General features: G+C 46.9%; 2 protein-coding genes and 3 long non-coding RNA genes across 15 annotated transcripts in view; 4 read left to right on the top strand and 1 right to left on the bottom strand.

The window, feature by feature from the left end:
* Positions 1 to 7,642: 7,642 nt before the first annotated feature.
* Gm30912 lies at positions 7,643 to 10,007 on the top strand. The gene is made up of 3 exons (XR_391294.2): positions 7,643 to 7,775; positions 8,942 to 9,142; positions 9,902 to 10,007. It is a non-coding gene; the product is annotated as a predicted gene, 30912 (long non-coding RNA).
* A 34,379-nt stretch (positions 10,008 to 44,386) lies between these two features.
* On the top strand, positions 44,387 to 53,893 carry Ccne1 (cyclin E1). The gene is made up of 12 exons (NM_007633.2): positions 44,387 to 44,555; positions 45,048 to 45,090; positions 45,194 to 45,281; positions 45,530 to 45,598; positions 48,683 to 48,831; positions 48,956 to 49,091; positions 51,176 to 51,322; positions 51,993 to 52,088; positions 52,275 to 52,409; positions 52,519 to 52,630; positions 52,728 to 52,885; positions 53,240 to 53,893. Exons 2-12 carry the CDS (start codon positions 45,077 to 45,079, stop codon positions 53,360 to 53,362), a joined length of 1,227 nt encoding a protein of 408 aa, NP_031659.2. The 5' UTR covers positions 44,387 to 44,555; positions 45,048 to 45,076; the 3' UTR covers positions 53,363 to 53,893.
* Positions 53,894 to 56,689: 2,796 nt separating this feature from the next.
* Positions 56,690 to 90,597, bottom strand: Gm30771. Of its 4 annotated transcripts, none has more exons than XR_391291.4 (5): positions 89,898 to 90,597; positions 76,274 to 76,448; positions 74,429 to 74,664; positions 60,334 to 60,583; positions 56,690 to 57,435 (listed from the first exon to the last, which is right to left on the bottom strand). It is a non-coding gene; the product is annotated as a predicted gene, 30771 (long non-coding RNA). The 4 variants fall into 4 exon arrangements; XR_001778087.2 differs by lacking the exon at positions 56,690 to 57,435 and having other exon boundaries at positions 59,396 to 60,419; positions 60,512 to 60,583; XR_001778085.2 differs by lacking the exon at positions 56,690 to 57,435 and having other exon boundaries at positions 59,396 to 60,583.
* On the top strand, positions 89,564 to 118,721 carry Gm30684. 5 transcript variants are annotated; one of them, XR_003946753.1, is made up of 7 exons: positions 89,564 to 89,684; positions 90,169 to 90,326; positions 97,330 to 97,483; positions 97,925 to 98,077; positions 101,588 to 101,750; positions 104,052 to 104,240; positions 118,638 to 118,721. It is a non-coding gene; the product is annotated as a predicted gene, 30684 (long non-coding RNA). The 5 variants fall into 5 exon arrangements; XR_881999.2 differs by lacking the exons at positions 104,052 to 104,240; positions 118,638 to 118,721 and having other exon boundaries at positions 89,570 to 89,684; positions 97,368 to 97,483; positions 101,588 to 102,623; XR_003946754.1 differs by lacking the exons at positions 89,564 to 89,684; positions 90,169 to 90,326; positions 104,052 to 104,240; positions 118,638 to 118,721 and adding an exon at positions 90,517 to 90,923 and having other exon boundaries at positions 97,368 to 97,483; positions 101,588 to 102,623.
* A 9,591-nt stretch (positions 118,722 to 128,312) lies between these two features.
* The window catches only part of Uri1 (URI1, prefoldin-like chaperone), a 63,573-nt gene continuing 48,686 nt past the window's right edge, over positions 128,313 to 143,199 (top strand). Inside the window, exon 1 of one of the 4 annotated variants that reach the window (XM_006539676.3) lies at positions 128,313 to 128,442. In XM_006539676.3, coding sequence (XP_006539739.2) covers positions 128,317 to 128,442 — 126 coding nt within the window. In that variant the 5' untranslated portion in view covers positions 128,313 to 128,316. Of the gene's footprint in view, positions 128,443 to 132,308; positions 132,768 to 143,199 lie in introns of those variants that run through there. The other 3 variants (XM_006539677.3, XM_006539678.4, NM_011274.5) reach the window with 3 other exon arrangements.

Here is a 143,199-nt window from a genome sequence, read left to right as displayed (position 1 = left end):
GGCCTGTCTGCTTTCACTCCAACACCATCAGGAGTTACAAACAAGATGACATAAAGCGAACAGCTCTACAAGGCCCGACCTACGACCGACCAGCAGGTTTTCTTCCAACTGGACTTGCCCAAACATTGAATCGGCTCCCTCTGTCCTGCCTCCCTCCACGTTTTCTTTCCTTCCTTCTCTCTCCTCTCTCTTCCCGCCTCTTCCTTCTTTTTTCCTGTAGTCCAGGGTTTTACTAACAGTCCTTTATTTTTGTATTATAGTAAAAAGGGAGAGGAAGAGCAACGGAAGAAAGTTTCACCCAAACGGTACCCAAATGCTGCTGCCCACATTTTCTCCAGGGAGCCCATTCCACCGGTCCCTTCCTTCAGTTGTTTCAAGACACTCCCCCAGATCGATCTCTGGGAGTACCAGGTGGCTCCCCTGAAGGCCACTTAAGAGTCAACATGCTAAGCCAGTGAATTACATTCACCCTCATTTCCAGGGAAATATTTTACATAAATACCTGCCATGGAAATACATCGGATAAATTAATACAGACTCCCTCCGCCCCTCAAACCAAACACTGAACAGTAATGGTTATCAGACCAGTTAAAAGAATAAACCTATTAAATAAATAAATTTGCTCTACACCAGTTTAATGTCACCGATGTACTTCGGGGGGTGGGGGTGGGGGGACCTTTTAAAGAAGCGGATTTACCGTGCACAGATCTCCGCTGGGTCTGAGTAATTATGCATAAGAAAGACATTACTTTTAAAGTGGATGAATGGGCGGTAGGGTTTTTTTTTTTTCTTTTTTGATTTACTGTTCAAAGCAGAAAAATGGTAATGGTGTGAAATAGGCTCTCACAAACTCATTTTGGGAGACAGGAAATGCTTGATTTACCTGGGGTGCCCCTGCCCTCCATATTCTGATCAAAGGAGATAAATGATGAAGGAAATGGGTACTGGGGAAATCGACAGTCTGTCAGCGCTGCGAGTGAGCTGTATGGAAGGAGAGCGCAGAGACCACGGTGTGACAGTGTGACAGTGTGACAGTGTGACAGTGTGACAGGATACTTAGTGGTCCAGCCAAAAGAGGCCAGCGAGGAGCCTGAGGCAGAAGCCTGGCTTGGCAGTAGCTCTTGGTGGTGGCTTCGAGGCCACTCTTCCTGCCACCCTCACAAAAGCTTTCTCCAATGCTCTTCCTCAAACTTAAAATCTTTGCCCTTAACCCGCATAAAATGATTTTCTGAGGCTGTGGGCACTGTGTACTGATTCCCTACCTTGGCCAAGCCTTGACCCGAGTTCACCTGTGGCGTGGACCTTCACAGCAGTGGTTCAGTCTGCAGTAGGATGTCTCAGAAACCTGCATCATGGGCACACAGCTGCAATCCCAACGCTTTTAAAGCTATTCCGATCTTGGGGATGAATAAGAAAGTAAGGGTTGAGGCTTAATGGTGATGCTTTTGAGTTGACACAAGCTGGAGTTATCACAGAGAAAGGAGCTTCAGGTGAGGAAATGCCTCCATGAGATCTTTCTGTAAAGCATTTTCTCAATTAGTGATCAAGTGGAGAGGGACCCTTGTGGGTGGCGCCATCCCTGGGCTGGTAGTCTTGGGTTCCATAAGAGAGCAGGCTGAGCAAGCCAGGGAAAGCAAGCCAGTAAAGAACATCCCTCCATGGCCTCTGCATCAGCTCCTGCTTCCTGACCTGCTTGAGTTCCAGTCCTGACTTCTTTTGGTGATGAACAGCAATGTGGAAATGTAAGCTGAATAAACCCTTTCCTCCCCAACTTGCTTCTTGGTCATGATGTTTTGTGCAGAAATAGAAACCCTGACTAAGGCAAATTGGTTGAAACAAGAGAATTTAAGTTCACAGCCAACCTGGGCAGTATAGAGAGACCCTATCAGGCAGTAGTAGGTAGTACTACTCACGGGGGAGTATTGACTAGTGGGCAGGTCATATGCTCAGCTATGCTGGGGGGTGTGCCAAGACCTGGGGGAGCTGAATCCAGGCTCTATTACGAGGCAATTACCTCTGCTCTTCCTCAAATGTAAAGAGGAAATGGTGTGTGGTACCAATGCTCTCAACACGCATGAGCGGAGACCTAGTTGTGAGCGATCAAGATGGAGCAAAGGAGAACGTTCCAACATCCCAGACCAGCCATAAGCCCACAGGCAGCAATGTGCACAGACTCCGTGGTAGCTTTCTGTGACAGCGGCGACAAAAATGCAGGAGAGAATTAGCTAGGAGAAAAAAAAAAAAAAAGGGTTCATTGTGCTTCATGGTCTTGGAGAATCCAGAAGCTGATGGGGCCCCCGGTGGGGAGCCTGGCAATGTCGGGGAGCCAGGAAGGGACCATGCTGCTTTCTGTAGTACCATCCTGGGGCCACAGCTAAGGCACAGTAGCCTGGGAAGAGGAAAGGGGTGGAGAGGGGAAGGGGAGTTCTCCCTTATGGAGAGGAAGAGGGCAGGAACAGGAACACGGTCATCTGGGAGCCAGGGATCTGCTTCCCAGAAGGTCCCAAGTTTGGGGTCCATTCAGCCTTGGGGTGTCAGATCTTGCTGGGCTTCTGCAGCTCTCTCCATGTAAAAGGTTTTCTTTACTGAGGCCGGGACCTGTCTACCCCTCTGTGGTTTCAGCTCCAGGTTCACACCATTCTCAGGATGGGAACACCAGGCCAGCTTGTCCGGGCATCCTGTTTCCTCATGCATAGGCAAGAGAGCATGCTGGGAGCACTGGGGAACTCGGGAACTGGCAGATTTATCCAGTCTCAATGTGCTAATATCTTTTGACCGGCTTCAGAATAAATATGGCCCAACAAATTGTCGTTTTTATGGATATTTACAGTCGAGGCACTTTGTAAACCTGAGGACTAATATTTCCCAGAGGAAATCTGGCTCTCGATCCTTGATAAATTATTGGAAACTTGTGGCAGCCCCAATCCAGGAACTCCCTCTCCATCTTGGCTCCAGAGTCATGCCTCAGGCTGGCGGTGATGGGATGAACAGGCTGTGGGTGTCTGCAGAGAAGGCTTATGGTGGCACACACAAAGTCTTCAACCCTTCCTGCATCCCCTGCCCCTAAAACAGAACAGCAGCCCCAGCAGAGACTTGTCATCACTGCCCCCCTATTCCCCCAGTCTTACAGATCAGAAACCAAGACTGGGTTCTAGCATGAGGGACACTCCTGGGGGTCAATGACCCAGCCTGGCTCAGAATGCTCTCAGGAGCTAGAACATCCAAATGACACTGGCATGTGAGTAAACTAGAAATCATATTGGTGACACACACTTGTCATTCCAGCACTCCAGAGGCAGAGACAGGAAGATAGCAGGTTCAACACCACACTGGGTGACATAGTGAAACACGTCTTCAAAAACTGAAGCGAAACGCCAAAATAATATTAGTTCTTTAAGATTAAAAACTGATCGAGGAGGGATGCTGGGATGGAAGTTTCTCTTCTTACAGCGCCACGCTTTCTGATGTGGGTCCCCTTTGGTTTTTCCCAGCCACTGACCAGCTCTCCTTTCAGTGCTGTGAAGGTTGCAAGAGCCCCAGACTTCAAAACCTCATCCATTCAAAGCAAGCAACACAGCCAAGATGGTAGAAACTAATTTTGTATTTAAGCCCTGGCTTTTATTGGTCAGGTAAGCTCACATGTTCTCTGATGAAAGTTACTGGTTGCTGAGTGTGCTATGAGAAACCTGCAATCGACCACTTCAGCAACTGAGAGTTGCACTATGGTGGGCCCAGGAAGTGAGGGTCCTCGGCCATAGATTCAGAAGAATCTTAAGCAGGGAGAACCTGTCCATGTTGGACTTGACTTTACAGCAATGTATTTCATTTCTTTTAGTCTCCCAAAATCAGATACTGTCACACATCTAGGTGACACAGAGTATTTCTTAAACCCAGTTGCCACATCAAGGGTCCTGGGTGCTAATGCTACTGGAATGCCCGAGAAGCTGGGTGTGGTGTCATATGCTAGCCCAGCACTGAAAAAGCTAAGACAGTAGGACTAAGAGTTTAACCCTTGCCTGGAAAACTCACAGGAGAACCTGTTTCCAAAAGGGGATGGTAGTAAAGGAAAAGTAAAACAATAATAAGTGAGCTGGAGAGATGGCACATTGGTTAAGAGCACTTGCTGCTCTTGCCGAAGGGTCCAGGCAAAGTTTTGTGGTCTGTAACTGCAGCTCGGGTGGATCTGGCGCCCTCTTCTGGCCTCCAAGGACACTGCACTCACATGCGCATTTCCACCCACAAACACAAAGTAAAATAAAACAAATACAGAGTGTCACTGAGGGAGTTTAGTCCCCACTTGTTCCAACATAAGGCTTTGCCTGCAGCTGAGTTGTGGATCTGATAGGAATGGTATGTGGCCCTTCTCTACCCTGCCCACCTCATCCTGGCCACGGGTCGGGGATGAAGGTTGGAGGCTGGAAGATGGACTTAGAGATTGGGGGGTCCAGGCATTAGTCTTCTGGCTCAGGGTGCAATTTACAGTCCCTGCTGCTCCCCACACCCCTATGGATTCTTCCTATGTGGAGTAAGTATCTGTTTCCTTGCTGGTGTTCAGGAGGATGCCAATTTAAAACAAACATCTGAGCTCAGTAAACATACTTCCCAACAGCTTGAAAAATGAATTAAACAACAGAAAGCATAGTTCTCCGCAAGGTGTTTATGGTGGGGTTCCCCAAAGCAAACATGCCCCCCCCCATGCCAGGCCCTGCCTGCAGGTGGCCACTGTATAGTCCTGGCTCTCAGGCCTGACACTTGGAATCCTGAAGGTGGAGAAACAAGCCTAAATCACCACCAAGGAACCCAAGGGGGGACCTTATTGGAGCTTTTCCTTACTGGGGTCAGGGGCAGGAAGAAGGCTGGATAGCAGACAGGACAGGGTCTTGTGATAGATGGATTAACAGGAGGTCACACTCACAGACCATAAAACCAGTACCAATGAGAAGTGGGGTGAAGTTAAGATGTTGCCCAGGACTCCGGGTACAAAGAGGCTCACAGGGTAAATTCCCACGGAGGGGCTGGGCAGGTAACAACGATATGTCATAGCAATGCTCAGGAGCCTGAGGCAGGAGGATCAGAAGTTGAAGGCCAGCCTGAACAACTTAGTGAGACTCTGTTTTGAAATTGTTTTAAAAAGATGGAAAGAGGAATGGGGGAGGGGGTGTGTGGCTCAGAGCACAGGGTTTGCCTGGTGGGAGGGTCAGTCTTGACAGCAGAGTTGATGAAATCTAGAGTCACTTGGGAGATAGGCTTCTGAGCATATTTTCAGGGAATTAACTTGATTAGATTCTTGGATATGGGAATACTTTCCCACTTTGGGTGGCAAGATTTCTTAGGTGGAGTCCTGGCTATATAATCAGGAGAAAGAGAGCTATCAATTCAATGTGACCAGGGGCTTCCAGTTCCTGCCACCACAACTCCCGGGTATTAAAGACTATACCTCGAACGGCGAGCCCAAATAAGCCTTCAGTTGCTTTTGTAAGAGTATTTTTAATCACAGCAACAGAAGAGCAACTAAGAACCCCACCATGTGAGGTCTTGGGTTCAATCTCCAGCACAGATTAAGACCAGAGCTCCGGGCCAGCCTGTGCTGCACAGTAAGACCCTGTCTCAGGCAGTTCAGCGTTGTCCCTGGATCCCGTGCCTGTGCTAGTTCAGGAGAACTCGGGAGCTCCACCTGGCAGACCCTCCCACACCATTCCTCCTTCTTGGCAGTCAGTGTGAGGCCTCTGTGGCAGCTCACAGTGGGTTCCTTATTCCACCTGTTGTGTCCCACAAGGCAAAATAACTTCAAGTATCTCTCAGCCCTTGGCCACCACGCCACTTCCACAACCATGGGAGTCTTGATGTCTCCAGATATACTGACAGAGCGTGAGTTTCCATTGTATTTGGTAGAGACCATAGAACAGAGAGAGTTTCACTCTCTTCTCTTGAGCATGGTTGATACAACCAAATTGAGCACCATCTCTTCTGTCAGCCCCCATTGCTCTGTAGACCCACAATGGCTGCCATGCCTGAAAATCCAGCATTGAAGTTTTCATGCCCCCTGTTACCAACTTGGCCTCACCCCTGACATGCACTTGAGTTTGGATCCTAGGGGCTTTCTTTTGTATTAGATCATAAGTGCACACCAGGGAGGGACCACTAAGTCACAAACATTCATGATGGAGAGTGGGAGACCCCATGCTCACTCCAAGGTCCAGAATCCTGTTTCCTCGTGCTTTAGCAGCCCCCACTTTGTGTCCCTTTGTGTGTCCTGCATGTAGGAGGCCATGACACTTCTACATTGTGCCAAGTCCCTGAGGAGCTGGCTTTGTTCCTGAGACAGCACTGATGTGTGACTCTGAGGTCTGGTTTGGCTTAGAAGGTGAGCTAAACACCAAGCCCCTGCCCCTGTTCTCCAGGCCCAGGATAGGTGGGTGGTCTGACCCCGCCAAGACCGGATGACTGTTCCACTCACCATCCCATAACCTCACAGGACAGTCCTGAGGGTAAAGGGTCACCTAGCACAAACCTGGAGGTCGCAGTGCAAACGCCAAAGCCTGTGATGCCTATCTCAGGAGCTGTCTTTAAAAGTCCAGGATTTAAGAAATATTTTGTTTCAACTGTGGCAGCCATTTTTTGGCCAGTAGGGAAATGAACCTTGTTTTTGTTATCTGTTGCTACAACTGAACACCTGATGCTGGTTCATTTGTAAAGAAGGGAAGTTTATTTCACTGCTTGGGGTGGGGGTGGGGGTGTGAGCATCAGGGCACAGGCTGAGAACCTTCTGGCTATGCTGCTGCCCACGCTGCTGGACACCCAGGGCTGGTGTGCCAGGGAGGGGTTCTGATTGTTCTCAAGTTGCCACTGGTGTAGCTGTGGGGCTTCCCTCCTCTCTCTCCTTCTTTCTCTCCTTCCCCCTCTCTCCTTCCCTCCCTCCCTTCCTCTTTTCTTCCTTTCTTCTCCTTCCTTTCCTCCCCCTCTTCTCTCCCCTGCTTGTTCTTGCTCTGAGTTTTACTAGGCACTTCAGAAGGCCTCAGACTCACTCTGTAGCCTGGTGGCCCTCAATTTCATCCTCATCTCTTGCCTCAGCCTCCCGTGGGCTGGGACTGCAGACATGCAGCACCCATCTGGATGACAGAGAGCTTTGTTTTGTATATAATGATCTGTTTCATCCAGGTCCTGTTGAAATGATCCCACTATATAGTGCAAGCTGGTCTTGAATTCAAAATCCCCCACTGCCCCTTTGGTTCCCACACTGGGTGCTGGGATTACAGGTGTCCCACTCGTCCCTGTGCTAAGCATGAACTTCATTTTGTTTTGAGCATGGTCTGTATAGCCCAGGCTGGCCTGGACCTCTCCGTACTCCTGCCACCAACACCACCAACACCTGTCTCGAATGCCCTTTCAACAGTCAGAGCTAGTCAGTCTGCTTTGTTTTGGGCCCCCAGGGGGTGACAGTGCAGGCCCTAGGCACCATTCTACCTGGCCAGGGGTTGTTCCTACCTCATTCCTGGGCCTCTTTTCTAACATTCCAGGTCTGCTCATGGTGCCTCCACAGGCGTCTGAGTTGTGCAATCCTAGGTAAGTAGGGGCAAGGTGACAATTTTTTTCTCTGAGGGACACTTACTTGGCAGGACCTGGAGACACTTTGGTTTTCAGAGCAGAAGGACAAGTGTTTCAGGTCTCTGGCTGGGTCATTCTGCCATGCACAGGGTGGCCTCTTAATGAACAACAGGGTCAGAGGTCAACAACACTGAGTCTGGGAAACCTGCCCCAGGTCCCTGTGAATGAAGGTTTGTGCTGAAGGGAGAAGGAGGAGTGGGAGGGGGAGAGGGAGGAGAGGGGGAGGGGGAGAAGAGGGGAGGAGGGGAAGGAGGAAGAGGAGGAGGGGGATGAAGGGGAGGAGGAGGAGGACCACCACCTTGACACATAGCTAGGGTTTTCTTCACACAAAAGGGTTCAGTGTGGAAGGCAGGGTGGTGGGAGGAGGGAGGGGTAGGCCAGGCCCGAGCCCACCTCCACCTCTCTACAGTAGAGGTCTGACTACAGTCAGGGACATATCCACCTACTTGCATGGAAGATGGAAGAGAGGTATGGAGGTTAGGGACCCTGAGTCTGGTTGGCCAGGCCTATTTGCCAGGCATTTGAGGAAACCTAGCTGTGCAGGCAGCTTGCTGGATGCAGGGATGCTCAGTCAAGAACAGGAAATCTGTACTATACGGACCACTGAGTATGACTGTCTTGGGTCCCAGGAAGCCTTCAGGGTAGTGCTGTGAGAGCCTAGAGCATACTCCCATGGGGTCCTTACTCAGGCCACATCAGACTCACGAGATCCTGATGTCCCCTTGTGCATACATGTGGATTTCCCTTTCTATCCTAGCCTTGGACACTGCCAAGGTCTACTTGTACCCCCAAGGTCTCTGGTATCTGAGACCACACACAAAACCTAGCAGCTTTAGAGATGGCCTGTGTACCCATTTCTGAGGTGCACAGCGGACTGACAGCAGCATTGTTGTGGCTACTCTCCAGAGACCTTCAAAATGGGATCTGTTGATGTCCCCTGACAGGAGGAGGGGGTGGTGAGGGTCTTAGACACTCCCCTGAGATTCCAGTTACTCTCCTGTGCTGTCCACTCATCTGTGTGCTGTTCTGACCCAGATATCTATGGTTTCTGGGTCTCAGAAGGTGCTAGAGTATAGAATGTGTGGAGAGTTACCTGAGAGTGGAGTAGTTTCTGTCTATGTAGCTATGGGGAATTCATCATCCATATTGGTGGAAAAGTCTTTTGGTGGTTTGGGGTTTGGGGTTCGCCTAGTCTCCTGTAAGCAATTCAATCAGCATGTTCCTCTAGTTAACCCAATAAATCCATTGGTTCCCAAGCTAGGTAGGCAGAATCATACTTGGTCTGTTGTTGGAGCCCCGTCTGGGGTAGCAGTTTGTTCTGTTGGTGTCTCCCCAGGTAAAACTTACCCAGTGCTGTGTCAGAGCAGGGAGGAGAGGTCCTGCTTTGCACAAGAACACCTGAGAATATCTGCTGAGACGATGAAAGCTTTGCTGTTGGCTCATGTCGCAGAGACTTTGGTGCTGGCTCTGTTTCTGAGCATTATGATGGGAGCGAGAAGAGGGAAAGATCTGCTCACAATTGGCCAAGAGGATGACAGTGAGTTTGCTCTACGACAAGCTCCTCCCCCCAAACCCAGTCAGCTATGAATCTACCAAAGGATTCATTCTCAGAAGGTAGTCAGGTCCTCTTGATCCATGCACTCCAGAAGGCCCAGCCTCTGAGCCCCACTGCCTGGAGCCAAGCCTTCAGCTCATAGTTCTGATGGACACTGTAAGTCCAGCACATAACAACCATGTGCAGAATGCATGGAGGGGCTGGCCACTCCCATAGGCTCTGCCAACAGATAGACGCTCTTTATTCTTATTTGTGTGTGTGTGTATGTGTGTGTGTGTGTGTGTGTGCCCGCACACGCACCTATGGTAGTATACACACAGCATGCATGCAGTGTTCATGGAAGCCAGAAGAGGGCGTCAGGTCCCCTGCAACTGGAGTTCCAGGTGGTCGTGTACTGCCCTGTAGGTGTTGTGAGCCAAGCCTTAATCCTCTCCAAGAACAGCAAGTGCTCTTAACTGCTCATCCATCACTCCAGCACCCTGATTGCTGGGTACTCCCTTCACAGCACTGCCTCGGGACTCTCGTAACTATATTCTGTGATGTCTGTCACAAGTCTCTCCCTGGTTCTATTTCCCCTGAGTGGAAGACCACCTCTCAGAGAACCTTTCCGTGGCCTCGCTTGAGGTGTGAGACACGGTACCTTACTCTCATAGGGAATGTGGGAGTCGTCAGGGGCTTTACTCCCAACAAGGAGAGGAGGTGTCCTCCCCTAGCCTTTCTCAGTCCCATTTCCTCTCATAGGCTCTTGCTTACTACTGACCACTGAGTTCCTCTACATGCATTGCCAGAAATGTCCAGCAGAGGGCGCCCAGCCCTGTGGATCTTTTTAGAAGACAGCCACCCTGGTGCCAGCCTGAGAGAGTCCTCATTCCAGGTAGCCTATTCTAAGCATCAGAAGAAACAAACACCTCTTCCTGGTCCTCAGGCCTGTGGACAGTCTTCTCGCAGACCAAGCACTGGTAGATATGAGCTGTGTCCTGTTTGTTACTCTTTCCTATTACTTTGGGTACAACTTAAACCTTCCTATCCAGGTTCCCAACAGGACCCTCATTTTGTAAAAATTAAAATTAGGTAATGAACTGAACATGACAGCATACACTCATAATCCTAGGATTTAGGAGGCTGAGGCAGATAAAGTATGAGTTTGAGGTCACCGTGGGCTACATAGTGAGGACCCCCCAACACACACACACACTTCTCTGTTTTTTGAAAGAATCTCTGCCCCACTCCTTATTTTAGACCCAAAGAGCCCTTGCTATTTCCCTAGGCCCGGGCTGAGATTCAAGAAAGACAAAGAAACATAAGCTGAGTTTGAAAACACAGAGCCCGTGGGAGCCAAGGTGTTTGGTGGTGGTGGTGGGGGAGGGGGGATCTTGTGCTCTGAGAATAAGTGCCAGGGCAGACCAGAGCAGGCTCAGTTCTTGAATACTACCGCATTTCTTGCTGTGCGGCCCCGAGCAGGTTATTTTACCACTTGCTACCTCAGTCTCCTTTTCTGCACAATGGACCTGGAGTCCCTCTCTGGGACAAGACAGCATGTGAAGAGTTAGGCTTAGAAACTACACAGTGGTTCTCAACGTCGGGGTTGCAACCCTTTGGGGGCAGGGGGGTCAAACAACCTTTTCCCAGGGGTCACATATCAGATATCTTACATATCAGATATTTACATTACGAGTCATAACAATAGCAAAATTACAGTTATGAAGTAACAATGAATATAATTTTACAGTTGGCACTGGGGGCCACTACACGAGGAGCTGTATTAAAGGGTCGCAGCATTGGGAAGGCTGAGAATCCCCGAGTGAGCTAGAATGTCAAATCTTTTTACTTCTCAGCCCTGGCATCATTACTGGGCTGAGTCTTAACAACAGGGACCAGAACTTGCCTGGTAGCAAGAAGGGGACACGGGTTAAAGAAGGTCTGAGTGGGCAGAGTTCCGGGAGCAGGAGCGGGGCTGCGTTTCCAACCTGGGCTGTATCAGACACGGGGAGAAGGGTACACCGCCCCACACTGGCAATGTTGCTTAGAGGGAGGAATCTGCTGCCTGCTAAGTCTTTACAACAAGAAAACTCATCTTGCTTCCGTGCTCAGCAGTGAGTAAAAACACAAATCTTTAACGTGTTAGAAAACAGCCTGCAATTTGAATCTCAGCTCTTCCTCCATCTGTGGCAGTTTGCACTGGTTTTTTTAGAGTGTCAGAATGCCTCGCCTCGGCACCAGCCTGCTGCAGACACCATCCACTGGGGAGACGCCTCCCCCAGGGCTCTGAGGAATCCTATTTCAGACACCGTAACACAGCCCCAGCCCCAGCCCCACACTGCAGAATGCCAGGATGTTCCCCCTAAGCTCTGTATGAGGGAGCCCCGGATTTGTGGTGCCTGGAGATGAGAGCGCTACCCTCATACCAAGCCATCTTAGGGAGATGAGCTGATGAGTTTGTTAAAGAGAACTATTTCAGAAGTAGGGTAGGACTACTCTGGGGCACAGTGGTACAGACCTATAATCTCCACTCCTGGGAGGCTGAAGCAGGAGGGTCATAGATCCAAGGTCATTCTGGGCTACAATGTAAGTTCAAGGCCAACCAGGGCAACTTGATGAGAGCCTGTCAAAAAAAATAAAATGTTTTTAAAAGGGACCTAGAGCTCAGCAGAAGAACACTTGCCTAGTGAAAAAGGCTTTATTAAGACACACTATCTTCTAATTTTTCTTTTTAAATTGTGTATATGTGATGGGTCTCTGTGTGTGTGTGTGAGGAGCCAGAGGTACAGGATCCCTTTGGAGCTAGAGTTACAGGAGGTCACAAGCTGCCAGACATGAGTGCTGAGATCCGAACTCAGGCCCCCGGGAGAGCAGTGCGCTCTCCTAACCTCTCGGCCATCTCTATGACCCTACAGCATCTCATCTTTATTGCTAACATTTGGAGGATTAAACATAACCCTCGTGAGCCTGCAGTGTGCCCCAAGGGGACCTCAGTTCAGCACCCTGGAGATGCATGGCTGGGCCTTCTAGAACATTCTGGGTCAGCCCATCCCAGTCTTCTACCCCCTCAAGAGCACCAGAACTGACAACTGCATCCTTGGGAAATTTGTGCCACTCCAGAGCTTTTTCAAATGACAACGAATCAAACAGGGGGAAAAAATAGCAATATTTTATAAGTTTTAAAATGCTATTTTAACACAAATCCCAGAGCAACTATAGCATAAATCAACAGACACCCAAAAGTATGTTTGTACAAGAAATGTAATAAGCTGGTATGAAAAACAGTGTCAACTGGTACAGATGGCAGAAAAAGCCAATATTCAAATGTATGCTGTTTTACTAACACATTAAAGATCAACATTTTGCTACCTGCTGCTCATGATAGCAAGATTAAAAAAACACACAACACACACATACACTCCCGAGTAATGTTATAACCCAGAGAATGAAGATTCTTAAAGAAATTGTCACATTCTTTCTATACTTCATCTGTTGGCTTTAAGGCTTTCTCCATTGAGAGAGACATTTGCATCTGAAAATGCCGCCCCTCTCCTATCTGCCTGGTGTTTGAGAACACTAAGGAGAAGGTGGGGAGATCAGAGCTTTGGTCCCTAAAGGTCCCCTCTAGCCTGGGATTGGGAATAGTATCACCCCACACACATGCATAGTGCCACCCTGTAAATAGCACTTGACAGGTTTCGGGATACTTACTCAAGCACTGTAACACTAGGGACCCCCAAGAGCCCTACGAGGTAGCAAGCCAGGAAACCTTAGATGCACGCAATAGCTGGCACAGAGGCTCAGAGATGAGAGGCAATGGCCAGAGCTTGCAGGATCTACAGGGAGCACACAAGGCCCGACAGACTACGTAATGATCATTGTAGAGCCCGTGGGCATTCAGATCCAACTTCATCGTGCTGGAGGCATCACAATGCCTGACCTCAAACTAGACTACAGAGCCACTGTAGCAAAGACTGTGCCTGCCCACCGACCAATAGAAGAGAACAGAGGCCCTAGAAACGAAACCACATGGTTGCAGCCAACTGATTTTTGACAAAAGGACTAAAATGCACTGGGAAAAGACAACTTCTGCCACAAGGTCCTGGGGGAAACTGGGTAATTACAAGGAGAAAAACAAAACTAGATCGATCCCTCCTTCCCTTTCCTTCTCCCTCTCTCTCCCTCTCTCTTTCTCTTTCTCTGTGTCTGTCTCTATCTCTTTGTGTGTATGTGTGTATGTCTCTCTGTCTGTCTATCTGTGTATGTGTGTGTGTGTGTGTGTGTGTGCCTGTCTCTCTCTCTCTCTGTCTGTCTCTCTCTGTGTGTATGTGTATGTGTATCTGTCTCTCTGACTCTCTGTCTCTCTCTCTCTCTTTTTCTCCTTTTGTGACTGTCTGTCTATCTGTCTCTATTTCTCTCTGTGTATGTGTGTGTATCTCTCTGTCTGTTTCTCTGTCCATCTGTGTATGTATGTGTGTGCCTGTCTCTCTCTCTGTCTGTCTCTATCTCTCTATGTGTATGTGTATCTGTCTCTCTGACTCTCTGTCTCTGTCTCTCTCTTTCTCTCTCTCTCTCTGTCTGTCTGTCTATCTGTCTCTATTTCTCTCTCTGTGTGTGTATATCTTTCTGTCTGTTTCTCTGTCTATCTGTGTATGTGTGTGTGTGTGTGCCTGTCTCTCTCTCTGTCTGTCTCTGTGTGTATGTGTATCTGTCTCTCTGACTCTCTATCTCTCTCTCTTTCTCTCTCTCTCTCTGTCTGTCTATCTGTCTCTATTTCTCTCTGTGTATGTGTGTGTATCTTTCTGTCTGTTTCTCTGTCTATCTGTGTATGTGTGTGTGCCTGTCTCTCTCTCTATCTATCTCTGTGTATATGTGTGTGTGTATCTGTCTCTCTGTCTCCCCCCCCCCACCGTCCCCTGCACAAGGACCTCAGTAAGACCTAAAATCTTGAAACTGCTAGAAGAAAATACAGATAAAACGAATCAAAATCAAACCTCGAAAGGAACTTTCTGAAAAGGGCTCTTGAAAGCTAGAAAACAATAGCAAGAATGGACAAATGAGATGGTGGGAAATGTAAACGGTTCTGTCCATCAGCAGAGGGAAAGGACAGCCTGCAGAACAGGAAGTCTTCGCCAACTATGATGTAATAGGACTTTACTATCTGGGATCCATAAAGAACTTAAAATATTCAACAAACAAAGTCAAACAAACAAACAAAGCAATAAATAAATGAGGAAGTGAGTGTAATACACAGTTTTTAATGGAAGATGAATAGCCAACAAATGTGTAAGAGAGTTTCCGGCATCCTCAGCCATCAGGAAAACACACATTTAAACTGCTTTCAGAGTTCAGCTCACCTTAGTGTGAGCTGCAGTCATCAAGAAACAAGTGATGGGCTGGAAAGATGGCTTAGTGGTTGAGAGCAATTGCTGTTCTTCTAGGGGGCTCATAATGCTTGCAGCTCCAGCTCTGGGGGATCCAGCAACCACTTCTGCTCTTCTGTCCTCTGAGGGCACCACACATTTGCGCGCACACACACATACACACACACACACACACACACACACACACACACACACACATACACACACCCCTTATAAAGAAAACAAATGATAACAAAGGATGGTGAGGATATGGGAAAGAGGAAGCCTTATTCACTGCCCGAGAGAGTGGGAACTGGTGTAGTCGTGATGGAAATCAGTATCGAGGTTTCTCCAAAAGCTGAACATAGAACAACAAAAGAAATCTAAGTCAAAAAATATACCACAGATACACTTATACACCCATGTTCGCTGCTGCTATAGTCACAGTAGCCTGGAGGCAGAGATGCCCATCAACTGATGTGCCCATCAACTGATGAAAGAATAAATGAACTACACTGCATACACAAAGTGGGACAGTACTCAGCCATAAAGATATTCAAATTAGGGGCTGGAGAGATGGTTCAGCACTTAGGAGCACCTGCTGATTGTCACATGGCAGCTCACAACTGTCTGTAGTTCCAGCCTAGGGATTTCGGTAGTGGGGCTCACACCTTCTTCTGGCCTCTGTGGACACAGCACTGTGTGTGGTGTATGCTCACACACACAGGCAAAACACTCCTACACATAAATAAAAGAGATTGAAACGTTTTTTTGCAGAAGGCTAAATGGACATAGGGTCACCATGGTAAGGGACATAAGCCAGATAGACCCTAAAAGACAGACATTGGACATTTTCTCTCACATGCAGAATCTAAACATAAATGTAGCAGGGTGACCTTGCAGGGAAGGGTGGAGCAGCAGGAGACTGGAGGGGTACAAGACAAGGAGGTGACAGATCCCAGTCCTAGCATCTGTTAAAAGGTCTTTGCAGCTGTAGTGAAGGGAGGAATCTTGGGATGAGTCACTCGGGTGGGTTCCAAATCCAGAGGCAAGCATGTGGTTCAGGAACGGGAGTCTGTGTGTCAGGCCACGGTGTATACTCCTGTGATCTCAGCGCTCAGGAGCCCAAGGCAAGGGGACAGTTAGTTTGAGGCTAGCCTGGGCTACATAGCAAAACCCCGCCTTCAAAAACATAAAACTAAGATGGTGGTAATATGATGAAGTGGCCAGGGATTCAGGGATGCAGCCATAAGCCAAGACTTAGATCTGCCCACAGCTAGGAGGGACAGGGAGGTTGCCTCCTCGGGACTGCTCGTATCTCAGCTTTTGACTTCAGCCTCCCCAGCCCTGAGCACATGCTGTCTTAGGCCACCACTGTGGTGTTCTTCCTCAGCAGACCAGAGCATAGACCTGGACATGTCGGCCCCAGCTTTCAGAGCATCCGCCACTCTCCTCTACTCAGACTCTCCTGAGACTACTGGCCTATGTAGTCCCCTATGTTCCCGAGGCTCTAGCCTTGCTGACCTGGTCACAGTGTCCCCAGGGCATCAGGCTCCTCCTATCTGTCCTGGTCCATCCTCTCCCACCTCCCTTCCTTCAACACAGGCTGCCTGACCTAGGGGCCGGGTGGCTGCCCTCAGCTATCTGTCTTGGCATGTAGCATCTGCTGCCCCCGACATGACAGAGGGGCTCCAGGTGCTGACGAATTGCACAGAGCAATTTAGAAGAAGGCAGATACAGTGGGCAGAGGGGAGGGGAAACCACGTGACCTCAGGCCTCACCCAGAAGCTGGTCTATGTGTAAACTGCTAGTGTCTTACACATTTAATGCCTTAAATGCACAGGTTTATGTGCCCACAAGGTCCATTTCACCGGCTCACTCTGGAAGACTCTTAAACAGAGAGACTAGAGCTGAATATGGTGGTACCTACCTAGAGTTCCAGTACTCAGACACTGCGGCAGAAGCATCAAGAGTTCAAGGCCGGGCTGGTGAGATGGCTCAGTGGGTAAGAGCACCCGACTGCTCTTCCGAAGGTCCAGAGTTCAAATCCCAGCAACCACGTGGTGGCTCACAACCATCCGTAATGAGATCTGACTCCCTCTTCTGGAGTGTGTGAAGACAGCTACAGTGTATTTACATAAAATAATAAATAAATCTTTAAAAAAAAGAGTTCAAGGCCACATAACAGTTATATAGTAGGTTCAAGGCCAGCCTTAGCAACATAAGACCCTACCTCAAAAACAAAAACAAACAAATAAATGTCAGGGACTGGGAGTTAGCTCAGTGGGTAGAGTGATGGCCTAGCATTCATGAGGCTCCAGATGTATAAGGACTTCAAGGCCAGCCAGAGGCTGTTTCAAAAAAGGAATGGGGGCCGAGGGTCTCGTACTGTAACTGTGTGAACCCTTGGCTAGTAGTTCACGGTTGTAGCATTATGAAGAAAATTAACAACTGGGTATGGTGGTTGTCTTAGGGTTTCATTGCTGGGAAGAGACACCATGACCAAGGCAACTCTTATAAAGGCAAACATTTCACTGGAGCTTGTTACAGTTTCAGAGGTTCCGTCCATTATCATCACGGTCCATTATCATCAGCATGGCAGTCTACAGGGAGACACCGTACTGGAGGAACAGAAAGTTCTACATCTTGATCTGAAGGCAACCAGGAAACCAACTTCCTCAGGCAGCCAGCAGGAGGGTCCCTTCCACACTGGGTGGAGTCTGAGCATAGGACCTCAAAACCCATCCCCACAGTGACATACTTCCTCCAGCAAGGACACAACTCTTCTAACAAGGACACATTTCCTAATAGTGTCACTCCCTGTGGGCCACACATTCAAACACACGAGTTAATGGAGGCAAACCTAGTCAAACCACCACAGCGGCACAAGCCTTTCCCTCCCCTAAAGTAGTATTTGTAGTAAGTCTGAGAATCTCATACAATATAATTGGAATGTGTTCTCTTTCCTCAGCTCCTCCCATAACCACCCTCTCCACCTTCCCATTGAGTCCAACCCAACTTTGAGTTAATTCTTTTTTTTTTTTGTCTCCCCCATCACATCCAGTTTGTGTTGCCTACCTCCAATTTCAGCACCTAGGAGGCTGTGAGTTCAAGACCAACCATGGCTCAGGCACCTCCTTGGACTTATAAAGTGATGGATGGGCAGAAGGACAGTGAAAGAATGGCATACAGCCAGGAGGTGGGGCTTTAAAGGGGCACACACCTTTAATGCCAGCACTCTGGAAGCAGAATCAGGGGATCTCTGGGTTCAAAACCAGCCTGGTCTACAGAGACAGCCAAGGCTACACAGAGAAACCGTGTAGCAAAAACAAAACCAAAAGAATGGCGTGCAGGTTGCACTAGCAGGGTTTGATGTGTTTGCTTTTACACTTTAGCAAAAGCATCCCACAGCGTAATGCCAATCAGCTAGACAGAGGGTCCCAAGGGGAAGTGGTCCTACCCTGCAGGGACCTGTGGCAACATCCAGAGACATTTTGGTTGCCTGATTAGAAAAGTGTGGTCATGGGTGCCAGGCCGACAGCTCGATATCCTATGGTACATGGACAGACAATGCCAAACTGACCAGCCCTGAATGCTGGCAGTGCCAGGCAGAAAGCACTGAGCCTTAGATTAAGAGGATATCTAGAGGTTGAGAGCTCCAAGCTGCTTCCAGAAGGCACTGAAAAAATGCCTCTCCATCACTGCTTAATGCTGCTGCTTTAATTCCTAGAGCAAACCTCTGATGTGGGAGACTTAGATGGATGAAAGACAGACAAACAGGCACAGGCAAACAGACTGATCATTCGATGATCGATAATAAATACCAATCATCAGCTAAGAAACAGATATCAGTGGAAGACACATAGACAGACATGTGCTGGATGCATGGGTGGATGACAGACAGATGAGGCAGCAGAAGCAGGAGGATGATTGACATATGATCACACATATGATCACACATATGATCACACATATGATCAGTGGTGCTTCCAGCTTTTGGCCACACAGTGATCCAGCCACTTTTTAGACACACAGGTTTGCAAGTGGACACTGAACTAGTCAGGGCGGTAACATGGGACCTCTTCCATCCTGTGAGGAAGCAGCTTAGGACAACAAAAGAGGACCCCAAACCCAGAGACATAAAGATCCCCTGATAAGAGACCAAGCCAGCCACCGGACTCAGGGCTGTCTCCTTTGTTCTAAGAGAACATCCTGGGGATAAAACATAGCTCTGGTCCACTAGTGTCCCAAGCCAGGGTAAGACCGTAATACTTCTACCTGTAAACACAGTCCTGATACATAAGAGTTGTTAATTGCCCATGACCATGTCTCATCTGTCATTTATACATCCATCCATCCATCCATCCATCCATCCATCATCTCTTCACCCATACATACATCAACGTATTGATCAATCCACCCATTCATCTCTCCATCTATTAGCCCGTTGATCTCTCCATCTACTTACTCATTCATAAACATATCTGTCAACAATCCATTCATCCATCCATCTCTCTCTCCATCTATCCATGCGTCCACACGTGCATCACGGCATCTGCCATCCATTCGCACATACATACGACATCAATGTAGTCTCGTATCCATCTAAGTATGTATTGATCGTTCTTCTCTCTATACATCTATCCACCCACCCACACCCACTGGGCTCCTTTGAAAGAACATGGAGCCACTGCTCTAAGCACAAAAGCCTGAGACCAGAGCTCCAGACAACTCCTGCTTTCATGTTCCTCTTCCTTCAGGGAAGAGGATTTTAACACCACCCGAGGTGTCCCCAAATGTTCAAACCTTTCCTGGTTCTGTTCAGTTGGGTTTCTTTGTTGGACAAAGGTGGAACAGGTTCTTGACATGTAGCTCAAGCTGGCCTGGAGCTCGTTGGGGTGTGTGTGTGTGTGTGTGTGTGTGTGAGAGAGAGAGAGAGAGAGAGAGAGAGAGAGAGAGAGAGAGAGAGAGAGAGAGAGAGAGAGAGAGAATATACATATGTCAGTCTACCACAGGCATGCTTGGAACCCGAGGAAGGCATTGGATTCGCTGGAATTGGAGTTACAGAGAGTTGTGAGTCGCCAGGTGGGTGCTGGGAACCTAACCCCGCTCCTCTGGAAGTACACCCAGTGCTTTTACTGCTCAGCCATCTCTCCAGCCCCTGGCCCAGAACCCTGAATTCTCCTGCCTCAGCATCCTGAGTACTGGGACCTCAGGCATTCAGACATTACACTTAGTGAGTTCTTTGTGAAACCCTGTGGGCCCTTCTATGCCCAACAGTTCTCTTGTTTCCACAGGGTCTAGGTTTGAACTTCTTCCCTTGGTGCTCAAACCGAGGTCACGTTGCGTCTTTAACTGGTGCGAGTTGATTGTACAATGGTGTTTTGAAAGAACTTGAAACGGCTGCCAAGGAGTAAAGTTGTAGAAGTGGCATGAAAACAGAAGGGTCCCTGCCTCTCTGAGAAGCTTAGAATGTGGATGATGCTGGGGCCTGTCAAGGTCCCTGTGACAATACTAGAGGGGCCCAGGCTTCAGTGCCACCACGGCTGCACTTCCTGACACCTGCCACACAGAAGGACAGGGGTAGATCACCTGCTCCCGGTTCACTGCCTGAGTTGCTGGGTGTCTCTGGACATCTGGAAAATGAGAGCAGGCGAGAGAAAGGAGATTTTTCTGGAGACTGCAGAGCATGGGACCTGAGAGTACTCAGGCTTCAAGTCCATGGACACATCCCTGAGAGCCTAAGAGAACCTCAGTGCAGATGCAGGAGAGCAGGGGAGACCCCAGAGCCACGCAGAAGTAGAAGGAAAAACAGGATAGAGAAGCATTGTGGGTGCTAACCCATTGTACAAGACCAGGGACCCCCAAATATATGGTTCTATGTAGAAAACATGCAATGCCTTGCATGGTCACAAGGGGGCTCAAAGTTCAGAACACAGACTTCTCTCAGCACGCGGATGGTGTCTAGACTCACACACATGAAACTAAATGAAGCAAAGGCTACCACGTATACCCCAGGGTTGTGGGAGTTGGGTCAGCTTCATAGGCATCACCTGCTCATGGGAACCTGTGACCTCTAGAGATGAGGGGTTGCACAGCCAGCCCCTCTGCAGTCTGAATTATGGTCGAGACTCCCAAACTCACATGCTGATGCCCAGGATCTCAAACTGCACTGCAGGCAGGTTCTTCAAGGAGGTGACTGAAGGGCTATCGAGATGGCTCAGTCAGGAAAGTACGGAGGCCCTGCACCCACATAAAGAGCCAGTGCGTGTCTTCATGTGTCTGTAATCCCAACACCAACCAGGGGAGGTAGAGACAGGAGGATCCCTCTGAGTTCCGGCCGGCCAGCCTCACCTACGTGGTGAGTTCCAGTTAAGAGCTCTCGTTCTTTCCGAGAACCCGAGTTTGGTTCCCAGGTACCTTGGGCTGTTCGAAAACACATGAAACTAGTTTCAGAGGATCTCATGCCCTTTTCCAGACGCTGCAGGCACACACCCTGCCCCCACACACTCACGTGAAAAAAAAAAAAAGGTGGACAGCAACTGAGGAATGACAACTAAGCTTGACCTCTGACCTCTGCACATGTGCTTAGGTGCCCACTGCAAATCAAAACAAACTGAAAAACAAAATCTTTCTGGGCTAACACCATCCTAAAGGTACACAGCTTAGCACCTACAATGTGCTGTTGACCAGACCCTCCCCCCCCCAGGGCAATAAACAACATACCCAACTGTGTGTAATAGCCTGACATCTGAGACGCTTGGACTAGGCAACAGAAGGCCCCTCTCTGGAACGGAATAGTGTGTGCACACATGTGGCTCACAGTGCCTGAGACCCAGCCAGCGACTTACAACAAGAAGAGGGTCACGCTCGTTCCCAGGTGCTAGACAAGAGACAGCTCAGCATGCCCGCTGCAAACCCCTTGCAGAACAACAGGAAGCTATTCATCAGCAGCGTGAGCCGAGTGGGCTCCCACCAGTGTCGGAGCCATGACCACGGCCAGGTCTCCAGATCCTGCCGCAACCCATCCGGAGGCCTGAGGCAGCACCATGCGCCAATTACGGTAGCCAATTAATTTGTACTTAACGGGGATATTTTCTTTTACTGCACAGAACTGAAGGGCATAAAACACTGATTCCCCTTCTGGGGCTCGATCCTGCTCTCCACGCGGCCGTATTATTTAATAACTCCTGCGTGTGCCCCAGGCCGCGTGGCAGGGGAGCCTCATGGGCCATTTCCCATTAGCAGTCTGTTGAAGAGGCCACTCTGGCTGCGCTGTTTACAGTCTGTCTCCCTCGCTGCTCCCGGAAGTTTCCATAAAACCAGATGTAAGGTAATCAAAGACTTCCCAGCCCCGAGAATCCCACTCCTAAAGGTTTCTAAGAGATCTTCCCTATGCTGGGGTTCCCTGCTCCAAAAGACTCTTAAACCACCCCAAAATCTCTCCCCAGCAAGACCAACTCCTCTGCCGCAGATACTGTGATCATTTGTCAAACATTTTACAGTCAATAATAATAATAATAAAAATACCTTAGAGTCCCTGATACCTTTCTCGTGATGTTCAGAGCCCGCGAGCAGGATTCACAGCTCCACAATAGCTGCCCAGAGAGGCAGCTTGCTCCTCTGCCCCAGGTGGAGTGGGCAGCTGGCAGATATCCAAGCCAAGCTCCATCTCTCTCCGAAGGCCTCAGGAATGTGGCCAACCTTTTCCTTCTCTGATTCCCTCCATCTTCCCCCATTCGAAAGGGACCAAGCCAAGACACCAGTAACAGAGACACAATTCTAGAGCATCAGGCAATCCCGCCTCACTGAAGGGTTGGCCCTAAGTGGAGAGTCTGGGGTCCAGTGTGAAAGAAGGCCAAGCTAAAGGCCAGCCTTAGGGAAGCTGAGCTCAGGCCTCCTGGCCCACTTCTCTGCAGCTTTCCACACTGTCAGCCTGAGCAGGGTGGTGGAAACCAGTGTTTTATTTATTCATGCTGGGGATAGACCCCAGGGCCTTTGTTCACGCCAAGCAAACACTCCACTGCTGAGCCACATCTCTAGCCCTCACTCTTTTTAAATTTAATATTTATCTTATGTGTATGGCTATTTTGCCTGCGTGCACGTTTGCGTGCCAGTTGTGTGCCTTCTGTTGGATCCTCTGGAACTGGGGTTGGAGATGACTATGAGCCACCATGTAGGTGCTGGGACTCAAACCTGACCCTCTGCAAGAGCAACAAGTGCACTTAACCACTGAGCCATCTCTGCAGCCCCAAGCCCTTGGAATTTTGAGCTAGGAGCTTCAGGGTAGTCTAGGTTAGTCTGGAACTTGTTATGTATCCCAGCTGTCCTCATGGGTGCTGTCTTTGTGGGAAGGCCATACCCTGTGTCTCTCTCACTGCCCCTGCATATTACAGAAGGAAAGTAGCTCAACTGGCCTCTACACACTCACGGGATACCACAAGCCAGGCTGACCTTGAACTCACCATCTCCCTGCCTCTCCCTCCCAAGTCCTGGCATCACAGGTGAGGACCACCATGCCTGATGAAAGGTGATATTTGTTGTTCTTGGTCATGGTTTGTTTTTTATGAAACTGGGCCTCACTATTTAGCTCAGGCAAACCTCAAACTCGCTATGTAGGCCACAAATTTATTAAAAAAAAAAAAAAACCCTGTCTCAGTCTCCTGACTATGAGAATTGCAGGCCACCATGTCAAGTGAAAAATTACATTTTAATCCAACAGTTAGACCACATAGGTCAGTATACTTCACTGCTCCTTTAGCTGTCCTCATGGGTGCTGTCTTTGTGGGAAGGCCATACCCTGTGTCTCTCTCACTGCCCCTGCATATTACAGAAGGAAAGTAGCTCAACTGGCCTCTACACACTCACGGGATACCACAAGCCAGGGAGAGTGGTGGGTGGGGCCAGCTGGACACCAGCTCCCAGGCCTATGACTAAGAAATGAAACACACGTCCATATACAGGCACATAACTCAGCTTTGCTTCCTGGCTCATCTTAAACAGTCCCCTGCCGTTGAGTGGAGATGACAGTGTGCCTCCTTAGTCTAATCAAGAGCCGTGGTGGCCGTCAGGGCCTCCCCAGACCTCAGGGTCCCAGAGGCCACTATCAAGGAGAGTCAGGTGTGGGAGAGTGGCGGGTGACTACTCAATCTCCCTGCTACCAGGGTACCTCCCACTCTCATTGTGCATGGCAGCATGAAGGCTCTCTACTGCAAACCATCAGAGTGCCCCATGCTTAGAGGTCACCCACTGGATCTTTAAAAACCCAGCTATGAGTGCTGCTGTCCCAGCCTGGACCTTTCACTTCCCCTGAGTCCTTGGCTCTGACTTAGCTGATGCATTTGGGCCTTCTTCTCACTGGAAACGAGGTGGCCTGGCTTCGGATTGTGCCCAGCAGGAATGCAAAGTGCTGCTGGCTGCCCTGGCTGATCTTTCCTTTTTCCACTGAAGACAGAGTCCCAAAGCACCCCTGGGCTCTCCTCCCAAACAGTCCCACCCCTACCCTGCTCTCTCTCACAGAGTTCATTACCAATGGAAGGGACCTTTCTGGCATTGCTGTGTTATCCAAGCAGGACAGGGGGCTTTGTACAGTACATGACCAAACACACATGCTGAAGGGCTGGGGAGATAGCTAAGAGGTTGATCAAGAGTGTGTGCTGTTCTTGCAGGATCTGAGTTCGGTTCCCACTACCCATGTCAGGTAGCTCACAACTGCCTGTAACTCCAGCTCCAGGGAATGAGACACTCTTCTGGCCTCTGTGGGCACCTATATTCACATGGGTACATCTACAGAGAGATACAAATACATACATTAACCATTAAAAGTAAAAAGGCTGGGCAGCGATGGCTCACATCTTTTATCCAAGCACTAGAGAGGCAGATGCAGGTGGGTCTCTGATTTGAGGCCAGCCTGGACTACAGAGTTCCAGGACAGCCAGAGATACATAGAGAAGCCCTGTCCCAAACAAACAAACAAACAAACAAACAAACAAACAAACAAACAGTAAAATTAAGGGCTGGAGAGATGGCTCAGCAGTTAAGAGCACTGACTGCTCTTCCTGAGGTCCTAAGTTCAATTCCCAGCAACCACATGGTGGCTCACAACCATCTGTAATGGGATCTGATGCCCTCTTCTGGTGTGCCTGAAGACAGCGACAGTGTACTCATATACATTAAATGAATAAATAAATCTTAAAAACAAAAAACTAAAAACAAATCTTTCATACTGGAGAGATGGCACAGTGGCTAGCATATACTGCACTTGCAGAGAACTCTAGTTCTCTGAACTTAGAACTGTCCCTAACTCCAGTTCCAGGGAACCAGATAACTTCCTTTGGACTCCAAGGGTACCTGCACTCATGTGTACACACACGCATGCCCACACCACACCACACCACACCACAGACCACACACATGCTCACACACCGGGTTAAAAATGAAATAAAGAGCTGAGCAGAGTGGTGTGTGTACCTTTAAGCAGAGGCAAGTGGATCTCTGTGAGACTGAGTCCAGACTGGTCTCCATAGTGAGTTCTAGGACAGCCAGGGCTATATAGAGAGACTCTGTCTCTAAATAAATAAATCTCATACTGGCTATATGAATGAGTGAGTGGGTGAACTAATGAAAGACTCAAGCTTCTGGTTGTCTGTCCATCTGTCATCTCCTGGCCATGAACACCTCATCTTCAGAAAGTTCTCCCCAGTCCCCATTTCTGGCACCATTATTATGGGTATTTTGGTTGTTTGGGTTGAGAGAGTTTCATCATGTAGCCCAGGCTAGCTTCAAATCATAATGTAGCCCAGGCTAGCTTCAAATCATAATCCTTTGCCTCTGGCTCAGAGTTGCTGAGATTCCAAGCATGGGCTGCCACTTTCAGACGATCCGGAACCTTCCTTATTTTTCCTCAAAGTCTTTCCTGTCCATTCTGGAATACTGCAGGCGGCCCCAGTGACCTTGGAGACTCGGGCAGTCACCAATGGATGTGGCAAGCTTGACAGGAGGCTGGTCCAAGGAGCCCAGGAGAGTGGGGTATCCCCATAGGGAGAGGATCAGCTTTCCTTACCAGGCAAGAATGATAATTTGTAGAAAATGCTGCTTCAAATTCCTGACGTGGTGAGGGCGGAAATGGCTATGCAAGAACCGGTCCCTGCTGGCTCGCTATTGTACATGCACCTGCTAACATTTTTAAAGCCGGGACTTTATAGAAAGGACATTTTGATCGCTTCTGAAGTTTGCTGAGCAATTCCCCTTTCTCAGGCATAGGGTCTTTGTGCTGAAAAATTTCCCTTGTGGCTGCCTACAAGCACCGGCAGCCGAGGCCGAAGCTGGCAGGCACAGACACAGCCACGGCCTCGTTGGCAGGCTCTGCCTGGCTTGCAGGTGCCGAGCTGAGGAAATGGAAGCTGGAGAGTGAATAACAGCTAGCACCTGTGCTGAGCACGCAGGCATGCATGTCGGAGGAGGAGGATGCCACCCGTGGTGCCCGCTACAAACTAAGATGCTGTTCAAAGCTGGTGGCAGAGGTACAGCAGGCATTCCCTCAGGTGGCCCTGGACCATCCTGGGGGGTGCTGGTCTGCAGAGGGCCAGGGATGATAGGACAGGCTTTGGTTTTGTGTCCCACGAGAATCCCTCACTCATTCCAGGCCCCAGTTGGCAGCTGTCCACCCAGGCCTGCCCCCAGGCTTGCAGCCCAGAGTTGACAGGAACAGGTGGTGGGCAGCTCACTTCATGCTGTCAATGCAGACAGGCAGCAACACAAGGGGGATGAGGTCACAGCATGCCTGGTGCCTCTCTGGGGTATGGAGTCCTGAGAGTCAGGGGCATCCCTCACTCCCTCTGATCAAGGCCTCAAAAGACCCTTACTTCAGAGAAAGACCTGAATATAAAATTCACACATCCCAGGGGCCCAGGCCTCTGCTTCACTGCCACTGAGCAGGAGTGGGTGGTTGTGAGCAGTGGCCTTAGGGACGGTACCATCATAAAAGTGACACGTCACTTCAGCATCTGACACAGGAGCACAGTGACATGATGCAGTGTCACCATCACAGAGCCCTCTTTGGGAGGCCATTAGAGAATGCTAACACAGCAATTGGGCGGGGGGGGGGGGTGTCACATAATCTATATCTTCAATAGCAATGATGGGGAAAGGTGAGATCCTCTGTGGGCCTCCACAGAGGACCTGAGGAAAAAAATGCCACCAGAGTAATGGAAATTAGTGGTAAAGTACTTGTTCCACAGACACAAGGACCAGTGTTCGAATCCCCAGAACTCACAAAAAGCCAGGGAAGGAGTCAGGCATGGTGGCCACGCCACAACACATCACAAAGAGAGACAGGTGCTTTCCCAGGCAACTCTGGGCCATCCTGAGTCTCAGATAGTCTCGGTCCAGTGAGAGCCATATCTGTCGTCAAAGAACTTACAGGTTAAGGCAAAAAGGATCTTCAAGTCCAGCCTGCCCCTGGTTACACAGCAAGGCTAAACAAAACAAAACAAAGCAAAAAGACCCTAGCTTCACGGGGTCCCAAAAGATGGCCAAGCCAGTGAAGGTGCTTGCCACCAAGCCTAACATTATAAGTTCCATGCCCAGGGCTGACAGAAGTGGAGAGAGAGAACTGACTTCTTCAAGTAATCCTCTGACCTTCACACTGGCATCGCGTGTGAGTGTACACACGTGTGTGCACACACACACACACATACACACACATAAATACATACATACATACACACATAAATAAAGTGTGAAGTTTCAAACAAAATATTTGCACATACATAATAGGACCTGTTTTTTTTTTAAATATTTTACTTTCGTGTTTAAATTTAATTATATGTATATGTGTACTGGAGAGTATGTGTACATATGAGTGCAGATGCCCAGAGAGGATATTAAATCCCCTGGAGCTGGAGTTACAGGTGGTTATGAGCATCCTATTGGAGATGCTAGCTATGGAACCTGGGTCCTCCACAAGAGCACTAAATGCTCTTCACTGCTGAGCTGTCTCTCCATCCCTCATGATCCCCTTTTTAGGTTGTTTGGTTTTGGTTTTGGTTTTGGTTTTGGTTTTGGTTTTGGTTTTGGTTTTGGTTTTGGTTTTGGTTTTGGTTTTGGTTTTGGTTTTGGTTTTGGTTTTGGTTATGTTTCGTTTTGTTCCCGAGACAGAGTTTCTCTGTGTAGTCCTGGTTGTCCTGGAACTCACTCTGTAAACCAGGCTGGCCTCAAACTCACAGAGCTATGTCGCCTCTGCCTCTGCCTCCTCTGCCTCTCTGCCTCTGCCTCTGCCTCTGCCTCTGCCTCTGCCTCTGCCTCTGCCTCTGCCTCCTCTGCCTCTGCCTCTGCCTCTGCCTCTGCCTCTGCCTCCTCTGCCTCTGCCTCTGCCTCTGCCTCTCTGCCTCTCTGCCTCTCTGCCCCTCTCTCTCTCTGCCTCTGCCCCTCTGCCTCTCTGCCTCTCTGCCTCTCTGCCTCTCTGCCTCTCTGCCTCTCTGCCTCTGCCTCTGCCTCTGCCTGACTGCTGGCAAGGTGACACACACACACACACACACACACAGAGAGAGAGAGAGAGAGAGAGAGAGAGAGAGAGAGAGAGAGAGAACTGCAATATACACCATCTCAAAAGCAGTTCAGATGTGTCTGGCAGCCTGGGGAGGGCCCTCATTCTCTAAGCTGATCTTTACCGGCAGCTCTGCTGGGAGGCACTGCACTACCTGGTGTCTGCTCCTGTGAGGCTGACAGTGTCATGGGTGTGGGCAACCTGAAAGAAGGACATTAGGTAAGTGATCATGAAAATGACAGCTGTGCTAAGTGCCAAGAAGGGAATGCAGCCTGAGATAAGAGGACAGAGGACAGCTGGAAGGCAGTCAGGGCGAGCTACCTGGAGGAGGCATAAGCCAAATGCTGAAGCCCCATCTTCCCCAGAGCAGGCTCAACACACCCAAGACAAAATCTGCCAACAGACTTTGACTGGGCACCATAGCTTGGCCTGGCCCCACATGAGTGCAAAGAACCATCTTCGATCACAGAATAAACAGGGATGAAGATAATTAGCTGAAGAAGGCCTGGCTCAGAGAGACTAGAGGGTGCTTCTAAATGCTTAAGAACTCTGGGAAGGTTTCCTGGAGGAGGTGATGCCCGAGTGGGATGTTGAAGAGGAATTCTGCCATTCAGACAAGCTAGGAAAGGCATTCCAGGCAGAGAACAGGTCCCAAAGGGAGGCAAGAGCTGAGGCTGGAAGGTCTGGAAGGAGATAGAACCAAGTCAAGACATGCATGTTCTCAAGAACAGACTCCCTCCAGGGAGCAAAGGCAGCCACTGAAGGGGCTAGGCAGGCTGGGGTGGGCTTACGCTTCTCTGATGAAAGGAACATAGAGAATGGGGGGGGGCAAGAAGATGTCATGAGATTTACCCTAGTGTCCCAGTGAAGGATGCTGTCTGTCCCCTGGAGTATCGGGGACAAGAGAGGAGAGGAGAGGAGAGGAGAGGAGAGGAGAGGAGAGGAGAGGAGAGGAGAGGAGAGGAGAGGAGAGGAGAGGAGAGGAGAGGAGAGGAGAGGAGAGGAGAGGAGAGGAGACCGTAAAACCTACAGCTCCCTGAGGAGAACTGAAAAGGAGGAGATATGGGGAGCACCATATTCTTTTGACTCTTCCATATCTGGGACCACCCTAGGGTGACCTTGGGCCAAAGGAACACCCCAAGTCCTAAATGAGCATATGATCCAACCCTGATCAATCAGACGGCAGGTGACCCAGCCAGACTAATGGATGCCAAGCCTAGACTTTTGCTGGGATACTGGAATGGCCTTGCTCCCTTCTAAGGAGGGGCCTAACAGACAGGGAAGATCAAGAAATTAACCCAGTCAAGGACCATGATTGGGAACCAGGTGCACATGAAGACACACACACACACACACACACACACACACACACACACACACACAACTCAGAAAAACATGTGGGAAACCTGGTTTTGCTTCTGATGAATTCAGCACAGAAGCTGGTGGTAGGGAACAAAGCCTGAGTCCAGTCCCTGACTCCAGTGCTCCCAGAGCCTTCAGTATCTCTTGGGGTCACAAGACATCTGGAAGCACCAGCACCACGTCGGTTCCCCAGCAGATGCAGGAAACACCACATTGGTGTCTACAGCAGGTGCGGGGATCCTGCTGAGATACCCGGGGGCTGGGGGCAGAAAGGAGACTGTGCATCCTTGAGTTAGGCCTCGAGCATGATGTTGACTGATACAGATGATGCTGGGTGAGGCCAGAAGGAGAAGCTAATAGCTTGAAAGGAGGCTAAGACTCAAGAATTCCCTAGTTCTCAAGAAGCCCAGAAAGTTGCAGGGACACCTGAGGCCTTGACAAACCTCCAGCAGAGAAAACACCACTCACTCCTCCCTCACCCACGCAGGGGCACTACACACCAAAATCCTGCATCCCCTTAAGAGAAACCAACCCAAGCCCCTTATAAGGCCTCAAGAAGGCTACAAATGGGCCATCAGCCTTCTCTCTCTTGCAAGCATGTCTGACTCCAGGGCATTCCACATGCCCAACTTTGGCCAAGCTGCCATCTTGTCTGCTTGGCCTACTGCCTCCACAGATGGAGACCCCTGCCACGCACCCCACACTTCCAGCTCCCCTCAGCTCAGTGACCTTTAAGCCTGAAAATCAGGGGGCTTCAACCCCCCACCCCAAGGTGTCTAGGCACAGTTAACCAAAACTCTTAACTCCTAGTTCAGCTTATGAGTCCTGTCTGCCTCTCCAGCCTTGCCCTGGCTAATCTAGACATTCAAGCATTCCTGCCTCCAGGCCTTTGCACATACAGTCTCCTGGGTCTGGAATACTTTTCCAATGTGGCTTTTTTGTTTCTTACTTTGTTTCTTTGTTGGTTTCTTTCTTTGTTTCTCCCTTCCTTTCTTTGTTTCTAGATTTTCCTCATGCCTCAGGATGTAGGTCAAATGTTGCTCCTTGTGACAGGTTGGTCTAAGCCACATTATCTGAGGAGATAGCCCCGGCTTTATTGACTCTGTAACCCATTATCCAGTTATTTACTAGTGAGTTCTAAAGGCTACTGGAAGCATTTTATCTTTTTCATGTGTTAGCTAGCTTCCTTACGACATGACCCATCTCCTGTCTTATGGACAGATCTCTGTCTGACTAGGAAGTAGTCCTGGGCTTGTGAGAGGAATCTGGACATTGAGGGAGGGAGGGAGGTTAGCAGGCTGGGGCAATAGGGTACGTGTGGGAGGGTACACAGGAAAGCTCGTCCCCATTTCTGCTTGCCCAGGGCTCTTCAGATGAGGGGCTCAGTGGGCCTCTATCATCTCCTGCAGCACATTCACGCCATATGGCTGGCAGCGGCTAAATTGCACAGGCTCTAACTTGGAGCGTTCTTGCTTTTGTGTGTTAATAACATAAAGATGTAACGTAGCTTGCCACACATTTTTGTGTTTGCTAACTATCTATATGTATATAAAACAGACTTCAGTGTTACCAGCCAACCCACTTGTGAAGTGAAAGGAAAACAGCAATTAGAGAAGGAGGGAGGGAGGAGGCCAGAGCACAGATTGCATGAAATCTACGCAGGTATGGGGAGTGTGTCCTAGGACCAGGAAGAAAGTCCCAGAACATGTCTCAGTGAGGAGGAAGAGGAAGAGGAGGAAGAGAAGGAAGAGGAGAGAGAGGAAGAAGAAGAGGAAGAAGAGGAGGATGAGAAGAAGGAGGAGAGAAGAGGAGGAGAGGGAGGAGGAGAGAAAGGAAGAGGAAGAGAGGGAGGAGGAGAGAAAGGAAGAGAAAAAGAGGGAGGAGAAAGAGGGAGGAGGAGAGGGAGGAGGAGAGGGAGGAGGAGAGGGAGGAGGAGAGGGAGGAGGAGAGAAAGGAAGAGAAAAAGAGGGAGGAGGAGAGGGAGGAGGAGAGGGAGGAGGAGAGAAAGGAAGAGAAAAAGAGGGAGGAGGAGAGGGAGGAGGAGAGGGAGGAGGAGAGAAAGGAAGAGAAAAAGAGGGAGGAGGAGAGGGAGGAGGAGAGAAAGGAAGAGGAAGAGAGGGAGGAGGAGAGAAAGGAAGAGAGGGAGGAGGAGAGGAGGAGAGGGAGGAGAAGAGGGAGGAGAGGGAGGAGGAGAGAAAGGAAGAGGAAGAGAGGGAGGAGGAGAGGGAGGAGGAGAGAAAGGAAGAGGAAGAGAGGGAGGAGGAGAGGAGGAGAGGGAGGAGAAGAGGGAGGAGAGGGAGGAGGAGAGGGAGGAGGATGAGGAGGAGAAAAAAGAGGAGTAAAGGGAGGAGGAAGAGAGAGAGGAAGAAGAGGAGTTGGAGAGAGAAAAGTAAGAAGAGGAAGAGAATAAGGAGGAAGAAGAGGAGGAGGACATAGGAGGAGGAAGAGGAGACCCCAGAGCAGGAGCCAGTTTATCCATAAATACAGCCTGGGGGCACCTGAGATTTGGGCCTCAGCCTGGGCCTGCCTTGGTCCCTTCCCTGCAGTACTCTTTCAGCTCACTCCACCCAGGACCCTGTCCACTCATGCCTCTTCATTCAGATGTGCCAGGTATACAGTACCATGGATATGCCTATAACCCTAGCACTAGAACTAAGGCAGGAGGATTGGAAGTTTGACATTTCTTTGGGCTTCAGGATGAGACCCTGTAGTAGTAGTAGAAGAAGTAATAAATAATAATAATGATATAAAGATACATATCTTCTGTGTGGCACATTCAGACAGCTTCCTTCAGACAGGAAAGGGCCAAACAAGGAAATAAATGTCCAATTACAAACTGTCTCAAGTGCTCTGAAGAACAAGACTATGAGATTAGTCAGAAACATGCAGCCTATAGCTCTCCCCCCCACACACACACACATGAGCTACACTTTGAGGCAAGGAAACAACCCTGGAAATTTTCCTTCCGGAAGACTCGGGGGAGTACACTGCAGGACACCCCCATGGGGTGAGAACCTGACAGACACAGCTTAGCCTCGCCGGGCATAGAACTGACAGAGAGCAGAAGGCTCGTAGGCTGCTTCATCATTGCCTCTAAGTTCACCACAGGCTGTGAAGCCCTCCCTCCTTATCTGCACTGGGGTGGATGCTTTCCACGCACTGTGCCCCTGGAGATGCCTCTAATGTAGAAGAAATGAAAGAAACTCTGCAAAACCTCACCCGACAACTGACTCAAGAGAGTTCCAGATAAACACTCGGGAGGCTGACACAGAGGCATGGCCGGTACCAGCAATGGGGTACAAAGAAGAAAACAAAACATGGCACAAGCAAACGTAGTTCTTATGCACTATTTGAGAAGATCGTCCTAAGAAGACTGAGTTTGGGGAAAGGGCTTAATGGACAAACTGCTCAACAGGCAAGCATGATGTGATCCCCAGAACCAGGTAAAAAGCTGGATGTGGCAGAGGCAGAGAGGTGAATTCTGGGGGTTCAATGGCCAGCCAGTCTGTGAGTTCCACCTTTATTGAGTGACTCTGCCTCAAGTAACTAAGGTGGAAGGGGAGAAAAGATGGCCCAACAGTTCCTTGCACTTGTTGCTCTTACAGAAGACTGGATTCAGTTCCCAGTACTCACAGGACAGCTCACAAGGGCTGGAACTCAGTCCTGTGGGATCTGGCGCCCTCTTCTGGCCTCCATGGGTACCAGACATGTGTGGTGCACATACACATAAAAATAAGGTAAAGAGGATGAAAGCAGACACCTGATGTCAACCTCTGGCTTCTACATGCAACTACATACATGTGTACATACACATGCCACATATAGAAAAGAAAGAAAGGAAGAAAAGACAATTACAATGCAATAAGCAAAAACAAAACAAAACAAAACAAAGCTGGGCAGTGGTGGCGCACGCCTTTAATCCCAGCATTTGGGAGGCAGAGGCAGGGGGATTTCTGTGTTCGAGGCCAGTCTGGGCTACACAGAAAAACCCTGTCTCGAAAAAACAACAACAGAAAAACCCAATGCAATACCAACAACAAGAGCAAGAGAAGAGGGGAAGGAGGGAAGGAAAGGGAAATGAGAAGGAAGGAGGGAGGGAGGGAGGGAGAGAGGGAGGGAGGGAGGGAGGGAGGAAGAGACTGATAAGTAAGGAGTTGGGGTACTTGCCTAGGATCCGCCAGGGCTGAGGGTGTGACTTAGCCATAGGGCTGACATGAGTGGCTCAGTGGTTGAGCACTTTCCTGGCCTATTCAAGGTCCTGGGTTCTAGCCACAGAATCACGAAACCCATTTATGCCTTCATCTTCATCTTCTTCCTCCAGACAGGATGCAGGATCTCACCGTGTACTCCAGGCTAAGTTTTTAAGAAGACATTTACATTTTACTTGTGTGTGTGTGTGAGGGGGGGTATTTTGCCACCATGCACATTCATGTGTGGCACGCCCGTGCCTAGTGCCATGGGCCCCCTGACACTGGAGCTACAGACAGGTGTGAGCTGCCATGTCGGTGATGGGAATTGAACCCAGGTCCTCCGGCAGTGTAGCCAATGCTCCTAACTGCTGAGCCATCTCTCCAGCCCCAAGGCTAGATTTTTTTTTTTTTAACTCAAGAGCCTTCTGCTCCAGCCTGTTGAGTCCTGTGATCATAGGTGTGTGCTCTCATGCCTGGCTTTACTGGGTATTTTATTCATATTATGGTTATGTACAGACACTCACACTTAAAAAAATTAAAAAAGCCTGCTCGAGTGTGTAAAAATAAAACGATGTCATATTTGGAATTTGTCTTAAAATACTTCAGCTAAGGGAGTGGGGCACTGATTTAATGAGGTAGACAAGCAATTTTTTGTGGTTGTGGTTGTTGTTGTTGTTGTTGTTTTGTTTTGTTTTGTTTTGTTTTGTTTTAATTCAAGGTAGTATCTCACTATATAGCTCCAGTTGTCCAAGAGCTCACAATGTAGACCAGGCTGGTCTCAAATTCACAGAGATCCACCAGAGATCCACCTGCCTCTGCCCCTCAGGTGCTGGTGTTAAAGGCATTCACCACTAGGGCTGGCAGACAAGTCAATTGTTTTGTTTTGGGTTTTTTGTTTGTTTTGTTTTGTTTTGTTTTGTTTTGTTTTTCGAGACAGGGTTTCTCTGTATAGCCCTGGCTGTCCTGGAACTCACTCTGTAGACCAGGTTGGCCTTGAACTCAGAAATCTGCCTGCCTCTGCCTCCTGAGTGCTGGGATTAAAGGCGTGCGCCACCACGCCTGGCTGACAAGTCAATTTTTAATTACTAAGGGTAAGTGGTAAGGAAAGCTATAAAGTCTCATCACACTATTGGCTCTCTACACCTGCATTTGGAATATCCTTATACTTACGAAGTAGGATGCTGCAAGCAAATTGGTGATCCATAAAACCAAAATAACAGCCTGAGACAGAGACAGGTTCAGAGAATACGGCCAAAAATGAGTGACCTCATCGGAAGGGGCCAGTCTTTGAGAAGAGAGGGAAGACGGGAAGGGTGGGGGTGGAGAACAGGTGCAAACCCCCCTAGGCAGCCACTGGCTTGAGAAAGGGGCAAGGAGCCATCCAGGGAGAAAAGAACAGAGGGATTCTGGGAGAAGAGGGTTCTGCCCACCAGGCTGCCTCCCCAGGGAGGGACGTGACTGCTCTAAAGCAGCTGGAAGCTGTCCCTTGATGTTGGGGGACGGGGGGAGGCAGATCTAGTGTGGGTTACTTCTGAAAAGGATGATCCTGAATGTTGGGTAACAGACATCGAAGCTGGTGGCAAGGATGGCCATTAAGGCAGGAAGGCAGTGTGACCTTCCAGTCAGGAGACTACGGCTTTGGACTACGAGGGCGGCAAAGGAAGCTAACAGACTATAGATATTTGGGAGGCTGAGAGGCGCTGGGACACGGTGATGTAAGGCGTGTAGGGCTTGAGGGAAGGGGAAGGAAAGGTCAAATGTCAAGTTCAAGCTTTGAGCAGGTGGATGAATGACAGGTACAGGGCATTTTCTGTGTAAGGATGAGGGAGTAGGGACGGGTGGGGAGATCCATCGGTCAACACTGGAATTTTTTATTAGATTTGCTTAGAGGCAAGTGGAGATGTGTCGTGGGTGTGGCTGAGGCAGGGGTTGGGACGTCAGGACCTCCTGCAGAAGGAGTGATGGGCACTATGGCTTTCAGGGACATTTCTGGAACTAGCATCTTCTAAAAAAAAAAAAGATGACTGGGAGGTGGTGGCTGGGAGGTGGTGGCACACACCTTTAACCCCAGCATCAGAAAGGCAGAGGCAGGTAGACCATTGCATTTGAGGCTAGCCTGGTTTACAGAGAGAGTTGAAGGACAGCCAGGGCTACACAGAGAAACCCTGTCTCCAAACATGAGAGAGAGAGAGAGAGAGAGAGAGAGAGAGAGAGAGAGAGAGAGAGAGAGAGAGAGAGAGAGAGAGAGAAGAAAGAGAAGGCTGGGGTGGTAGCATGTACCCCAAACCCTAGCACTTGGGAGGCTGTGGTCTTGGTTAAAGGAGGCTACATAATGAGATGCTGTCAAGATTACATAAAAATTTTTTTAACATGTTTTTTAAAAAAGGAGGATGATCAGGGAACTGAAAAGTATCAACCAGGGGTTGGGAAAGAGGTCCCATAAGCTGTGAGCATAGAGGAAAGGGACCACATCCAAGTGGCTCCCAACACCAGAAGACTTGTTTCTTACAGGTACGGAAACTAGGAAGCCACAATCAAGATGCCCATAGATGCTGTGTCCAGAGAGGCTCACTTTCTGGTCCATGGATCTGTCTTCTTCCTCTGTCCTCACCGGGAGGAGGGGCTGAGGAGACTTTCTCAAGTATCCTTCCCGAGGGCTTTAAAAATATTTTACATTTTTATCCATATGGGTGTTTTGCCTTCATGAGTATCTGTGCACGATGAGTGCACAGGCTTAGAAAGCCGGATGAGTGTGTCAGGTCACCTACAATCAGAGTTTCAGACGTCACAAGCTGTCACGTGGGTTCTAGGAATCGAACCCTGGTCCTCTGGAAGCCCAGCAAGTTCTCTTAATCATCGAGCCATTCTCCAGTCCCCAAGATTTATTTATTTTTATTTTATGTATTTGAGTGTCTTCCAGCAGGTTTGTCTGTGCACTATGTGTTGCCGCAGAGACCAAAAGGTGTCAGAGTCCCCTGGAACTGGAGTTACAGATGGTATGAGCCACCTGACCTGGGGGCGGTGGGAACCGAATCCAGTTCCTCTGCAAGAGCAGCCCTTACTCTTAACCACTGAGCCATCTCTCCATGTGTTTTGCTAATGAGGCGTCACTATGTAGCCCAGGCTAGTTGAGCATTCATGAGTGACTTAGGCTAGTTGAACCTAAGCCTGAGTGTTAGGATGGCAAGTGCATACCACCATAGTCAACCTTGCCTGCATCCTTCTTGCTGTTTGGTTGTGAATGGTGGCCTCTTCTTCACCTTGTCACGGAATCTTAAGGGCAGGATGCCTGGATCACCTTCGTTCCCCAGGACAGAAGTCATCTTGTTTAACAAGCACTGTGTTCAAGAAGGCTTGTGGCCCAAAGCAATGACACAATCACCAAGTCCCTTCTGCTAATCCAGTAGTGTGAAGGACTTGATTACAGGAAATGGGGGTAACAGTCCCCAATATAAGAAATAAATTCTTAGATCTCCCCTCCAGAAACTAATCAGATGTGGAGCTGAAGACATAACTAGCGATCCGAAAGAAAAGGAGGAGGAGGAGGAGGAGGAGGAGGAGGAGGAGGAGGAGGAGGAGGAGGAGGAGGTGGTGGAGGAGGTGGAGGAGGAGGAGGAGGAGGAAGAGGAGGAAGAGGAGGAGGAAGATCAGCACAAGCTGAAGGCACCTGAAGGTGAAGTGATTCCCCAACATCACAATAAAATAGGAATACAGGAGCTGAGATTCACAGAAGGCCATTCCTCTCCAGCGATGGGGACAGTCATGTGGGGATTCAGCAGCCACCTCCACCACGCCAGAGCCACCTTCTTCAGTGCCCCCATTCAGCCTTATCCTGCCTCTGGCATCTCCACCTCCCGTCCCCCACCCATGGCCGGTCCTTTCCCTTAGACCTAATCAAGAATAACTGGTTTTGTGGGATTTGTTTCATTTTGAGATGGATTGGGGGGGGTGTCTCTCATAATTACGGATGGTTGTGAGCCACTATGTGGTTGCTGGGATTTGAACTCGGGACCTTCAGAAGAGCAGGCAGTGCACTTAACCGCTGAGCCACCTCTCCAGCCCTGTTTATTTATATTTTGAGATAGGGCCTTGCTATGTAACCCAACCAGGTCGGCCTTGATCTCACAAGGAACAGTCTATCTCTGCCTCCTGAGTGCAGGGATTAAAGGCATGTGCCACCATGCCCAGTCTACAATTTTGTTTTGTTTTTTTTTAACCCTAGATTTTTTTCACATCTTTAACTATGTGCAGGTGAGTAGGTCTACGTTGAGGGCAAGCAGGTAATTGCTAGTGCCCATGGATAGACACCATAGGTCCAGGACCCAGAATTTTTGTGAGCTGCCTTACATAGACGCTGGGAATTAAACTCAGTCAGTCCCTCTTCAGGAGCAGTGCCTGCTCCTAACCACTGAGCCACCCTCACAGTTTTAAGAGCTTTCCTATTATACTGTCATTATCTCTGCCCACCCACATCTCTTTCCTTCTTGCCCTACTGGAATTTGGTCCCCATTGGACAATGGCTCTCCCCTCTCCCCTCTCCCCTCTCCCCTCTCCCCTCTCCCCTCTCCCCAGGCACTGGCAGCCAGCACTATACTTTCTGTGCCTGTGAGTGTGTGTGCTCCAGGAACCTTGTGAAAGTGGCATCTCCAGATCACCTCCTGCGTTAAACGGCCCGGGACAGGCAGCAGGCTCTGCCTGGGTCCATCTGCTTTAGACATAAACATCTTGATGCTTTCCTTTCCTTGCATCTAGGGATGCTGGCTTTCCATTTAGGGCAGGGACAGGAGGTTTTCCTTTGCAAACACATGGACTAAAGTGGGAAATATAATTTGTAGTAAGAGGTCAAAGGTGGAGAGGCCCTCGGAACCCAGAACGGAGGGTGGAAGGAGGAGGGGGAAGCCTTGCCTTCACATGTGGAATAGCCTTTGTGTTTCTAACACCAGCAAAAGAATGTGCTGGGTACTGAACTCCACACGCCCAGCCTCCCGGAGCCTCCCAGGCCTCCCCGGGCTTCCTATCACCTCCTGGAAAGGCATGCTGAAGCACACCCCTTTGTCCTCTATCCATTCATCTATCCATTTATTTGCACAGACAAGCCAGGTTTCCAGAGTCTGGGCTGTGGTCTGTGCACACTCAGGAGCGGACCTAGTTGTTTCTGGTCTCACCCCCTCCATGCTTTCTTCCTGTAATCTCAATCCTCCCCTGACCCTCCAGGCGCTGAGTCAGCTGGAATTCCTTCCTAGGTGGGGTTTCAAAGCCAGACAAGCAAAGAGAACAGGTTGGTCCCTAAATTAGAAATAAAGATATGGGGCAAAATGACAATCATAACAATACTAAGAGTAGTAATGAATAACGGTGATGATGATGATGGTGGTGGTGATGACGATGATAAAGATGCGAAACGGGGAGCTTCCTGCAGTTGTTGTGCACAGATGTGGGCTCAACTTTGCCAAATTATTCCATTGTCCCACGAGTCGGAAACCCTCATGCATACAGGAATTCACATTTTTGCCGTTTTTCAGTGGGCTGCCAGCACCTGTCTGTGTGTAACTTCTGTTGGTTGCCAGGCCGATTGTAAGTGGATTCCAACGTGACAGATGACAGCGACTGAGGGATGTTAATAGACTTAGGCCTGGCACCCACAGAGGAATGTGTCCCTGGCTTCGCTGACCTAGTGGGTGAGGACCGCTGCCCTGGGGATTCGGAGGCTTGCTGCAAAGCCTGACCAGTTGCTCACTCTCTCACTCACTCATGACAACCATGATTTTCTGTGGCATAAGATAAGAAACCCAATCCCAACTAGCTAAGTCAATACTTGAAAATAATTGATTGGTTCCAGCATCCAGGAAGTTCCCAGTAATCCAGCCTTAAGCTTGATTGGACACAGGGACTCAACAAATCGGAAACCTGCCTCCCAGCAAACACCCCCCCCCCCCTCCACTCTGCTCTCCAGGAAGAGTTTGCCTCCAAAGCAGGTCAACTTATGTGGCAAGATGGCCTCGTGGCTGCAAGCCCACTTCCAGTCAGCCTAGCAACTCCTGAGGAATGTCATTGGCTCCGCTTGGGCCCCAGGCCTGTGCAGAAACCAATCACACAACCAGGAATGTGGTGCTCTGATTGGCCAAGGCCCTGTCTCCCATCAAAGTGCCTCAGAGGGTGGTGCTTAGAGAAAAATGTTGATCTCTGACCAGAAGTGAGAGCTGAGCCTCCTCCCTCAAGCCCCACCTCTGTGTTGCAGCTGTGTCTGTCTTCAGAAAACCCAAAATGAGGAGATTTTCCTGAAAGCTGGGGATATGGAGGTCGGACACAGAACAAAGCACCCTTGTGCCTTTGCCGTGCTGAGGCAGTCAGTGTTTGCAGCATATATGCCCCCAACACCCGACATGCTTATATACCCTCACTTCTTGAAGTGTCTGCAAATTAGCCTCTGATCCTGGCAAGCCAGAGCTTAGCTCAGAGTCCACACGCATCAGCTGTCACCTCTCTTCTATGTGACTCTAAGCTAAAAGGGGATTTTAATTTTCCTAGGAAGTTTTCATCGATCCTAGCTTCCCATGTAAGGTTGAATTGACTGGACGTGCTCCCCGATACAACAGAGTTAGGACTGACCAGTGTTACAGTCTTCCCACTGTGGGGCTCACTGAAACAGCGTGGGCTCGGGAGGCACAGCAAGTTAGCCTTGGGAGCAATTTGGAGCCATCCTTTCCCTGGGCAAACTTCTCCAGCAGCAGGGCCTCTTAACTTCCTATTCATACACATTTAAGGTGGGCTGGAGACATATCTCAGTGGTGAGATTGTTTAACATATTATGTGAGGCTCCGGGTTCCAGCCCAAGCACCAACACACACACACACACACACACACACACACACACACACGGTGGGGGTAGCTTGTCCAAGGCCCCCACTGTTCGAATAGTGTATTTTTCTGGTCTTCCTTCTCTGTAAACCTTATATCCTGGCTCGTGCATCTACCTCTCCACCACAATCAAGGACAGGGTCACACATGAAACTAAACCAAGACCTCCAACTTGCCTTGTGAATGAATAGTGAGCATATCTCTGGCACACTTACTGTGTCAAACACTATTAAAAGAGTTCTCTGCAGCTCTAGGAGCCTGGAAAGTTAGAATTACACCCATTTTGCAGATAGCCACGGAGCAGAGGGAGGCTGTCAACGATCCAAAAGACCAATGACAGGAGAGAGGTGCTACCTACGCTACACAGCAGCCGCATCGTGTCTCTAAGGCAATGTGTGAGGGTTCTTTCTATAGTCTTCCCCCAAGGCTGTGTTAGCTCTTAAGTGCTCTGGAGCCCATGTAGGGACAAAAGAAAAACGAACTTGTATACCTCAAAGCCAACTATTCCAGACGAGGGACCACCAGTGAGTTTCAAAGGCTTCAAACTGCACTGCAGAACTTTCCCTAGCCTTGGGCAACCATTAAATGTTTTTTCCTCCACGAAGCCCCCCAGCATTCATCTCCTCTTGAAATCATGGCCCCCAGAATTTTCTCAGCTCAGTCCTTACTATTCTAAACAACAACTGTCAATCCACATGGCTGACTGCCTCTCTTCTTAAATGAGATAAAGTTAAAATCTGACTTTTCTTGGTTTCGGTCTTTTAAAAAAAAGGATTGCTGGGATTAGAGAGATGCCTCAGAGGTTCAGAGTACTAGCTGTTGGTTTGATTCCCAGTGGCCACATAGTGGCCCACAGTACTTGTATTTGTATATAAAAACTCAGGGATGGTCTGTGAGTACCACTGAGTCTGATGCGGCAGACTCAGCTCCCTGTATGGTTGGACTCACTGCTTGACTACACAAGGCAAACACATACCCACCATTCAGTATGGTAGTCTACAGGAGCTGTTCAACAAACGGGTCTTGCAGGGACTAGAGAGAGGGTTTGGTTAAGACCCAAGTTGAGCAGCTAACAACCATCTGTAACTCAAGCTCAAGGGGCTCAGACTCCTTCTTCTGGTTTCCATGGACACCTTCACATATACAGAATTATGCGTACACACACATACATAAATAAAAATAAAATAAGAGCAGCCAGCGTCCCACTGTGAGCTCATTTGAGTGACCAGAGCACTCTAAGGCAGCATGGTCCAATCTGTAGAATGCGATGGGCTACAGGGATAAAACAAATTTGTTTTAGTTCGGTTTTTTGTTTGTTTGTTCAGGTCAGGATGTAAAGCATGTGGAGAAGCCAGAACTTTCCCTCGGCTCTTCCTGCTGCTTCTTCTTCTTCCCTGCAGAAGCAGCTCCTGCTTTGATTACTCATAACCATGATTACTCACGCTTTCCTCCTCTGTGGGGCGCTAAGGATGGAGCCCAGGGCCTGTGCCTATAACCACATGACCTATACCACAATCTTTCCTTGACTCTTTTTCCTGTATAATGTTTGTTTTAAGCCAGGAAAAAAAAATATATATATATATGGATAGGCTCACTATGTAGATCAGGATGGCTTCAAACTCCCAGAGATCTATCTGCCTCTGTCGCCCCAGTGCTGGGATTAAAGTCGTGCTCCACCATGTAGGTCTAAGCTCAAATTATTTACTTTTCAAGGCAGGGTTTCTCTATGTATCCTTAGCTGACCTGGAACTTGCTCTGTTGTTAAAGGCGTGTGCAACCAACACCTGGCCTGGAATTTGCTCTGTAGACCAGACTAGCCTTGAACTCACAGAGACCCACTTGCTTCTGCCTCCTGAGTTGGAGTGTTGGGATTAAAGGTGGGTGGGTGCTAGCTACCACACCCAACCTGTGTTTTGCATTCTTGAGTGTGGGATTCTTGTATGCTGCTGTAAAGGCAAGTGACTTGTGACTTTTGTTGTGTAGTCTTTAATTCATCTGTTTTATTGTTAGGACATACAATGCCTGAAACTCTCATTCTCTGCTGCTGATGGGTCCATAAGGAAAGCTCTATCACTGCAGCAATAGTTCATTTATTGAGCATTTACTGTGTACCAGGCCTGGTACTGAGCCACCTGTTTCCCTTAATTCTCACAGCAAGTGTAGGCAGTAGATAGCTGTGGTCTGCGAACTAGGGTCACCCTGGAACCAGCATGATAGCTTTATTGTTAAATTCTTAGGGCTGGGCTTTAACTTTAAAGGGCTTAACCCAAAGTTTCACTTTAAGTTTATCATCTGCTGTTGAATCCAACAGGGTTTGGAGAATATGGGGTCTGGGGCTCAGTCTGCTTATGACATCCTCAACAAAATCTCAGCAGCCTGGGACATCACCATTATGCTAGTCAGGACCTATGGGAAGGGCACACTCCACTTTGACTTCCAGAAGAGAGTCACTGGGAGCAGAGACAGGCTTACCCCGAGGAAGGTCCCCAGAGGTATTTAGACCCCGCCTTTCACACTTCTACAACTTGAGTACAGGTCTTTCTTTGCTAGCAGTCAATGTGCTCAAGGCATTCGTCTCAGTAGCCTGTATGTTCCACAGACCTGGGTCAGTGTGGGTTTCTTTTCTCTCTTTCTTTCTTTCTTTCTTTCTTTCTTTCTTTCTTTCTTTCTTTCTTTCTTTCTTTCTTTCTTTCTTTCTTTCTTTCTTTCTATATCATTTACTAACATAAGGGAAGTGACCCTTTTGGTCCAAGATACAGAAGGGGCAACGGGATAAGAAAACAGAGTGAACAAGAGATTGGAAGAAACAAGTGCTTTGCCATAGTTTAACACTGGAGGGGACGTCCTGGGGAAAGGTACGCCGGAGAGGAAGTGGTTACCAAAGACCTTCAAGTTTTCCGGAAGCACAAACAGCTGGAATGGGTCAGAAGAGAGTAAAGCAAGCTCTGAGGCTCTGGGGTGCGAAAGGGCACCGGATGCTGGATCCAGCAGCTCGGGCGGAGGGCTGAAGGTCAGGTCTGGGGTGGGTGAGGGTCACTTCACGTTTGTGAGGCATGTGCATACTCTGAGGTTGATGAAAACACTTGGAGTAAAATTATAGGCTGGAGACTGCCTCACCTCATGGGGACCTAAGGGTCAGAGAGGCTTTCTGCAAACGGGTTGGGCCCATGTGTGCTAGAGGCACAGAAATGTGCTTGGGTAGCCTAATGAATGAATGAATGGGTGGATGAATGGACCAGAAACACTGACAGGTTAAAGGACCTGCTGCTGGTCCACAGGAGACCTAACAGCAGCAGCCTGAATGCTGGTTCCGGTCCCAGGAGCCACAAGCTGTTGTGACCTTGGGGACACCCACGCGCCGGACTCGGCCCGGAACTCTGCGTCTCAGGGGCGGGGAGGACGAGTCAGGAGGGACAGTGCGCGCGCGCGGGAGACCGGCGGATGACGGGTTCTTAACTCCGGGCCCTCCCGTGCCTCACTCCAGTCAAGCCCGGCCGCCGATCATTGCGATCTGCCCTGCTGACATTCCACTTGGGCGGCCCATGCCGCTCCTCCCGGCCCCGCACGCTCAGAATCCTTCAGGCGCTCGCGCCAAGATTCTCCCGCGTCAGCGAGCCCGCCCCGCAGCCGCGCGCGCCAGACGACTCTCCCGCGTCCCGCCCCGCGCAGGCCCCGCCTACCACGTCCGCACCCCGCCCCCGGCGCGCAGGCCCTGACATCTAGCCCCACCCCTTTAGTGCATGCCACGCCCGTAAAAGAACACGCCCCCCGGGAGGCCACGCCCCCACCAGAGCTCCTCGCTGGTCCGCGCGGCGACGGGGCGGGCCCCGGGCCTGCGGCGGCCGCTGAGGGGCTCGCAGCCCTCGGGGCGGGGCGCGAGGGCGGGACGGGGCCGGTGCCGCGCGCTGGGATTTTTAAATGTCCCGCTCGAAGCCGGGCGCAGGAGCAGCCGGCTCGACAGCCAGCGCGGTGTAGGGGGCAGGCGCGGATCCCGCCAGCGCCGCGCGCTCGGCCGCCGCCTCCCGCCTCCTGCTTCCCGCTCGCCGTCGGCCTCCTGCCCGCTCGAGCGCGCCTGCCTGCGGCGGACACAGCTTCGGGTACGGGCTGCCTGGACTCCCGGGACTCCCGGGACTCCCACGACTCCCAGGCGTCCGGACCGGGTCCGACCAGACCGGACCGGGCCCGGGTGGGGGTGGGGCGAGGCCGGGTCACCCGGTCCCCTGAGGTATCAGCTCGGGGTGCCCCGGCCGGGGTGGCTGTGAGAGACGGGTCAGGGGTAGGTGTAGAAAGGGACACTGAGGCAGCCCCGGCCCCGAGGACGGTGATGGAGCGGGGGGTCCTCTTGAAGGGCGGCTGGGCCTCCATCCCCAACCTCAGGTTCGGACCCAGGGTCGCAGGCTGCTGGCGGCGCCTGCGGGTGACAAGCCACCCGGGCCCATCGGCCATTTTCCCGGCCGGCCTCCGGGCCCAGGAGGCTCCCGCCGCCGCCGCCCGCGCGGGAGGGGGGAGGGGTGCCCGGGACGAACTGGAAGACTCAGGTCCCCTCTGCGGGCCGTGCTCACCACGATGCTTGCTTGTTGTCCTCCCAGGTCTGAGTTCCAAGCCCAAGTCCTGAGCCATGCCAAGGGAGAGGTGAGTGGCCTCCCTGCTGCGGGAGGGTAAGGGTGAGTAGCGGTGGGGGAGGGGCGGCCTGAGTTTTTGGGGAGCAGCACCCCATGACACCATGCCCTTGCAGAGACTCGACGGACCACAGCAACATGAAAGAAGAAGGTGGCTCCGACCTTTCAGTCCGCTCCAGAAAAAGGAAGGCAAATGTGGCCGTGGTGAGTACAAAGGATACAGGTTGGGAAGGGGACAGCCCACCCCCCCTTCCATCTTACCTGGGTACCAAATTTGGTTCTTCTTACCTACTAGTGAAAAGAATTAGTTGAGAGAGAGGTTTCCTTTAGTTGAATGTCGTTCATGACCTAACAAACATTTCCCCCTTTTTCTCTTGTGTTTTTTGTCTTTGGGTCGCACCATGTGGACCCATGGTGGACCGGGATTTTTTTTTTTTTTTTTTTTTTTTTAGTTTTTGCAAGACCCAGATGAAGAAATTGCCAAGATTGACAAGACTGTGAAAAGCGAGGATAGCAGTCAGGTAGGTCTGCTGCCTACAGGGTATTCTGCCTCCTGGGTTCCAGGTTTTCTTTCTTCCAACTTTCCCAAAACAGAGCTGCAGGCCACATGGCTGAACCTCTGAAGCTTGTCAATGTGGCCTGGTCTCAGTTGGGCCTGGGGTTGTGGGAGGGGTTTGTGTTTCCTGAATGGCACCTTTAAGGTTACAGGTACTGATACCTGGAGGAACCAGAGTGAGTGTATAATTTGGTCCTTTCTAAGCCCAGGGGGAAACTGAGTCTTATTAGAAGGTAACCCAGAGTCCTTTGCAAACCCAGCAGAGCTGGGCCTGCAGTCTTACTGCGGAAGGCTAGTTGGGGGATAGGACTCCCAACTCTTTCTCCCTTGTCCATTCTTGTGACTTTTCCTAATCCCAGCAGTAGAGAAGCAAGGGCAGGCCCTCTGAGTTCCACGCCAGCCCAGACCGTAGAGTGAGACCCTGTAGCAAAAACTAAACTTTTCTCCTATGCAACCCAGAATGTTCCACCATCAGCTCACTACATTGATCACTGCTGTCTGGACCTTACGTGGCCTCAGCAAGGATCTGTAATGACGTGTGTCTCAACCAGTATTTCATTGGCTGCTCCATTTCTTCTGTCCCTCCTAATGTGGTGTTTGCCAGATCTTTCTAATGCAGCATGGTATCATAATATGAGAAGATCCTTGCATGCAGAGAGAGCTTCTATTATCTCTTTGCCTCCAGCAATGGCTGGGGACTATAGTTATGGCTGCAGTGGGGGAGCGGCCTATCTCCAAAGTGGCTGGTGACACCTTTGGCCTTCATCAAAGATAAAGCTGAGCAAGACCAGTATTCTGTTGGCCTCATCTCTCTTCTCCCAAAGGCTAGTGGTGACTGTAGAGCAGGGAGAGACAAATGGTTGTGAGGAATGTCTTCTGAGCAATGATGTTCTGCCAGCTAGGGCTGCAGCAATGTGCAGTTCTCGGCAGGACCCCAGTAGACATTTTGTTGTTGTTGTTTTTTTAAAAAGGGGGGGGTCAGTTTTTTTCCTGTTTAAAAAAAAAAAAGTAGCCCCTACAGAAGAAAAATGCATCCCATATTTTTTTCTCCCATTTTCTTCAGCAAGTTGTTTTAGTTGTCATTATTGAATTGAGTTCAGCCCAGTGTCTCAACTTTGAGCCAGTGAGAGTCCTCATATTAAATTCAATGATACTGAAAGCCCACAAAGATTTTTGATTCTTATCTTCAGCTACTATTTTTGGTTTTGAAAAAGGGTCCCTAAATGTAACTCAGGCTGACCTTGAACTCAATGATCCCTTTCCCCAGCCTCCAGAGTGCTGGGCTAGAAGCACGCACACTACCACCACTTCAGTTGCTCTGAATGACTGCATGTCCATTCTCCTGTTAGCCTTCTTCACAAACCTTTTCATTTTATTGTATTTGGTTTTTTGTTTTTGAGATGGCTCCCACTGTAGTAGCCTTGGGTGACCTGGAGCTCACTATGTACCAGGCTGGTCTCAAACTCAAAAAGATTGCCTGAGCACTTCTGAGTGCTGAGATTAAATGCAGGAGTCATCATATCCATCAAGACATAACTTTTTTCAGAACGCTAGTCAGCCATTTTTCTACTTGTTTTGCATAAGGAAGAACTATGGTATGAGGATAAAAGGTGGTAAGCCACAGTTGCAGTTGATCTCAAAGTCAGGCTGATCTGGCACCGTATAAAACTTCATATACACTCAAAACCAGACTTAATTATTCTGCCTTATCCACTGGCTTCTTAAAAAGCCAACTTTGAAGCCCTTTTGTCTGTTGAAGGCACACTTAATTTGTCTATGAACTGCAGGTTGGAAACTACTAAATTTATCTCTAAAGGCCTGCTCCCAGATGTGCCAGCCACCTGGCTGTGGAGGGCGACACCTAGCTTGTACCTTCAAAAGAACTTGGTCTTGATTGAAGTATGGTGGTAATTGTGAACCTTTTGAGTCAGGGCCGGTGATGCTATACCAAACATACAAAGCCAGAGCTGAAAGGAAGCTGCCTTTCTCGCACAGCTGGCAGGCGCTGTTGTGGGTAATTTGCATGCTCAATTCTTTCTACATTGAGCAGAGAGAAGCTTTCTGCAGCACTGGTTGGAAATCAGGGGTTCCTGTGAAAATGGTCTGGGTGCCGCAAGCCACCCAGGTTCAATTCAGGAAAACATCCCCAGGCATATCCGTTTTGTTTAATGGTCTCTGCTTAAAATAAGATAGCTGTTGGTGCTAGGTACAGTTATGAGGTGAGGCAGGAGGATCATGAGTTAGAAACCATTGAACTGCATAAGCAAGACTGGAACTCAGAAATCCGCCTACCTCTGCCTCCCAAGTGCTGAGTGAGATTAAAGTTGTGTGCCACCACTACCCAGCTAATTTATTTTTAAGTATGAATGCTTTGCCAATCTGTATGTCTGTCGCATGTTTGTACCTGGTGCTTGCAGAAGCTAGAGAGGGTGTTGAATCTTCTGATTACTTCTACTAGAGTAACGTGGGCTATTGAATAGGATATGAAATCACTTCTTTGGACTCATTAGTTTGATCTGTGATCACAACTTAGTGCTAATGAGGTAGCAATTTGTCTCGCTTTGAGTTAGGGGAAACCAAATGAAGCTGTTCCATTTATATGACTACTCTTTTTTTGTAATATAAGTTACTTTTTTTTTTAAGGTGTATTTATTTACATGAGTACACTGTAGCTGTCTTCAGACACACCAGAAGAGGGCATCAGATCCTATTACCGATGGTTGTGAACCACCATGTGGTTGCTGGGAATTGAACTCAGGACCTCTAGAAGAGCAAACAGTTAGTGCTCTTAACTGCTGAGCCATCTTTCCAGCCCCATAAGTTACTTTTTGTGTCCAGTTGGCCACCTGAGTATTTCAGTTGATGTCCCTGTTTCTGAAGTTAGTTACAGAAGTGTCATGGAGTCTTTGAGGCATGCCTTTGGCTTTTGTGTCTTCATACTGCCTCCATTTTAGCCGAGGCCAGCATATCAAGCCCAGTAATCTCCCAGTCCATGAATGGACAAGTTGCTGGTTTGCCTCCAAACAATTGGCATGTGTTCTATTGGCAGCCCTGGGATGATAATTCAGCATGCGTGGACCCCTGCTCTTTCATCCCCACCCCTAACAAAGAAGAGGACAATGAGCTTGAATACCCCAGGACTGCATTTCAGCCTCGGAAAATCAGACCACCCAGAGCCTCCCCACTTCCCGTCTTGAAGTAGGTGTTGACTTTGACCCATGGCTTCTCAGTGTCATTGGTCTTTCTGGTCTACATTACTGTGGGTGCAGACTGACATCTATCTATCTGAGTTTTTCATGTTTCTTGTTCTTTCTTTTTACAGTTGGGGCAATAGAGAAGAGGTTTGGAGGATCATGTTAAACAAAGAAAAGACTTACCTGAGAGATGAGCACTTTCTGCAGCGTCATCCTCTCCTGCAGGCGAGGATGAGAGCAGTTCTTCTGGATTGGCTAATGGAGGTGAGCTTGGAGGTTCCGGCTGCTGGGGCATCACCACTGTTACCTTTCTCTGTGCTGCTGCAGTCTCTGTGTGCTCTCTAAACTGTTGAAGTTTCTGAAATAATCTTGTCCCTTAGACATATTAAAGTTGGCATTTCATTGTTTTTCCTATCTAAGTGTGAACAGTTACAAAGTTTGTTTTTCTAATAAGTTATTAATTACAAATTAATGTCTACATATATTTATATATGCTAAATTGTTTTAAAGATGTCTACTGGAGGGCTGGAGAGATGGCTCAGCAGTTAAGAGTACTGGCTGCTCTTCCAGAGGTCCTGAGTTCAAATCCCAGCAACCACATGGTGGCTCACAACCATCCATAATGAGATCTGATGCCATCTTCTGGTGTCTGAAGACAGCTACAGTGTACTTACATATAATAATAAATCTTAAAAAAAAAAGCTGTCTACTGGAATGCACATACTAGCTGTGCAGCGGTCACTATCATTAATTATAGGCATATATGAACAGGTTATGTGCAGCAGTCAGATCTCAGATGTGCTTATTTGAATTCCCGGGATCCATTCTTTACCCCCCAGAAGTATTTCTTAATAGACTGTCTTGTTCTAATCACATTGGGAATCCACTTCCCTAGTTCTGTGCAGTGGTTAATCAATGAGCAAGCACATGAGGCTGGAGTAGTCTGCCTGCATAGTCTAGGCCTGTGGCTCCATTCCAGACAGCTCAAACAAATAAAAGAACCCTCCATATTGCAGATTTTTTAAAGTATGACAGATTAACTAGCTAATCACTAAACTTTTTAAAATGAAATTTCAAGGCTGGGCCCAGCTGTGAGTAGTCTGATGGTCTAGCATGCATGACACCCTAGGTTTAATCCTCAGTAGTACCAAAAGAAAGTGAAATTTGATGAGTGGTGCACCTCTTGCTGGGGGTAAACGTTGAGTGACTTGTAGTGCTTGGATTCAAGGGAACTTCCGGGGTACTTATAGTGAGGAAGAAATGGCATTTTCTGCTGAGAAGTGGAAGAATCATGTTGGCAGGTTTACCTGTATCCCTACTTTATATGATATGCAGCCTGTTGGGACCGAACCTAGAATCATGCTCTGCATTCTCTGCTGACTTGTCGCTTCAGGGGCCTGGCTCAGACAAATTGCTTACATTTTGAGTCTGTTTTATTTTAGATAGGCTCTCATGTAGCCCAGGCTGACCTTGAACTTGCTATGTAGTTAGAGGTAATATTAAACTTCTACCTCCTCCTCCCAAGTAGTGGGATTATAAATATATACCACCACAAGTGGGTCTCTCTTTTCTTTTTAAAAAAAAGATTTATATGTATGTCTGTGTGCCACTGTGTTTATATACTCACAGAGGTCCCAAGAGGACGTCATCTAGAATTACAGGCAGCTGTGAGCCCATCTGTGTGTGCTGGGAACCGAACTCAGGTCCTAGAGAGCAGCACGTGCCCACTGAGCTGTTTGTCCAGCTCCAGTCTGCTTGCTTGTCTCTAGCATCTTCAGGAAGTAGGTTGCAGAGTTGTACAGATTAGACATACTGTATAAGCCAGGTGTTATGGCACAGCCTGTTGACTACATCCTCACTACTGCAGAAAGAAAGAAAAGCTGCTGACAGTGCTGGTGGACACTCGAGGAGGCAGAGGCAGGTGGAGCTCTGAGGTCAAGGCCAGCCTGGGCTACAGAACAAGTTCCATTTCTCGCCAGGGCTACACAGTGAGACCCTATTTCAAAAAGAAAATGTAACTGGTATTGTTCAGCAGTGAAGACTATACCAGTTCTTTTTCTGAGTCACGGTGAAACCTGTGAAGGGGGTTGCATTCTTAGAACTGTAGACTTTGTGGAGTGGTCTCTATAAAAGTGCTACTTTGGTCAGACCTAGCCTGGCTGATTTGCTCTTGCTGTTTGTGTAAGTCATAGTGTGCTCAGTTCCTGGGTCTCACTGGGCTGTGCTTAGGAGGAGTAGGGTGACAGCCTTGCATAAAAGCAGTTAGCTTTCTTACTGTGTCAAAAGTCAGGCAAGTTCGCTTGTGCTGCCCCTCAGGAGCCTTTTCTAACATGGAATCCTTTTCCCAGGTGTGCGAAGTCTATAAGCTCCACAGAGAGACGTTCTACTTGGCACAGGACTTCTTTGATCGTTACATGGCATCACAACATAATATCATAAAAACACTTTTACAGCTTATTGGGATTTCAGCCTTATTTATTGCTTCAAAACTTGAGGTAAAAAAAAACAAAAACAACAACAACAACAAAACCTCCCTAACATTCTTTGTGTGATAAGCATTATTTCTTAAATTCTGCCCCTATGAACAACTGTCATATGCACCTTGAATTCTCTTAACTCTGACGCTTCTAAGTTAAGGTAGACAGTGTCAGGTGGAGGCGGGTAAGGAACAAGGCCATAGATCATTTAGTTTAGTAGCTACTTTAACCATAATTGACCTTGGGACTGAAGAGATTGAAATTGTGGCATAGTGGTTTCCCACTTGGGATCCTAACACTTAGACAGCTAAGGTAGAATGGGCAGTTTGAGGCCTGCATGCCCTCAAAATAATATAAAAAGGGTTGTCGTGGGGTTCTTTATAGACTATAGGGTGAATGAAGAAGTCTAAGCAGTTTATCCATGAGTCTTTTTGAGACAGAATCTCTGTAGCTCTAGCTTGCTTGGATCCAGCAGCCTCTGGAGTTGTGACATTAAAGGCCACCACAGCCAGCTAGCTTTACTTCTTATAGCTAGCATGCTTTCAGTTGCTGAAGTGAGCCAGTGTTGAGCCATTGATTGTATCCTCTTTCCACGTCAGCATACTAGAGCCATTTTGGATGCATGTCCTAATCTGAAAGTGCTAGGAACGGTTTCTTCTAATAGCATCTTCCTTCTGTTCCCTTTTAGGAAATCTACCCTCCAAAGTTGCACCAGTTTGCTTATGTTACAGATGGCGCTTGCTCCGGGGATGAAATTCTTACCATGGAATTGATGATGATGAAGGCAGGTTACACATTAATATCGTGTGTGTGTGTGTGTGTGTGTGTGTGTGTGTGACAGAGAGACAGAGAGAGACTGTCTTTCCCTTGCAAGGTGTGGTGTGCCCACCACCACCGTGGGTCTTATCCAGTTAGCCATGTGGCAGGGACTATGGCTGAGCTTTTCACAACTGTCACTTCTTTCCTTTAGGCCCTTAAGTGGCGTCTAAGCCCTCTGACCATTGTGTCCTGGCTGAATGTCTATGTCCAAGTGGCCTATGTCAACGACACGGGTGAGGTGCTGATGCCTCAGTACCCACAGCAGGTCTTCGTGCAGATCGCAGAGGTATGTGGACCTTCTGCTTGCCCACTGTGTGTTTGTGTGGCACACCACAGCTCAGGGGCTTCTAGAAGCTTCATGTGGCATCTTGTCTTAGTGCTCCTGTCTTCCTTAGCTTCTAGACCTGTGCGTCCTGGATGTTGGCTGCTTAGAATTTCCTTATGGTGTCCTCGCTGCTTCTGCTTTGTATCATTTCTCCTCACTGGAGTTGATGCAGAAGGTCTCAGGTATGTTGGGCTTTCCTGTGAGTTCACAGACAAGGTGTCTTCAAGGTACAAGCCAGCTATCAGCTGCGGACTGAGCCTCTGACTTCTTTACTGGCAGGTTATCAGTGGTGCGACATAGAGAAGTGTGTCAAATGGATGGTTCCGTTCGCCATGGTTATCCGGGAGATGGGAAGTTCCAAGCTCAAGCACTTCCGGGGAGTCCCCATGGAAGACTCCCACAACATCCAGACCCACACCAACAGCTTGGATTTGCTGGTCAGTAATCTCCTTGCTCCCTCCCATCAGACAAGTACTTAACCAACTCTGCCTAAGGAAAAGCCAGTTCTAACTCCATTAAGAATGTTTCTAGTCCATAGAGTCTGTGTCTCAGTATGCGAATACTATAGACATTAGGTGAGAGGGGGTTGTTTACTGAGACCAGTTCTTACTAGATATAGCCCAGGCTGACCTTGAACTCAGAAGTCTGACTCCCCTCAAGTGGTAGGATTTGCCACCAAGCCTAACTATAATTTTTGCTATTTCTCCCTCTTGCCTCCATATTAAAAACATACAGCAAGAAAAACGACACTTTGTTTAACTTTGACAACTTTCCCTCTTATTCTTATGTAGGACAAAGCCCAAGCAAAGAAAGCCATATTGTCAGAACAGAATAGGATTTCTCCTCCTCCGAGTGTGGTCCTGACACCCCCACCCAGCAGTAAGAAGCAGAGCAGCGAGCAGGAGACAGAATGACCAAACCTGCCATTGCCTCCAAAGACAGTGGTGTGGAAGCAGCTGCCTGGAGCTCCCTGTGCTGCCTTGGAGGTCAGGAGCCCCTGCAGATGCTGTGCTCTATGGAGAGGTGCATCTCTTCCGGAGCAGCAGGGGTCTGCAAGATGCCTTGGATGGAAGTGCTTTTATTGAATGCTAGGTGTTTTAACTATAGGGTCAAGTACACCAGCCACCTCCAGAACACCACTGAGTGCTCCAGAAGCTGCTAAGGAGGGTGCTACTTGACCCACTGGACTCTTCACACAGATGACACAAGCTTGAAGTTAAGGAGGCCACGCCATGGCGGTTGCTGGCCTCTGCTCGGGTGTTGTAGGTTGCTGTTGATAGGCTGTGACCAGTGGTTGTGAGCAAGTGTGGGATGCAGAGCCCACAGCCTGGCCTAGGCTGCCCTTCTCCACTGTCAGCCAACAGCATGTCCTGCCTTCATGAACTCTTATTTTGTAAGTGCTGCTATGTCTATCAATTTTTAATAAAGATAATACTATCTTTGAAGCAGCTGTTCTTAACTCTGTCTAGTATCAGAAACTAGGAGTTGCCTTTTAGAGTTGGTCTACCAAGTTCTCTTGTTTTTTTTTCCGAGACAGGGTTTCTCTGTGTAGCCCTGGCTGTCCTGGAACTCACTCTGTAGACCAGGCTGGCCTCAAACTCAGAAATCCGCCTGCCTCTGCCTCCTAAGTGCTGGGATTAAAGGCATGCGCCACCACTGCCTGGCCAGTTTCCTTATTCTTGAGACAGTCTCACAATGCAACCCAGGCTGGCCTAGAGCTTGCTATATAGCCTGGGCTTCCATGAGGCTCTCACCCACAATGCCCTACACAGGCAGCAGTTCACACTGTAATTGTCAGCTGTCTCGTGGAGGCATTCCACACCCAGGGAGTTTCACTCGTGTCATCTGTCCTCTCCAGAGTATTACAGGTCATAGAGCTGTAATGCATGGTCTTCACCCTTACCCAAATATGAAGGATATAAGACATTTTGTTTAAACAATTTAACATAGTGGCCTCAGACTACCTCTAAGAGGAAAATGAACCTGGGCACATTGGTGCACACCTTGCCTCAGCTCCTGGGAAAATCCAAAGTTCTAGGCTATGGCCAGGCCACTTAGGAATGCCCTGTCTCAAGACAAGTGAATGGGAGTGTCACGCAGAGTTGAATGACATAGTTAAGTGAACGTCAGAACATTTACTGCAGATTATCTCCTGATGGGCTATGCAATCACTGGGCCCCGCTGCTGGCCACTGCATTTGAAACCTCGTATGTACACTTGCATCACCTCTGTTGGTACTATTTCACTTTAACAATGCTTCAGTGTGTGTGTGTGCACACGCGGGGCAAGATGACTGAGCAACTAAAAGGCACTTACTTTCAACTTCTTATTTGAACTTGGTTTTCAGAAATCTATAAAACAGAAGGTAGCCATTTTAGATATATATTGTATTTATGCAAAGTTGGAGGTATTCTATTCTTTCACTTTGCTTTTCTGGCTCTGGAAGCTTTAAGTCTTCCTAGTAAGTGTATTAGAAACCTAGCTGGAGAGATGTCTTAGTGGTTAACAGCACTGGCTGCTCTTCCAGGTTTGATTCCCAAGCTCTTAACCTCTGTAACTCGTTTCAGGAGATCTAGTGCCTTTTCTGGCTTCCTTCAGTATTGCATACATGTGGTACACAGGCATACATGCAAGGCAAAACATTCATACAGAAAAAACTCTAAACAAATCTATTTGAGTAATGGCATTACTCAACACTTTTGTTTTTCAAGACAGTTTGTGTAACAGCCCTAGTTATCTTGGGATTTGCTTTGTAGACCAGGACCAGGCTGGCCTTGAACTCAGACCCACCTGCCTCTGCCTCCTGGATGCTGGGATTAAAGGCGTTCGCCACTACACCCAGTTAACTCATTATTTGTAAGTCCCAAACAAACACTCTTAAAAAGCAGTGGCTACCAGGCATGGGGACCCACATCTAATCCTAGCACTCAGAATGCTGAGACAGAAGAGTCCAAGGGTAGCCTGGGCTGTATTGTAAGACTATACACACACACATGCCAGTAATGTGTGTGATTTGTTTGATACAGAGTCTCCTCACTGTGTAACCCACACTGGCATCAATCATGTTTAAGCCTCTTCAGTGTTGGAATTGTAGGTGTGCACCACCATGCCTAGCATTAAGTGCTAGTATTGCCACAGCAAATCCATCATTTGTGCTAACAAGACAGTTCTTCATGAGTGAATAAAACCTTTAGTAATTGGTAATTTCCATGGCTCCATCATAAGACTAAGGGAATCACTAGTGAGACAAGTCCCCCCTATCATCTGGTGACAATTTAGTGGCTTATGTGGCCTCTGGCTTGGCTCTGTAGACCTGATTGAAATGTTTTTCCCTATCTACTATTGAACAGCTGAGGCCAGGTGATCAGGGAATCACTGAGGTGAGGTGGCCAGAAGAATCAAAAGTAGAGATAGCATGGGACTACATCTGGCATGGGGATACTGCAGCTTATTGGTCCAGCACCAGTCTTCTCCCAGCTCAGTTTACGAGTGTGTCACTTCTCTGAGCACTGCCTGAAACTGGTCTGTAGGTGTTGGCACGGACAGCTTTCCCATGCTATCTTCCCCAGATGGGATTCGGGAAGCTTAGTGTCTTACAGAAGTCATTTCATACCAAGTGGATGGATAAATGAGTGATACTAACTAAGGTCATGCGGACTGTTTCTGAGGCAGATAAGTGTGCTGAGAGAGCACCCTCTAAGACGTGAACACAGTGCCTGACCCATCTCCTAACTCAGCTGCAGACAAGACGGGAGGATACTCGGACAAAAGTAGGTCGGAGCTCAGAGCAGGGATAGGAGGGAAATCAGATCTGATAATGTCTCGTCCTATTTATCCAACCGTGCATTTTCCTACCACATGTTCAGCGGTTTAAAATTCAAATCACATTTATACCTTGGACATTGTTAGAAGACTATTTTTATCCCTGCTGTAATCATCTAATTTGCTGATTACAGGTCTCAAATTGCCACAGAGAACTCAATTTTTGAAAGAATTGTCCTATTTGATCAAATATGTTATTCAAGCAATGCAGTCATTTGTTCCACAAGGTTACCTACTAGGCAGAGTTAACCAGGAGTAACAGCATTAGAAGCCCACACTTAAAACTAAGCATTAGCTAATCTGCCTGCGACAATAGAGTCCTAAATATAATTTGCTGCAGACACTCAGTTCCTGCACTGACAGACAATTGCATTTTCTATTCAATGAGCATAGATTTTTTTTTTCCCCCTACCTTGTCCTAATTCCGAATTTAACTCCAGAAAACTCTAATGTGCTCAGTTTCACTTGCTTACCTGGTACTGTTTCCAAGGAGCCTCGGATGGGGAGGGCAGTGCTGTCTCTTATTAAATAAACAACAATGTTAAGTCATTTTTCTCATCAGTCCCAATTCTAAAAAGTATAGCATCAGACTGGCCCTGGAGATTCAAGTCTAAAGCTGGCTTTTCCACTTGAATCAATGCAGTACCTTCCAGGGGGCGGGGGATGGGGGTGGGGGCTCTTCTGAATGCTGGGCATCAGCAGTGCTGAAGAGTAGGTCAGAAAAAGCCTACCAGAAGCAAGTGAGCCATAGCAGCCCAGGATTGGGGTGACCTCCAGGGACAGGGCTGTTGTTGTTGGAGTTTTGTCTTTGGTTTGGTTTTTGTCTTTTGAGACAGTTCTGCTCTGTAGTCCATGCCAGCTTGAAACTAGCAATGCTTCTGCCTCAGCCTCTCATTGGATTGCAGGTGCAATCCACCTTCCCGGCCTAGGTGTGGCTGTCGAATTCTCTCTGGCAGTCTGCAAAAAGCGTTCCTAGTGTGGTGTACAGGAAGACGAGACCAAAACAATTAAAAAGGTGACAGAGACTGCATGTCAAATGAAGAAGGGTGTGGTGCCCAAGCTGCAGGAAGCTGGGGTTAGAGAGGAGGGACAGGGTGACTGACATCCTCAGAGCAGGTCTGAAGGCAGACATTGGGGGAAGCTGCTCAGTTATGGTTCCGTGGCACTGTAAGAAAACAAGCACAGTGCACAGGGGCGTAAAGGGAAGGCAAGGGACATTGAAAAGCCAACAACTCCCACACTTACTGTATGTGTGTGTGTGCATGCGCACGCGAGTGTGCATGGTGAACAACTGAGAGTTAGTTCTCTCCTTCCACCATGTAGGTTGCCAGGATCAACCTGCTGTGCCATCTTATTTTGGGACCTGCAGGCCCCATTTTATTTTGGTCTTAGGGTGTAATGAATGCCATACGATTACTTATTGTCAACCTTCCCTTTTTAATTGCCTCTAATCTTGTGTCTGAGTGTCCATTGCTGTGTGTAAGGATGGGCATACATGCCACAGTGCAAGTATGGAGGTCAACCGTGGGTTGGTCCTCATCTTCTGCCTTGAGATCTCTTGTTCACTACTGCATGCTCTGGGCTAGCTGGTCCTCAGGCTTCCCAGAATTCTCTGCTTCTCCTCACATTGCGGGAGAACTGGGGTTACTAATGTGTGCTGGCACTGGGTTTTGTGTTGCTTTTAGGGTTCCCAACGCAGCTCTTTGTACTTGCAGGTTAAGTGCTTTACCCACTGAGCCACGTGCCAGTCCTCTGTCCCCCTTTAAATCTGAGCTCGCTAAATTGCTTAGGCTGGCCCAGAATTCATGATCTTCCTGCCTCTGCCTCCTGAGTAGCTGGGATTACAAGTGGGCACCATCACGCTAGCACTAATAATCAGTCTTTCCTTCCTTCTGAAGTGGAGGGTGTGTGTGTGTGTGTGTGTGTGTGTGTGTGTGTGTGTGTGTGTGTGTGTGTGTGTGTCTTACTACATACCCCAGGCTAGCCCATAATCCTCCTTCCTCATCCGCCTAGGTTCTAGGCTTACAGGCCAACATTAGTTTCTAACACAGCCCAGCCCAAGTGACTGCCTGCTCACCCTCCTAGACAGCTTGTCCCTTACTGCCTATGTGAGCCCACCCCTTTTTTGACTCCCACCCTAGAATGTTTCCACTGGGCTCTGGAAGCAGACACCTTACACTAGGATCTTGCTCTGCCACTTTGACGTGACCCATGCTTCCTGTCTGCTTAGTTTAGTGTTCCTCTGCTCTGTCATGGGTATTGAGAGTGATGACACACTACTGAACCAGAGGACTGGGAAGAGAATACAATGGAACAATGGCCTGGGGGTGTAGCTCAGCAGTGCAGCACCTGCCTAGACTCCCCAGTGAGGGGCTGGGGATGTAGCTCATCTGTTGAGTGCTTCCTCTAGGGCACATCACTACTCAAGGGATTGTCACAACACAAGTCCCTGCACCTTCCCCCAGCTGTAATCAACTTCCCCAAATTTCCCCAGCGTGTACTGTGCCAAGGAGGGAAAGCTCCCACCTCCTCACATTTGTTCTGGCTTCATTAAAATTCCTACTATGTTGTTAAGTTTTATGTGCATGCCCATAACTCCAGCACCTGAGAGGTAGAGGCAGGGGCCCCAGTTTGAGGCCAGGCTCAGCTACAAAGTAAGACCCCATTTCAAAGAGCCTGAATAAATAAAAATAAAATTCCTATTATTTGACCTTATTTGTTTTATTCTGATTGCCAATGTATCACCATTATAACTTAGAATAATGTAAACATGGAAGATATAGACAGTGCCAATCCCTCAGAAATGCCATTTTAGTGGAGTTAAAATATTATCTTGGGCAGGCATAGTGGCACATGCCTTTAATACCAGCAGAGATAGGTGGAGTTTAAGGCCAGCCTGGTCTATAGAGCAAGTTCCAGGCTAGCTACAGCTATATAGTAAGACAATGTCTCAAAAAATAAACACACACACACACACACACACACACACACAAAGGTTTACCTTGACCTGTATTTTTATTCTGAATTAATAAGGGAAAATATTTGCTGGTGTTTTTTGTTGTTGCTGGTGGTGGTTCAGTTTTTTCAGGACAGGGTGACAGGGTTTCTCTGTGTAGACCATGCTGGCCTTAACTCACAGAGGTCTGCCTGCCCCTGCATGCCTAGTGCTGAGACTGAAGGCGTGCACCACCATGCCTGGCTTGCTGATTTCCTACAGGCTGTTTCATTCTATTGTATCACATCTAAGTAGTTTAAAATATGTATAGAGGCATAGACGGAGGCCCATCTACTTAGCAGGGAGGATACCCTAAGCTCAGGTATTCCAGGCCATCCTAGGCATTAAGACTCTGTCTCAATAGATAAAAGTGAATATGCCAGTATACACATACCCCCTCATTCATTCCCTTTTGCTTTTCCTTTTTTAGGGATCATTAGCCAGTTGATTTCTTTGCCCAGACCAGGGGCCCAGCACAAAATAGGTGCTCATTAAAAACTTGTTTCCAAATGGATGAGCAGATAGATGGGTGAGTTCTTATACCATAGTCTTCTATGAAGTCTGAAAAGCAAGACATGGACAGAATGGAAGGAACCAAGCCGAGACCCTGATTCTAGCTCTTTTCAGTTGAGCAAAGCAGCCACCCCTCAATGAGCCCAGTTCCAGCAGGGGCAGCAAAGGCCGGATGAGATGCAGAAGCCCAGTCTGCACTTCAACATCAGACAGACAGACAGACAGGTCATGTGCTTCAGGGCAGAGATATGCTGAACTATCCAAAGTTAGTACGTGTCAGGATTTACAGAGCCATCCAGAAAGTTCTGTATTACTCTAAGTCCCTACCCAAGCAGCCTTCTGATCTAGGTTCTCTCAAGTCCTGCATTCAGTGTTGTTCTTCCAGGCTGCAGGGCAGTGCAGGTGGGTGTTCTCCTGGGTCAGAGTTGCTAAGGGGTTTTCATTCACCTTTTAACTCTTTGCAACCACAGGAAGACTGGGAGTTCAAGACCGACACATGCTACAGAACCCGAACATGTAAAAAATGAGAGTTGGCATTCAGACATGGCTTCCTACCTCTCAGAAGCGCTGTGCCTGGGGGACAGTATCTCTCCAGATGCCTCCGGTCCAGTGCTGTTGACCTTCACATATTCGGTACTTGTCTTCTTAGAACAGACAAATGTTGCTGATATGACTCTCAAAATAAACAAACAAACAAAAACAAAACCACCATGCTGGATGGAGTGCCGCTCACCTGGAACCCAGCACCTGGGAGATCTCCATGAGTTTGAGGAAGATAGTGAGTCTTCAGAAATGAATTTGTTTTCTAAATATAAACAGTAGAAAGGGAAGACTTAGAAAAAAAGGAAGAAAGGAAGGAAGAAGGGAGGAGGGACAGAGAGAGGAAGGGAGGGAGAGATGGATGGTGGGGCAGAAGAGCACTGGCTTTCTTGCAGAGGACCTGGGCTGGACTCTCAGTGCCCACATAGTGGCTCACATCTGAAACTCCAGTTTCAGGGGAATCTGATGCCCTCTTCTGGTTTCTGCTGGCATTAGACACACGTGGTGCCTATACATTCAAGCAAAACTTCCATATACATTTAAATGTTTTTAAAGAAAAGGAAGTGTACAGTTCTTCCCAGAACTGCACATATTCAACCACTACTAACATTAATACAAATGTCCTGGAGTCCAAGCTGCCTGGGACCCCAACACTAGGTGAAGCAGAGGCAGGGAGACACACACACACACACACACACACACACAGAGAGAGAGAGAGAGAGAGAGAGAGAGAGAGAGAGAGAGAGAGAGAGAGAGAGAGAGAGAGAGAGAGAGAGAAGCAGACATTTTCTTCTACCTGCTTTCAAAACCACCTGCACCTGCAAGGCTCTACTGTCCTTTGGCTTGGCTGTTTGACAACTAGGAGCCTCAGTTTCTCCAGAGGCCCAGCATGTTTTTGCACCAATACCCAGGGCAGAAGTTCAGAGTTGGCACTAAAGGCTTGGTTTTTGTTTCCTGTGGGGTCTTCTTCCAGATGGTGATGAAGACTACTTTGAGGCGTTTGGGGGTTGCAATCACACTTCAAGGAACTCCTCTGCTTCCTCTCATGCAAAGGTAGTTTCATTTCTCTAGAGGTCAGGGTGTGTGTGGGTGAGGCCCGCAGCAATGCATAGAGCAGAAGTCACCCTGGCAAGCAGTTGGGCTCCACCTTCCCCTAGCCTTCTTGGAAGTCATCTTTGACCCTCAGCTCATCTAAAGCATGTCAAGACATGCGGGACAGGTGAGACTCCGCAGCTGTTCCCTAAAATGCAGAAAGGCTGATGCTTAATAGTTCTGGCTGCTCCAATAGGTGGCCATGTAAAAGAACCCTAGGTAGAGAGACTCTTGAAACGTTTCACCCAGGGCTGGCTTTGTTCTTCCTGGACTGGACCCTATACCGCACTGCAGGAAAACGCCTCCCCTACTTCCACCCCCACCTCCCCCCTTAGCTTCCTCATTCTGTCTCATGATGAAAGACCAAATGCATCTGAGAAGATGAGCTTGCAGGGTTAGGGATGAGGTGTGGCATCAGAGGCTTGCTTTTAGATCCCAGAGTGACTCACTCCCTGAGAAGGGTGCACTTCAACATGGTCCAAGGCAGCTGGAAGGGCACCCCATCTGCAGGATGAGATAGATGCAGGCATCAAGAAGGATTCATGCAAGCACAAAAGAAGGGTGGGTAGGGCTTATCAGTTATATTTCTTTTTTTGTTTTGTTTTTTGTTTTTGTTTTTTTGTTTTTCGAGACAGGGTTTCTCTGTGTAGTCCTTGAACTCACTTTGTAGACCAGGCTGGCCTCGAACTCAGAAATCTGCCTGCCTCTGCCTCCCAAGTGCTGGGATTAAAGGAGTGTGCCACCACGCCCGGCTTATATTTCTTTTATGCTCCTATCAATGGTACTTCAGTCATCTACTGTGAACGTACCCACTTGATGCTAGTAATTTGTCTTTTTGTTTTGATTAGGAAAAAAAACTCTGTCTGCCCAGCTAGTCAGCACCAGAGACTGTGAGGCCGTGGAAGCTCTTATCTATACATTCACTCTGCCATGATTGTGCCGGAGGAGTGAAGGCAGCAGTCTTGCCTGACCTTAACCTCCTCCTCACCTTCCTCCATCTTGCTCCTCTTTAATCCCATGTGGAGGGAGGCTCTCGGACTTTGGGATCTAACCTGGCCTCCCAGAGCAACTGCAGAGTCTCTCTCTCTCTCTCTCTCTCTCTCTCTCTCTCTCTCCCTCTCCCTCTGTGTGTGTGTGTGTGTGTGTGTCTGAAAATATCATTCAGGACTGAAGATCTTTGTGTGTCTCTAATACTATTCCTCATTAAAAGACTTTATGTAGACCAGGCTGTCCTTGAACTCACAGCAATCTGCTTGACTCTGCTTCCTGGGAGCTAGAATTAAAGGCATGGATCACCACACTCAGCAAGGGCTCCTTATTAAAGAAGAGGGAAAGGTAAGCAAGAGGGAGGGGAGGACAAGGGGGACAGAAGAGGATAGTGATGGGAGGTAACGGGGGTGGGGGGAGTCAAAAGGAAGGAGAGTGGGAGGGGGGAAGGAGGAAAGAGACCACGCCTTGGTCCTTGCTGTTATTATACTGAATTTAGTTGGCTACCTATCATTGCCCTCTCACCCCAGGCTCATGGAAGACTTTCTAAACTTGCCTGTGATTCTCTCTTTTCCTGCTGAGCGGAGCCCCAGGAGGATGTGGCTGGCCATCCAGGGCAGGGGAGAGGCCTCAAGGAAGCATCTATCCAGTGTCTAGTAACAAGTGACTGTTCTTAAGTGAATATAAACTTCATCAGCATAGGGTGGGGATGGGGTTGGGGTACAAGTGCCAGGCAGTAGGCAGCCATCAAATTAGGGCCCTGCTGAGTCTGATGACATAGCTTGTAGTCCCAGGTCCTCAGGAGGCTATGGCAGGAAGATTCAAAGTTCAGGGACAGCCCCGGTAGCTTGAGTCTCAAAATAGAAAGTGAAAAGAGGGAGGTGATTCTAACTCGTAGACTGCACTTGCCTAGTATGTAGGAGGTCCTTGGTTCAATTCCTTGTAACACATACACACACACACACACACACACACACACACACACACACACACACACACACAATGGGAGAGAGGGACAGAAGAAGGGGGGAAGCAAGACCCATAGGGGTCCGATGAGTCCAAGTCCTCAGCAGCAAATTCATGGGCATAGTTGGGAAGGATCATGATGCTATTGTGGGCTTCAGAATTGTTCCCACTCCATCTCTGCTATTGCCACCCTGTTCCCTCCACTGGACTGGTGATCCCAGCCTTCTGAGCCTTTGCTGAAAGGACTGTGGCTGCGGTAGGCTGGGCTGGTGGAAGGTCCCACGTGCACAGCTGCTGGACCCTGGCATGTGCTGATGCTATTAAAAACAAAATACCAGCACTGCCATCCCAGCTCCTGGAGAAAGTCTCTGCATGACAGCCTGCGAAGTAAGCTTGTATTTGAATTTCATCTGCAACCCTGTTGCCTCCAGACAAACTCAAACCTGCACAGATGGCCCCTCGCACCAAAAAGTAAAAATAACAAAAAGCTGGCGATTCCGAGCCTCCCTTTTTCTCTGGGCAGATGTGCAGCAGCACATTTTGGGAGGCGCACCGTCTGTATCCCCACGCTGCATCCTCTCCCCTCCTGTGTGTTCACACTTCCCACCCTCTGGCTTGCTGGTGGGTAGCAGCTGTGGGTAGCCCTTTGGATGGGCTTGTACAAGTGCCTAGAGTGTCTGAGCCTTTGTGTGGAAATTGGGATCTAGAGGGGGAAAGTTAAGAGTTGAAAACACCTCATCTGTTCTCTACTACCCAAGGTTGGTCATGGTATCTATGAGAGGGCTCAAGGGAGAGCAGAATGGGTAAGTGGGTCAGGAGACCAACAGAAGTGGAGAAGGAAGGGCCATGTGCACTAGTGCACAAGAGCAGGAGGCTAACACCAAGTCCCAGCTAGCCTTGGGAGACCAGTGGATCGTTCACTTTTCCTTAGCTGAGGACAGAGATTCTAAGCCCTAGGGTTATAGTTAAGAGCTGGAGAAAAGCCCAGAGAGCATCTCTCAAGGTCACCATGGGTCAAGAGATGGCCAAAAGTCAGAGCAGGCAAAAGCCCTACACACCATGGGAGACTCAAGTCTGGTGGGCCACGTGACCTGAAGCCCCACATTTCATTCAGAAGTGGTAGCTAAGGTTTTGGGTCCCCTAAAAAGTCAGAGGAGATTAAATTAGAGTAACAACGGTCAGAAGAAGTAAGAAGTTTATGAATCCAGAGACATAGCCAAGCCACAATGCTATCTAGTTTCAGGAAGGGCTCCATCTGGGTGTTCAGAGGCGTCCATCTTGCCCAGCTTGGCTTGGTTCTGTGCTGACTTCATTCTCCACTTGCTATTTTCCAGTATCTTTTAGGCTGACATTCCTGCCGGCCAGAACTTCCCTCTCAGAGTATCAAGCTGAATGAATGGTCCTTAATCACAGTGGTCAAGGAATGTGGAGCTAGGGCAGGACAGGCATGTGGCATGAATCAGTCCCTGGGGCAGAACTCATCATCGGAACTACCTGACACCACAGAAGCAGGGGGTGGGGGTGGGGGTGGGGGTTGAGGTGGGGGGTGGGGGTTGAAGGGAGGGAGGGGGCGGCTGTCAGTGGTCTGGCAAAAGCAGCAGATACAGAAATAGCACAGAACCTGGTTAAGGCCTGAACAACAACAGAGGTGAGCTGCTGAACAGCGGCATCCTGCATTTCACAGCAGGACTCTAGCTGTAACTGGGAAGCCATGGTCACCCACTCCCCAGAAGTTGCTAGCTCCATTACGCAGTTTCAGTGACTGGCTTGGAGAAGCAGGCCTACCCCCATAGCCTCGGGGTTGGGCACAACTCAGCAGGGTTCTGTTAATTCTTCCTTTCCGCTGTGTCCTAGGGCTCCCAGTGTTTTGGCTTCCATATACCTTTTCCTCAACTTCACTCAGAGTAAAGAGGCAGTCCGAAGGAGGGTCTTCCCTAGCCAAAACTCCAAATTCTCTACAGAAAGCCTTTGTGCACCACGGAGCAAACCACACGGAGTGAGCCCAAAACCCCATGGCTGTTCTGGGAAGCACGGGCACAACACACGTGGTTGAATGTGCAAGGGCACTAGTTAGAGGGCATGGGGAGATTAAAAACAAAAGCATCATCTCAGAGGGACATATTGAGGCTGGAATGTTGGTAAATGAATCTGGAGAAACTGAACAAAACGGAGGCTCAGCAATTTGCCCAAGGTCAGACACTGAGCCTGGCTTCAGGGCCTACAGCTACATTGAGCTGCCTCGGAGCCTTAGCCTTAGATTAATGGAATGTCCCATTAACAAGCTCCTGAACCCTCAAACCCAAAATTGGGAGGGGCCCAGGTATGGGTTTTCAGGGCCGCAGGACCTAGCCGCTTAAGCCTGAAGAGGGCGCGCATTCCTCTCCGGGACTGCTGGCAGCTCAGCCTTTCTGCCTGGAGCACGCTTCCTACCAGTCCCAAGCACTCGGGTCCCCCCTTTTAGGCCTCCTCGGGCCCGCCAGTCCGGGATGACAGCTTGGCTGGGCCCCACGCCTGGACTGCGCCCGGTACGGCGCCTCCCCCCGGTCACGCGGCACAGATGGGAGAGGAGGAGGACGAGGAGGAGAGGAAAGGAGGCCCTTTGGGGCAGAAGGGTAGGAACCCGCTGCACTGGGCGTCGCCTCTGAAAGGGGCTCTGTGCGGCTCGGGGAGAAGAAAGGGGCAAAGAAATGGAGGAGGAGCTGTGTAAGGAGCAGTGATGCAGGCTCAGGTGTCCGGACCCCACCGCAGTGTTCCAGCCACACCCAGACGGAAACCATGGTCGACGGTTTGGCCTGCGCCCGTCTCTAGACTGCTAGCTGGGGGAGCAGGCACCCCTGTCACCTCATTGTGCACGGAGCAATAGGCCTCGCCATGTTAGCCAGACCAAATGTAGCCCTTAGGGCAAGGGCAGAACGTAGGAGTCGGAGCCCAGAACCTCTTGCCACGCAAGCCACAAAGCAAGGCCCAGGAGCCCTGCTGTCCAGGGCAGATCTTGGTGGCGCCACTTTCCAGCCACGTGGCTTGGAGCAAGTTTCTTTACTTCATCTGTGAAATGGGAGAGCGCGCACGTAGTGGGGTTATTATGTAGGGGGGTTTCGTCCCCTAGGGCTGGGCCTGCCTTGGTCACAGCTCTCACCAATGCAGCGGGATAAAGAAACTGAAGTTGGGGACAGAACCAGGCCGCCCCAGTCCCGCGCCGCCCAAGACCTCCATGCGCGCGCGCGCGCGCACCTTACCCGCCTCCTCCTTCGGAACCCGCAGCCCCGCCCTTCTGGCTCAGGCTGAGCTCCACGTGCGGCGTGTTTACACACGTGACTCCAGGGCCCGCCCACCCAGCCTCCGCCTCCGATCCGACCCCGCCCCTGTCCCCGCCCCATGTCCTCTGCGGCTGCGCGGCGTCGAGCTAACGCAAAGCGCCTCTGTAACAGAGCCAAAGCGTAGGTGGATCTCTGGGTAGGCGGGACTTTGGGCCTCCTCGTGGCTTCCTCGCGCACCGCGAGGGGGGCGGGACTGGACGGTCACGGGCGGGGCCAAGTGTGAGCGCAGGCTCTAGGCAGGGCGTCGCGTGGGCGGGGCTGAAGAGAGCTGGGCGGTGGCGCTGGGGTCCGGCGCATGCGCAGGCACACCAAGCTGTACAGCTTTCAGACCTGCTTTCGCCACGTTCCTAGTCCTGCCCCTGTGTAGGCTGAACCAGGTAGAACTAAGAAGGACACATTGACGCCCACATTTCACTGCGTTTTGGGCAAAGACGGGCTCTCCAGGATTCTCTTCCCTTGCCCTCCTGCTATTTCTCCCTTTCTTCTGGATTGGTTCGGTGCAGGCCTGTTGTGGCATCCTGTTTGTCTTTGATACCTTACCAGTCATACCATTGAAGCTCATTACACCTTCTCTTTTTCCTCTCTCCCTCTCTTCCATCTCTCTCCTCCGTTACTTCCCACCCTCTTCTTTCTCTCTCATACTAGGGATTGAACCTAGCCCTGAAGCGAACTGTCCTTGTACCGTACCGCCACCCCACTGGGTCCAAAGAATTTCAGCACCTACATGATGACACAAGTGGAAAATTGCTTCAGTACCGTGCCTGCCTGCCTGCTGCCATTTTTACTTTTTCTTTTTAGAAACCAAGTTTGCCCAGGCCTGCCTTGAAGTCTCTTCGTAGACCCAGGCTAGCCCTGAAGTACCTCTGTTAGGCCCAGGCTGGCCTAGAATTTGTGATCCTTCTGCCTCAGCGTCCCAAATAGCTGATATTTACAGTCAAACCCAGCTTCCGTAAACCCTAAGCAGACTCCGAGATCGTGCTTTATCCCTCACCACTAGCAGACTTCCTCCTAGATGTATCACAAACCCTTTTAAGCCAACATATATGGAGTGAGCCCCTTTTTTCTCTGAACTTTGTGTCACACCCCATTTCTGCAGTGCTTAGCACTGCAATCCACCTTCTCAGGAGGTTAGGCCTCAGACAAAGACAATTAGTCTTGATGACTGAAATTTAAATGCCTTGTAATCTCCCTTCCTAACCAGGGAGCATTCGGGAAACAGAGGTGGCCAGATCTCTAAATTCAAGGCCAGCCTGGTCTACAGAGCTTGTTCCAGGACATCCAGGGCTACACTGAGAATTCTTGTCTTGAGGGGGAAAAGAAAGGATCTCCCCTCCCTTCATTGTCTGCTACACTCATGTCTGTGACTCCAAAAGAGCCTCACACTGTATCTGTTTGGATTTTTAGAAGATCTGCCATCCTGTTTGTCTTTCCTCAAGTCTAGCTAACATTTCTAAATGATTGCATTAATTATCTGTAGGGAGAAATCCAAACCTCTTCATTAAAAGAAAGACAGGAAAAAAGACAAAGGTGTCTTTGGCTCTCCCTCTTGGTTCCAAGACCACCAAAATTATCAAAACTGAGGATACTAAACCTTTACAGAGGATAATGTAGTATCTGCTTATAACCTGTATATAGCGCTCTGTGTCTCTAGAGTATCATACTTAATGCCATAATATATATTATATATTATGCTCTATTGTCTAGGGAAAAACATAATTTGGAATTTTCTATGGAAATTTTCTATGGGATGGTGTGTATGGTATGTATACACCTGCGTGTTCCCATGCAGGTGTGTGTGTGTGTGTTTATGTAGCTGTGTATGCAAGTACTGGTTTGTGTGTATGCTCCTGTGCAGATGTAGATGTGTTTATATGCAACTGAATATGCAGATGGAGGTGTGTTTGTTCACTTTTGTGTGCAGGTGTGTGTGTGTGTGTGTGTGTGTGTGTGTGTGTGTGTTTCAGAGGACTATTTCCTGTGGTGTTCCTCAGGACAGAGTGACTCACTTGCCTAGAAGTTGCCAAGTAGGCTAGTGTGGCTGCCAGCAAGCTCTAGAAATCCTATCTCAGCTCTGAAACAGTGTGTGCAAACTTGGACCCCTGTGTCTGGCTACTGCTTACTTATTTATTTTAAAATGTGGGTTCTGAAGTGCAAACTTAGGTCTTCACTCTTGCAAGGCAAGCCCTTTACTGATGAACTGACAGACTCATCTATCTATCTATCTATCTATCTATCTATCTATCTATCTATCTATCTATCTATCATGCACTCAATTCTCTCATAGAATCAAAGGTTGCTACATCAAATTAGTAGCTGGCTAATCTCCACCCAGCACAGGTCCACATTAAAAAAAAATCAGAAACATTTCTGGCCCGAAGCATTTCAGATAAGGAATATTCATCCTATTGTAATTGCTTTTAAATCTTGATGACTGGCTCTGAAGACAGAGCTCAGTGGTTATCACCACTTGCTCTTGAGGGCTGGAGGTTGGTGTACATGGTGCTCACAATAGTCTGTAACTTCAGTTCCAGGAGATCTGGACCTCTTCTGGACTCCTCTAGCAACCCCCCCCCAACACACATAATTTTAAAAAAGATTTATTTTATGTATATGAATGCTCTATCTACATGTACACCTGCATGCCAGAAGAGGGCATCAAATCTCAGTATAAATGGTTGTGAGCTACTATGTGGTTGTTGGGAATTGAACTCAGGGCCTCAGGAAGATCAGCCAATGCTGTTAACCGATGAGCCATCTCTCTAGCCCCACATGATGTTTTTAAAATAGCAATAGGGTCTGGAGAAATGGCTCAGTAGTGAAGATCACTGGCTGCTCTTGCAAAGGTCCTGGGTTCAATCTCCTGCAGCTCACAACCATCCTTTTTTTGTTTGTTTTTTTGTTTCTCTTTCTATTCTATTCTTCCCCACCCCACCCCACTCCCACCCCCGAGACAAGGTCTCACTATGTAGGTCTGACTGTCCTGGAACTCACTACGGAGAACAAGCACCTCCAGCTCACAGAGATCCACCTGCCTCTGCCGTGCTGGGGTTAAAGATGTGCATCACTATGCCTGGTCACAAGTGTCCTTAACTCAAGTTCCAGGGTATCTAATACCCTCTTCTGGCCTGGCATGCAGGCAAAATATTCAATACACACAAAATAAAAACAAATCTTTTTTAAAACTGGCTAAGTTCATCATCTAAGGTTAAATCGTATTTGGATTGATTTCTTTTCTCTAGAGTTGCTATGTTTCCCTAGGTCAGGCAGTTTAAATTTTTTCCCCATGTTGTGATAAGATGTTGGACATTCTGGAGAGTGTGGAGAGTATCTGACTCCCTCCTCTGATTGGTTTTTTTTTGGGGGGGGGCAACTGGCAAATAAATTGTATACATTTATAATGTGATGTTTGCTATGTGTAAACATTATGAAATGACTGAATGTGGTCATCAGTATTTCGATCATCTCCCCTGCTTAGGATTCTGTATCATTCACTGGGCAGGGGGTGGGGATTCAAGATTTGCTCTCTTGAAATTTTTTTGAGTGTGTGTGTGTGTGGGGGGGAGGGTCTTGAAGTCATTTGTAACCCATGTTGGCCTTTAACTTTTGATCTGCCTTCCTTGGACTCCCAATGCTGAGATTACAAGTATGGGTACCTTAGTTAGGGTTTCTATTGCTGTGACAAAATACCAGGACCAAAACGCAAGTGGCGGAGGAAAGGGTTTATTCAGTTTATACTTGCACATTGCTGTACATTATCAAAGAAAGTCAGGACAGAAACTCAAGCAAGGCAGGAACCTGGAGCCAGGAGAGGATGCAGAGGCCTGGTGTATGCAGCATCAGCATGCTTTCTTGTCAAACCCAGGACCTCCAGCCCAGGGATGCTGTCTTACTTAGGGTTTTAGTCCTATGAACAGACACCATGATCAAGGCAACTCTTATAAGAACAACATCTAAGTGGGGCTGGCTTACAGGGTCAGAGGTTCAATCAATTATCATCAAGGCAAGAACATGGTGGCATCCAGGCAGGCATGGTGCAGGAGGACCTGAGAGTTCTACATCTTCATCTGAAGGCAGCAAGCAGAACACTGGCTTCCAGGCAGCTAGGACTAGGGTATTAAAGCCCATGCCCACAGTGACAGACTTACTCAACAAGGTCACATCTCCAAATAGTGCCACTCCCTGGACTGAGCATATACAAACCATCACATTCCACTCTCTGGCCTCCTCGGACTTGTTCAAATACATGAGTACATGGGAGCCGTATCTAGCCATAGCATAATAAAAGAAAAGTACATTTAGTCCAACTTCCAAAGTCCCCATAGTCTATACCAGTCTCAACAATGTTAAAAGTCTCTCCTGAGATCCATCCAATCACTTAACTGTAATTCCCAAGCCAGCTGAGCAAACTCTAAACTCTGCATCTCCATGTATGATGTCAAAGTGGTCTTCAGATCTCCAACTCCTTGTTCATCTTTGTTGCCGGCAATAAACTTCTTTTCCTCGGCTAGTTCCACTCCCTGTTAGCGTCATTCTTCAGCAGATATCCTATGGCTCTAGCATCTCAAACATCTTGGGATCTCCAAGGGAACTTCAATTTTACAGCTTCTTGTTTCTTTTTCTTTTTAAATTTATTTATTTATTTTATGTATATAAGTATACTGTAGATGTCTTCAAACACACCAGAAGAGGGCATCAGATCTCATTATAGATGGTTGAGAGCCACCATGTGGTTGCTGGGATTTGAACTCAAGATCTTCAGAAGAGCAGTCAGTGCTTTTAACCACTGAGCCATCCCTCCAGTACCCAGCTTCTTCTTTCTCTCTTTCTTTCTCTTTCTCTTTCTTTCTTTCTTTCTTTCTTTCTTTCTTTCTTTCTTTCTTTCTTTCTTTCTTTTTCTTTCTCTCTCTCTCTCTCTCTCTCTCTCTCTCTTTCTTTCTTTCTGTATTTATTTATTTATTTATTTTATGTATATGAGTACTCTGTGGCTGTCTTCAGACACATCAGAAGAGGGCATCATATCCCATTACAGATGGTTGTGAGCCACCATGTGGTTGAACTCAGGACCTCTGGAAGAGAAACCGGTGTTTTTAACTGCTGAGCCATCTCTCCAGCCCACAGCTTTTTGTTTCAATGTCTGGGATCCACACATGATCTTCTGGGCTTCTCCAAAGGGCTGGTGTTTCTTCTCCAGCTCTGTCCTCTGTAGCACTCTAAGCTCAGACTGAGCCACTCCACTGTTACTGCTGTTCTTGGTGATCATCCATTGGTTCTGGCATCTCTAATACACTGGGGTCTTCCTCTGCAACTAGGTTTCACTAATAGCCTCTCATAGGCTCTCTTTGTAGTGCCAAGCCTCAACTCCTTTTCATGACCCCTTCAGTCCTGGGCTGTCAATTACAACCGAGGCAGCACCTTCACCAATGGCCTTTCATAGCCTCTCACAGTGCCAAACCTCAGCTGCTCTCAATGACCCCTTCATGCCTTTAAAACCAGTACCACCTGTCTTACACATTACCAAGTACAGCTGCTACAGGAGGTACAACCTTGGCTACCTTTGGAACACAGCTGCTTTATGCTCTCAGAAAACACATCCCAGAAGATTTCACTCATGATGCTGGTCTCTTCTTGTTTGTTTGTTTGTTTGTTTGTTTTTCGAGACAGGGTTTCTCTGTGTAGCCCTAGCTGTCCTGGAACTCACTTTGTAGACCCAGCTGGCCTGGAACTCAGAAATCCACCTGCCTCTGCCTCCTGAGTGCAGGGATTAAAGGCATGTGCCACCACGCCCGGTTGGTCTCTTCTTTTTTTTTTTTTTTTTTTTTAAAGATTTATTTATTTATTATATGTAAGTACACTGTAGCTGTCTTCAGACACTCCAGAAGAGGGCGTCAGATCTTGTTACAGATGGTTGTGAGCCACCATGTGGTTGCTGGGATTTGAACTCCGGACCTTCGGAAGAGCAGTCGGGTGCTCTTACTCACTGAGCCATCTCACCAGCCCCGGTTGGTCTCTTCTTAATCACCACTTATGTCTTAGCTCCAGCTAACCAGTAGTCCCTTTGATTCTGGAATCTAAAGTCAGAACCATGTGGCCAAAGCTGCCGAGTTCTACTGCTAGCTGGGGCTGGAACGTGCCCCTCTTGTTCTATTACATTATCACTAGCTTTCTATTTTCCAACTCCCTCACTATCTAAGCTTGGCTGTCCTAGAACTTGCTCTGTAGACTGACTTTGAACTCAGAGATCTGCATGCCTGTCTTCTAATCGCTGGGATTAAAGGTGTGGACCACCTAGCCTGGATTTAAATTTTTCTTCACCCAAAACTTGCTCTGTTCTAGTCTGGTCTTGAACTCAGAGTTCTGAGTCTTTGTCTTTGTCTCCTGGGATTAAAGGCTTGTACTACCTTGCCTGGATCTAAAGTTAGCTGGGTAGGATCTTGCCCCAAGGTCACTACTCCCTTAATTCAATTTAATATCTTTGAACACAGGATTCAGCTCCATTTTACTTCTGGGTGCCCCTTTAATACTCCAACCATATATTTCATATATTTTCCTTTCTCGGCTTGCTCCTTTTCATTAAAATGTTCTTTATAAGAGTGAATCTTAGTAACCACACAGCAGAATTTACACCAGGCTGTTTTGAGACTTCCTTTTCCAAAGCAATTAATCTAAATCTCTTCACCTTAGCCTTAGACAGCTCTTAGGACAATGCCAAAAAGCAGCCGCATTCACCAAAATACCACCAAACCAGTCTCTAGGCCACATTCTGAGATTCTTTTCCACTGAAACCTCTTGGGCCAGGTTAGCACAGTTCAAACCATTCCCAGCACCATTGTCTTCCATATTCCTTCTAGGATAGCCCATTAAGCCCCACTTGAAGCATTCCAGTGCTTTCCAAATCCAAAGTCCCCAAATATACATTCTTCCAAATAAAAACATGGTTAAGCCTATCACAGGCTTTTCAACTTTTGTCTTAATTAGGGTTTTAGTGCTATGAACAGACACCATGACCAAGGCAACTCTTATAAGGACATCATCTAAATGGGCCTGGTTTACATGTTCAGAGGTTCAGTCTGTTATCATCAAGGCAGGAACATGGTGGCATTCAGGCAGGCATGGTGCAGGAGGACCTGAGAGTTCTACATCTTCATCTGAAGGCAGCAAGCAGAACACTGGCTTCCAGGCAGCTAGGACTAGGGTATTAATGCCCATGCCCACAGTGACACACATACTCCAACAAGGCCACACCTCCAAATAGTGCCACTCCCTGAACCAAGCATAAACAAACCATCACAGGTGGCATCACTCATAACTAAGAAAATGCCCTACAGCCAGATTTTTTTTTTAAGTATAGAATAGAGTTTCTTCAGGGCATGGGGAGGACAGTTGAGAAGGTAGGAGAGAGAGAGAGAGAGAGAGAGAGAGAGAGAGAGAGAGAGAGAGAGAGAGAGAGAGAGAGAGAGAGAGAGAGAGAGGAGTAGAAGAGGCAGGCCATGAGCACATTGGGGGAGAGTAGGGGAATGAGGAGAGGGGGAGCAGGAGGGAGAGGGCAGAGTGAGAGCAAGAAGGCTAGAGCCTGCAGCCAGATCTTATGGAGGCATTTTCCTCAATTAAGTTCCCCTCCTTTCAGATAACTCTAGTTTGTGTGTCAGGCTAACTAGTCAGCACAGTGGGATACCATCCTGGCCATCTAGGCAATATTCAAATCTGAAGAGTACCGTTTAAGTGGGCAATAAACCTGGCTAAATTCTTACCGTATGACCTCACTCCCCTGCAGAGGATGGCGGTTGAAAGTTCAGTTTCACCACTGCTGTGTGGGCGAGTGTTTCAGGCCTGATTCACGGCTTAGATATGTGTTATTTAGCTGTGAGCAGAGCAGGACCTCCAAGGCACGGAACTGGATGAACCAGACCAAGGCTTCCCCAGGTAGTGTCACTCAGGCTCTGGCTCTGTCGGTCTCAGGAACTTAGTAGGAGGTGGAGAGGAGAACCTAAGGTGATAGAGGGTAGTCACACATGGTGGCAGATGCCTGTAATCTCAGCATCTGGGAGGCTGAGGCAGGAGGATCTTGAATAAATAGCCAGCTTGGGTCCTGTAAAGTGAGGCCCTGTTTCAAACAAAAACAAAACAAAACAAACAAACAAAAAAAAAAAAACAAAAGCAAAAACTCCAAACAATGAAAAGTGTCTTAGCTGAAATCTGACATGAACGAACAAAGCACAAAGCCCAAGAAAACCTAGAAGTAATTCATAGGAGAGAAAACTGCATTTTCCCATTTAGACCTTAAGACCAGAATAAACTTTCTCACCCCCAAACTCAAGAAGAAGGCAGACCAAACGTGGACGGCTGAAGGCTGCCTGATGTCATTAACTTCTTGCTACCATGGACTCATCAGTAGTGTTGGGGTAAAAGGTCTAGTGGCTTTCATAATCCCTGCTCTGACATCAGAGCTGTGTGCTCTTAATGAACTGGCGAGGCCATACATTCCTTCATGGGGTTGTGTATCAGGAGACCGTACTCTGAAGGTCTCTTCATAATTATACTTCTTAAACTCCTCTAAGCACCTGCTCAAGAGACCCCACTTGTCACATCTCAGGAGCAGGACTCTTTGCTACCCCATGTGAGGAGTCTGGGACCAGCAGGCAGAGCCCCGGTTATCTCTAGGTTGGTCAGATTTATGGGCAGGCCAAAAGAGAACAGTTAGGTTCAGGAGCACTTGAACCCAATCAGCTTGCTTTGTTGCAGTTTGAATTGGAACTGCCGTCCACCAACTCATGTTTTGAATACTTGGTCCCCAGCTGGTGGGAATATTTTAAGAGTCGAGGGTCTACATGATAGAAGTAGAGCTACTAGTGATGGGGCTCTGATGGACACTCCAGGCACCTAATTCTATTCCAGCTCCTTCTGCATCCTGGCCCACGGCGATGCGAGCAGCTGCTGACCTCACACGCCACTGCCAGGAAGTCAGCCGTGATGAGCTGTGAAGCTGTGAGCCGACCAAACTTTTTCTCCTTAAGTCGTTCCTGTATTTAGTCATAGGTGATGCAAAAGTAATGGATACTGTTGATTTTTTTTAAGTATTAATTTGTTTTTATATTAATTTATTTTTATTTTATATGTGTGTATGTTTCAGCTGCACCCCCTACTTGTGCCTGGTGCCCACAGAGGCCAGAAGAGAGCGACAGGTCCTGGGAACTGGAGTTATTTATAGATGGTTTAAACTGCCATTGGTTGTTGGGAACCAAACACAAGTCCACTAAATACCTGACTCAGCCCTCTCTCCAACCTCAATGTATCTGCTTTTTACCCACAGCTAGGCTAGCAAAGAGCTGTACATTCCTGGCTTGAGAAGTCTTCCTTACCAGAGAGCCTCTTTCCCCCAAAGATTCAAGGATCTTTGGGTCTTTTGACCAATCTGGCACCAGGTCCCTGGAGGCCAGGGCAATGCAGAACTCGGATTGGCCAGAAGTTGTCATAGTGACCCCTTAGGGATGGCGGTGACCCGGAAGCACTTGCTTCCTGATTAAAGTGCTTCCTTATGGACTAGGACCTAAAATGGAGCTTTAGGTACAGAAGGTACTGGGATCAAATGCACAGACCTTCTAACATTCCAGAGGTAGGGTTTTGCCGGGTAGAAATCCGGGACTTCTTGTGTTCGGAGGTGGTGTTCTGAGCACTTTCCCTAAGTAGTCCTCCTTTTGGTCTCAGGTTGAAGTCGTAGCCCTGAACTTGCACTGCTTTCCCTCAGCCTGGCTCAAGGACTCCATGGGACTGCTGGTGTTAAAAAAAAAAAAAAAAAAGTGAAAAAGGGAAAATTGGCAGTAGCCCTATGAGTTAAGTCGACTTGATAAAATATTTCTTGTTTTCTCGAGTTTACATAGACCAAGTTTTCACTGTTGCTATGGGGTGGCTTGGCAGAAAGATGAAAATAAATCTGTGTAATTTATTTTTTTCCATGCGTCAAGTAGATTTCCGCTCGCTTCACACACGCACACACATGCACACACACACACACACACACACACACACACACACAGACGTGCGCACACATGCCTGCACATATAGGCTTTAATAAAATACTTAAACCCTTTCATGCACTCTGTGGAAGGAATAAATATGTACCGTACTTTCAACTTCTGTTCTTTGAAATACCATATGGTCCTCACCGTGGGCTTAAAATACTCTGGTGAGCGGATGCTTTCATGCACAGATAGCCAGGTGGAGTTATCCCCCCCCCCCCCCCCCGCCAATCTCACAAGGTTAATTAATCCTTTAAAATAGAGCTTGGAGGGGTCCCTGCGTTTGGAGCGCACAGTCAGAGGGAGGTGGCCAGCCTCTCTGGCCGAGGAGTGAGTACAAAGGCGGCGGCCAGGAGGACAGGGCCGGGGCGCGTGCAGCCCGATGGAGCCTTTGATGAGTGCGCAGGCACTCAGATACTCACAGTTTGTGTCCTGCATAATCAGGATAACAGGCTCATGGGTTGCATGAATAACTAAGTTTGTCATTGTGCTTAATTTCCCTCAAAAATAAAAGGGAGTAGGGGGAGAGAGGCTGCCCCTGTCTCTCAGGCTTCATGCATATTTATAAAGGGCAGGGAAGTGAGGCTGGGTGGCCGGGAGGTGTGCAGAGGAACCGTCCTGGAAGATCACTGCAGGGCACCGCGTGTTTGCTCTGTGCCTGTTCTGGACCTTGGTTTTCTCCTCCGATCAGGAGCATGAAGATCTCTTGCCCCGAGCTTTTGGTCCCCAAATAGGGTTGTGCAAAGGAAGAGGACCAGAAGAAGCCGATGCTGTACTTGTGCTGTGCTCTGTGTGTGTGTGTGTGTGTGTGTGTGTGTGTGTGTGTGTGTGTGTGTGTGTGTGTGTGTGTGTGTGCAACTGTACCTGTGTTGTTTCACTATTATAGTGTTCTTTTAATCCTTGTTTATTCCGGTGTAAAAGCTACACTTTATTTTAAATGGGCTATGAGTTTTATAACCTTTTTTTTTTCACCTTCCCTGACTCTTTTCAAAGAAAATTCTGGAAACCTCAAAGTATCTGGCTGTCTTCTTTGCCAAGACTAGTCACACTGCCTAGGAGTGGGGAGAGACTCCCCAACATCCCTTAGGTACAGGGTTTGGGGACCAATCCCAGGTCTTTCTCTCAGTAGCCAGCAGGTGGCACTTCTGAGCTTTCCGTTTGGCCACCCTCCTTTCCCACCCCAGGGTTCCATTTGTCTTCAGTAATATGCCACACAATCTCTTCTGATGCCCGTGCAGTGGGTATCACCCACACCCTGATGCACCTCAGCTACACAGGGCAGGCTAGTGGCCAGTCAGCTGTTCCTCCAGCCTAGGGCAGCCTACTCACCCTCCTCCTTCCATGCTAAATGCAGGGGGCTTCCAGAAGGAGGTGTCATTGTAGGTGACCTGCGCCACCTCCCACCCCCCACCCCCCCGCCACCCCTGCCTCAAGACTTCTGGAAAGGAAAGGGACCCAGAACCCAGAATTGGAAGACTGGGCTTTGCTTGAGGGGACAAATATCTTTCCACCCTTTGGAAAGGATACTGTCTGCTGACATTTCCTTGTCTCCCCACCCTGTACACCACTGAGTATGTGCTAGGTAGACCTCCCTAAATCCCAGCGAGGTAGCATGTGACTCTACCATTTCAGAGGAAGGGGAAAAGGCGGGCTGTGTGAAGGTGTCTTTCCCACTTTTAGCTCTGGGACATGGGTGGACATGGGAACCTGAGAGGGTCTCCCAAGGGCACTCAGCAGAAAGAAGCTGCAGGTCACTGCCCCTCCTGCTGGATCACTAGAGGAACATGATTCCAGATTCCCCCTTTTATGGCTGTCCAGAAGCCTGTCACACCTTCTGGGTATGTGGCAGGATAAAGGTGGAAGATGTGGCCAGAAGGGAGCATGCTGCCATGCTTATGAAGGGAACGTCCATGCTGTTTTGGAAAGTGAAGGTGGCAGGTGCACTCCTGGGGCAGGTGCAGTTTTGGGCTGCTGGCCTATTCCACCACTCTGTGAGCAGGTGCTGGGAAAACACAACAGGAGGACTCCCCTCCCTCCACCCCACGTGTGCTGTTCAGTGCTGTGGGATGATGCTGTGGAGTGACAGAGCCAGGGCATTCCAGCCAGGGAGGGGAGATTAATTTAGGGTGGTTACAAGTGTCTCCAGGAGCCATTCTGCAAGCCAGGAGGGAGGCCCAGGCTGCAGAGATCCATTCCCAGGGCTGCTGAATGACTAATGGCTATTGAGACATAATGTCCACCAAGTCACATCCGATTCTGTATTTAACGTTTAAATATTTAATTAATTAAATGTGCCAAATATTTAATTAAACACCATCAAAGCCACCAAGACATTCCACCGTGCATAATTCAAAGGCAAGCCAGTCTTCTCTCTAGGTTCCCGCCCTCCTCCCACAGTGGGGTCAGGTCCCTCTGTCTGGAGGGAAGAAAATCAGTTTGAGCCCAATTCTGAGACTCAGAACACAGCCTTGGACACTGGTACGTGATTAGACATCAGGTTGGCTGGGCTGTAGACAGTTCCCATGGCTCCCCAAGAGGTCTCCTTTCCCACCCCTTTCTCCTCCATCCCTCCCTGCCTTTTCCCCTCCCCTCTTTCTCCATCCTTCTTCTTTCCCTCTTGGCACACAAGTTTTCTCTCTTTAGTTCAGGATGGCCTGGAACTCTGATCCTCCTGCCTCAGCCTCCTGAGTGCAGGGATTACAGATGTGCACCACCAGGCCTGCTTCTGCCTCTCCTACCTCAGTAGACACCTGGTCGAACTCCTGGTGAAAGCAGTCCCATCCATCACCTTGCCTAGGGAGCCGTAGCTCCTCTTGTTGTGTCTTACTCTATTCTCACCTCACACTTCTCAAGCCTAGCCCATCACTGACTTCTCTCTGTGGCCACACCAACTGGCTTTTAGAATGGGTGCATATGAGCCAAGTACACTGGTGCACGCCTAAAGTCCAGTGTTTGGGAGGCAGAGGCAGGCAGATATCTGAGTTTGAGGCCAGTCTGGTATCTATATAGTGAGTTTCAAGACAGCCTAATGAGACTGTGTCTTGAAAATAAAAACAAAAACAAACAAACAAATGGGCGGAAAGCCAAAGTTCATCTAATTAGAATGATCCTGGAACATCTGGACTTGCAGTGAGAAAGAACATGAAGGAGATCAAAATGATGACAGCGAAGATAGACTTCATGGGTTCTCAGCCCAGCCTCTAGTCAGTGACAAGTTATTTCTCCAACGGCAGAATGAGCCAATTCAAGCCTGATTAGACTATATTAAAGGTGGACTTATTGGGAACTTTTGGAGAGTTCACTGGTCCCAAGCATTGAGGCAAGGGGAGTCACCATGGGGAGAAGTGGGAAGGGAGAAGAGAAAGAAAGGGCTTGCACAAAGAGAAAGAAAAGAAAAGAAAGAGAAGGAGGAAGGGGAGGAAGAAGAGGAGGAGGGGGAGGAGAGACTGAAGTGCAAAGTGTCTGAATTATATAGGAAAGAACCCTTGGGCTGGAAAGTTCTAAGTTGGGGGCAGGGTGTGCCAAGTGGGGACTGAGGGATGCTGGGAGAACCTGGAGGCCAGGTCTGCTTGGTACTTAAAATATGCATCTCAGTCCCTTGTTCCAGGGTCTGAAACCAAACACCTTGTTCCTCCATGATTTCTCTACCTATAATGTATGCGTGTAAGTGATGTGTGTGTGTGTGTGTGTGTGAGAGAGAGAGAGAGAGAGACAGAGACAGAGACAGAGAGACAGAGAGAAAGAGTAACTGGGCTTCTTGGTACTATATTTTTCCTTGCTAAATACAGATTTACTCCTTTATTTCTGTATTCGTACTCTGTTATCAGCCTTACTAACGTTCTGGACCACAGAGGGGGAAAAGTACAGTTAGTTCTTTCAGAGAGACACAAATAGACGGGTGTCTAATCCACTTTCTGTTTCTGTAACCCAATTCTTGAGACTTTTTCAGAAAAGGGATTTCATGACTCATAGTTTCTATGATTGAGAAGTCCACACTGGGTTGCATCTGGTGGCTTCTGATGAGGTCTTTGCTGCTCTAGGCACGATGGATTCCCCAACATATCAGGAGAGGGTAGATCATACGATCTTCCTAACCCAGGTTGGACCTGTTCAATAGATGTCCTAGCTTTAGTAGTTCTGGCCCTGACTGTCCAGAAGAGCCCATCTACACAGAGGTAAAAATACTGACACTGAAGCCTCTATAAAACATATCCTTTAAAAAAAAAAAAACAAAACCACAACATAATATGAATGCTTTCTCCTGAGTTAGTTTTGTTGGGACATTTGATCACAGCAACAGAAAAGAACCAAGTACACTCCCATTGGTGGTTGCTGCCAGGTACTGAGTCACAGGGACACAAACGCCACTCATAGAGTTTGGGTTTTGAGACTTTCTCGTTATGTAACAACCCTGGTTGGTCTCAGACTCTTTCTTCTGCCTCCATGGTGCTGGGATTACAGGATTACCCCCAGGCTGGGCTTGGTTGAGTTTGAAATGGAGAAAAGGCTTCCTGTTTTCAGCTCCTCGCTGTCTCTGCTTCCTTCTGGTGTGATAAACACCGGGACCAAAAACAGCTTAGGGAGGAGAGGGGTTTATTCCAGCCCATCACTGAGAAATTCTGGGCTCCCCCCCGCCCCCCCAGGTAGCAGTTATATGACGGGTCTAGTATAGAATAGATTTTATTTAAGGGCATGGGAAGGGGAGTTGAGAAGGGAATAGAGGCAGAGAAAGGAGGGGGAGGGGGGAGGGGAGGGGGAGAGGGAGAAGAGAGAGAAAGAGAGAGAGAGAGAGAGAGAGAGAGAGAGAGAGAGAGAGAGAGAGAGAGAGAGAGAGAGAAGAGGCTGGCCAGGAACGCGTGGAGAGAGAGGGGGGAGGGAAAGGGGAAAGAGGGAAAAAGGGTTCAGGGAGAGGAAAAGGGAACAGAGAGTCAGAGTAAGAGGGTAAGAGAGAGGCCAAATAGCCCCTTTTATAGCAAGCCAGGCCTACCTGGCTGTTGCTAGATAACTGTTGGGCAGAGTGTAGAAGGAATGGCAACATATTAGTTCACAGTTTAAGGGATAGTCCATTACTGAATGGACGCCAAGGCAGGCAGAGTGTGAAGCAGTTAACTACCTTACATCCACCGTCAGAAGAGAGCATCGAACACAGATTGCTGCCCAACCTACTCTCTCCATCTTACACAGTCCAGGATCCCTGAAGAGGGAATGGACTCGCCCACAGTGGGTGAGCCTTCCCATGACAACTGAATGACAATCAAGAGAATTCTCCACAGTTGTCCCCAGAATGCCTGCTCCAGATTCCATGGAACCTACCACCAACAGCCTCCTTGGGAAGGAGGTATTCTCCCAGTTTCCTGGACCATGGTAATCGAGTGGGAAGGGATGGCAAGAACAGAGCTGCAGAGATTCTTAGGTGGAGCCAGACCCTGAAGCTGCATGGAAAGGAGTCAGGAGTAACATACCCTCTAAGCCCAGCCTTCACTTCTTCCAGCAAGGCCCTACCTCCCAAAGTCCTACAGCCTTCCACAACTATGCCAACATCTGGGAGCAAAGTGCTCAAAACGAGCCTGTGGGGGAACGTTCCAGATTCAAGCCATAACGCAAACGAAAAACAAACGAGTATGAAATGAATGAGAATAAATATAAATGCAGCCAGCGAATTCAGAGGAGGAGATGTGCTGAGAACCGCAGGTGTCCTTGAGTGTCTCAGGGAGCGACACGTCACTGGAGCACACAAGTGCGCATGCGCACAAAGTAAGCGCCACTTGCAGAGCAAACCCTGACATCTAATGCTCAAAGGATAGGGGTTTTACAAAAAAAGAAAAAGGGAAATATAGATAGAGGAATAACAAGAATTGAACAATTAATTAAAGAGCATTTTCTGAGCTTCAGGAAGACTTGATTAAAGGGGCCGATAAAGTTCCAGAAAGGATTAATTAAAGCAAGGCATATACTTAGCCAGACCCTGGTGTAATTCCAGAATTATAAACTTCCAGACAGAAAGGGAGGCTACTTACATAGGAAAGAAAAACTGGCTACTGGTTTAGTGTGGTGGCATCCAGCTGCAATACTAGCACCCAGGGAGCGGAGGCAAAGGGATTGTGAGTTCGAAGCCAGTGTGGGCAAGTTCGTGGGATCTTGTTTAGAAAAGGGAAAGGAAGAGAAGAAGAGGGAAAAAAAGAAGACAAGATAGCCGGGAAAACATCAAATTAGCATTGACTTTCCCATCTGCTCCCCTTTCCCTGGACGGTGGAATCCCAGGAAGAGACCACACTACCGAGTGACCTGACCGAGTGACGAGTGACAGGACAATGAGTAGCCCAGGAATCTCACTTCCTTATAAGGTATCATTTGCATATCAGGGAAAGGGATGGCCAGCTGTGCTGACTGGTTTTAAGTCAACTTGACTCAAGCTAGAGACATTCAGGAAGAAAAGGCCTGCATTGAAAAAAAAAAAATGTGACCCTGTGTTGCATTTCCTTGATTGATTGTGTGTGAGAACCAGTTGGTAGTGCCACCCCTGGGCAGGTGTCTTGAGGCCATAAAAAGGTCGAGATGGCTGAGGAAAATCCTGTTTCGTGCTAGGCACCCATTCTACATTTCTAAAAGATATGCTCAAGGCAACTCTGATTCCTTGACCCCCACCCCCGAATGATGTGACTGTGGTGAGATAATTACGGTCTTGCTCCGGCTTTTGTAAACCCACTTATCGATATGGACCAGGGGGAGAGAGACAGCTACTTAACAGCTGAGAGGAGTAGAGCAATTTCCCATGCAGCTGCAAATTCCACGGAAACAGGGTAATCACGGTCTCCACCTTTAAAACCCCTTCTCGTAGCCCCTTCTGAGTGACACACCTTCGACTTGTCTTGGAGGCTGTCTTTCTGCTAGCAGTATTAATAAATTCATCTAATTATAATTTTTAGTAAGCCCGGGGTCTTTTCCCGGTGGTTTCGAACTCTGTTAACAATGGCAGGCTGAGTAAGTGAAGAGCAAGCCAGTAAACAGCGTTCTTCCATGGCCTCTGCATCAGTTCCTACCTCCAGGTTCCTGCTTGAGCTTCTGCCCTGACCGCCTTTGAGAACAGAGTGTGGTGTGGAAATGGAAATGAAATGCATCCTCCCCTCCCCGAGTTGCTTTTGGCCATGATGTTCTATCACGGGGACTGAAACCTAACTAGTACACCAGAGGTTTAGAAGCGCACGGGGTCTGTATTCTATCTGAAGACAAAGTTGGAGAAGTGCTACATCCCCCGAACTGTTAACTGGGACTTAGTGAGAGAGAGCAGATCCTGACCTGGAGATCAACTCTGAGCAAGCCAGATACCCAACATGAGGGGTGAGGGAGCGTCACCAAGGGAAGGGAGCACAGAAGAGAATGGCTTTGAAAGGTAAAAGAAGCACCGAGGGCAGGACAGACACTGTAGGCGGGAATTCCTACATCTATGTGCCACTTTGACAAGTAGGTCCTCAGATGGTGGCTTGGATGATCTTCTCTTCGAGAAGTGGATCTTGGAACCAGAGAACTGGCTCAGAAGTTAAGAACACTTACTGCTCTTGTAGGGAGAGAGTTTTGATTCCCAGCAACCACACAGCAACTCACAACCACCTGTAACTCCAGTTCCAGAAGATCTGATACCCTCTTCTGGCCTTTATGGGCACTGCACATAAAGCTTTTATATATGTCACTCACACACACACACACACACACACACACACACACACACACACACACACACAGAGTTGTTTAAAATTAAAACTATCACTTTAGAGGCTGGAGAGATGGCTCATTGGTTAAGAGCACTGACTGCTTTTCCAGAAATCCTGAGTTCAATTCCCAGCAACCACATGGTGGCTCACAACCAACCATCTGTAATGGGATCCAATGCCCTCTTCTGGTGTGTTTGAAGACACCCACAGTGTACTCTTATCATATCATTTAATAAATAAATCTTTTTAAAAAAACCTATTACGGGGGCTGGTGAGATGGCTCAGTGGGTAAGAGCACCCGACTGCTCTTCCGAAGGTCTGGAGTTCAAATCCCAGCAACCACATGGTGGCTCACAACCATCTGTAACAAGATCTGACGCCCTCTTCTGGAGTGTCTGAAGACAGCTACAGTGTACTTACATATAATAAATAAATAAATCTTTAAACAAACAAACAAAAAAAAACCTATTACTTTAGTAAATATTTGATTATAAATGTTTTCCATAATATTTGGTTTCATTTGTCAACATTCAGTGCTAATAAAGCTATTATTTGCGTTGTGTGTAAAAGTCCCCAAATGGATTCCCATCAAATAATGTTTACTCTGTCTCCCAGTACAGCAGCCTTGGCTAATGGCAGTGTCCCCTACCTCTTAGAGAAAGTGGGAGACCCCGATGGACAAAGATGTAGGGATTTTAATAATTCGGTGAAGATCTTAATTTAGGAGTTGAGTTTAATTGGAGTTAAGGGGTTAGCAGGACTCTATACTAGGGAACAGCCATTCTACTGTGTCCCTTTCTGTCTCCTGGACATCCTTAAACATCAAACAGGTTATTGTCTACAAGTACATTCTTAGGCAATGTGAATGAGAGCCACACTTTCTGGTTGTTTTCTAGTTAAACCAGAAAGAGCCAGTTTTAAAAATGACTCCTCGTAGGAGTGCAAATTGGTACAATCACTATGGAAACGAATATGGCAGTTCCTCTGAAAATTGGGAATAGTTCTACTTCAAGACCCAGCTATACCACTCCTGGGCATATACGCAATGCTCCACCACCCCACCAGGACACTTGATCATCTATGTTCATGGCAGCTTTCTTTGTAACAGCCAGAAACTGTAGACAACTCAGATGTCCCTCAACCAAAGAATGGATAAAGAAAATGTGGTACATTTACACAATGGAATATTGCTTAGCTGTTAAAACATGACATCATGAAATTAGCAGGCAAATGGAACTAGAAAAAAAAATTATCCTGAGTGAGGTAACCCAGGCCCAGAAAGACACACATGGTATGTACTCACTTATAAGAGGATATTAACTATTAAGTATGTGATAATTAAGGTACAATCCATAAAAAAGACCCTGCCCTCTTCTGGAGGGAGAAGAGGTGGGGAGTGGTCTGGTTCACTGGGGCAAATGGGAGGTGTGGAGGGAGACTAGGAGGAGTGGAGAGAGGGGAGCTGTCATTGAGATGTATTGTATGAGAGAAGAATAAATAAAAAATAATAAAAAGTGACCCCCTCCCTGAGCATGACAAGCAAACTTATGATCATTGAAAATTAAGCAGCTTCCTTAATACCTGGGTGACAACAAGGACTAACAACATTTACATTAAAACCTAGGAATGAGGACAAAGTTTCAGTTAGAGGGAAATTTACAGTAAAAAAAAATGAATATGAAATAGAAAAAAATAGAAAAATAATTTCAGTTTTTCCCCACAGAATCTTACTATGTAGCCCAGGATGGCTTGTAATGTTTTCTCTTTTATTCACTTAATTAATTAATTAATCTATCTATCTGTGTGTGTGAGTGTTTTGCCTGTATGTGTATCTGTGCACCACATGTGTATGAACCAGGAGCCTGTGGTGGTCAGAAGAGGATGTTAGATTTCCCTGGAGCTGGGATTATAGACAGTTGTGAGCCATTCTGTAGGTACTGGAAATTGATACCAGTCCTCTGCAAGAACAAGAGTGCTCTTAACTGGTGAGCTGACTCTCCAGTCCCACCAGGTTGCTTCCTTCCATCTGTCTGTCTGTCTGTCTGTCTGTCTGTCTGTCTGTCTGTCTGTCTGTCTTTCCCCCTCCCCTATCAAACTCATTTTTATTTGTATGTTGTTTTACCTGTATGTAAGTTGTTTTACCTGCACATATGTCTGTGTACATGTGTGTGCAGTGGCAGTGGAGGCACTGTCAGAGGACATCAGATTTCCTCAAACTAGGGTTAAAGATGGCCTTGAGCTACCACGTGGGTGCTAGGAACCAAATCCAGGTCCTTTGGCAAAGCAGCCGGTGCTTTTAGCATCTGAATCATCTCTCCAGCCTTAGGCTTCTATCTCTTGATCTGTCTGCTCAGCCTTCCCAGTCCTGGAGTTACAGACATGGGCCGCCAAAATCAACTCACTTAAATCATTTAGGAAATTAGAGAAAGAAGAAAAATAACAGTGGGAGAGAATTAATAAACGTGAAATTTCCAAAGAATTAGAAAACTGAAAATAATATAAAGATAAATGAATACAAATAATGCTTGTGGATCATGCTTTCATTTTGTTTTGTTTTTTAAAATTGGGTCTGTGAGACAGCTCAGTGGGTTCAGCACTCACCACAGGCCCCACAACTTAGTTGGATCCCAGAACCCTTATTGAGGTGGAAGGAGAGAACTAGCTCCCCAAAACTGTTTTCTGGCATCCACAGACCTGCTGCAGCACACACTGCATGGTAAAAGAACTCTACAAAGAATTGACACAGAGTAAGATCCCTGTGGGGGTTTGAATAGGAATGACCCCATACACTCAGATGTCGAAATGCTTGGGACATAGAGACCGAGTATTAGGAGGCGTGGCCTTGTTGGAGGAAGTGTGTCAATAAGGCGTGGCCTTTGAAGACCCAGAAGCTCAAGTCAGCTAGCTCTCCCAGCTGCCTGACAATCCAGTTGTAGATCTGTCAGCTCCTTCTCCAGCACCACATCTGTCTGCCCACCACCATGCTCCCCTTCAGGAGGATAATGGAGTAAACCTCTGAACTGTAAGCCAGTCCCAATGAAATGTTTTCCTCATGCTCTCTCTTCACAGCAATAAAACCATACCTAAGATAATCACGATTATGAAGAGCAACAAAGACTATGGAGGAGCAATTTGAATAAGAAGAAAACAAAATATCCAAGGATTGTATGGAAGATGATTTCATCTTTCTAATGCTCAGAGAAATGCAAATTTAAATCAATATTATATTTTATATATTACACTGATGACAACTAAGCATTTTGACAATGTTGGGAAAATATGAAAAAAAAAGATGCTTATAAACTGTTTATAAGAACGTGAATCAAGCCGGGGATAGCGGTGGGTGTCCGTAACCCCAAACTTCAGGAGGATGAGGTGGTAACAAGACAAGACCCTAAGTTATGAGAAGAAGAAGGGAAAAGAGGAAGAGGGGGAGGAAGAGGAAGCCAAGGAGGGCAAAGTGGAGGAGTAGAAGAGGGGAGAGGAGGTGAGGGTATTTTTTTTTGTTTTGTTTTGTTTTGTTTTTTGAATGTGTCTCTCATGCACTGAGCTACAGGTAACAATGCCTAAGGATCAGAAAGATGTTCTATAAAGGTAAAGACCATGGAGAGCTCACAGACATAGAACTGTGTTTTACACACACACACACACACACACACACACACACACACACACACACACACACGGCTTTAGTCCTATGAGCATATGAATGAAGTGGAGGCAAAGTCCCCCTTCCCCACCACTTTCACCAGCACCTTCAGATAGAAGCGAAGACCTTGACTTCAGCCTTCTAAAACGCTCAGTAAATGACCCAGCAGATTCACACCTCACCCAGAATTCTGACTGCAGACCTGACATCGCTCTAAGCACTGAATCCATGCTAATTTGCTATTGTGGAGTAGCGGAGAAATAGACTTATGTGGGGGGCGGGGGTACCGGAGAGATGTCTTAGCTGTTAGCAGCACTTGCTGGTCTTGTGGAGGACATAGGTATGACTGACTCCCAGCATGACATGGCAGCTCACAACTGCCTATCACTCCAGCTCCATGGACTCTGTTGGTTTTTGGACTTTGCTGGCACCTGCACACACACACACACACACACACACACACACACACACACACACACACACACACACACATATTCAGATAGAAGATATGATAAAGGCAGTGTTGTCCTGGGACAAGGCCCTAATTAACGTGTCCAATTTTGAAACGTGGTAAATCTTGAAACCATGCACAGCTTGTCAGGCTTTCTCTCCTTACTGCCACAGCGGTCGGTCTTGCGGTGTCTACAAACATCTCTGCCTCACAGAGATGCAGAGAGACCCAGAGGGGTGGGGGATCAGACAGAGAGAACAGCACCAGAGCCAGCATGGTCCCAACAGTGTCTCCCCAAATTCTACCTTCTTGATCTAGAGACTTGTCTAGAATCCCTCAGTGAGGGGCTGGGGGCTTGGCTCAGTGGCTGGCAGTGACAGCATGCACAAACCCTGGGTTATTAAGTCAGCATCAAAAAGGAAAGGAGAAAAATATTTTGCAGTTTTTTTTTTTATTTCTCTGCATTATGCAGTAGGCCCTTGATAGCTGTAGGGAGTTGGTTCCTTCTACAAATCCTCCCAACCCGTGCACATGACGGTTTGCGGTTTGTATACAGCCTTTGTGCACACACCCATGTTCTTTAAGCCCCTCTAAGTGACTGCTGAGTCCTAGTGCAATGTAAATAGCTGCTTAATGCATTGCTTAGGGAACAAGGATAAGAGAGTCTGTATGAGGCAGTTTAAGGGTGAATATTTTCAATCCGTTGAATCCAGGGGTGACTTCACATATATTCAGGGCTGATATACTTTTTTAAAGATTTATTTATTTATTTATTATATGTAAGTACACTGTAGCTGTCTTCAGACACCCCAGAAAAGGGCACTTGATCTCATTTCGGATGGTTGAGAGCCACCATGTGGTTGCTGAGATTTGAACTCAGGACCTTCAGAAGTGCAGTCAGTGCTCTTAACCGCTGAGCCATCTCCCAAACCCTGATATTTTGTTTTATTTCAATTATTCCTTCCTTTTCTAAGGACCTCAGAATACTTGTAATATGCACACACAATACTGCAAAATTTGTAAAATACCCCCTCAATTATGACCAGAGAAGCCCTAACTTGTGACCCAATCCGTGGCCTAGGCTGGGTCAGCCAAGCCTAGTAGCCAGTGGCGACTAGTGCAGCTGACAGTGTAGCTCAGGCTCCCTCTCTGGGGGTTGGGCACACATGTCATCTTGACTAGGTGGGTTTCCCGCCCCCCCCCCCCCAGGTCTTATTAGTGTAAGGTGTGTAATGGTCAGGGTGGGGCTCTTTATTTTTTAGCCTCTTAAAGGCTCTAACTGTGACAACTCTCTAAGGTCACTGACTAAGAGGTTCAAGTCCAACTCTTCCCCTCCCCCCTCCCCCCTCCCCCCCCCCCGCCCCGCAGCCCCCTCCGACCCCTGCCTTCTCTGACCTGCATGGTTTCAGTTCCACCTGGCTTCAGTTTCCCTCTCTGTGGAATGGAGTTCAAGGCACACATGACTCTCCGTTGGGTCTTCAGGGGCAGAGGATTCTGGCCCTGTACTGATATACTTGTATGGTTTGATCTCCAGGGGCTCATAGTGAGCCCGGTCTAGATACTCTTCTCAGACTCCTCATCCCCCCCACCCCTCGCCCAGTACCCACGCTGAGCTCAGAAAGAGCCCTGGGATTTACAGGCATTTGGTCCCCTTCATCATTTACAGCGCTCCGGGCTAGATGTAGCCTGCTTTAACTGTGATGGCATTCAGTGGGGCCTAGCTGGGCGTTAAAAACGGGCAGATCGCAGGGGGCTCTGGTCGGCCCTGTGCCACCCGTCGGAAGTCGAACCGGGTGACGCCTCGGGGTTGAAGTGCGTGAAATGGTAAGGAGGGAGAGAACGTTCTAATCCGCCTGGGTAGGACAATCCAGTCACTCTGGCGGCCCGGGGCTCGCCCACGCTGGGTCCCCGCAGGGGCTGATTGCTCGGCTCCCTAGCTACAGACCAAGCCAATCAGCGCGCTCGCGCCGCGAACAGCAGGCGGCGGCCCGCCAAGGGCGGGCGGGGTGGGACAGCGGGGAGGGCTCTCGGGTAGCACACCGGCGGGCCAAGGCGCCCAGCTCCCGGAGGTGCACCGCGGGTGGGCTCCGCTGGCCGGGGCAGCGCTCCCTTACGGTCACGGGATCACAAGGCATCTGCTGCCATCTGGTGGCTGCGCTTCGGCAGCTGCGGCGCCAGGGTTTGTAGGGTTTACAGGGCTCACAGGGCTTGCAGATCCCTGCTCATCCTTAAACCACGCCACATAGCCAACAGTGTCCACGCTGCCACCTCTCGTCCTGCTCGGGATTCTCCCAGCAGAGTGAGAAAGCCAGCATCTCCGAGGAGGCCGTGTGTATCAGTGGCGGCGCAGAGAGCTGGGAGGCAGGCTTGGTATGACCCAGCTGAGTAGGATCACCTCTGTGAACTCTTTTTCATTCTTCTGTAAGTTAGAGCGGTTAGATGTGCATGCCTTGGGGAGCCTTTGTAATGATTAACTGGTGAATTCAAGTGAAGATGTAGTACGTGGTCAGAGCGCACACTAACTGTTCCTGAGTGTCTTAAGTTAGGGTCACTATTGCTATGATGAAAACCATGACCAAAGGCAAATTGGAGAGGAAAGGGTTTATTTGGCTCACACCTCCACATCGAAGTCTATCACTGAAAGAAGTCAGGGCAGGAACTCAAACAGGACAGGAGCCTAGAGATAGAAACTGATGCAGCCGGCCATGGAGGGGTGCTGCTTACTGGCTTGCTCATCGTGGCTTGTTCAACCTGCTTTCTTACAGAATCCAGCCCCAATGACCCAAGGATGGCACCACCCAAAGTTGGCTGGACATCCCCCATCAATCACTACTTAAGAAAATGCCCTACAGAAGAATGTTTGTTAACGGAAGCATTTTCTCAACTGAGATTCCCTCCTTTTAACTTTAGCTTACGTCAAGTTGACATAAAACCAGCCAGCACACTAGGATAGACTGCAGATGCCAGGCATGTGCAAGGCACAGGATGAAACACACACACACACACACACACACACACACACACACACACACACACACACACTCACAGACAAATGAGTTCGAGAACTGATCATGTTTTGGATTCTTCACTTCTGCATCTGTGAACTGGGGATACCAATGCTGGCTTCCACCCCCAAGCTTGGGTAACTAACACGAGTCTACCACTCCCAAGATAGATCTACTGGCTGTCCTGGGACTCCTAGGCCTTTCTTCCAACTGTAAGTCGATTCCCCACCACTCTGCAAGCTCTCGAAGCTGTGTCCAAACCTGGAGACTCTACCTCCTGTCTTACAGATCAGACTTGTTTTTCTGTCTCCAAACCCTCTCTCCAGGGTCACAGACTAAAAGGTCCAAATATAGAACAGATCATTTTCTCTGACCCTTTTCAATGAGGCCCTACAGGGACAGCCACCTCACCCCCTCTAATAAGACATGGTAGGAGGAGTCAGGTGGTAACAGTACTTGCCTCCAAGTCTGACGACCTGAGTCTGATCCCCAGGACCCACGTGATGCAAGGAGAGAAAGGACTTCCTTTTCTGACACACAAAGAATAAATATAGTAATACAAAATTTAAAAAAAGATATGGTAAATTGAAGGGTAGTAAATACCTCTCCAAAAAGGAAAGTTGTCAGATGTGATGGCACAGCCTGCGGTCCCAGCATCCAAGGCCCTGAGGATCTGAGGATGGAGGAGGCGAGGGAGGGAGGGAGGGAGGGGGTGAGAGAGAGAGAGAGAGAGAGAGAGAGTCCTGAAAGCCTGCAAGCAGCCACTGTCCCAGAGACATGCTGAGCAGGTGGCTTCACACAGTGTCCATGGCTTCTCAGCATGCAGCAGCAGGAGGGCTGCAGAGCAGGGTGTGACAGCCAGGTACAACCTGGACAAAGTGGGATGTCTCAGTAGTGCTAGTGCTCTCAGCCTGTGGAAACGCCGGCTCCAATTCAAAGGTATCAAATATTTGCTTAGCTGTTCAACATTTCTTCAAATAATATACTCACAACTAATTCATATCTAGACTCGACGTCTTCATCTCTCTCCAGCCTCCCTCCTGGATTAGCTGTCTTGTCTATTCTGGGAGAAAATTGCCCTACATTCTAAAAATAGGCCTTGCAGCCCGGACACCGGCATGTACCATCAGAGAAGGCTTTATTTATTTATCTTGAGAGCTGTCCCCTGGGGACAGCTGCAGTCGAGCCTGGGGACACATTCATCAAACAGCTCAGGTACATGTAGGGGGCTGGGACCACTGAGATCAGTGCTGCCTTCAAAACAGGCCATGGTCTGTTCCTGAGGATGCTCTTTGACACTCAGGCAGGGAATGGGTTCTCAGAGACAGGACCTTCTCTTCTCCAAATATGGTTCCTTTTGCTCTTGGGGGTTAGAAGCCCAAGATCCAGGACCCAGAAGAAGTGAAAGAATGCTTATGATGGATGGGGTCTTGGATAGTAGGGGCAGACTCTGGTTGTAATGGGACCCTAAGTCTGAAGGTCAGAGGCTCTGATCTGACCTCTAAAGTTGGAGCCTAAGGAATGCTCACTTCCAGTTTTTGCTCTCCCCAGTCTCTTGGTATTCTCCTGGCTGGTTCCTGATAGTCTGCAAAGACTGGCTGCTGTGCTCCCAACTCAGAGGCTTTGCCCATGGCCTCCTGCATTATACAGAGGGGCAGACAGGCAGCTACCTTTAGACCTCACTCCATTCCGGCTTCTTCTGTGTCTCCTTATCACAGAGGGGGATACAAAGCCTTCACTTTATCCTCTGTGCCTCCTCCTTTCTCTTGCTCTAAATGAAACCACCCAGGACTTCATTCCCAGTTTCCAAGGCTCACTGAGCACGACTAAGACCTTATGGTGAGCTCCTACAGTGTGGCTAGCTCCAGAGGTGACTCTTGTCACTACATACTTCAGAAGGGGGCCTGGGTTACTCAGTCCATCATTCAACCAGCCAGTCTTGGTAATTACTTCACCAGGTCTCTGGCATTGACCCCATAGCCACAGAGAGCTTAGCCTTTGCTTTCAACAGAGCTGGGCTTTGAATTGCCATCCTCCTGCCTCAGGCTTTCATCCAGCTGGTGTTGAATAGAACAAAATCCCCCCAAAATGGGAGTGTCTCTAGGAGGCATGTCCACTTGTGGGATAATTCCCAGTACCAGTGTTCACCCAGTTACAAAGACATTTCTTCCCTCTTAGTCTCATATACACAGTCAGCTAATGCAAAATGAAATTCCATGTGATTTTTTTTTTTTTTGCTTATTTTTAAGACCATTGGGCACATTGTGGCTGATCGCTGCTCTGACATTTTTCTTCCCTCATTAAGAAAGACGCCCCTGGTGAGTTACCTGCGCTTGGTTCAGAGCAGAAAATAAATATCGCTGGCATCCACTTTCCTGTGCTCTCTGGGTGTAATTAAGAGGGAGGCACCTGCCGAAGAGGGAAACAGAGTGGAAAGCAGGCTAGTGGGTACTGTCCATAAGATCTCCTGCACTGGGTCAGGTGGGCAAGCCTTCAGAGAGCTATGGTGTGAGCCAGGGGTTCAAAATGTCTGACTTGCATCAGTCGCTCAGTCCAGATCTGGGAGAGGGAGAAATGAAGACTGTCACATAGGGCTGTTCATTGAACAGAGCCTGTGGCTGAAACAGATTTAAGAGGGATAAGGAGATGCAAGGATAGGAGAGTCTACAGAATACTCAGCTCATCATGCCCCCGGTTTATCTTCTGGATCTTAATGTCTAGGTGGAATCTTATTTCCCAGAGATGGACTGTCTGCTTGTCTGTCCCATATCATTTGGCATGGGGCAGGGCTCTGAGGCGGTGTAGAAGTGCTCATTGTTGCCCACAGGTAATGTCACAGGGTCCCCTGTGCAATGTTCAATTTCAAGTCGGAGGCGGGAGAGCGGTAGACAGGGTACCCGAAGAACTCTTTGGCACTCAGCTCACGTGGATGCATCCAACAGGGGAAATAGCGACTTCACACCAAGAGCTCACCACAGTTGTCCCTGTGTCATCCAGAAGAGAGTTTTTGGTCTTTAGGTCCCAAAATAGATGAAGGGCAGGAATGATAGGCTCAGATCCCAGCACTGGGACATAGCAGGGAGCAGTGTGAGAAAATCCCTCAGCCATTCCCAGGCTCACTGGGGAACAGACATTCTAAGTACTCAGCTGGGTGCTGAGTACTTAGTACACACACACACACACACACACACACACACACAGACAGAAACACACTCATACCATACACACTCATATACATTCATGCACATAAAAACAGAGAAACATACACACACAAACACCTACACACAAATACATACATCCACACATACAAACACACACAAACACACAAGAACATACTTTCACACACACAAACAGAAACACACACATACAAACACACAAAATCTCACAAATACTCATGTACTCACACAACCACACACACTCACATACATATTCACACACAGAAACATACACACACTCACATACATATACACAGAGAATCACACACACATTGAAACACACACACACACACACACACACACACACACACGTACTCAGGAGGGCTTTAAGATCATACAGCACTTGGACCAACAGTACTTTTCTACTTGGCTGCCCAGGGTGGAAGGCTCACCACCACCTCTTCAACTCTTTGCCTCTCTCAAAACATCTGGCAGTTGCCATATGTGCATGGTAGCAGAGTACAGTTCCCCCCCCCCCCGCCCCACCTTGCCTTGGGTATTGCTGAGGTATAAACGGGCATCCATTAGGGCTGAGGATGTTGCTTGGTGATAGAGTATTTGCCTGGCATGCATAGGGCCTGGGGTTCTATCCAGAGCACTGAAAAACAAACACAAAGGTAAATCTATTTAATTATGTGTCAGAACTGATAGGCACCAGTCAACACTCATGGAAATAGCATATCATCTTGTTAACTTCTGGGAGCTCTCTGCATCCCCCCTCCCTTGGCAGGAGAAAGAACCTTGCACAGTCTTGGGGATCCCTCCAACTGGAGAATGGGGATCCCAGAAGCAGATCGAATGGTGCTCTCACATGCTCACACATGGCTGTTTCTGGCCCCTTCTTCAGCAGCACATCTCAGCTGAATCTGAGCCTGCAGGGTCCCCCACCCTCCCTCAGCACCCTCTGAGCTGCCTACTAGATGGGAGTTAGTGATTCACAGAGGCAGCTCAGTTACTCCCACCTGCAGCCTGCAAATGTGGGCCAGCGCTGGCAAGTCAAGAAGCCCCAGCAAGCTTAGTTAGATAGTCCTGCCACCAGGAGCCCATTGCCTCCAGTCTGGAGCTAAGGAGCAAGTGTTGATTTAAAATCATCCATTTTTAACCTATCAGTCAAATCTCTGTAAGTGAGCTGGTCCAGTCTGCCAGCTTTGCAGAAGGTTTTTTTTTTCCCTCAGTAAAAATTCAACCTCTAACCCTCAGTTAGATTAGGATTAGCTTTTGGGGGGAAATTCTCCCCCCACCCCACGTTAAACTTTATTAAAATACTTTTTTTTGGTACATTAAAGCTATCTTTTTTTTTAATTTAAGATTTGTTTATTGTATATGAGTTTTTGTTTCATTTTTAGTTTTGTTTTCTAGAAAGTATATATACACATCATGCGCATGCCTGGTCTTTGAGGATACCAGAAAAGGTTGTTGGATCCCTGGATCTGAAGTTACAGATGGTTGTGAGCCATCGCATGTGTGCTGGGAACAGTATCAAGGTCCTCTCCATCAGTCTGTGCTTCTTTTTGTTTTTGTTTTTCTATTTTTGTTTTGGTTTGTTTTTGTTTTTGTTTTTCGAGACAGGGTTTTTCTGTATAGCCCTGGCTATCCTGGAACTCATTCTGTAGACCAGGCTGGCCTCAAACTCAGAAATCCGCCTGCCCCTGCCTCCCAAGTGCTGGGATTAAAGGCGTGTGCCACCACTGCCCGGTCAATCTGTGCTCTTAATCACTGGATTCTAAACTTTATTTCTTTTAATTTTGTGAAATAAGTTTTCTCACCCTAGTCCTGGCTGGCTTTGAACTCACAATCTTTCTGCCACCATCTCCTAGATGCTGGAATTGGGAGCTTATGCTACTATGCCTGGTTTGGAATTAATTGTTTTTGTTTGTGAAAACATGCTCCCTAAAACATGGCTTCATGCAGAGATGCACAGGACACTGAGCCCCACCAAGCCCTGGATGTCCCAATGCTCTGAGCCCTTCCTGAGGGCTGACCTTGCCTGAGAGATGGCTGCCTTTGGAGTTTGTTCTGATGGGACATAGATATCTTCCTTTCTTTCCTCCCTCTCCTTTCTTTTTAAAAGAACACATTGCCTCCTCTCATCTTCCCAGCAGCAGGGGAGCCTGGTCCTTGAATATGCATGTCCTCTGCTAAATGCTGGAAAATAAGGCATCATTTTAAGAGTAGCAGAGGCAGAGGGCAGGGGAGCAACCTAGGACTGTGGTTTGGCTCCCAGACATTCAGGCTTGGCTCTGAATTTCCTAAGGGGCTCCCGCAGGCCTCTCTGCCTCCTCCTCCTGCTCCCAAGTGAAAGGACAACAGTAATTCCAAAACTGGTTGCCAGTGTGAAACTCTCCACCATGGGTTGGATAAATCCTGAACTGGCTTTCTGGATCTTCAGGGTGGCATAGTGCCAAGGGTATTGTAGTGTGGCTATAAAGTGTCCCTCAAACTGGGGGCCCCAGCTGGTGGCATTACTGAGAAGTGATTGAATCCTGGATTTTCTGACTTCCTCAAAGTATTAACCTGCTGGTTAGCTGGATGGACTTAGGTAGCAGGTGGGGACCACCTAGAAGATGCTCACTGGGGTATATTTGAATGGTTTAATCTTGTTTCCAGGACTTTAGTTTCCTTTTCTCTGCTTCCTGGCCTCTCAGAAGTGGTCTGCCCTATCTTCCGCACGTTCCTGTCACTGTGATGTGCTGCCTCACCACAGGACCTTGGCACAGAGCCAGCCCGCCATGGATGAAGACCTCTGAAGCCATGAGCCTAGGTAACTCTTCTTCTCAGCTGGTCTTTTCAGAGATGAACCGCTAACTCACGCACAAAGGAAACGCGTACACTCTGAAGGCAACCTAGCTCGAATCCTTGGCTTCCCAATGTTGGTCATTGTGACCTGGATAGACTCACGCCTCAGTTGCCTCATCTGCAAAATGGACAACTTGGATTTTTGTGAGTCTTAAACAAGTTTTACCCATGTTGGTCAGGCCACATCCAAGGTGGTACCCCGTGCTTAATACCATTAGCCTAGGATATGGTCTTTAAGGTGACTTGGCTAGCCCTGGTCCTTTTATCAGCCAAAGTATTTTCTCCAGCCCCTGACTTGGTCTCAGAAGAGTTAGGAGAGTCACTTCTAATATTTTATCTTTAAAAAAAAGTCCAAAATTTTAGAGTAAGGTACACATTTACGGTCAACTTAATCTATCACTTACAGCATTAACAGGTGCACATGGAAGCTTCTAGAAACCCTTATCTACACTGGAGAATAATCAGGACTGAGCAGCCTGGTGCCTTGCTGGACCCGATTGCCAAAGTCCCTGCAGCTCTCTGAAGGTGGGGGATTGCAGTGGGCATCTGCTCTGTGCAGGTATGTGGGGAGCAGGCTGTGGTGCACTGGAGGCCAGGCCCTCTTTGTTGGGTTAGCCTCCTGAGTGGTCTTTCTTCCCTGGTGACAACTGGTGTGTGTGTATGTGTGTATGTTGTGTGATGACTTGACCGTTGTGGTGTGTGTGTGTGTGTGTGTGTGTGTGTGGTGTGATAACTTTAGATTTGTCTGTTTTAAGACAGAATGTTGACACAGTGCCTTAGAACCCACTGAGTTGCATAGGCTAGCCTCAGAATTGTGATCCCTACCACCACCACCACCACCACCTTAGCTACCCAAGTGTTTGAACACTCTATTTGTCTAGTTGTAATTGCAGAGTCTGGAGTTTTTACATTGCCAGTGGCTGGGCTGGAGGGGTGACGCAGTGCTTTAAGAGCGCTTGCTGTTCTCCCAGAGCACCCGTTCGATTCCCAGTGCCTACACGACTCTTCCCAACAACCTGTAATTTCAGTTTCAAAAAATCTGATGCCTTCTTCTGACCTCTGTAGGCTCTGCAAGCATGTGGTTCACATACATACACGTAGGCAAAACACTCACACATATAAAATAAACTAAAAGCCAGTGGCTCGCCCATTATCAACCTGCCTGGGTCCAGCCCATGTTCAAGGCATGCACATTTGATCTTCATGATGATTCTAAACCCAGAACAGAGGTCATTCCCCAAATGGTCTGAAGCAGAGAGTGAAATCCCAGTCCTCTAGAGCAGTAGTAGAGGGGACACCAACTTGGGGACACATGTGGCAGGTGACAGAGATAGACAGAGACTCTTCACAGAACTATCCAGATGACAGCAAACATGTGGACCTAGTCAGGCTGCCTGCAAACCCAGCAGCTTGGACAGACAATGGCCGGCCAGGCCTTGCTAGGACATCAGTGCTTGGACAATGTGTGGATGCATTTTGAACGCTGCATGAGGAAGATGCTCTGCTTGCCTTACTGAGCCAGGCAGGTGCACCTCAGAGCTCCTCTGCTCCCTACTTGTGAGCTGAAATTGATATTTAATTTTCAGTCCAGGTTAGAGGGTCTCATACACAAATGTACATAATATCGACTCTATAGAATTCAGCTATATAGGTGTACATCTATAATCCTGGCACTCAGAAGGCTGAGGCAGGAGGCTCATAACATGGAGATCAGCCTGGGTTCCACAGCAAGACTCTGGTTTTGTTTTTCCTGTTGTTGTTGCTATCTGAAGCTGTGAGGTCTAAACACTGTCTAGAGGTTATCCAAAGGTTTTTTTCTTTCCTGGTATCTCTGGTTTCACTCTGTGGATCCTCCTATGAACATTTTGGTGTGGACAGGCTTGAGATACTCTGTACCTGGTCCCCTGCATGCTGTCCTAAAGTCACCTGTGCTACACTACTCTTACTCCCTGTAGTCTGGCCATACTTCCTCCCATACTTGAATACCGTTTCAGGCTCAACTTTCCATCTGAATGTCCACCCACCAGATCCTTTCTTGGCAGGTTGATTGTCACCTTTGAAATCACAGCTTGAGGTGACAGACCCCCTGACCCAGACCTGAGTCCCCGCAATCCCCAGCTCCATTGTACTTCTCACATCTGGCAAGTCTGTACCACCCTCTGCTTCAAGAATATAAATCGACAGCAATTGCTACAACAACTACCATTCTTGCTGGGACAGGACCTGCTCCCCATGTTCTTGGTAGACCCCGAGTGACAGTAGGTTCCTCTGAAAGCTAAGGATAGAGTTCACAGAGTTTGTAGGACTGACTGCATCTGCATGGAACCCAGGTAGTGGAATCTGGGCTGCCCTTCCCTTATCTTCTGCTGTCATTGTGGCCTCAGGTGCAACGACCCGACCCCTTCCTCTGGGGGACATGTAACCATGGAAGTCCCCTTTGCTTGTGTGTAGTAGTAGGTGTGGGAAAGGCCAGGTCACTGTCTCAGGCACTTACATCTCACCAGCAAGGGAGAAACAGCCTGGCTCCCTTGCCTTGATGTCAGGATGGTCAAGGCCTAGTCTGTTTTGTGCCTCAGAGGTTACTGCGGGGACCTACTCAGTCATGCTTGGCACAATCTTGCCAGCCTTCCCTGTTCCAGGAGACACATCTCATGCTCCATGTGTGCAATGGCCTCTCAGGGATGCTACACAAGGAAACCGTTCTCTCAGATTCCTTCCACCGGCTGCAGATATCCTGACCCGGGTGGAGGAGAAGTCATGGTCTTCAGCTCTCACACCAGGCTGCAGGGTCACAGGAATATGAGATTCCCCTGCTCCCTGGTTCCAGCCCCATAGACCAATTAGACAGAACAAGGGTACCATACTCATCACTTGGAAATGTCTTCTGGCCAAGGACTGCAGGGGACTGGGTAAGCCCAAGAGGCACTTGGAGAAACTGAGGCCAGACAAATAGTTAACTCTTCTAGAACAAGATGCAAAAGACAGCTACCATAGGAGCTGAGAAAAATTTCCCTACATGTCCCTCTGGAAGACATGCCTTAAAATGCTTTATTTCCTTGCCAATTGGCTGAAAAGAAGAAGAAGAGGGGGGAAAAAAAGGGAAGAAAGAATAAGAACAATAGATTCAAGCTGAAATAATTTGCATTTATGATGAACACAAGGAATATCTACCTTGCATTTTCCTAAAAAAGAAAAATTAAACCTCGTTTTTAATTAACTGATAAACTATTAATCAAATTTTTGCAATGTTAGGTGACACATTATTCATTTAGATAGAATGACTGTGAACTTAAACTAATCAAATCTGATTTGCCCACATAGACTTGATTGAAATACATTTTAACTAGCATATACAAAGAGAAAATCTTGGGTTTCTTACCTAATCTTCAGAGCGTACTGCTGAGTTAATAAGGGCAGCTTTTTTTTTTTAAATGAGACCACCATTTCTTCATCTGCATATCAAAATCAAGAGGAACTTAATTGCAAAACACATATTCCTGAAATCTAATCATTACACTGCTTTAGGGTATTTTATTGAAGCATGTTAAATTATGGACAGAATATTAATGATGGAACTAATCAAACCCAATTAGTCACTTCTAACAATAGTCACATAAATATACAAGTCAGGTACCGGTACTGTAGATATGATGTAAAAATGTTAAAATATTAAATGTATGGCGTATCTATGAAATATTCATGGTGACTTGGAAGCCAAAAAATCACTGAGTAAGTCAACTTAAAAAACACAAGTGGGAAGCTATCCTATGGTATTTTGATAGAATTCCCAAGTTTTCACTGTTTGGGTAAATCTGAATCCAGGAGATTAGGGAGCCTATAATCAATCAATCAGCAAATTTTAACAAGATGACTGCATATTCATGACCCTGTGATGTGTGTGTGAGTCTTGCATCTAGAGACTTCTTTCAGTCTTTTGTTTTCTGACTTTTCCAAGGCCTGTGTGAAGCAGGCTGGAGTCTTTGGGCCTGGAAAAGCTGGTGGGTTGGTGGATGAAGTTGTGTGGGTTTATGAATTTGGTCTCCACAGTCTCCCCCCCCCCCACTTCTAGGTAAATCAATGAAGGACGAAGCTGTCTGCCTGGGGAGTCTGTGCCCACTGCTCTCCTCCTTGAAGCTGCAGAAAGGGAATGTCTGACAGCTTGGTGGGGCCCTGGCCTTGGAGGAGACTTGGTCCGGAACATTACAGGCCTGAAAGTTGGACAGACCAAGAAGGTAGCACAGATCTGAGGTTCTAGGCCCCAGCAAGGCCCGTCCATTGCTTTATTTCCAGTCAACAATATCTAGCTGTCAAGCAGAGCCATGGCTTTTTCACTGCCTTCATTTCCCCAGCACCCCCCTCCACAGGGAGGGGCCTCCTAGGTCACTTTTACCTGCCACTTCACCTTGGGCTTCTTATGTCCTTCCCTGGACACTGCTCCCCCACCAGACCTTCAGGACCCTGCAGGCTGGCTGCCTAGGGCCTAGATTTAATCAGGCCTCCCAGGGAGAAGAACCCAGAGGAGCTAAGAGTTAACACTCCACCCACTCAACCTCCCATCCCTCCACTCCACAAACACAAGTGTCCCTGAGGCCTTCGCAGGACCAACCCTCAGCTGGGAGATCAACTGTGTTCCTACCCTCCCTCCCTACTACACACACACACATACACACACACACACACACACACACACACACACACACACACACACACACACACACACACACAAGCACACTTTGGTTATACTGGGGAAGGAACCCAGGGTCTTACCCATGTTGCTGTGATAAAACACCATGAGGCAGGGTTTATTGGCTTATGTTTTCAGAGGGTCAAGAAGAGTCCATCACGGAGGGGCATCGTAGCATCAGAAACAGCTGAGGGCTCAGGTCTTGAACCATAGGATAGAAGCAGAGAGTGAACTAGGAATGGTGAGTGACTTTGAAACCTAAAAGCCTGACCCCAGTGACTTACTTCCTCCAGCAATGTCTCTCCTCCTTTCCCCCCCCTTCTTCCTCCCCCTCCTCCTCCTGCTCCTCCTCCTTCTTTGACTTTTCAAGTCAGGGTGTAGCCTTCTGAGTGCTGAGATTAAAGATGTGCACCACCATCTATGGATTTGTTGTTTTTTCTGTTTGTTTATTTTGTTTTGTTTTGTTTGGTTACCTATTCAAGATAGCACCACCAATTGGGCACCAGGTATTCAAAGATCTGAGCCTATGAGGGCCAGTCTCATCCAAACCACACCCATGCTAGGCAAACACTTTCCTACTAAGTATTAAGCTACACCCCTGGTGTCCCTTTCAAAATTTTATTCTTGATTCCACATGTGACAATTTTGCACATGAATGGGGGTGTGCTACCATGTTTGAGTGCACATACATTGTGTAATGGCCGAATCAGGATCTCCTTAGGTATTTATATGGTTTTTTGGGTTTTTTTGTTTTTTTGTTTTTTGTTTTGGAGGAGTGGTAATAGTGAGAATATGCAAGACCTTTTCTTTGTTGTGCATGGTGTTGTACACCCAGCTACTTTCTCAAAGCTGAGACAGGAGGATCACTTGAGCCCAGGAGGTTAGGGTCAGCCTGGGGAATCCTCTAAAACAAACAAACAAACAAACAACATTAACAACATTAACAAGAACCTTAACAAAATTGTAGACATGTGAAATCCCAACACTCAAAACTGAAGCAAGGTAACTGTGAATTCAGAGACACCCTGGCACAATAGGCACACGCACGCGCACACACACACACATACCCACATACACAAACACCACATACAATACACACACACACCACACCACACACACACACACACACACCATACATACACAAACACCACATACAACGCACACACATACACACCACACATACACATAAACACACATACCCCACATACACAAACACCACATACAATACACACACATACACACCACACATACACACACACACACATACCCCACATACACAAACACCACATACAATATACACACACACCACACCACACACACCACACATACACAAACACCACATAAAATACACACACACCACACCACACACACCACACATACACACTACACCCCCCCACACCCACACCTACACACTCCACACCACACACCACACACAACACACATACAAACCACACACACACACACACCCCATACATATACAAACACCACATACAACGCACACACATACACACCACACATACACACACACATACCATTCACACCCACTGCCCTTCCCTCCCATCCCCCATAATTTAAAGAGTAGCTAAGGGACTGGATCAATGGCTCAGTGATTTACAACACTGGCTACTTACTCTTTCAGAGGACTGGAGTCAGAGCAGGTGGCACACCAAAACAAGCCCATACCTTACCATCTGTTAGGATAATTTATTTCTGCTCTAGACTTCCTGGTGGTCTAGCCTTCTCTCTAGCTCAGCAAAGCTGGAGGGCCAGCTCAGCCCAGAAGCCAAATGCTGACTGCTTCACTCAAGAAAGAAGACCCTTACAGAGGACTAATGGGATTTTTTTCCAGGAAGTTTTATAGCCTTGCCACAGTTTCCTGGAACACCTGGGAGCTTTGCTGTTGCTATGGAGACATCAAGCAACCAAGTCACAAGAAGAATCACAAATCATAAGAAGAATTTCACTGAAGTTTGAAATTTTTGATAAGGAGGTTTACCAGCCTAAGCAAACCTGGAATCTTCCAGAAGATATAATTTGGGTGAGTTGGGTTCTCTACATTGAAAACAAAACTGTAACATGGAGTGAGGCTCCTGATTCACCCTCGGTAAACTGAAACTCTCTGTGCGGAGGCTACCCTTGGATGAACTAAGCCTCCCACCAGTTCCCTGATTTTTTTTCTCTTTCTTTCATTGTGTCTTTCATTCTTTCAAACGCAGCATTTAAAAAGCAGCAGTCAGGACTGAAAAGATGACTCAGCAGTTAAGAGCACTGGCGATTCACCAGTGGTGCACGCCTTTAATCCCAGCTCTTGGGAGGCAGAGGCAGCCAGATCTCTGTGCATGGTCTGCAGAGTAAGTTCTAGGCCAGATGGGGATACACAGAAAACCTTGGTCTGAAAAACATACAAGCAAGCAAGCAAGCAAGCAAGCAAGCAAGCAAGCAAGCAAACAAACAAAACTCAAAACAAAACAAACAAAACAAAACAAAAACACCCCCACTGGTTGTTCTTCTAGAGGACCTGGATTTGATTCCCAGCACCCACATAGTAGCTCACAACTGTCTGCAGTTTCAGTTCCAGGGGATCCTAGAAGATCCAAAGCCCTCTTCGGGCCTCCTCAGGCACACGTGTGATGTACAGAAGTATATGTAAGCAAAACACTTACACAAATAAAATAAAATAAATCTCAAAGTAAACAACTGTGCCATTTTAAAGAAATGAGTGATCAAACAAGGTGCAGTGTCATACTCTTTTAATCCCAGCACTTGGGATCCAGAGGCAGGCAGATCTCTGAAAATTAGAGGCCAGTCTACATATACATGAGGTCAGGACAGCTAAAGCTATCTAAATCTATCTCAAATACATACATATATACATACATACACACACTATATCTCTACCTATCTACCTATCTCTCTCTCTCTCTCTCTCTCTCTATCTTTCTATCTATCTATCTATCTATCTATCTATCTATCTATCTATCTATCTATCTATCTATCTATCTATCTATCTCTCTCTCTCTCTCTCTCTATCTTTCTATCTATCTATCTATCTATCTATCTATCTATCTATCTCTCTCTCTCTCTCTATCTATCTATCTATCTATCTATCTATCTATCTATCTATCTATCTATCTATATGTATGTATCTATATCTAAATATATGTGTATGTATGTTTTTTATCTATATCTAAGTATTTATGCATGTATGTATGTATGCATGTATGTATGTATGCATGTATCTATATCTATGTATCTATATCTAAGTACATGTGTATGTATGTTTTTATCTATATCTAAGTATGTATGTATGTATGTATGTATGTATCTATCTATCTATCCTGTGAGCAAAAAGACTGGCATCAAGAAAAGTACTGTTTGTGGTTGTCTTCCACCACACACACACCCTAGGTACTAGGTATTTAGACCTTACATATGTTGAACAAACACTCTCTGAGTTGTATCCTCAGCCCTCCTCTTACTTTTTATTTTGCATTTTGTCTAGGCTGGACTTGACCCCTCTCTGTAGTCCAGGTAGGCCTTGGACTCTGGTTCTTCTAATTACAGCCTCTTAAGTAGCTGGAATGACAGGCCTGTGCTACCAAGCCCAGCACTGGCCAGATTTATTTATTAAGATTCCCTTTACATACTTACATTTTTATTCATTATTTTAATTCCTTTAAAGCATTGTGTATTTTTCATTTTTTGTTTTATGTTGTCTGCATGTCTCATGCACACAATGCCTCTGAGAGCCAGCAGAGACCTTAGATCCCCTTGGAACTGGAGTTTCTAAAGGATGTGAGCCACTTGTGTGTTCTGAGAGCCAACCTGTGTGTTCTTCAAGAGCAGCAAGTGGTCCTAATTCCTGAGTCATCTTTCCACCCCTGCTTTACAATTATGTTGACTCTCTCTCTCTCTCTTTCTCTCTCTCTCTCTGTGTGTGTGTGTATGTGTGTGTACGCGCACGCACTGGACAGTATGCATGTACAATTCAGAGGACAACTTTCAGATGTCAGTGGTCTCCTTTCCCCATGGGCTCCAGAGACCAGACTTGGGTAGTCAGGCTTGAGCTGCAAGCACTTTAACCTACTGAACCATCTCACTGGCTCCCTGGCTGGATTTGAACTAAAATCTTTGCCTACTTGGTGGGTTTGTGTGCAGTCCCTGGGAAACACACAGTGTGATCCAGTGAGGCTCACTTTGGTTTTTGAAATAAGCTCTCCTTATGTAGCTAAGGATGGCCTTGAACACGAGATCCTCCTGCCTCGGCCCAGAGTTCCACAATCACAGGCTTGGCCACCATGCCCAGCTCCCCTTCTGCATTTGGATCCACTTAGTCTTTCCAAAGTGCCATTAAAGCAGATATTCAGACAAAAATGAACTTGGATGAGGTTTTCAAATCACTGCACCACAAAGTATGTAATCAAGATCGTCAAAAATAATGAAGCACATTTAATCACATTGCCACTCACTAGGGATATCATAATTAATATTTGGGTGAGAGCAAGAAGGTTGTGTTGTTCACAAGTTATTTTAAGTATTATTTATTCTTAGGAAGCATGAGGAAGGGAGGGGATGTGACAGGGTGGGTGCTTTAGTGGCTGGCTCATCTCACGCCACAGGACCCTCCGCAGAAAGGCGATTTTGTATATATACTTGAGACAGGGTCTCTTTAACCCAGGTTGGCCAGGAGTTCAGCATCCTTCTGTCTCAGTCTCCCCAATGCTGAACTATGGGTGTGTACAATCACATATGGCTGGGATAGGGAAACAGATCCTCTCCCCTGCCTCCAATCTTGTTTTGACCGAAGAGTCATCCTTAGGGGTTGGGGGCTGGAGCGATGGCTCAGTGGTTGGAAGCACATGCTGCTCTTCCAGATTTGATTCTCAGCATCCACACTATGGCTCACAACCATTGATAACGCAAGTTCCAGGGGATCCAATGCTGTCTTCTAGCCTCTGTAGGCACAGCACACATGCACACAGGCAGACAGGTAGGCAAACCATCCATACACATGAAATTAAAAAAAAAACTTTTTTTTTTTTTAAAAGAGAGTCACCCTTTGAACTTGTGCTTTCTGACATTCTGGCCTGCCTTCCACATTGGCTGAGGTGACGGGGCAACAACTGGTAGTGGAAATCTGACTGGAAGGTGTTCACCTCAGTGTTCCATGAACTCGGGTGGGTAAAGGAGATAAGGAACAGGACAGGGAGGTATGGAGTGGGCTAAGGAAATAGAGGATGGGTGAAGGAGATATGGATTATAGGTATAGATGTAAGATGGGCTGAGGAGATGTGTGTAGGCTGGGGAGATATGAAATGGGCTGAGGTGGCATAGAGTAGGCTGAGAAGATATGATGTTCTGTGGAGGTCTACAGTAGGTAGGGCTTGTCCTTGCTGGCTGTCAGCACCACAGGGCATTTATTCTTGAGGAATGTTCTCTGATCCTTAGGCAAAGCTTTGGGAGACAGTTCCCACTCAAACCATAAGCATTCATCTTTCCAGGCATCCATGTCCTCTTCCCCTATAATGCCGAGTCTAGAGTGTTTGACAGGAAAAGTTTATCAAATCCTTGAAGGTTGGATCGTAACTGCAATGCTTAGAGTGTACCAGGACTCAGATCCTAGGTGTCCCAAGATGTGAAAAGACCCATCATTGAACCGAGAGTGAGTCTCCCTGGATCCATCTCCAAACTTAGTGTTACTCCAATCAGAGATGAAGACAACTCGTTCCATCTAAAAATTGTATTCCTTTCTTTAAGAACTCCTGAAAAGGCCCCCCTTGATGCCATTGAATTTTATTTTTTTAATCAAGTTAATTGAAGTTTAATTTCCATACAAAAGCCTGCATCCATTTAAACTGCATGCGGTGATGAGCTTGGAAACTGTGTGCACCCTTGAAAGCCTCACCGTGGAGTCCCAGGGCCCGGAGAGATGGCTCAGCCACTAAAGGCGAGGCTTACAAGGAAAAGGGCAATGGAGGCACAGGACATTTCCATTACCTACTCTTTCCCTCTCATCTCTCTGCAGTCCTTCCTTCTCTCAGCCCTTGTCCACTGCCAAGCCTTCATCAGTGTTCTGATCCCAGAGATATGTTGCCCCACCTAGATCCTGTGTGGGTGAAATGCTGTTTTCCTTGGTGTAGAATCTTTCACGTGGCACCGTTGTTTTGATCTCTCCACATGACTCATGCGCACACACACATTTTCTGGGTGTTTCCTGTTGCATGATTTACCCTTTAATCCATTTTACCTGATGTGTTCTCATTGACGTTTTTTTTCCAGGGTTTTGTAAATATTTATTTATTTATTCATTTATTTATTTGTGTGTCTTGGTGTTTTGTTTGCATGTGTGCCTGTGCACTAATGTGTGCCTGGTGTACGTGGAGGTCAGAAGAGGGCGCCAGACTCCCTACCTGGAGTTATGAATCACTATGAGCTACCATGTGGGTGCTGGGAATTGAACCCAGATCTTCTGGAAGAGCATTCAGGGATATTAGCTTCAGAACTGTTTCTCTAGCCACTGTTTTTGGTTCTTGTTTGTTTAGAGATACACAATGACCTTCTGGGGCCAGGGTGCAGCTCAGAGCAGAGCACATTTCTAGCAAGTGTGCAGCCCTGCCCCCCACCCTGCCCCCCAACTCCCAACATACCCCTGTGCATGAATCTAGCCCCGAGCTTAATTTCTGCCCACGAAAGCATACACCTGTGCATGAGTCTATTCTTTTTTATTTTAATTTTTAATATGTGTGAGCATGTGAATCCATGTGCAGTTGCAGAAGAGGGTGTAGAATTTCCTGGAGCTGGAGTTATAGATAGTTGTGAGCTGCCATGTGGATGCTGGGAATCAAACCTATGTCCTCTGCAAGAACAGCAAGTGCTTGCTAACAAGTGAGATATCTCTCCAGTCTATTCTGGAGACTGTAGAGGAGTCTATTTCTCTGTGTGTATGTTAGTTTTCTTTCTCCACAAGAGCCAAACAGCAAATTAGAAAAATAGCAAATGCAAATAAGCATACAGTGCTTAGAGGGGTGTCTACCTGGCTCACAGGTCTGCAGTGAGAATTTGGGTGAGGTGTGAATCTGCTGGGCCATTTACTGAGCGTTTTAGAAGGCTGAAGTCAAGGTCTTCGCTTCTATCTGAAGGTGCTGTCGAAAATGGTGGGGGAGGGGGACTTTGCCTCCAATTCATTCATATCCTCGTGGGACTGAAGTCATTAAGAGTCTGTATATAGTGTATGTTTGTATGTATGCATATGCATGCGCACAGTCCTATGGCTGAGAGCTCCACATGGTCTTTACTCTTATAGAATGCATTCTGATCCTTAGGTATAGCTACCTGAATCTCAGTGCATTAGAGACACATTAAAAAAAAAAAAGAATCCTCCCCTCCTCTCCTCCCTTCTATTCCGTCTCCACTTTCCCTCTTTATCTTCCTCTTCTCCCCTCTTCCTCTTTTTCCTTCTCCTTATAACTTAGGGCCTTGCCCTGTAGCCCAGGCTGATCTTACTACCTCTTCCTCCTGAGGTTTGGGGTTACAGCACGCACACACCATTATCTCTGGCTTACATTCTTTTGTTTGTTTGTTTGTTGTTTGTTTGTTTGTTTGTTTGTTTTTGGAGACAGGGTTCTCTGTGTAGCCCTGGCTGTCCTGGAACTTACTCTGTAGAGCAGGCTGGCCTCGAACTCAGAAATCCGCCTGCCTCTGCCTCCCAAGTGCTGGGATTAAAGGTGTACACCACCACTGCCCGGCTTGACTCACATTCTTATAAGCAATTTATAAGCATCTTTTTTCCCCCACATTTTCCCAATACTGAATGTCAAGATGCTTAGTTGCCATCAATCTAATAAATGAAATATAATATTGATTTAAATTTGCATTTCTTTGAACATTAGAATCATCTTCCATACAATCTTTGCTTTTTTTTTTCTTATTCAAATTGTTCCTCCATAGTCTTTGTTTCTCTTCATAATAGAGGTTGTCTAGGTTAGGGTTTTATTGCTGTGAAAAGACACCATGACCATGGCAACTCTTATAAAGGACAACATTTAATTGAGACTGACTTATAGTTCAGAGGTTTAGTTCATTACCATGCCAGTGTGAGCATGGTAGCATCCAGGCTGACATGGTGCTGGAGACAGAGCTGAGAGAGCTACATTTGGATTGGCAGGCAGCAGGGAGAGAGCTGAGTTAATCAGTAGCCTTTGAGATCTCAAAGCCTACCTGTTAGTGACACACTTCCTCCTACAAGGCCACACCTCCTAATACTTAAGAACCAAGGATTCAGACACTTGAGTCTATGGGGGCATTCTTATTCAAACCACCACAGGAATTTTATTCTGTGTCAATTTTTTGAAGATGTCGTTTACAATGCAAATATTAGTGTTTTATTTATTAAAAGTATCACACGCGGGTGTGGTGGCACACACCTTTAATCCCAGCACTCAGGAGGCTGGTGGATTTCTGAGTTCGAGGCCAGCCTGGTCTACAAAGTGAGTTCCAGGACAGCTAGGGCTACACAGAGAAACCCTGTCTCAAAAAAAAAACAAAAACAAAAACAAAAACCAAACCAAAACAAAAAAAGTATCACAAATGTTTTCCTTAATTTTGAGGTCATCTCCCTTCTTTTTTGTTTCTTAAAAATAGATTTGTTCTTTATTTTGTGTGTATGTGTGCGCTTACATGTATGTATGCATACATGTGTGCGGGTGCCCAAGGATGCCAGAAGAGGTTGTCAAATCTCTAGTGGCTGGAGTTATTAGACAGTTGTTCAGCTGGATCTGGGAAGTGTACTTGGGTCCTCTGGAAGAGCAGTAGGTGCTAACAAGCCTTCTCCCTGGTTCCTTTCATCTTCCCTCTCCTCTCCCCCCACTTCCCCCTTCTTTTCTGTGATACTAAAGATGGAAGCCAGGACTTTGAGCCAACTAGGCAAGGCAAGTGCTGTACTGCTTAGTCATTACTTAGTTACACCTCCAGCTTTCCGTGCCTTTGATCGTAGAGAAGGTCCATGGTTTCATGTTTTTTTCTTTATGGGTCTGTGTTTACGTAAAAATATTTTCTCATTCAAAAACTATTGGAGTTGATAACTTTTTGCATCATACTACAGTCAGTTATTATTTTGAGGCAGGGTCTCAGTGTGTAGCCCTGGCTGCTCTGGAACACTCTTTGTAGGCCAGGCTGAACTTGAAATCATAGAGGTCCTACTGTCTCTGCCCCCTGTTTGGGGGAGGGGGTCTATACTTCACCTTTTATTTTATATTTTATTTTAAAATTGTGTTACATCCCTGAAAATATCTTACGTGTATACAATCAAATATTATATCGAGTGCCTATTTAGCATTCATTTCCACCTTCTAGTTCTTCACTGTACCTCCTTCAACATGTCTTCCTCCAAACTTCAATTGTTTGTTTGTTTGTTTGTTTGTTTGTTTGAGGCAGGGTGTCTCTGTGTAGTCCTGGCTTTCCTGAAACTCCTGGAAATTTCCTGGAATTTGTAGATCAGACCTGCCTCTTCTTTCCAAGTGCTGGGAAAAAAGGACATATTATAATATATATATATATATTTGTGTGTGTGTGTTTGTGTATGTGTATTTTTAATACGTCATTATATCCAGTTAGTGCTGCTCATATGTGTGTGTGGTGGTGGGTGTGGGGCCTTCCTCTGGAGTGTGGGAAACCTTTCATCTTGTTCGGATCTCATGCAGGTAACCACGGAGGCTTTGAGTTCATGAGTGTGATTAGTAAGTCAAGCCCAGGAGACAGCATCTCACAGCACTTCTGCCCATCCTCTGGCGCCGTTCCCTCGGCGTCTTCTGAGATGGTCCTGGAGCTTGGGTGGACTGGGAAGGTGTTTGATCTACATGTCCCAGCTAGGGCTAAGCACTCAGTCTCTCAATCTCAGCATTTCGACCAGCACTGCAAAAGACAGCTTCTGACACTGATTCTCAGGTTCTTTACTTGTTTCGTGGTGCTGAAGTTCAAACCCAGAGCCTCATGCACAAGTGCGCTACCACTGAGCTATGCCCCTGGCCCTATTTATTTTAAGTAAAAGATTCTTTTCCTAAAACAATAGATAATTATTCCAACCGTGTTTATCAAATACTCCATTACTTCTTTTTAATTTGAAATGCCAAACTTAAACAAGACTTTAATTAAGGGCGTTTCTGGAGTTTTTGTTCTCTCCCACTGATCCCCACGGCGCTGTGTTAATGCTATGTTGCCTGACTGCTGATGTCTTAAACTACATTTCGTGTCTTCAGGCAAAGTGCTCCCAATTGCTCTTTACACAAATTTTTTATTCTTGGCATTTACTCTTCCAAATAAACTTGAGAGTATTAACAAATTCATCACAAATTCTATGTGGATTTTGTTGGGATTGCATCAAACATATAGATTAATTTGTAGAGAATCATACTTTGATAGCACTGGTTTATGCTTTGATTTTTTAAAGAAGTTAGTATCTTTTAAATTTTTTCTTTTTTAAGCGATGTATTATTTTTATATAAACAGACATTTTGCCTACATGTATGTCTGTATACCTCGCGTGTGCCTTGTGCCCACAGGAGTCAAAAGAGGGTATTACATCCCTGAAAACTGGAGTTATGAATGGCAGTGAGCCAGCATGTGAATGCTGGGAATTGAACCTGGGTCCTCTGAAAGAGCAACAAGTGAATTTAACCACTGAACCATAGCTCCTGCCTTAGAAGTTCATGTTGTTTTTAAAGATTCATTTATTTTTTTATGTATATGAGTGTTCTCTCTGCATGTACACCTACATGCCAGAAGAGGACATCAGATTACATTATAGATGGTTGTGAGCCACCATGTGGCTGCTGGGAATTGGGCTCAGGACCTCTGAAAGAGCAGTCAGAGCTCAACCACTGAGCCACCTCTCCAGCCCCAGAAGTTCATGCTTCAATGGTTTTACATAAAAACGTCTGGCTTTCTTCATGTAGGCTTTACACCATTCTAATCAGGCTTGCTTCTACAGTTTATTTATCCTGTGAAATGAATCTACTGACTTAAATTTTTTCCTGGATACATTTAGGTAAAGAATTAGGTTGAGCTGGAGAGATGGCTCAGAGGTTAAGAGCACTGATTGCTCTTCCAGAGATCCCGAGGTCAATTTCCAGTAACCACATGGTTACTGGTGGCTCACAACCTTCTGTAATGGGATCTGATGCCCTCTTCTGATGTGTCTGAAGACAGCGGCGGTGCACTCATATACATTAAATAAATTAATTAATAAAAAGAAAACATCTAAAAATAATTAAGTTCATTGCAATTGTGATTAAATTTCACTTTTTTTGTAAAGAGTACAGCTACACTGTGTTAAAAAGATGGCTCATTGGTTAAGAGCACTTGCTCTTCCAGAGAACCTAAGTTGGGTTCCTAAAAGTTGCTCATAACTCCAGCTCCAGATCTGAAACCCTTTTCTGGCCTCCATGGGCCCCCTCCATCCACACACATGGAGGAGGAAGAGGAGGAAGAGGAGGAGGAGGAGGAGGAGGAGGAGGAGGAGGAGGAGGAGGAGGCAGACTGGTGGTTTGTTGGTAGCTTTGCTGTCCATTCAGATTTCAGAGGCTTGGTTTGTGCTGTATAAAATGGTATTCTTTGAGGCTCCCCCCCCTTTTTTTGCTCTTCTGTGCCAACCTGTGAGTCAGGTCTTCAGCAGAGCTCTTCCATAGCTGAAAGGATTAGAGGGAAGCTGGGAACAGCAATTCCTCAGCCCTTGAAATGGTCTTGTACTGTATGATGACATAGGACACAGCAGCCAGGATGCTTGGATGCGTTTATGTGGAGGGCAGATCTCAGGTCCCCTAGGGTTGGAAACGCCCCAGGTCATAATATATGCATCTGGCTAGAGAGAGCATCGACCTCATTTCCTCCTGAGACTAGATGACTGAACCCCAGAGCTCTGGCTTGCATGCAAATGATGAGACTACTGCTGGACCACTTGTGTTGTGGGGGACCAAATGAACAGGAAGAGAAAGACAAATTAGAAAACTATGAGGTCATTCCTTATGGATCGGTGTGAGGAAGTGCAATTGATCAGGTTAATTCTGCTTCCTAGCCAAGGCGCCCAGCATTTAGCATTTCTATACCTGAGGCATAGCAATGAAAGGGTAATGACAGGGTGAGCATGGTCGGGCGTGTAAGACCACCTGTCTTAGGAAGAGGACCAGCATGTAGCACAGGACTTGGAGCCACTGACCCCTGACTTGGACACTGAACAGTTGCATCACAGATGATCTCATTAAGCTGTCAATGCCCCAGGAAAGACAGCAAGGGTTACAATCCTGGGAAATTTTGGCTCTTTCTCTTTTTAAAGATTTTTATTTTTATGTGTATGAGTATTTGCCTGCCTGTGTCTATATGCACCATGTTCACACAGTGCCTATGGAAGCCAGAAAAGGGCATCGGGTCACCTTGGAACTTGAGTCACAGGCAATTGTAATCTACTGTGTAGGTGCCTGAACCAAAGCCAGATCCTCTGTAAGAGCAGCTGTTGCATGGTAAAACCATGCCAGGAAGTTTGGGAAGAGACCTGGAGACTTGGTGGACGCACATCTGAGACTTAGATGGCTCCCAGCTCTCTGCCAGACTCCTGGCCTGCAACACGTGCCATGCTCCTCACATAAAAGAAACCTGTTGTATGGTCAAGTAGAACCCAAAACAGTTCTCCATGCTAATGAGGTACCTAGAGGCCCTGAGGGCTTAGCCAATAAGCTTTCTCTCCTAGACATTCCTCCCTGGAAAGGGTATGTAATCTAGGGCCAGACCCTGAGAAAGGGCTTATGCATCCATTTCCCACCATGAACAACTAATAAAGAATATGGTTAAACATGGACGGTCATTCTCATCAAGATCTGCCATGGAGAGGTGTTCGAGGACAGAGCTGCAGCTTAATTTTCTCATAAAAGGCCTCTCTACACTCCCAGACACAACTGCCACCAAGCCTGCCTCAAGGACCATCACCACTGGGACAAGCCAGAGCTTCCCTTCCCCCACCGATCCTATCCTAGACCCTATCCCCAGCCTGAGGCCTCCCCCTGCCCCCTTCTCAGCTCTTCTACGACTCCTAGAGGTGTCTGGAGATCCAAGAGTCAGAGAACCCCATGGCTCCAGCCTTGTCACAGGCCTGAGTACCCCTGAACCAGCTCTGGTTTTCCCACATCTTAGACTGTGCTTTCCCACCCTCAGAGCACTGTCTCTGTGCTTCCCTACAGCCTGGCACCCACCCTGGCAGCCATGGGGTGAGCGCAGTTAAACAACACAAATTCTGCCTCTCTAAGAGGGCATGCCCAATGACTGAGCAGACATGGACCCACAAGCAGCAAGTGTCCTTAACCATTGAGCCTCTCCAGCCCCGACACAGTGCAGTTTTTCCTAAACTTGCTGACAGTCAGCATCCACTAATCTGAAAGTTCTTGCTTTGGTTTCACCCACTACCCCATCTCTTTCTCTTTCTTTGAGACATCTTACTGTGTAGGCCAAGCTGGCCTTGAACTTTCTATCTTCTTGCCTCAGCCTCCAAAGTACCACCATTACAGGAATGTACGTGACCTGATTTGCTTTTTAAAAACATCATCTTGGGCTGGTGTTGTAAAGGAAGCCACTTGATGCCAAACCTGATAACCCAAGTTCAATCGCTGGGACCCACATGGTGGAATGAGAGAGTGGACTCCTGCAGGTTGCCTCCTAACTTCTGCACATACTCTGTGGCATGTGCACATGTGTGTGCATACACACAAATAATGATACTTTTGCTTTTTGGCAATGTCCTACATCACACACAGTACCTTGATCATATCTACCCCATCATTTCTCTCCCGCCTTCCTGTCCCTCCTGTCTCGTCTCTGTAACCCACTGAGTCAGTACTGCTCAGTGAACTCCTGACAGATCTTGTTGACAGACCTGTGCATGTGACCACAATCACAATGAGTTCCTGGGTATATTGGCATGTTGTGTGCAGAAGGCAGCATTTCACAGCCTTCCTCACATCCTCCTGCTCCGACGTTCTTTCTGCTCCCTTTTCTGTGAATAATACAGAGGTCCTGCTTAGGACGGAGCCTCAGAGTCACTTCTCTGCGCTCTGACCAGTTGTGAGTCTCTGCATCAGCTGCTGCCCACTACTGAAGGAGACTCCTCTGACCGAGGTTGAAAGCGTCACTGCTTGATGCCTATTAACATCAATGTGCAGTGTGAGGACAGGTTTGCTTAGCAAAACAACAGTGAAACCCTCAAAGGCGTGGTGGCACATGCCTTTAATCCCAGCACGTGAGAGGCAGAGGCAGGCGGATTTCTGAGTTCGAGGCCAGCATGGTCTACAAAGTGAGTTCCAGGATAGCCAGGGCTATACAGAGAAACCCTGTCTCGAAAAAAAAAAAAAAAAAAAAAAAAACCAAAAACCAAAAGTGAATCAGCCAGGCCCTGGTCATGTTCCCAACCCAATTTGAGAGGAACTTTAAAATATACTAACCAAACATAAGTTTAGGGAAAGATTCCTGACACAAAATTTTAGTATAGGCTATCACTCAACAGCCATTCGACTGGGAAGAGCATATTGGATCAAGGTGTTTTGGTTCCAAGCTGAGCATATGTCTGTGACCCCATTGTTCCAGAGGCTGAGGCAGGAAGAACACAAGATAGAATCTATCTGTGACTAGATAAGTAATTCAATGCTAGCCTGAGCTATGTAGCAAGACCCTGTCTGTAAATAAATAAATTCGTTAGTCTACAATGTAAAACTATTTTTTAAAAGACTTATTTTATGTATGTGAGTACACTATCGATGTCTTCAGACACACCAGAAGAGGGCATCAGATTCCATTACAGATGGTTGTGAGCCACCATGTGGTTGCTAGGAATTGAAATCAGGACCTCTGGAACTCCAGCTCCCTGTAAAACTATTTTATGGCTGCTCGGAGAGATGGCGAGGCAGTTAAGAGCACTTGGTGCTCTTGCACGAGGCCCCACATCCATGTGATGATTTATAACCATCCACAACTCTAGCATCAGGGGAGGTGGCACCCTCTTCTGTCCTCTGTGGGTACCAGGCATCCCTTTTTACTATACACACATGCATGCACTTATACACATAAAATAAAAATTAAAAGTCTAAAAGTAGAGGCTTTTATAATTGCTTATGATAATACTAAGAATTCATTTTCTTAGTGAACTCCTGTTAGTAACTGTGCTATGTGTGTGATGGTTCCAAGGAATCAGATATGGGCAAGATGTTGGCATCAATGGTCTAAGACACCTTGCAATCTCGTCATTGACTTCTTCATCAGTCACTCATAAGCTTTTTCTTCAGAGCATCACTAACAAAGACAGACCCTTGAGATGTCCATGTGACATTTATCTGAGTCAGGGTCTCACTATGTAGCCCTGGCAGTATTGGAACTTACAGAGATCCACCTGTCTCTGTCTCTTGAGTGCTGGGATTAAAGGTGTACACCACCACACTGGTAAAAATATTATTTTTTATTATATTTTTCCCCGGGTGCTAGGAAATGATCCTAGGGCTGTGTAGGCAGGTACTCTACCATGTAGCTATATCCCCAGCTGTTATTTTATTTTACGTGTTTTACCTGCATGTAAGTGTACTGTTTACATGTGCAATGCCCAGAGAGGTCAGGAGAGAATGTCAGATCCCCTGGAACTGGAGTTGCAGATGGTTGTGAGCCACCATGAGGCCACTGATAACTGAACCAGTGTCCTCTGCAAGAGCAGCATGTACCCTTAACTGCTGAACCCTCTTGCTAGTCCCTTCCCCCATATGATTCTACTTGAAAGAGCTGGTCTGTGGAGCTGTGGTCTTTCAAATATAAGCATTGTACTTTTATTATTGCTGTGACCAAACATCCGACAGGAACAACTTAAAGGAAGAAAGGTTTGTTTGGACTTCTGGTGTCTGAGGTCATCGTGGCAGGGAGGGCATGGCAGAGCTCAGCAACTTACATCGTGATATGCAGGGCACTGGCGCTCCCGCTTTCCTCCTTGTACTGGTTAGTTTTTATAATCACCTCGATACAACCTGGAATCTGGGGAGAGAGAACTTCAAGTGAAGGATAATCCAGCTCAGACTGGCCTGTGACCAGGCCTATGAGAGATTGTCTTGATTCTGATTGGTTTGGGAGGGCTCAGCCCACTGTGGGCAGAGCTATCCCCTAGGCGGTTGGGTCTGGACCCTATAAGAAAGCTAGCTGAGCACAAGCCATTGAGCAGAGTTCCTTCAAGGTTTCTGCCTGAGTTCCTGCCATGGCTTCTCTCAAGAATAGACTAGGATGAAGTGAAAGGCTCACTTTTCTCCCCAAGTGCTTTTGCTCATGGTGTTTGTCACAGCAACAGATGATCAAGCTAAAACATTCTTTTCATTTTCTTTGGATGATGCTACCCACGCTCAAGGTATGTTTTTTTTTTTTTTCTCTACAGCTCCTCCTCTCTGGAAATAACCTCACAAACCCCTCCAGAGGTGTGACTTACCATCTCCTACATGAACTGAAATCCAGGCAGGTCAACAAACAAGATTAATCATCACTGGTATTTAACAGACATTTTTTTAAAAAAGATGAACAAAATGAGCCTGTCACTCCCAGGAGAACAACTGCCAGTACCTGTCACTGATGACAAAACGCAAGCTCTCGAGCATTACAATTTAGGGGACCCTTTTATCTGCCACTATAAGCTTGACAGACTCTCAATATTTAAAGACTTTTTGGATGATGTTAAACATTAGCGATGTTCTGAAAAGATGTGATTAAAATAATTCTTTAGATTTGTTTTCACTTTATATTTTACGCATATAACTATTATGCCTCCATATGTATCTGCGTACCACGAGTATGCTTGATGCCCAAGAAGGCCAGAAGGGGTATTAGATCTCCTGGAATTGGAGTTACAGATAGTTGTGAGTCACCATTTGGGTTCTGGGAGTCAAACATGGGTCCTTTACAAGAAAAACCACTAAGCCATCTCTCCAGCCCAAGGATGCCAATTTTGATGTTATGAAATAAAAATGACTCTTGGAAACTTTCCATAGCTCTTCATTTTCCAAGTGACTAGTGCATTTCTCTTACCTTAACAGAAAGAAAGTGATGGGGAAGCTATAAAATCAACCTTTTCTTGACCTTAGTGGCAAGTGGAAACTTCTTGGCAACCAAATGGCACAAAATCTGAAGACCAGGTGTCCCTAAAGAGGAACAGGTCTGGCACTACTTTACCTATGATGTCATGAGAGACTACAGGCACCATGCAAGCAAGAAACATAATAGCCAGTATATATATATGAATACTCTATCTGTATGTCCTGAGTGCTAGAAGAGGGCATTAGATCCCATTACAGATGGTTGTGAGCTATCATGTGGTTGCTGAGAATTGAACTCAGGACCTCTGAAAGAGCTGAGCCATCTCTCCAGCCCCCTTAAAAATATATTTGTAAAGCGAATTGTTAGAGTCTGAGTGGGGCTAGCATAGGAATCCAGAACTCTGGGTCCTGCTGACTCTAGGAGAGTCTCCCTGGATTACCAGCACCAATTATGAGAAAGATTAGGGGAGACCAAACAAATAGTCCAGAGAAGGTTCTATACTGGTACAGACATGAGGAGTTGGCTACCCACTGTGTTTGTCCAGGTTCTGTTGCTACTTCAAATTACCCGAGACTGAAGAACTTATAGAAAATGAAGTTTTGTTTTGTTGGTTGTTTTTTGTTTGTTTTTGTTTTTTTAGAATTCACATTTCTGGACACTTTGTGAATTCAAATTCACATTTCAACAGTATAATGTGGGCATCGGTGAAGACCTCAATGCCTCAGTACATGGCTTTGGGAGGCAGAGGAAGTGTGTTAACAATTTTCTCTGAGTTCAAAACTTTTCTATGGACTGCCACTCTTGGTGGGAAGTTCCTCTATCCTGTTGCTGTAGTAAGAAATCTAACTTCTTCAGGATTCCAGGGTAGATTGAAGACCAGAAGAGCTCCAGGAATTCTTTCAGGACTCCAGCAGCAGATTTGGGCTGCAGAGACATCCAGCCACTGGACCTGAAAAACTATTGGATTCTTAGCTATTCTGTAGTGAGATAGCCAGCCATCGTTGGGCTACTCTGTCCACAGAAGGTAAGCCAGTCTAAGAAATCCCATACATCTGTTGTCATGTCCCCATCTGAGCTGGGTAAACTTTTGTTCTTGTCTCCCTAGGAAGAGTACCACACAAGGGTCTTGGAGAGTCTCACATCAGCTGAGCTGCCTGGAGGAGACTCTGACCAGTCCAGCTGCCTGGAGTTTTTGTGCGCTCCTCATGCTGCGGTGGTGTTTTTGGTGATACAGTTCACCCACACTCTTGTTGATAACCCCTCACCCGTACAACTGTAAAAAAGTCCAAAAGATTCATTGCTTCACCAAGTTAGCCTTTGATAGAATTCTTTAAAACAAACAAACCAACCAACAACTTTGTATTAGTTCTTTGTGAATTTCATATCACGTACCCCAATCCCACTCATCTCCCCTTCTCCTCACGCCTACCCTCCACCCTTGCAACCTCCCCCACTAAGGGAGAAAAACAGATCTCGTTGTGGAAGCTGTAGTGTGTCACAGTGTGCCCCACAGTATTCCCCTTTTTGATAGAATCCTTATTCGTGTCTGTTGGGAAACCTGGCTGCTAAGGTGGAAGTCTGACATTACCAGAAAGCCCTGAGCTTGGTGCAAAATGGTGTACTTCCTTTGTCAGCCGGGCTTCTCCTTTTCTGACCTTGTCTGGGGATCTCGGAAACCCCCTACCCTTTATCTGTAGAAGGTCATACATCCTCGGTGAGATTACAGGTTCCGCTTTCTTTCTCCAGATAAGAAACCTGCTCAGCAAGCACCTGAGATTCCTGGAATGCCTCCCCAGTGAGGCATCTCAATACCCTAGCCTTCAGCCAATGACCTTTGTCCACCCTGGATATTCTTACCCCCTTCCCTAAAACTTTAAACCCTTGATTCATGCCGCCCAGTAAAGTTGATCTGTCTCCCTTAAGCTGATCCGGAATGTCATACACACTGGCTGTCTGAAACCCTGTTTGTTGACTCTGCTCCCTTTGTCATTGTGGGCCAGTGACCAATCACCCCAGGGAGAAGGGAGACCCACAATGTCTTTCCTTGGCTCTCTATTTGTGTGGGTGATTAGACATCTGTCAGCATCTCCCCAAGAAAAGTTCACATAAGACAGACCTTCTCCTTTTCTTCCTCCATCCAAGTGAGGTTTGGCTCAGCTCTCTTCTGAGAAAGCCTGCTATGATGGGGGGGCCTCACCCTCACTAGTTTATTTTATCCCAATTATTTCCTAAAGGCTCTCTTCCAAATATCATTAGCCTGGGGATTTGGAGATTAAGTTTTTGACACTTGAATTTATGAGGGACACACCCAAGTCACAGCAGCCATTTTCACAGGATCAGATAAAACACCATCAGATGGGTTTATGGCTCTTGCCTCTAACCCTAGCACTCAGGGGGGTTGAGCCCGGAGGAGTGTAAAGTCCTCTTGGGCTACATAGTGAGTCTCAGGGCAATTTGCACCGCATAGTGGTGCCCTGTCTGAAAAGATAAGAAAACAAGGACCAGAGAGATGATTCAGTGGTTAGAAATACACACTGCTCTTCTGGAATATCAGAACTGAACTGGCTGATATGTGAGTATTGTTGTGGGAAGGTAACACATATTTAGTGTTAGGAAACCTACAGATTCGCCAAACAGAATATTGGCTCTATACAAGGTAATAGATATTTGTAGGAAAGGTAAAGTGGAAGGTTTATATAAAAGTAGTTTTGTTTTTAAATAATTACCTAGATGATAACTGACTACCTCTAGTTAAACAATAGTGGCTATTTATTGAGAGTTTATAGTTTACTATTAAAATAAAATGTATGATAACAATAGTTATTAAATAAATATATGGTAGTACTGAATATGGGCAGGAGAAATTCAGAGGACAATGCTGTAAGGCTTTCTCATTCCAGTGAAATAATGATACGATATTATTTGAGGACAGACTGTAATTAATTAGAAATATACTTGTGACCTTGTATTAGTTACTTTTTGTTGCTGTGGTAAAACACCAGGACCAATGCAACTCACAGAAAGAAGATTTGGCTTACAGTTCAGGAGGGATAAATAAGATCCAATCATGGTGAGGGAGGCATGGCAGCATGTGGCCAGAAGGACACAGAGAGATCTCTCAAGGCTGCCGACGACAGAGACAGAGAGAAGGAACTGGAAGTGGGGTAGGCTTATAAACTCCCAAAGCTCTCCCTAGCAACGACTTCAACTTCTTCCTCTAGGAAGACAACACCTCCCAAAGCCTTCAAATAGTGCTACTATGTATATGAGCCTATTTTGCACATTTCTAATGCAAACCACAGAGGGGAGGGGGCGGTGTCTGTTCTAGTATCCCAGCATTTCTAGGCAGGCAGTTCACTGTGAGTTCAAGGACAGCGAGGGTTACATAGTTACACCTTGCTCAAATAGAAACAAAGACAACAAACTGACAAAACCCTGCAAATATTTAAGAAAAGGAATAAACAATAAGGTGCTAATAAAGAAACTTAAAAACTAATATAAGGAAGCTTAACTAATAAAGGAAGTACCCAAAAGCTAAGGGGAATCAAAAGAAAATAGAACCAAACACTAAAACAAGTGGAAAAGCGCCATGTGGATGGGGGATTCAAAACTGATCACTGGGTGTTCGTACTGAGTGTGTTATGATTAGGATATGAAGTGTCTCCCATAGGCTTATGAACGCTTGGTCCTTAAATGGTGGTTTTATTTATGGGAGGTTCGGTAAACCTAGGTTTTGGGAAGCAGCTAGAGGAAGTAGGTCACTGGGGGTGAGAGAGTTCTTGGGGGTATATTATCCCTGCCTGTTCCTTCCATGTCCTCTGCTTCCTGATGGTCACAAAGTGAACAGTTCCCTCTGCCACACACTTTAGTGTTTACCCAAGTGCATGGTGCCAAGTGACTCTGGAACAGACCCAGATAAACCTGACTCCCCTTAAATTTCTTCTTTCAGGTATTTTGGTCACAAGCTCCAAGCTGATGTAAAGTAGAAAAGATCTAAGCATACTCATTGAAAGATAGTAATTGGCAGATTGCGTGTCTTAGTTACTTTTCTATTGCTGTTATGAGACACCATGACCAAGGTGATTTAAGCATTTAGTTGGGGGCTTGTTACAGTTTCAGAGGGTTAGAGTCCATGACCATCATGATTGGGAGAATGGCAGCAGGCAGGCAGACATGACACTGGAACATGTGGTCCATAAAATAGAAGCAAGGCAGAGCAGGGGGGGGGGGGTGGAGAGGAGGAGAGAGGAGGAGAAAGGAGGAGGAGAGGAGGAGGAGGGAGGAAAGAGGCATAAATAGACAGACAAACAAAGAAGTTGGTGTGAGCTTTTAAAATTTCAAAGCCCACATCCAGTAACAACTCCAAGAAGGACACACCTTCCCAAAACAGCCCCAAACAATTCTACCACCTAAGGTCCTAGCATTCAAATATGAGCCTAAGGGGGAGTCATTCTCATTCAAACCACTGCAGATCAAGAGTTGCCTGCAGGCCGGGCGTGGTGGCTCGCGCCTTTAATCCCAGCACTCAGGATGGAGAGGCAGGCAGATTTCTGAGTTCGAGGCCAGCCTGGTCTACAAAGTGAGTCCCAGGACAGCCAGGGTTATACAGAGAAACCCTGTCTCGAAAAACCAAAACAAACAAGCAAACAAACAAAAAAACAAAAACAAAAACAAAAGAGTTGCCTGCAAAGAAACTGTATATCTCTGTAGATGCAGTTCAACCCTCAGGAAATGATACTTGTTTTTTTGTTTTGTTTTGTTTTTTTTGTTTTTAAAGATTTACTTCTTTTTTTATTTATGAGTGCACTGTAGCTGTCTTCAGACACACCAGAAGAGGGCATCAGATCCCATTACAGATGGTTGTGAGCCATCGCCATCAATTGAACTCAGGATCTCTGAAAGAGTAAGTTAAGAGTTGTATGCTCTTAACCACTGAGTCATCTCTCCAGCCCCCAAGAAATGATTCTTTTAAGAAATAATTATTTATTCAGCTTTGATACAGGATCAGGAACTATCTGTGATTACATGAAAGAACTGTAGAAACACATCTCTTCCAGACAAATACCTGTGAGGGTCTAGATTTTGTTCACCTTCTTCCCCAGATATGACTTGTGAGAAGAGATTAAGGGATGAAGTATCAAGGAATCTCTTCCCTGTATTTCTCTCTCTCTCTGCTTTCCATCCCCCACGAGAGGACAGTCTTGCTCTCCATAGACTCCCATTGCCATGATGTTTATCTTCAGCAGAGCCAGGCATCTGTGGGTAGAGCCCTCGGAAATCGAAAACCTAGGAACGATTGTCCCTCCCCTCTTTCTCCCTCTCCTTCCAGGGTCTCTCTGTGTAGCCCTGGCTGTACTGGAACTTGCTCTGTAGACCAGGCTGGCCTTGGACTCAGAGATCTGCCTGCCTCTGCCTCTCAAGTGCTAGGATTAAAGGGGTGCGCCACCACTGCCCGGCTTAGTTCCTATCTTTAAATATCATCTTAAAAGATACTTTGGTGATAGCTACACAGAAGCAACTAACAGTCTTCAGAGCTCGGCCTTTTTTTTTTTAGTTTAAAATTTATTCATTTTCAGTATTCAGTTTTTTTATTGGTTATTTTATTTACATTTCAAATGTTGTCCCCCTTCCCAGTTTCCCCTCCACAAACTCCTTATCCCATCTCCCCTCCCCCTGCCTCTATGAGGGAGCTTCCCCCTCCACTCCTGACTTACTGCTCTAGTATCCCCCCGTGCTGTGGCATCAAGCCTCCACAGGACCAATGGCCTCCTCCCCTTCCACTGATGCCAGATAAGGCCATCCTTTCCCACATATGCAGCAGGAGCCATGGGTCCATCCATGTGTGCTCTTTGGTTGGTGGTTTAGTCCCTGGGAGCTCTGCAGTTAGTTGATGTTGTTCTTCCTATGGGATTGCAATCCCCCTCAGCTCATTCACTCCTAGTAGTATATTAGTTTATTTTCTATTGCTGTGATAAGACACTATCACCAAGGCAATGTATAAAAAAATAGTATTAGCTGATCATGGTGATGCAGACCTACAACCTAGCACTCTGGAGGCAGAGGCAGGTGGATCTCTGTGAGTTCTCAAGGCCATCCTGGTTTACATTCTGAGATCCAGGATAGCCAGGGCTATGCAGAGAGACCCAGAGCTACAAACAAAAACAAAAGATAAAACAAATAGAAAAGAAAGAAAGGAAGGAAGGAAGAGAAAAAGAAAGAAAGTGCTTAACTGGGCTTTTATTTTATTTTCAGAGGGTTGGAGCTGTAGGGGCAGAGCAAAGTCTGAGCTGGTATCTTGATCTGAAATCAGGAGGCAGAGAGAACATACTGGGAATGGCAGGAGTCTTTTGTAACTGCAAATCCCCCACCCCCCACGTGACACATCTCCTCCAATTAGATCACACTTCTCATCCTTCCTAAGCAGTTCCACAAACAGGGGTGGGGGGGTGGGGGGTAGGGGGTGGGGTGGTGGTGGTGAGAGAAACGGACCAAGAATTCAAATATATGAACCTATGGGGATATTCTCATTCAAACTATCACAAGTGGGTTGGGTATAGAACAGGCAGAACATCAGCATCCCCTCCCTCCCTCCCTCCCTCCCTCCCTCCCTCCCTCCCTCCCTCCCTCCCTCCCTCTATCTCTCAGTCCCTCCCTCCTCCTTTTCTTCCTTTTGGTTCCATCTTTCTAAAAATTCTCTACAAAACATCACTTCTACTATGTGTGAAGGGAAGAAGGACCCACATGCTCAGTGTTTTGCCTAGCTAAAGAGAACAGGAGTTGAGTGTGGTAGCACATGCCTGTTACCCCAGTACTTGAGAGAAGGCTAAGGGTAAATGAAGTAGCAGGAGGAGTATAAATTGTAGGAAGCCTGGGCTACATAGTGAAATCTTGTTTCAAAAACACAAGGGCAAGGGGAGAGCAGGGGTGGGGGTGGGGGTGGGGGTGGGGGAGATCTAGTAGTAATTACGTCTCTACTCTCTATTCCCTGTATACAGAATTATATGGTATGTGTTTTGGGGTGCCAGCTATGGTTCCTCATTTTCGGCTTCCTCCCGCTCAGGATACCCTGATGCTGCTGCATGCTGGATTGGATCTTAGTGTTACAGCTCTTTCAGGTGAAGGCCTTCTCTGACGCTCTTCAATGAAACAGCTCTCTTGAATGATCTTAGTTTTTACACACATTTTTATTTGGGGTGGGCTTGTACACACACATACTTTACTCAGGGTGAACCCAGGGTGTATATGGACCTTGGAAAGGTGGGAAACAGTTTTGGGGGTAAATGAAAATCATTGGTTTTAAAGTTTTAAAGTTCTGGGAATGCCTCATTTGTATGGTGAGGCATTCCAGGAATCCCAGGTCCTTGCTGGGCAGGGTTTTCCTGGGGGATATTGGGGGGCCGGAATTGGACCTGTAGGTCTGCCAAGGACCACTCGACCTTCCCCAGCTCGGAGGGTGTTTGTTGGGGTTTGGGTTCCTCAGACAAGAGCAGAGAAGGGGAAGTCCTACTGGTGAAGGGATTTCTTCATTTTGCAGTGAGCTCTGAGAAGCTATCCTGTCATGGTAGACTTTGACCTTAATTATCAGGGTTTCACCACACAGAATCACAGATGTGAGAGTCTCTTTGAAATGATACCAGACACAGGTGATAGTTCTGATGGACTGTGGTCTCTACAAATAGGGCCTCATCGTCAAAGGTCCCACTCTGATTTTCTTTCCTCAACAATAGGAATATTTTTGTTTTAACCATGAATGTTCTGTTCATTTTGCTGTGGCATTAGAGGAAAAAAAAACCCACATAATATCCAGTACCATGACTTCATGAATATTATTGCTAAGAATATATCCTTTCAATAAGATTATGAGTTGATTGAAACAAAAATATCCAGTAAATCTTAGTGCAGGTGGCAAGAGGATACAGCTCCCTTCCTCTATTAAAAATGCCAGTGAAGTTGTAATATTAAAGGTTGAAGTTCAAGATATGCTATTTCGCTAAAACCAGATACATGTAAAATAGCCCTGGGTCTGGAATGGATCTGAGCTGGTGTGGTCCTTTACAGCCCTGAGCAGTCTGTCAGTAGCTCTTTCAAGGAGAAGGGGATGGAACCCTGCTCTCTGCTGCTTGCTTCGGGCCCCTTTAATTCAGCCAGCTTGGTGGCTTCTTGCCTCCCTGGTCTCTGGTTCCTGTTGGAGCCTGCTTGCCTGGGTCTACCTCTTCCCCAGAATTCCCATGCAGCCTGGATTCGTGCTTGAAGCCCAGCTTGGAGGAAGCTGTTCAGTGGTCCCTGCCCTCAATTCTGTGTCTCCTTGGGAAATAAATCTCATTCCGGGCCCATTCGTTTTCATTCTCTGGACTAGTGTTCTTTTACACATATCTCTTGCTCTGTCTCTAAGCTGCTATGAGACAGAAGAAGGCTGGAATGGTTTTAGAGACGTGTGCATCTGCTTGTGAATTACTGTCTTGGAGAAGAATAATCCAGCTGGCTCTAGGGAGGGAAGGAGACCTGTGGAGCAGAGCTGCGCTAGCCAAACACATCAGGACTGCTGTCCACCTTTAAAGTCATGAAGAATGATGCATTATTGTTCTTTTACACCATTGAGTGTTGGGTGGCTTGTTACACAGCAGTAGCTGACTGATGTATGGACGCAAAGCAGCATGCAGGTCCTACCCTGGGACTTACCCAGACCTAGAGTGGAATGATTACATAAATGGAATAGGTCACGTCTGAGTTTTCATGAGCATGCTCACTGTTGTACCAGTAACGTTATCGTGCCTAGCACTGGGGAGGAGCGGGTAGTGAGGGCAAATGGCGTCTAAGGAGCAATCTACAGCTCTCATCCACAAACTACACTATCTCTCCCCTCCTACTTTATAGAGCTGGGGCAAAGAAGACAGGATGAGATTTAGAGATGCCTATGGTCCTAGGGACAGTGGGTAAATGCCAGGTCACATGGCCCTGCTAGTGGTAAAGCTTGGAATTCTCATGTCTCTGGGACTCTAGGCTTCTCTTGTGTGTCACAGATGGCAATGCTCTCCACATTCTTTTCAACGACCCTGCTGCTCTTTGCTAGCTCATCGGAACTCTTCTGCCAAGCTCATGTAATTTTCTTTCCGGAAAGTCACGATCCTCAGAGGGCTCCAGTGTATGTCTTGGTAAGCTGACATTTGACATTGCTAGTGCTTCTCCTACAGATGAGGTGTGAGAGTTTTCAGTTCAGCTACCACATAGGATTCTCCAGGGGAAAACATGGGACAGATGGGGGTCCTGCGTATGGAAATGCATGCAGAAGCAGGGGCACACGGTGGGAGGTGGCTCAGGAAGTTAAGGTTATGGTTTGAATTAGGAATGTCTCCCATAGGCTCATGATTTCTTGGCTTGGTCTCTAGTTGGTAGTTGTATTTCGAAGGCCCTGGAGCTTTTAGGAGGTGGAGCCTGGCTGGTAGAAGCAGTTCACCAGGACTTGGTCTTTGACGGTTATATCTACCCTTAACTCTGAGCAAAGCTTCAGGATTCTTTTCCACCAGCATGGAGTAGCGACATGTCCCTATCAGCATGAGCTGTCTCTGTGTATTCATGATGGACTGAGAAACCCCTGCAACCAGGAGCCCAGACCAACCCTTTCTTTCTAAAACTGCAAAGTAACTTATAAACTTAGGAAGGCTGAAAAGTCTTTTGTTTTGTTTTGTTTTTTTCTGAGATGGGATTTTCTCTGTATAACCCTGGCTGTCCTGGAACTCACTTTGTAGACCAGGCTGACCTCGAACTCAGAAATCTGCCTGCCTCTGACTCCCAAGTGCTGGGATTAAAGGTGTGTGCCACCACCGCCCTGCAGCTGAAAAGTCTTAAGATGGGCTACCTTAGGCCTGAGAACCAGGATGGCCAGCCAGTGGCCTATTTCAGTGTGAATCAGGATCTCCAGTGTCCAAGGGCAAGAGAATGAGATGCCTAGGCTTAAGAAGGGAGAGTAAACTGGTCCTTCAACCACCTAGGAATGGAGATCAATGGGCTGTGTCAACTCGACTACACTTGGAATCCTCATTTTCTTTTTTATGACGTCTGGGGGTGCTGGGAACTGAATTTGGGCCCCCTGAAAGATCATGGCTCACTCTTAACCACTGAATCATCTCTCCAGCCCTGCTTTTCTTTTTTAATTATGTGTATTCTGGGTGGGGGTTTTGCGCATGTGAAGACGGTGTTGAGTCACTAGAGCTGGAGGATCCAAAATCGTCACCTGAAAGAACAGCAAGTGCTCTTAGCTTTGGCAACATCTCTTTTAGCCTCAAGGGACTCTCAATTTTGAGTGAATGTTTGAGAAAGTTTCCAGAGAGGTTTAACTGAGAGATCTGTACTAAGAGTCCTATGGATTGGGGTTCTAGACTGGATGAAAAGGGAGAAAGTCAGAAGCCAGCTGGAAGGTAGCATCCGTTTCTCTGCTTCTTGATCTGTAGAGATGTGAAGATCCTATCCCATGCTTCTGCTGCCATGAACTCTGTCATGCCTTCCCCTGACAAGAAGAGCTGCCTAAAACATACATGCCTACTTGCTCTCTCAAGGGTTGGATTCTTTAAGGAGGTATTGATAGAACGAAGGAGAACTTTCTTTGAAGCCTCCAAAAGCCTGTATTTGTATAGCGTGATGTGCCCTCTTTATAGCAACCACTTTAGATACAAATTCATATCCGTAGACTGGAGCTGGGATTGGGGGCCAGCCTTCTGTAGCACAGGGTCTGTGGTGATCTGGGGCTAATCCCATCAAAGAGGAGTGGAGGGTAAGGAGCTGTCCTTGGACATTTCAGGGGTGGAGTGGCAAGCCACACCAGATATATATTTTACTTTTGGGTTGCTGTGACTGACAGAAACAATGTAAGGGAGGAGACGTTACCATTGTCCTGTAGTTGGCTCACCATTTGTCCTGTAAGTGCTGTTGGTAAACTGCATGTGCTGCTTGCTGAGAGCAGGACAGACTCTCCCTACCTCAGATTCACCCAAGTTTATCACTCATGTCCTTGGAGACACTTTCTTGGGGCAGGCTGGCCTCTGTGCTTCTGTGACAGGGAGAAAGAACAAACAGCTATAATAGCACCCTTGAGGACAGATAGAAGGCGAACCGTTTCTAATGGAAGTTACTATCGTCTATCCTGTGACTGCCCGAGGTGGGGAGGAGAAATAGGAAGCTCATTGGTGGGGTGAACTCTCTGCTCTAGCTGGAAACATCCCAAACAGAGCTCCAGCCTTTTGGACAGACTCAGCCCAGTCTTTCTGGGGCATGTTGTAAGTGCTCAAGTTGATGTTATCTGTCTGCTGTTTGCTGCTGATTTTATTCTTGCTTGCTTTCCCGCTCTGGTTACCCTAGATAGTTCTGCTAGACGTCGTAAGGGCCTGATTTATTTTGTTCTCTATCTGCTTCTTGCTACATGTTCTTTTGCTTTTGCTTGATACATGTCTAAAAATGCACTCAAACATAAACAAATCTATCCTAGATCACTTTCTGTAGGGAATGCCATTCCAGAGGATTCAGTGTATTATGGCAGGGAGGCATGGCCTGCCTCAGTTTACTTCACAGCTGAACAAGAGGCAGAGAGTGACAGGTAGTATCCAGGGATGCTATACCAAAGACTTACCCCACTGACCGACTTCCTCCACTTAGGTTCTACATTCTAAACGACATACTAAATTCCCCACCCCCTCACTTTTCAAGACAGGGTTTTTTTGTGTAGCCTTGGATGTCCTGGAACTCACTCTGTAGACCAGGCTGGCCTCAAACTCAGAGATCTGCCTGCCTCTGCCTTCCAGATTCTGGGATTAAAGGTGTGAGCCACCACTGCCTGGTACATCCTAATTTTTAAGTATCCTTCCAAATTAGTACTACCTGTTAGGGACCAAGTATTGAAACACATGGGGTCAGTTCATATTCAAAGCCCAGCACTAGAGAAGTAGCTTCTGCGGTGCCCTAGGAGTCAGGGATGCTGCTATTGGCGGGAGGCAAGATGAGTGCTCAGAGTTTGACTGTGTTTCAGAGGTTGCTGCATCTGCAGGGAGAGAAATTCATATTTACCATCTTCCCCAATCGTCCCTGCTTTTTCTTTCTTGATGCAAGTGATCAAAGGATGGATGTGGACTTGGGAGCTGGAACAGAAGTGGAAGATAGGGGCAAACAGACCCACAGAGGGCCAGAATTCTGCAGGTGCCTGCCAGCCTGTTCCTATACACACAATACTGAGGTAATAGGATCTATGCCTATTGTCCGGGCTTGGGATAGAGTTAGGACAAGGCCACAAGGTAGACTAGAGGACTGCCACAAACAGAGGCTGCACAAAGGGCTAGGGGGAGGAAGTGAGTCCAAGAGATTTATTCAGCTCAGGCTGGCCTGGAACTTGCTATGTGGACCAGGCTGGCTTCAAACTCACAGATACCCTCCTGCCTCTGCCTTCAAACTGTTGGGGATTAAAGGTGTGCTCCCTGCTCCAGCTTCCAATTTTTAAAATACTGAGTGGAACAGGGATGGGGATTTAGCTCAGTTGGTAGAGTGCTTGTCTAGCAAGTCCAAAGCCATGCATTTGGTCCCCACTGTTAAACAAAACACCAGAATTATAAAATACATGGGATAGGGCAGCAGCTGTTGTTGAAAAATGTGCTACACAGTGCATACGTAGTAACATAGTAATATTAATACTGCAGCTTAATATATGTAAGGAAAATTGTAATGTGTACAGTAATTAATACATACGCAAAAATATAGTTGTATATTGTGCATTTTAGCTCATTAAACCACATTAGTTCATTAAAAGGCATGGGAAACAGCTGAATTTGATAAAATTAAATGAGCTTATGAAACAGTCTCAGTGCTCATATTAAGTTCCTACCACCACAGGCAGCGCCAAGCGAATTGGGACCCACTATCCCGCCGCCTCTCATCCTGTGCAGGGGTCCTGAGCGGCTCAGCCTCCACCCCACCCGGAGGCCCTGTCCCCGCCATAGCCCCGCCCCCTAGGGCGGAGCTTGAGAGCTTCCCGGCGTGCTGCGCGGGCGGGGCGAGGGGCGGGGCGTGCGCGGAGGCGCGGCAGTCGCGGGACGCTAAGCTGGGCCCGGTTGCGGGAGAAGAGCGTGGCGCGCCTGGTGTAGGGCCTGCTGCTCCGAGGCGGCGGCGGCGGCGGCGGCGGCGGTATGCGCGTGTGAGATGCGGCCGCGGGTAGCCCGGACGCGAGCGGCGGCCCCCGGGGCAGCGGCGAAAGTGAGCGCGGCCTCTTCAGAGAGAGGCGTGCAGTGCATGAGGGCGAGCGCGCGGGCGCTGGGCATCCGCCGGCCACGCCGTCTCCATAAACACTTGTTTAGGACTTGTTCGCCTCGCTGAGGCTGCGGCGCCGGGCATGGAGCCCCCGTCCGAACCCGAGCCCGAGCCCCAGCCCCTTGCAGAGGCCTCAGCCGCCGCTCCGCTGCGCGCACCAGAGGTGGCGCGGCTTCGCGAGGAGCAGGAAAAGGTAACAGGCCGCGCTTGGTTCCGGCCCTGGCCGGCTTCCGCATGTGGCCGCGACACTCTGAGCAACCTCTAATGCGGCCAGCCCTCTGCGTGAAACCGAGATCCCCACGCGCGAGCTGCGCAGCCTCGGGCCGCGGGGACCACGGGAGAAACTTTTGTCACGTGCATTTGTTGTCTTTTGTCGGTGGCCCTTTGACCTTCCCCGGAAGGGATGCGGGGATGTGGGGAATACAGAGGATGCAGGGGATAGGATAATCGGTTGACCCTGAACTGAGAGAGCAATTGTTGGGACTAAATAAAAATACGTGTTTTTTTTTTTTTCCTTTTTGGTTCGGGGATTACACTGTGAACAGAAGTGGTCACTCTTTTTACCCCTTAGCTATTTATTATCTAAACGTTGGTACAATGCGCGCGTGCGCACACACACACACACACACACACACACACACACACACACACACACGAGATATCCTTATTTGATTGAGCGTCCAAGTTTGACTACGTTGGTGATGATGCACTTCCTGTGCAATCCAGCTCTTAGGTTTAGTAGTCGACAAGAGAGAAGGCCTTTGTTAAATTTTAACTTCAAGCCTTTATTAAACAAGGCTTTCCCCACTTTTTTTTTTTTTTTTTGATCTACCAGAGGAGAGGAGAATGCTTAGAATCTCCGAATGGGAATTATTATATATTTTTTTTTATAAGGAAATGTTATGTAGTTAAGAACTACAGCTCGATTGTTAAATGTGAAATTGTCCTGTGGATTCTGTAGGTTTTCAAGTTGATTCTCCTGACGTGCCTTGAAATTCTTTGAAAAGCGACATTTAATTTGCTTAAACGTCACATGTCCTGTTGCCAGAGTGAGGTATTAATAAAGGTTTAGGAAGTTGCATAAACATTTGAGAAGCTCTATTTTTCTATATTTAAATATTTTTGCGTGTAAACTTTATGTTATTTATTTGGAATTTACTCCTGGAGAATTGTACATGCAGTCAGTTAAATCTATTTCGTCCCTTCAACTTAACTCCCTTTCCCTCCCACACATCCCCCTTCCAACTTCATGTCCTTTTTTTTTTTTTTTTTTTTTTTAAATATCTCAGTCCAGCTAGTGCTTGCCCATATGTGTTAGATAGAACCATCCAAGGAGCACGGGCACCACAAATCCCATGTGTCAGTCTTTGTCCCTTAGCTGTTGTCAACTTCCAGTAGCTCCTCAGTTAAGGGTGGATCTTGGGAGCTCCTATTTCATGTAAGCTTGAATTTTTGCTATGAAACCCAAACTCCTTTTTATTCATATACCTATGTAAAACTTTTCATGAAATGTGGTTAGAAAAATTGCTGAGGTTAACTATATGAAAGTTTTTCCTAGGTCCCAAGAAATCCCTTTTGGCTTAGAAACCACCTGTTAACAGATTGTAGGAGTCTTTCATACTTTGGTTAGCTCCTGCTGCTGCTGCTTTATATATATATATATTTTTCCCCGTTTTTCCCTAATACATAATACAACTGTTGGATTTTAAACTTGTTCTTAAAGATGAGAGTTTAAAAGTTAACCTAGTTTAATTTAAATCACAAGACGTATTTGCTTTTATTGATTTATATTTTTATTTATTATGGTTCTAGGAGAGCTATATTATCAGTCAACTTTTTAATTTTTGAAACATGTTCTTTTTAAGTTGCCCAAGCTGGCCTTGAACTCCCATTGTAGCCCAGCCTGGACTTAAAGCTGTAAGCCTCTAAACTCAGCCTTCTAAGTAGGTGGGATTACCTGTGGCATCAGACTTGACTTCATCTTAATTTTTTTTTAAAAGGAGAAACAGATTTTTAAAAAGGAAAATAGAGGAAAATAAGAAAGAAAGAAAGAAAGAAAGAAAGAAAGAAAGAAAGAAAGAAAGAAAGAAAGACAAACCAAAACAAAGCCCTACATATTGCCTCCTTGTTAATTTTGACCAAATTGTGAAGTGTCCCAGGGTAGCTGGTACCACTGCCTCTAGCCCATATGGAAAACACTTTTGCTTGTGAGTAATGCTGATCAGCATCTTTGCTTCCCTGTGTCATTTTTAAAAGGGAGAGCCTGGGTTTTATTCTGATGTTAGGGTGAATGAAATACGAAGGGTACTTTGGGGTGTTCTGAACAGCTTATTGTGGTTAGTATTATATTTGAGCGAGTACCTGTCTTGGGTGCTAAACTCAATAGGAGACTGAGTGTTTTCAGTGGATGTGGACTTCAATACCTTTGTCAGTCACATCTTGTGTTAATGTTAAGTTGGCATACAAATTAAATGTGCATTTCTGTTTGGGTTAGGTAAAATGCCTCCCAGTTTATAAGAAAGCCCTTCAGTATTTACTTAACAGACTATTTACATAATAGAAAAATCTGCATTGGTAGACAGGAGAGTCACAAGGGCTTAACAAGACACCCTGGTTAGATGCCTGTGCTTTATTTAGAGTTTTGCACAGGAGAGCTTTGCTTTGTAAATAGTGAGTTAGTAATTTTGTGAGGGACTTTACTTAGGTTTTAAAGCCCACTCATTTTAACAGTCCTGCAGTCTGTGGTATGAAAGTAGAAGCATTAAAAGTGTCATAGTAGCTTTGTGTGAGTGGATACTTACTACCCTTTGTCAGCCATAGCCTTTCCCTGTTCATGAGAGGGAATTAAACTGTCAACAGAATGACTTTTTGGTTTGATGGCGGTACCTACTTTGCTGGCTTTAGCTGCAGAAAGGGACCTGAGTTCCTCACATAGAGGCTTAGAACCTGGCTTGAGAAGGACTGTAGATAATGCTTAGTTGTTGTTGCCCTTGTTTCCTTGAACTCCCACTAAGTGGTCCAGGTTTTATCCTGGTCTCTCCTTATTTGGTTCTGCTTGATACTGGAACACTGACTCTGAGAAGGAAATTATGGCAGCTTGAAGAAAAGGGTAAACAATATGTATACCATCCGCAGTGAGTGACAGCATCTGAGGAGAATGGGTAGGGTCAGGGTCAAGTTCATTAGCACTTTCTCATTTTCATCTACACAATCAGTGGTGAAACAGTCTTACCCCCCCCCTTTTTTTTTGTTAAAATTTTTGTTTATTTCTTTTTTTCTTTTTTCTTTTTCTATTCTTTTCTTTTCTTTTTTTTCTTTCTTTCTTTCTTTTTTTTTCTTTTTTGAGACAGGGTTTCTCTGTATAGCCCTGGCTGTCCTGGAACTCACTTTGTAGATCAGGCTGGCTCAGACATCTGCCTGTCTCTGCCTCTCAAGTGCTGGGGTTAAAGGCGTGCGCCACCACTGCCTGGCTTTGTGTTCATTTCTTTTTCCATTTCTTTCCCTCTTTTTCTTTTTTCCTTCCTCCTCTCCATCTGTCCGTCCCTCCCTCCCTCCCTCCTTTCTTTTTTTTTTTTCAAAAACCAATGTCTCACGAGCCATGCTGGCCTTGACCTAGAATGGTGTGAGCTCCTTCCTGGTTGTGCTGCCCCAGCCTCCCTGTCGGAGTCAGTGAGACGGCTTTGCTCCCCCTGTCTCCATCTCTAGGGGCATGTGCAGCCAGGGAGTCTTTAACTGTTAAGTTGGCATTCAAAGTCATGATGGATTTTATTATGGTGTATTTATCCTTCCCCTTCATCCTTTTTTGATCTGGCAAGACATGTAAGAAGAGTTCCTGTGGTTTGGTTAGAATGGGAAAAACCTGAACGTCCTACATTGGAGAGTTGGTTAAATAATCATGCGTAACTTAGACAGGCATGCAAACTGTGGAACAGTAGGTAGGGTGTGATGCGGGTCCTGTTTTGCTTAGGCACTTATATAAATACTTACTTTATATAAAAAACTACCATAGAAGGATGATGGTAGTATTTTACCTAAAAGTTTATAAAATTAGAAAATTTCAGTTTTTCAATAAAGGTGTTGAAACTTAATTTTTGTGCTAACAAGTTTGTCATAATATCTTTACTTGCTAACCTGTTTCTAAGCAAGAAAATTAACTATTAGGTAGGTTTTGAATACCAGTTACTTAGATTTATTTCTTAGTTACTCTAGTGCTCATTAAATTTATCGAAAACATTGCCCAGGTAGTTTCTTTTTATTTTTTCCTTCCCTCCTTAAGGATTTTGCTTAATTTTTCCGACAAAAGATAAAAAAGAGAGAAACTCAGACTAGCTTTTTATATTTAATTTTGTTTTTTGAGGCAGGGTCTTAGTATATAGCCCAGGCTAGCTTTGCTAGTACAGCCTTTTGCCTCAGCTTCCTCAGTACTGGAATCCCAGGTCTGCTACCAAACTGTGTAGATCAGTGTTGTGAAGTACTTATATAACATTTTGGTAGAAAGATGTCCACTTCATGGAGTTTATGAGGACTGGGTTCCCCTCCTCCCTATCACTAGTGACAAGACTGTGATGAAGTAATTTGGGCTCCTCTATGCTGCCTCCTACCCCGCAGACATCAGTGACAAAATTCTGGTGAGGTATTTCAGTCTACTCTGTGCAGGTTTCTTGCATGAAAGTCTTGTTAAATTGACTTCTGTCACGATTGGCATTATGTTGAAATGTTGGCTTCTTGGCTGAGGCCATATTGCTGGGCTATCTGATTCATATCTCTAGATACTCTTATGTTTTGCTAGTGGAGCTATAGTGAAATTTATTATCTGAAAGAACTAGGGTGCAGTGTGCTTCCTTAGGTTCATTTCCAGGACAGCAGGACGATGGGGAAGATCAGCAGGATAATTTCTTTACCACTGAGGGCCTGAAGTAATTATCTCTTGGAATTTGAACTAGTTAATGCTCTCCTTATACCAGAGTCTTGGAGAATTAAATGCGGCAGAAATAAATATTTTAATCTTTTTTTAAAGCAGAACATCTACTTTAGCTTAATGGAAGATTTTCATTTTTGTCTTGGTAAATTCCTGTTGGTTTAAGGAGCTCTGTCAGCCAGCTAGTGCAGTAGTTGGAACCCACGCCATAGGATGCAGTCACTTAACACTTGCTGAGTGTGCCAGCCAGTGTGTTGTGCTGAACCAGAGTTTCAAATGAAGAGGCCACTGGAGTGCAGACATGCAAAAGGCACGTTTACCTGTCTGATGATAAGTGATTGATAAGGATAAGCAGAAAGGAACAGGAGGCAAGGACTGGTGGGGGATGCTCCTTATATAAGCAACCTGTCAGAGTGTAGTGCAGTTTCATTAAAGCAGAAACCTCAGTTAAGTGGAGGTGAGCCTGTGTGGAAGACATTTTTGAGTAGAGTTTTATGCAGATAGGAGTGAGTCAGGCTGAGAGCACTGGCAGGTCTCTTTACTAAAGGGTTTTGAGTTTTATTTTTGCAAGAGGAGAACCCATTGGAACACATTTGAGACTTAAGTTCTAAATATCCTTTTGTCCTGCATGTGTGAAGAAGGGAGGTCCAGGCTCACATAACAGGGAGTCTATTCTGTTTAGGCCAAGCATTGTGCTGGATATTTATATAGTTGATGTTGGAGTCTTCTTGAGTTTCCCAGGTGAATAATTGGAGCTGTTTGTAGTTTTTGCCTGGTCCATCTCATGGGGTATTTCTGTCTTTGGTTCTGCTTACATTGCTGTTTGCAGAAGTGGTTATACCAGTTTACATGCCTGCCAGCTGTGGTACACGGTCCAGCATCTTTGCATTTTTAATTACTCTAACACCTTTGGTGGTATCCATCTCTTTCATAATTGCTAGTCAGTTTAGTGATGACTGACGTTGATTATCTTTTCAAGTGTATTTGAGCAGTTTTGACTTTTAGCTTTTTCAAAGGTTTTTCAAACCTACTGGTTGCTTTTCTACTTTCTATGGGGGATAGTTTTCATATTCTAGTTGATTCGTAGTAGCTGTTCATATATTTTTGATATGAGTGCATTTTCAGTTATGGACTCTTAAATTTCTTGCTGGTCTGAGGCTTGAGTTAACGTTCTGTAATGTCCTTTGATGGCCTTGAGTTCTTTTTTTTTTAAGATTTATTTAACTTTTTAAAAAATCTAAAAAATTTTATGCTTATTACTACTTTGCCTGCATGTCTGTCTGTCTGCCTGTGTTAGGGTGTCAAATCTCCTGGAACAGAAGTTACAGTTGCAAGCTGCTATGTGGGTGCTGGGAGTTGAACCCGGGTCCTCTGGGAGAGCAGCCAGTGCTCTTAACTGCTGATCCATCCCTCCAGCCCTTAAAGATTTATTTATTTATTTTATGTATATGAGTAAACTGTAGCTGTATAGATGGTTGTGAGCCTTCATGTGGTTGTTGGGAATTGACTTTAGGACCTCTGCTCGCTCTGGTCAGCCCCGCTCCCTCCGGCCCAAAGATTTATTTATTATTATAAATAAGTACACTGTAGCTGTCTTAGACACAGCAGAAGAGGGCGTCAGATCTCATTTTGTTTTTTTTTTTGTTTTTTTTTTTTTTTTTTTTTTTCTTTCGAGACAGGGTTTCTCTGTATAGCCTGGCTGTCCTGGAACTCACTTTGTAGACCAGGCTGGCCTCGAACTCAGAAATCCGCCTGCCTCTGCCTCCCAAGTGCTAGGATTAAAGGCGTGCGCCACCACGCCCGGCTCCAGATCTCATTTTGGATGGTTGTGAGCCAACATGTGGTTGCTGGGATTTGAACTCAGGACCTTAGGAAGAGCAGTCAGTGCTCTTAACTGCTGAGCCATCTTGCCAACTAGACCTTGAATTCTTGATTTTATTTCTTTTGTTGTTAGTTTGTGTTTGTTTGATTGGGAATGGAACTCAGGATTGTCCCCATGTAGGCAAGAGCTTTACAACTGCGCTCCAGTCCTGTTTTTAAGACATCATTTCTACTCATGTTCTGGGCATACCCTCTTAATATGCTACCTTGCGTTGAGACCAGCAGTCTGTTCATTATTGATTTGAGTACTCTTAGGAATTGAGGCAGTTTTACTTTGGATTTAGGGGTTTAGTTCACTAGGATGATTTTTTTTTCCCCACTTCTTGTCATCTTGGTTATGACAGGTGATGGGTGTATTTGTTTCTCAAATTTGTTCTGATGGCTTTGTTATTCTTGCAGCCAAAATTATTCTGTTGTAATCATTATGGCTTTCTAAGTTGTCTTCCCCCAAATTATTTATTGCTCAGTGTGTGTTGTCACATGCATGTTTTGATGTGTATGTGAGGTCAACACTATTGTGGAGTTGGTTCTGTCTACCTGTACAGTCATTTTCAGAATAGAGCTCAGGTGGTCAGGCTTGCTTGGCAAATGCCTTTAATCTGCTGAGCCATCTCGCTCGTTGGCCCAAGGAGTTCTCTTGATACCTAGTAGTGGATATTTAGTGGAGTTACTCAAGATTGCCTTGTTTTGCAAAGTCATTTTGCTTTTGCTTGTTTTCCTGCCTTTGGCACTATTAGGCTCTTTATGTAAGAGCAAATGTAATTTATGTAGTGTTCCTCAGGAATAACTATCTAGAATAACATTAAAGGCTGAGGTGATGTTTATTGTGGATATGCCCGCTCTTTGTCTTTCAGTAGTGCTGGAGATCTAACCAAGTGTTTTGTGTGAGCTTTATCACATTGAGTTACGTCCCACAGTGCTTTTTAGTTTTCTATTTTGAGGCAAGATTTTGTTAGCTAACCCAGGATGGTTTCAAACTTGCAGTCCTCCCGTCTTCGCCAAGTAGGTGAATTAGAGACATGTACCAATGTGCCTGGTTTATATTTGCTTCTTACCAGATAAAAGAAATTTCCTTATAACAGCTTTCTGAGAGCTTTAATGATTGAATATTGAAGTTTAGAAAATGCTTTGTTCTGAGTTGAAAAATTACAGGTAACTTATTGAAAGGAGCCTATTTGATAATTCCGATGTTGAAGTTTTTTTTTTCTTTGTTTTGAGACAGGGTCTTCCACTGTAGCCCAGATTGGCCTAGAACTCTTAAGCCTTCCCAGTGTGGAGGAGGCTGTACTAACCAGCAATTTTCCTCTCCCATTAAATAGATTTTATCTTATTTTATGCATATGAGTGTCTTGCCTGCATACATGTGCGCATAATCCCAATGAGATGAAGAAGGCCATCAGATCCCCTGGGACTGAAGTAATAGAGGGTGCTGGGAACTGAACCAGGGTCTTGTGCAAAACCAGGAAGAGCTTTTTTACCCATTGAACCAGCTCTCCAGCTCTTCTATTTTCAAGGAAGCCAGAGTTGTAAAAATATGTGCTATGCAGTGTGAGATACATTTTGTAGGCGGGAGGAGCTCAGTCCTTACTGCTTGCAGTTCTGTTTTCCTTGGAAACAGTTGTTCTTGGTGCGTTGTGTTATGTTAGTCGTGAGCCGTGATAAAAGATAACCTAGGCCCCGGATTCAGAGTTGTTAGATGCAGTATTTCAAGGTGGGGAACTTCCATTCTCGTTGTATCTATATCTTCTCTAGATTAGAACAAAATTGATTTATGGCCTAGAATGTAGGAGGTACAGAGTGAAGGAGGTGCCTAGAATCTGTTTGGTGGTTGTATTTGGTTTCATCTGTGTTTGAAAATGAGGTCTGGACTGTGTTCAGCTATTAAGAGTGTGTGTTGTTGCCAGGTGTGGTGGCACACGCCTTTAATCCCAGCACTTGGGAGGCAGAGGCAGGCGGATTTCTGAGTTCGAGGCCAGCCTGGTCTACAGAGTGAGTTCTAGGACAGCCAGGGCTACACAGAGAAACCCTGTCTTGAAAAACCAAAAAAAAAAAAAAAAAAAAAGAGTGTGTATTGTCCTTTTAGGACATAGGAATTTGGTTCCAGACTAAAAACAACTGCATTCAGGTGTACACAAATACAGAAAACAAAGATTTTACAAATGAACTTCTATATAGTTAAGAGTAGCTATTTGGTACAGAGTCTGTGGGATTTCACAATGGATTTAAAATTTTAAAAAAATTTAATATTTTTTATGTAGGAGTATTTTGCCTGAGTGCATGTTGGTGCACCACATGTATGGTTTGTGCCAGAAGATAGCATTGGGTATCTTGGAACTGGAGTTACAGATGGTTGTGAGCTGCCATGTAGTTTCTGGGAATCAAACCTGGGTCCTCTGGAAGACCAGCCAGCACACCTAACCTTTGAGTCATTTCTGTCGTTCAGTATTGGCTCTTATACTTTAATTATCAAGTATTTTGTGTGTGTGCATATCCAGGACTGGGAGGAAAACCCCGTGGCAGTTGGAACTAGAAAGGCAGCCTCTTCATATCCTCTTTCCTGACGCACGTTGCTTATGCACCAAGTCCTTTCTGCTCCCCTGTGTTTTAGCCTTTTTTGTTTTCTCTTCTGTTTGTTATCCTGTAACTACAAGATTTTGTTTACATATACACATAGATTGGCTAGATTCCACATTTGAGGGAGAATGTATTTTTTTTTCCTTCTGAGATTGAGTAATTTCAATATCATGCATTCTAAGTCCATCCATTTTTGTGCAAATTTTGTGATTGCATTTTTCTAAGAACTGAGTGGTATCATACATCCCATTTACATACTTAAACACACACACACACACACACACACACACACACACACACACACATTTTTACTTTAAGTAGGTGTAGGAAAGTTTTGTCTCTTTGAGATGCCTTTGGCTTGTCTTATTATGTGCCCAGGCTACCCGTGGACTAACGGCAATACTTTATCTTAGTTTTCCCTGTTCTGGGATTACAGGCCTGCTAAGTAAATTTTTTAGTTTTTGTGTATATGTGCATGTACAGGTGTGTGCCTTTTTAAATGTGGGGTTGAGCCTCAAACTTAGGTGTTCAAGTATTTTACCAACTGAGCCACCTTCTCAGCTGCACTCTGAGTTTTAGTATACAAGACTTTTGTGCAGAAGCTATTTAAGACTACTGCACATTTTAGAAGAAAGGATAGTCAGGTGTGTGAGCCTGCGTTACTGTGGGATGAAGTCTTCTCTGAGTGACTGTGTGGGCCTTCCTTTCTCTCCTCAGGCTGGTGCTGTTTACTCAGTTATTTTCCCCTTCCTCAGTCAGGACAGGTGACTTGATTCCAACATCCACTATCTCTAGATCTATAGTTCTTCCTGCATCCTGCATTGGAGTGGTCATTTCTAGTACTTGGTGATACAAGATAAACCCTTAGTAATTCCCTGCAGTTTCCTGTGGGTTTTTTTTTTTTTTTGTTAGAATTTAGAGATCTTTATTCAGACATTCTTATTTCTTATGGGTAATTTTGCCATCTAAATCATTTATACTTCAGTAATACTCAGTATTCTGTGGTTGTTATTGTTGTTTGCCAAACCTTTTGAGTGCTGCATACAGAGTCTGAAGCCATAAGCATAGCTGCTTCATGCCACCTTGCTTCTCTAGCAATCTCTAGCAACCGCTTTTAGGATTCATGTATGCTGGGTCTGTCATGAATTGGGATCATGGCATTTTGTACTAAAAAGGCTTTGACGTATTTTATTTGTCACCTTCGCTAGGTTTGTTTCCAGTAGAACTTATCCTATTATATTGAGTAATGTTC

Source organism: Mus musculus, chromosome 7 (assembly GCF_000001635.26).
Source record: "Mus musculus strain C57BL/6J chromosome 7, GRCm38.p6 C57BL/6J".
In the NCBI taxonomy this organism is placed as follows: Eukaryota; Metazoa; Chordata; class Mammalia; order Rodentia; family Muridae; genus Mus; species Mus musculus.
This window is presented reverse-complemented; position numbering and strand designations above follow the sequence as displayed.

Coding starts and splice junctions, on each gene's coding strand:
- Ccne1 (NM_007633.2), top strand. Junction 45,282..45,529: donor GGAAGGCAAATGTGGCCGTG/GTGAGTACAAAG, acceptor TTTTTTTTTTAG/TTTTTGCAAGACCCAGATGA. Junction 51,323..51,992: donor TTATTGCTTCAAAACTTGAG/GTAAAAAAAAAC, acceptor GTTCCCTTTTAG/GAAATCTACCCTCCAAAGTT.